Source organism: Panthera onca, chromosome X, assembly GCF_046562875.1.
Source record: "Panthera onca isolate mPanOnc1 chromosome X, mPanOnc1 haplotype 2, whole genome shotgun sequence".
NCBI lineage: Eukaryota > Metazoa > Chordata > Mammalia > Carnivora > Felidae > Panthera > Panthera onca.
This window is the reverse complement of record NC_138357.1, coordinates 83,315,542-83,420,673: the sequence shown is the minus strand read 5'-3', so window position 1 is coordinate 83,420,673 and position 105,132 is coordinate 83,315,542. Positions and strand designations below refer to the sequence as shown.

General features: G+C 44.0%; 3 protein-coding genes across 16 annotated transcripts; 2 read left to right on the top strand and 1 right to left on the bottom strand.

Annotated features, from left to right (window-relative positions):
- The first annotated feature begins 39,525 nt into the window (after window positions 1-39,525).
- HSD17B10 (hydroxysteroid 17-beta dehydrogenase 10) lies at window positions 39,526-42,066 on the top strand. Its single transcript, XM_081792454.1, has 6 exons — window positions 39,526-39,645; window positions 39,966-40,130; window positions 40,726-40,890; window positions 41,003-41,131; window positions 41,213-41,321; window positions 41,733-42,066. Exons 1-6 carry the CDS (start codon window positions 39,619-39,621, stop codon window positions 41,921-41,923), a joined length of 786 nt encoding a protein of 261 aa, XP_081648580.1. The 5' UTR covers window positions 39,526-39,618; the 3' UTR covers window positions 41,924-42,066.
- A 133-nt stretch (window positions 42,067-42,199) lies between these two features.
- Window positions 42,200-57,490, bottom strand: RIBC1 (RIB43A domain with coiled-coils 1). 5 transcript variants are annotated; one of them, XM_081792759.1, is made up of 8 exons: window positions 57,283-57,485; window positions 55,700-55,805; window positions 49,294-49,407; window positions 47,877-47,958; window positions 47,329-47,673; window positions 43,369-43,487; window positions 42,536-42,930; window positions 42,245-42,434 (listed from the first exon to the last, which is right to left on the bottom strand). In XM_081792759.1, exons 2-8 carry the CDS (start codon window positions 55,709-55,711, stop codon window positions 42,353-42,355), a joined length of 1,149 nt encoding a protein of 382 aa, XP_081648885.1. In that variant the 5' UTR covers window positions 55,712-55,805; window positions 57,283-57,485; the 3' UTR covers window positions 42,245-42,352. The 5 variants fall into 5 exon arrangements, with proteins under 5 accessions (XP_081648889.1, XP_081648885.1, XP_081648888.1 ...); XM_081792763.1 differs by lacking the exon at window positions 42,536-42,930 and having other exon boundaries at window positions 42,200-42,434; window positions 57,283-57,490; XM_081792762.1 differs by lacking the exon at window positions 49,294-49,407.
- A 97-nt stretch (window positions 57,491-57,587) lies between these two features.
- On the top strand, window positions 57,588-104,703 carry SMC1A (structural maintenance of chromosomes 1A). Of its 10 annotated transcripts, none has more exons than XR_014136725.1 (27): window positions 57,589-57,799; window positions 61,885-62,073; window positions 62,184-62,296; window positions 63,279-63,482; window positions 63,576-63,814; window positions 64,473-64,731; window positions 64,814-64,954; window positions 65,639-65,721; window positions 65,874-66,081; window positions 67,141-67,326; window positions 67,419-67,598; window positions 67,696-67,842; window positions 67,942-68,079; window positions 68,885-69,001; window positions 69,108-69,214; window positions 72,165-72,306; window positions 74,315-74,460; window positions 74,549-74,702; window positions 75,764-75,874; window positions 85,396-85,552; window positions 86,208-86,362; window positions 86,490-86,641; window positions 87,770-87,839; window positions 88,123-88,233; window positions 100,504-100,711; window positions 102,314-102,406; window positions 104,497-104,703. XR_014136725.1 is itself a non-coding variant. In XM_081792754.1 (25 exons), the coding sequence occupies exons 1-25, from the start codon at window positions 57,691-57,693 to the stop codon at window positions 100,184-100,186; spliced, it is 3,678 nt and encodes a 1,225-aa protein (XP_081648880.1). In that variant the 5' UTR covers window positions 57,589-57,690; the 3' UTR covers window positions 100,187-100,653. The 10 variants fall into 10 exon arrangements, 6 of the variants coding, with proteins under 6 accessions (XP_081648880.1, XP_081648879.1, XP_081648878.1 ...); XR_014136724.1 differs by having other exon boundaries at window positions 68,885-69,005; window positions 69,112-69,214; XM_081792754.1 differs by lacking the exons at window positions 102,314-102,406; window positions 104,497-104,703 and having other exon boundaries at window positions 68,885-69,005; window positions 69,112-69,214; window positions 100,127-100,653.
- The last annotated feature ends 429 nt before the right edge of the window (window positions 104,704-105,132 follow it).

Here is a 105,132-nt window from a genome sequence, read left to right as displayed (position 1 = left end):
TTCTGCCCTTATTGGATCCTTGTCACTATCAAAGCTTATTTCCAAATCAGGACCTGTATTATGTTGTGTTGTGTTGTACTGTATTGTATTGTATTTAATATTTACTTTACCATTACTTATTTTATTTTATTTTATTAAGTAGGTTGCATGCCCAGTGCACAGCCAATGAGGGGCTTGAACTCACGACCCTGAGATCAAGACCTGAGCTGAGATCAAGAGTCAGACACTTAACCAATTAAGCCAGCCACCCCCAACTCAGGATCTTTACACTGTCTTCTGCCTGAAACACCCATTCTCCCATATCAATGTACAACTGGCTCCTTCAGGTCATCATTCCAGTCTCAGGTCCTGTGTCACTGCAGAAAGGCTTTCCCTGATCACCACTGGTAAGTACTAGCCCTGCTTCATTTCCTTCAGGGCATTCATCGCCTCCTGACATAATGTACTGATTTGTTTGTTAACTGTTTGCTGTCCCTGCCAGAATGGCAGTTTCCCTGGGGCAGGAGTTCATGTCTGTTTTGTTCACCATGGTTTCCCTAGCACCTAGAACACTATAGGTGCTCAATAAGGAATTGGTTGGATGAATTAAAAAATATCCTGGTGTTAGATATGGGCCCTAATCTCCCCTACCCCCCACTGTGGGCCTGGATGCTAATGGCTCTAACAGAGGGCAGGATGAAGCAGGCTGAAGGTGAAGTCACAGAACCAGTTAGGTCAAGGGCATTCAGCTAACCTGCACCTGGCAGTTCTCATGCTGGGCACACTCCCTGCACCCAGCCTTGGTTCCTAGGGATCTCACACCTGGAGGGCTGGGTAGGGCCTTTGCCCTAACTATGCCAGCTCAGATCAGCAACATGGAGATTTTGTCCAGCTGAAAATCCTCTGGTGGCCTGGGGTGGGGAGCAGACCTACAGTCCTTCTAGGGGGGGGTCCCTCTGCTATCTCCCCCTTCCCCTGGCCCTGAAAGTGTCAGAAACGGAGGGCCTCTCAGAGTGCCCAGATTCCCACCCTGGCTCTGAGGTGAATAGTTGCATTCATTTATAGTTTATCCTTCCTGGGTTTCTTTCTTTGCAAAAATGAGCAGATATATGTCTATATTCTTATTTCTTCTTCTTTATTATAAAAAAGATAACACTTTCTTTTTAGAAACCAATAGACAATTTCCTACCTAAAGCAATCTACACATTTAACACAATCCTTATCCAAATACCACCAGCATTTTTTTCCAGAGTTAGAACAAATAATCCTAAAATTTGTATGGAACCACAAAAGACCCTGAATAGCCAAAGAAATCCTGGAAAAGAAAAACAAAACTGGAGGCATCATGATTCAGTATTTCAAGCTATATTACAAAGCTGTAGTCATCAAAACAGTATGGTATAGGCACAAAAACAGACACATTGATCAATGGGACAGAATAGAGAACCCAGAAATGAACCCACAATTATATGGTCAACTAATCTTTGACAAAGCAGGAAAGAATATCCAATGGAAAAAAGACAGTCTCTTCATTAAATGGTGTTGGGAAAACTGGACAGCAACATGCACAAGAATGAAACTGGACCACTTTTTTTATAGCATACACAAAATAAATTCAAAATGAATGGAAGACCTAAATGTGAGACAGAAGACCATCAAAATCCTAGAGGAGAAAACAGGTATCAACCTCTTTGACCTCAGCCTCAGCAACTTCTTACTAGACATGTTTCCAGAGGCAAGGGAAACAAAAGCAAAAATGAACTACTGGGACCTCATCAAGATAAAAAAACTTGTGCACAGCGAAGGAAAAAATCAACAAAAGTAAAAGGCAACTGACAGAATAGGAGAAGATATTTGCAAATGACATATCTGATAAAGGGTTAGTATCCAAAATCTATAAAGAACTTATCAAACTCAACACCCAAAAAACAAATATCCTTCCATGGGGGCCCAGAGCTGGGATGGAGCAGGAGTTAAAAAGTGAAGATGAAAGGTAGTAAGGTCCATCTCAAAGTTGAGCTTTTCTAGATACTGAGAGTCTTAAGCTGAGCCTCACCCAGGAAGAGGCTCTAGTAATACAGAAAACAAAAGACAAAATAGATAAACTGGATTTCATCAAAATTGAAAACTTTTGTGCATCAAAGGACATCGTCAAGAAAATGAAAAGACAGGGGCGCCTGGGTGGCTTGGTCAGTTAAGCGTCTGACTTCGGCTCAGGTCATGATCTCATGGTCCGTGAGTTTGAGCCCCACGTCGGGCTCTGTGCTGACAGCTCAGAGCCTGGAGCCTGTTTCGGATTCTGTGTCTCCCTCTCTCTGACCCTCCCCCGTTTATGCTCTGTCTCTCTCTGTCTCAAAAATAAATAAACGTTAAAAAAAATTTAAAAAAAAAAAAGAAAATGAAAAGACAACCTACAGGAGAAAATATTTGAAAACTATGTATCTGATATATATTCAGAATATGTAAAGAACTCTTACAATTCAACAACAAAAAGAAAAACATTTTTTTAAATGGGCAAAGGGTTTAAATATTTCTCCAAAGATATACAAATGGCCAGGAAGCACACAAAAAGATGCTTAACACCATTAATCACTAGGAAAATACAAATCAAATCCACAATGAGATATCATCCCCACTAAGATGGCTATAATACAAACAAACAAACAAGTGTAGGCAAGAATGTGGAAAAATTGGAGCCCTTGTGCACTGCTGGTAGAAATGAAAAAATGGTTCAGCCACTGTGGAAACAGTTTGGAAGTTCCTCAAAAAACTAAACAGAATTAACCACAATTCCAGTAATTCCACTGCTAGGTAGACACCCAAAAGAACTGAAAACTGGTACTCAACAAATACATGTACACACATCTTCATGGCATTACTATTCACAGCCAAAAGGTGGAAGCAGCTGCCCATAGGTCCATCAACAGATGAATGGATAAACAAAATGTGGTTTTTCCATATATACAATGGAATATTATTCAGTCATAAGAAGGTATGAAGTACATGATACACTACAGGGTGGATTAATCTTGAAAACATTATGTGAAAGAAGCCACACACAAAGGTCACATATTGTAATAGGTAAATCCATTGACATAGAACACAGATTGGTGGTTGTCAGAGGCTGGGAGGGGCAAGGGGGTAGAATGGGGAGAAACTGCCTAACGGGTACAGGGTTTCCCTTTGGGGGTGATGGAAGTGTTTTGGAACTAGACAGAGGTGGTGACTATACAATATTGTGAATATACTAACTGCCACTGAATTTCTCGCTTTATGATAATTATCGTAACATTTTAAAAAGCAAAAAAGAAGAAGCAGGAGAAGAAGAAAAAAGGGAAAGATGGTGTGATCCAACTCTCTGATGGGGCCTGAGAGAGTGAGTTTTCCTTCAGACATTTTTTCCAGCTTTATTGAGGTATAATTGACACATAACACACTGTATAAGTCTAAGGGGTACAATGTGTTGATTTGATATGCATATATATTGTGACATGCTTATCACAAAAAGGTTAGTTAATGTGCCTCCTTTACCTCACATAATTACCATCTTGTTGTTGTTGCTGTTGTGTATTGTTATGATGAGAACATTAAAGCTCTATTCTCATAGCAACTTTCTCTCTCTTTCTTTCAGCTTCCTCTTTCTCCATAACTTTATCTTCTAGTTCACCTATTCTCTCCTCTGCCTCTTCAAGCCGAGCCATCGTGGTTTCCATTTTGTTTTGCATTTCGTTTAAAGCGTTTTTCAGCTCCTCGTGACTGTTCCTTAGTCCCTCGATCTTTGTGGCAAGAGATTCTCTGCTGTCCTGTATACTGTTTTCAAGCCCAGCGATTAATTTTATGACTATTATTCTAAATTCACTTTCTGTTATATTATTTAAATCCTTTTTGATCAGTTCATTAGCTGTTGTTATTTCCTGGAGATTCTTCTGAGGGGAATTCTTCCGTTTGGTCATTTTGGAGAGTCCCAGGCGTGGTGAGGACCTGCAGGGCACTTCCCCTGTGCTGTGGTGTATAACTGGAGTTAGTGGGCGGGGCCGCAGTCCGACCCGATGTCTGCCCCCAGCCCACTGCTGGGGTCACAGTCAGACTGGTGTGTGCCTTCTCTTCCCCTCTCTTAGGGGCGGGATTCACTGTGGGGTGGCGTGTCCCGTCTGGGCTACTTGCACACTGCCAGGCTTGTGTTGCTGGGGATCTGGCGTATTAGCTGGGGTGGGTAGGCAAGGTGCACGGGGGCTGGAGGGGCAGGCTTAGCTCGCTTCTCCTTAGGTGATCCACTTCAGGAGGAGCCCTGTGGCAGCGGGAGGGAGTCAGATCCGCTGCCGGAGGTTTGGCTCCGCAGAAGCACAGAGTTGGGTGTTTGCGCGGAGCGAGCAAGTTCCCTGGCAGGAACTGGTTCCCTTTGGGATTTTGGCTGGGGGATGGGCGGGGGAGATGGCGCTGGCGCCTTTGTTCCCCGCCAAGCTGAGCTCTGCCGTCCGGGGGCTCAGCAGCTCTCCCTCCCTTTGTCCTCCAGCCTTCCTGCTTTCCGAGCAGAGCTGTTAACTTATGACCTCCCAGACGCTAAGTCGCGCTTGCTTTCGGAACACAGTCCGTCCGGCCCCTCGGCTTTTGCCAGCCAGACTCGGGGGCTCTGCTTGGCCGGCGAGCCGCCCCTCCGCCCCAGCTCCCTCCCGCCAGTCCGTGGAGCGCGCACCGCCTCGCCGCCCTTCCTACCCTCTTCCGTGGGCCTCTAGTCTGCGCTTGACTCCGGAGACTCCCTTCTGCTAATCCTCTGGCGGTTTTCTGGGTTCTTTAGGCAGGTGTAGGTGGAATCTAAGTGATCGGCAGGACGCGCTGTGAGTCCCGCGTCCTCCTACGCCGCCATCTTCCGGAACCTCCTAAAACTGTAGGTTTAGATCAGGCCGAAGATCACCAGTCATTTGAAATACTTGTTCCATCTCGAACTGAACTTTGGAACATTTCAGGCCTGGCATGGAATGCCGTTTTTACACAAGTGTCTTGTGGTTCAGAAATCCGATTTCACAACTTATCTTCCATTAGATGAAAGTGTTTACGGTGTGTCCGGAGCTGGAGTAAGTTCCTGCGGGTGCCCAAGAGCAGGGGCCTCCTCTCTCCTCTCATTAATTTGCTGATGCCTAACTGCACTGATGCAGAGGTGAGATACCGGGGAGAGAGCTCTCATAGCAACTTTCAAGTGTACAATACAGTGTTGTCACCACATTGTACATTAGATCCCTGGAATTTATTCATCTTATAACTGCAAGTTTGTACCCTTTGGCCTTTAAACGTTTTTATCACAGTAATTCATGAGCCTGGGAATAAGTCCCACAGTCCCATGAGGCTTTTGGTGAAAAGCAGATTTCTGTCTGCCCCTCCCACCCCCATATTGCAGCCTCAAAGACAACTATTTTTACCTCTTCAACTTCATTTTGGTTTTAGTTCTTCCAGTGATTTCTGCCATAACTCTAGACCAGCACTGTCCAATAAAACATTCTGATTGATGGAAATGTTCTATATTTCCACTGTCCAATACAGTAGCCACTAGACACATATGGCTATTGAGCACTTAAAATGTGGCAAGTATAGGGGCCTGGGTGGCTCCGTAGGTTGAGTGTCTGACTCTTGATATTGGCTGGGGTCTTGATTCCAGGTCGTGAGATCAAACCCCATGTCAGGCTCTATGCTGAGCATGGAGCCTGCTTGTGATTCTTTCTTTCTTTCTTTCTTTCTTTCTTTCTCTCTCTCTCTCTCTTTCTCTCTACCTCTCTCTCTCTCTCCCTCCCTCCCTCCCTCTGCCCTTCCCTCCCTCTGCCCCTCCCCTGCACGGTCTCTCTCTCTCTCTCTAAAATAAAACAATTTTTTAAAAATTAAAAATTAAAAATTAAAAAAATGTGGCAAGTGTAACTGAAAAACTGAAGTTTTATTTTTTATTGTGGTAAAATACATAAAATAATAACAAAATAACATGAAATTTATCATCTTAACCATTTTTAAACATACAGCTCAGTAGTATTAAGTACATTGCATTGCTCTGCAACCATCACCACCATGTATCTCCAGAACACTTTTCCTCTCTCTTGCAAAACTAAAACTCTGCAATTAATCATTCCTCAGCCCATGGCAACCACCATTCTACTTTATGTCTCTATTAGACTACTCCAGGTACTTCATGTAAGTGGAATCATACAGTATATGTCCTATTGTGACTGGTTTATTTCACTTAGTATAATGTCCGCAAGATTCATCCATGTTATAGCACGTATCAGATACTTTATTTAATTTTAATTAAGTTAAATGTAAATACACACATACACCTAGTAGCCAGCATATTGGAGAGTACAGCTCTAGATAATATGCTTCTATCACTTTGTCTCAATTTATCAACTGCTATTGCTATTAACTGCTCCAGAGTAAAGAAAAAGGAAATTTGCCAACTGACTTCTTGTGACTCAAGTAACTCTATGTACCAGGAATTTATCTAAAGAATGTTGACAGGATTTTATACTTCAGTTTCCCTCACTCCAGGAAAAGAGAAACAGAAGCCATATTTATTATATTTAAGACTGAGGGAGTATATTTCGAAACAAAATGTGCAATAGCCTTTGAAGATGAGCTGTAAGCCCCACTTCTGCCTTAATGTCCTGGGGGCAAGGGGAAGGGTTTGGAAATAAGGAGCCTACCTGCTTCTGATGGACAGAAAGCAGATGGGAGCATTATCATGAGGGCTGATAGGGGCTGGGACTACTGCTCTGATGCTCTGCCAGATCCATTCACTCATGAATGCATTTACTACACAGATGTTTATGTATTGCTTAAATCAGTACCAGGCCATGTTCTAGCTGCTGGGGACAGAGCAACACAACAACAAGACAAAGCTCCTGCCTTCATGAATGCCACTTTCTTGCAGGACAGAGACAAATAATAAACAAGTAATAAAAATTTAAAACTCAAACGATACTAAGTGCAAAGCAGAGCAAAGGGAGGAGTGCCAGGTTGTTTGGGATAAGGGTGGGAGTGCTATTTTATATAAGATGGTCAGGGCAGACCTCACTGAAGGTGACATTCAAGTAGAAACCTGAAGAAAGCTTTCAATATCGGGCTGATTACGTCTCATGGTCTTGTTCAACATGTGCCTTTGTTGCCTAGATATCTATAAACTGGGAGTTGTACCTACAGGTTGATCTGGTATAGGTTCAATCTTTGGGCAAGAATCCATCATAGGTGGTACTGTGAGTTCTTCCATCAGGAGGCATGTATGTCTGGCGCTCTCTCCTGACTTTCTGGCCCTAGATAGGCATTGCTTGGATCCATTATTTCATTAGATATTTGCAACATGATGAGAGTGAATTGTTCTTTCTTCAATATGAGAGTTCTTTTTAAATCCTTGGCGTACAGGGGTGCTTGGGTTGCTCAGTCGGTTAAGCGTCCGAATTCACCTCAGGTCATGATCTCACAGTTCATGAGTTAGAACCCTGCATCCGGCTCTGTGCTAACAGCTCGGAGCCTAGAGCCTGCTTCAAATTCTATGTCTCCCTCTCTCTCTGCTCCTCCCCCACTCATGCTCTGTCTCTCTCTCCTTCAAAGATAAATAAAAACATTAAAAAAATTTAAATCCTTGGCATACAGAGGATACATTCAAACATTCTCCCTCTCTTCTTCCCAAAACCCCTTAGTTTTTAAATTTTAATTCCATTATTGTTAACATAGTGTTGTATTAATTTAAGGTGTAAAATATGGTGATACCAGAAGTCCATACATTACTCAGCGATCATCAAGATGAGTGTACTCTTTAAGCCTCATCACTCATTTCACCCAACCCCTCACCCACCTCCCCTCTGGTAACCATCAGTTTGTTCTCTATAGTTAAGAGTCTGTTTCTTGGTTTCTCTCTCTCTCTCTCTCTCTTTTTTCCTTTGCTCTTTTGTTTCTTAAATTCCACATATGAGTGAAATCATGTGGTATTTCTTCCTGACTTATTTCACTTAGTATTATACCCTCTGGATCCATCCATGTTATTGCAAATGGCAAGATTTCATTCTTTTTTATGGCTGAATAATATGTTCCATTGTATATGCATACCACTTCTTTATCCATTCATCTATCGATGGACACTGGGGCTGCTTCCATATTTGGCCATTGTAAATAATGCTGCTATAAACATAGAAGTACATGTATCCCTTTGAATTAGTGTTTTTGTATTCTTTGGGTTTGCATTTCCACCAACAATGCATAGGGGTTCCTTGTTCTCTGCATCCTTGCCAATACCTGTTGTTTCTTGTGGTTTTGATTTTAGCCATTCTGACAGCTGTGAGGTGATAGCTCATTGTAGTTTTGATTTGCATTTCCCCGATGATGAGTGATGTTGAGCATCTTTTCGTATGTCTGTTGGCCAGCTGGATGTCTTCTTTGGGGAAACGTCTGTTCATGTCCTGTGCCCATTTCTTAGTTGGATTGTTTGTGTTTTTTTTTGGTGTTGAGTTGTATAAGTTTTCCATATTTTTTGCATACTAACCCTTTATTGGACTTGTCATTTGCAAATATCTTCTCCCATTCAGTAGGTTGTCTTTTAGTTTTGTTGATTGTTTCCTTTGTTGTGCAGAAGTTTTTCATTTTGATGTAATCACAATAGTTTATTTTTGTTTTTATTTCCCTTGCCTCAGGGGACATGTCTAGTAAGAAGTTTCTATGCTCAATGTCAAAGAGGTTACTGCCTGTGTTCTCCTCTAGGATTTTTATGATTTCAGGTCTCCCGTTTAGGTCTTTAACACATTTTGAATTTATTTTTGTGTATGGTGTAAGAAAGTGGTCCAGTTTCATTCTTTTGCATGTAGCTGCCCAGTTTTCCCAACACCATTTATTGAAGAGACCATCTTTTTCCCATTGCATATTCTTGCCTCCTGTGCCAAAGATTAATGGACCAAATAATTGTAGGTTTATTTATGGGTTTTCAATTCTGTTCTATTGATCTTTGTGTCTGTTTTTGTGCCAGTACCATACTGTTTTGATTTCTACAGCTTTGTATATAACTTGAAGTCTGCAATCGTGATGCCTCCAGCTTTGCTTTGCTTTTTCAAGATTGCTTTGGCTATTGGGGGGGGGGGTGTCTTTTGAGTTTCCATACAAATTTTAGGATTATTTGTTTTGGTTCTGTAAAAAAAAATGCTGTTGGTATTTTGATAGGGATTGCATTAAATCTGTAGATTGCTTTGGATAGTATGGGCATTTTAACAATGTTTGGTCTTCCAAGCCATGGGCATGGAACGTCTTTCCATTTCTTTGTGTCGCCTTCAGTTTCTTTCATCAACATTTTCCTCTTTGGTTAAGTTTATTCCGAGGTATTTTATTATTTTTGGTGTAATTGTCAGTGGGATTTTTTCTTAATTTCTCTTTTTAAGATTTTTTTATTTAAAAAAATTTTTAATGTCTATTTATTTTTGACACACAGAGAGAGACAGAGCATGAGTGAGGGAAGGGCAGAGAGAGAGGGAGACACAGAATCTGAAACAGGCTCCAGGCTCTAAGCTGTCAGCACAGAGCCCAACATGGGGCTTGAGCTCATGGACAGCGAGATCATGACCTGAGTTGAAGTTGGACGCTCAACCAACTGAGCCACCCAGGCATCCCGGGATTTTTTATTTTAAAGCAATTTCTACACCCAACATGGGGCTCAGACTCACAATCCTTAAATCAAGAGTCACATGCTCTACTGACTGAGCCATGTAGGAGCTCCTTAATTTTTTTTTCTGCTGCTTCATTATTAGTATGTAGAAATGCAACAGATACCTGGCACAAAAACAGATCATAGACCAATGGAAAAGAATACAGAACTCAGAATTGGACCCCAAATATATAGCCAACTAATCTTTGACAAAGCAGGAAAAGAGTACCCAATGGAAAAAAAGACAGTCTCTTCAGCAAATGGTGCTGGAAGAACTGGATAGCAACACGCAGAAGAATGGAACTGGACCAGTTTTTTACACCATACACAAAAATAAACTCAGAATGGATGAAAGACCTAAATGTGAGACAGGAGATCATCAAAACTCTAGAGGAGAAAACAGGCGACAACCTCTTTGACCTCAGCCACAGCAACTTCTTACTCAACACGTCTCTGAAGGCAAAGGAAATAAAAGCAACAATGAACTCTTGGGACCTCATAAAGATAAAAAGCTTCTGCACTGCAAAGGAAACAATCAACAAAACTAACAAGCAACTGATGGAATAGGAGAAGATATTTGCAAATGACATATTGGATAAAGGGTTAGTATCCAAAACTTATAAAGGACTTGCCAAATTCAACACCTGAAAAACAAATAATCCAGTGACAAATGGGCAGAAGATATGAACAGATGTTTTTCCAAAGAAGACATCCAGATGGCTTACAGACACATGAAAAGATGTTCAACATCACTCATCATCAGGGAAATACAAATCAAAACCACACTGAAATACCACCTCACTCCGGTCAGAGTGGATAGAACTAACAACTCAGGAAACAACAGATGTTGGTGAGGAAGTGGAGAAACGGGAAACCTCTTGCACTGTTGGTGGGAAGGCAAACTGGTGCAGCCACTCTGGAAAACACTGTGGAGTTTTCTCAAAAAATTAAAACTAGAACTACCCTATGACCCAGCAACAGCATTACGAGGAATTCATCCAAAGGATTCAGGAGTGCTGATTCATAGGGGCACATGTACCCCAATGTTTCTAGCAGTGCTTTCAACAATAACCAAATCATGGAAAGAGCCCAAATGTCCATCAACTGATGAATGGATAAAGAAGATGTGGTTTATATATACAAGGAATACTACTCAGCAATGAGAAAGAATGAAATCCTGTCATTTGCAACAATGTGGGTGGAACTGGAGGGTATTATGCTAAGTGAAATAAGTCAGTCAGAGAAAGACAGGTATCATATGTTTTCACTCATCTGTGGAGCTTGAGAAACTTAAAAGAAGACCAGGGGGGAAGGGAAGGGGAAAAAATAGTGTCAAACAGAGAGGGAGGGAAACCCATAAGAGACTCTTAAATACAGAGAACAAACTGAGGGTTAATGGGGGGTGGTGGTGGTGGGAGGGGAAAATGGGTGATGGGCACTGAGGAGGGCACTTGTTGGGATGAGCACTGGGTGTTGTGTGTAAGCGATGAATCATGGGAATCTACCCCTGAAACCAAGAGCACACTGTATACAATGTATGTTAGTTAACTTGGCAATGAATTATATTTAAAAAATAAATAAATAAAGTAAAAAAAAATTAAAAAAAAGAAATGCAACAGATATCTGTGCATTGATTTTGTATCCTGTGACTTTACTGAATTCATTTATCAGTTCTAGCAGTTTTTTTGGTGGAGTCTTTAGGGTTTTCTCTATATAGTATCATGTCATTTGCATATAGTGTAAGTTTTAGTTCTTCCTTACAATTTGGATGTGTTTTATTCCTTATTCTTGTTTGATTGTAGTGGTTAGGACTTCCAGTACTATGCTGAATATAAGTGAAGAGAATGGACATCCTTGTCTTGTTCCTGACCTTAGGGGACAAGCTCTCACAAAACCCCTCAGTTTTAATGCACGTGTTATGAGGGTCCTGAGTATCAAAGTCATCTACCAATGCTAATTTCTCTAGAATTTTAGCTCCTAGATTACTATCACTGTCTCTAATACCACCTCTCCTTTGAACCTTGGTGATTTCATTTCTCTTTAAATGACCCTTCCATCTTCACATACAGACCTGGCCTTTCACTTTCTTGACCTCCTTTCCTACAGTGGTCTCCGCAGCCACTCACATCCACAGAAATAACCTTGACATCATCACCCATACTGGAACAAGTATAATATTAAGTTTATGCATCCCATTCTTAAACTCTTCCTGTTATTTCAGCTCATTCTCTCTGGTGCCCCAACTATAATAATTATCACACCCTAAGAAACAGACATTGAAATATCCTAGAGACTTCACACACATGGCACAGATACCTAGGCATATGAGAGACAACTTGCCATGGAAACATCACCCCAAATCGTTCTGACTTCAAATTCTAACACAGATATGTGAAAATCTCAGAAACCTCCCACCATGGACAGAACTACCAAAACTCAAGTATGTCTCAGACTGGACACAAATCTCCAAAAAGACCAGAGACTTCACTACCCTGGGACACATACCAACCCCCACACACACAAAAAAGTACAGGGATTTCACAACCTAGGACACAGACCCCACAGTAGCACAGATCTCATCCTTTGTAACATATCTGCAAACTACTTAGATACTTCAGACATTAGATACATACCACCTAAAAGTTCTGAGACCTCAAACCCTGACACAAGCCTGTCCAAACCTCAGAGAGCCCAAAACCTAGAAATGGTTTCCCCAGTCTCCTTAGACACCTCACACACCAGACACAAATACTCAGAGAGCTCAGAGGCACCACACACCAGGTCCCAAGTACCTTGAAAACTACACACCCTGAAACACAGACCCCCCAAAAACTCATAAACCACATATGGTGGGCACAGACCCCCAAAGCCTATACATCTCATGCCATGGACACAGAATTCCAAACAAATTTGAGGCTATACACCTTGGGATACAAAAACCCTGAAAGAATGCCTCAAAGAGCATCATTACATGGACCATCTCCACAAAGACATCATAGAAAATTTAACACTCAGAGACGCCACCCTACAAAGAGTTCAGAGACCACACATCCTGGAAAATATCCAAGAGGGGAGACATTTCATTATAAGATGAAATCACCCAAGCAACCTTTGATACCATGCATGTAGAGATCCAGACCCACAAACTGCTTGGGTGCTATCATCTCAGACAGAAACCTAGACAGCTTGAGTGACCTCACATTCTGGATGTAGATATGAAATCAGCTCAGAGACCTGAAACATACTCCAAACAATAACTGGGAATGAAAAACTTAAAATGCCAGAGCCTCCACACTCAGGAACACAGGCCTGCAGAATATCAAATCCTCACCATCAGGGAGAGTCTCACAAAGGTTGAGAGTCCCTACACCCTGGATAGCAGAAACACAAAGAGCTCAGAGGTCTCATACACAGGCAGAAAATAAACAAGTCAACTTGAAGATTTCACAACCTAGAAAACAGGGCACCAAACAACTCAGAGACCTCACACCTGGAACATAGCCCACAGAAGAGCTCAGAGACTCACCCCATGGAACAAAGACTCAAATAACTCAGATACCACACACCATGGTATACTCTACAGATTAAACTATAGATTAAAGATATCAAACCTTGGACAAAGTCCCACGCAGCTCAGACACTTCATAACCTGGTACACAGAACACCCAAACAGCTATCACCATATGATAAAATGCCTCCATCAGCATTTGAGATTTCACAACTTGGAAGAAAGATTCCTAAAAGTACTCGTACATTTAACATCCTGTGAGGAGACACTAAAAAGTTCAATGACCTCACATTTTGGACATATATGCTAAAACAGCTCAGAAACCTCTCACAAGGCTAAACACAGCTTGGAATAGCAACATGGCCTTAAATTCAAGGAGAGAACCTCAGAAATTCAGAGATGTTTACAGTGAGGGATGCTGACCCTCAAAATATCAAATACTTCAAAACAATGGAAATGGACTCACAAAGACTTCAGAGAACTCATGCCACAGCCAAAAGTAAATCAGCTCAGAGATTGCACATACTAGGAAGTGTGAGATGTCACACATTGAGAAGGAGAACCCCCAAATGTTTCAGAAGCCTCATAGCCTGAGCTACAGCCTAGAGACCTCACATTCTAAAACTCAGACCCTCAAACATCCCCAGGCATTCAAAGCCAGGGGCAGAGAAGCACAAACATCTCAATGACCTTACATTTGTGACACAGACTCCCAAACACCTCCATACCTCAAACCATGGATCAGTAACCCCCAAATATCTCAGAGGGCTCATACCCTGGAAACATAGACCCAAAGTACTTGAAGTCTTCACACATTGGGAAGCAGAACCCCAAACAGTCCACAGACCCCCAAACTCTAGGACACAGATCCCCAAAGAACTACAATCTCTCACACCTGGGACATGGTCTCTTAAATAGCCTAGAAGCCTCACACTGCCCCCTGAAGATAAGGAACACAGTTTAGGTGGTCTGGCCTTGTGGTTGTCTCCCTCCTCTAGCTATGGTGGCAGGGAGGGAGCTTTGTCTGGATTCTCTGTTATTCTTCCTGTGAGAGCCTAGTGGATCTCCTGGAGTAAAAACCTGCACTCTCTACAAGCTTCACACTCTCCTTCCAATTGGCCTCCAGCAATTTGTGAACATTTCTAGTTTAATGTTCCTCTTGGCTCATATAGCATCCAGTGGCTTCCTACCCAGGTGAGCAAATGCTCTGGTCCTGTGTCTCCCTGCAGGCAACTTCCTTCTCTCCAGATTTCAAGATGGCCATCTGTCCTGTGATCTCAGTTCTCTGATGAGTTTACAGAGTCATCACTTTGTGCCCTTTCTTGTAAGTTTGGGAGTGTCTTTTCTGCAGTTCTTTACATGTCCAAGTTGAAACCAAAAGTCTTTTCATTTATTTTTTATTTAAAAAATTTTCCTCCTTTTCAATTAAAAAAAAAAGGCGGGGTGTCTGGCTGGTTCAGTCAGTGGAGTGTGCAACTTTTGATCTTAGGGTTGTGAGTTCGAGCCCCATGTTGGGTGTAGAGATGACATAAAAATAAAATTTTTAATTTTTTTAACGTTTATTCATTTTTGAGAGAGAGAGAGAGAGAGAGAGAGACAGAGTGCGAGTGGGGGAGGAGCAGAGAGAAGGGAAGACACAGAATCTGAAGCAGGCTCCAGGCTCTGAGCTGTCAGCACAGAGCCCGACGCAGGGCTTGAACCCACCAACCATGAGATCTTGACCTAAGCCGAAGTCAGACACTTAACTGACTGAGCCACCCAGGCACCCCTAAAAATAAAATGAAAAAAAAAAAAAAAACTTTCCTCTTTTTCATGTGTTTCTCTTAGGCCATTATCTGTTGTGTTTCTTTGCTCTGGTGTTCCTTCTAGTTTAGTCATTTCTGAAATGGTTTTGTTTCGCTTCCAATTCTTTCTTGAATTCTATTACCTCATTTCTGGACTTTTCTCATTCTGATTTATGCTCCTGTTTCATATCTTGAATCATTTCTTATCTCTTAGCTCATTTGAAAACACTAGGATGGAGTTTTCATTTGTTTTGTAAGCGTGTCTTTCTGGAATTCTCTCATTGCTTATAGGGAGGTTATTCTGCTCCTTACCCTCTTTCTTCTTACTATAACTTTATATGGGATTTGACCTCCATTCTTTTATATGGAATTAATTTTCTTGAATGTTTAGAAGGGCAGCATGGTTCAAGATTGCTTTTCTCACTTGATGGCTCTATAGCTCCCTCTTCTGTTTTTGTGAAGAGCTTAAAACTTTTGGAGATCATGGGCTTCTGTTCTCCCTCACTATTACCTGGACCTCCTTTTTCCTTTAACTCCTAATTTCTACTCCTGATGTTAGTAATTTGAATTCTCACTTTTACCCCCTTGATCAGTCTTTCTAGGACTTTTCCTATTTATTGACCTTTGAAATGATTAATAAAAGTTATTTCATAAAAAAAGTGCCAACATATGTCACATACTGCAGGTAGGAATACAAAATAGTACAAGACCTGTGGAGGATAATTTGGCAATATCTATTGAAATTACAAGTGCAAATATACTCGACTCAGTAATTCCATTTCTGTGGCTATGCAAAGTGATCCATATACAAGATTATTTATCACAACATTTTGATAGACACTGAAAACAACCCAAGATTAAATAAATTATGGTACATGAGGGGCGCCTGGGTGGCGCAGTCGGTTAAGCGTCCGACTTCAGCCAGGTCACGATCTCGCGGTCCGTGAGTTCGAGCCCCGCGTCAGGCTCTGGGCTGATGGCTCGGAGCCTGGAGCCTGTTTCCGATTCTGTGTCTCCCTCTCTCTCTGCCCCTCCCCCGTTCATGCTCTGTCTCTCTCTGTCCCAAAAATAAAAAAATAAAAAAAAAAATAAAAAAAAAATTATGGTACATGAACACAAACAAATTCTAAGGAGCCGCAAAAAAAAAAAAAAAAAAAAAAAAAAAAAGAATGAGGACGCTCTCTGTGTAGTGATATGTAATGATTTCTGGGATATTTTGTTAATAAAGCAAGATGCAGATTAGTATATCTAGTGTGCTACCTTTTGTGTAAGAGAGGGGGAATATACATTTGCACTTGCTTGTATATGCATAAAGAAATTCTGGATGGATATATACTAAACTAATAAAGATGGTTACAGAAGAAAACCCAAGTTTTTTGGCCTGGAATACAAGTGTTTCTAGGACATGCTTTGAAGCCAGACTGCCTGACACTCTTTTGGTATATAAGACTTTGGTCAATTTACTGTTTCCTCATCTGTAACATAATGATAATAGTACCTATACTCATAGGATTGTGAGGATTAAATGGATTACTACACATAAAGTGTCTAGCACGTAGTTAACTTTCAATAAACATTAGCTAATTTATCATCTCTGTTATCTGGCTCTAGCCTATCTTTCCATCTGTATACTGAACAGCTCCTTTATAGTTCTCAAGGCCACCTACATAGTAGGATCACCTGGAAGACATTTGAAAAAATACTGTTTGCAGATGACATTATATTCAATTCATAAAACCCTAAAGAATCCACCAAAAACTACTAGAACTGATCAATGAATTCAGTAAAGTCATAAGATACAAAATCAATGCACAGAAATCTGTTGCATTTCTACACAATAATAATGAAGCAGCAGAAAGAAATATTAAGAAAACAATCCCATTGACAATTACACCAAAAATAATAAAACACCTCGGAATAAACTTAACCAAAGAGGTGAAAGACCTGTATTCTGAAAACTATAAAATGTTGATGAAGGAAACTGAAGGCAACACAAAGAAATGGAAAGACGTTCCATGCCCATGGCTTGGAAGACCAAACATTGTTAAAATGCCCATACTATCCAAAGCAATCTACAGATTTAATGCAATCCCTATCAAAATACCAACAGCATTTTTTTTTACAGAACCAAAACAAATAATCCTAAAATTTGTATGGAAACTCAAAAGACACCCCCCCCCCCAATAGCCAAAGCAATCTTGAAAAAGCAAAGCAAAGCTGGAGGCATCACGATTGCAGACTTCAAGTTATATACAAAGCTGTAGAAATCAAAACAGTATGGTACTGGCACAAAAACAGACACAAAGATCAATAGAACAGAATTGAAAACCCATAAATAAACCTACAATTATTTGGTCCATTAATCTTTGGCACAGGAGGCAAGAATATGCAATGGGAAAAAGATGGTCTCTTCAATAAATGGTGTTGGGAAAACTGGGCAGCTACATGCAAAAGAATGAAACTGGACCACTTTCTTACACCATACACAAAAATAAATTCAAAATGTGTTAAAGACCTAAACGGGAGACCTGAAATCATAAAAATCCTAGAGGAGAACACAGGCAGTAACCTCTTTGACATTGAGCATAGAAACTTCTTACTAGACATGTCTCCTGAGGCAAGGGAAATAAAAACAAAAATAAACTATTGTGATTACATCAAAATGAAAAACTTCTGCACAACAAAGGAAACAATCAACAAAACTAAAAGACAACCTACTGAATGGGAGAAGATATTTGCAAATGACAAGTCCAATAAAGGGTTAGTATGCAAAAAATATGGAAAACTTATACAACTCAACACCAAAAAAAACACAAACAATCCAACTAAGAAATGGGCACAGGACATGAACAGACGTTTCCCCAAAGAAGACATCCAGCTGGCCAACAGACATACGAAAAGATGCTCAACATCACTCATCATCGGGGAAATGCAAATCAAAACTACAATGAGCTATCACCTCACAGCTGTCAGAATGGCTAAAATCAAAACCACAAGAAACAACAGGTATTGGCAAGGATGCAGAGAACAAGGAACCCCTATGCATTGTTGGTGGAAATGCAAACCCAAAGAATACAAAAACACTAATTCAAAGGGATACATGTACTTCTATGTTTATAGCAGCATTATTTACAATGGCCAAATATGGAAGCAGCCCCAGTGTCCATCGATAGATGAATGGATAAAGAAGTGGTATGCATATACAATGGAACATATTATTCAGCCATAAAAAAGAATGAAATCTTGCCATTTGCAATAACATGGATGGATCCAGAGGGTATAATACTAAGTGAAATAAGTCAGGAAGAAATACCACATGATTTCACTCATATGTGGAATTTAAGAAACAAAAGAGCAAAGGAAAAAAGAGAGAGAGAGAGAGAGAAACCAAGAAACAGACTCTTAACTATAGAGAACAAACTGATGGTTACCAGAGGGGAGGTGGGTGAGGGGTTGGGTGAAATGAGTGATGAGGATTAATGAGTAACTTACCTTGATGATCGCTGAGTAATGTATAGAATTCTGGAATCACTATATTGTACACCTGAAACTAATATAACACTGTATGTTGACTATACTGGAATTAAAATTAAAAACTTAATAAAAAAAAAAAGAAAGGGAGGTGATCTACTGGCTCACACAACTAGTGTATTGATCAGCCATTTCTGTGTAAATCTCAAAAAAAAAATATTGATGACTGGGTCCCACCCCCAGACTATGTAAATCAGAATCTCTGGGGAAAGGGGTAGTGGAGCCCAGGCATGGATATTTTTAAAAAGTGCCCCAGATGTTTTGATCATTCCTATCAGACTACTGGTCCCCTTGCTGCACTAACATACATCAGGCTCATTCCTGCCTCCACACTTCCCCCTACCCCTGCTTGGGAAGCCTTCTTCTCCATCCCACATCCCTGCCTCTTGAGTTTCTACTCATTTCTAAGCCCTAATTTAGATGCTCTCTCCTTCATAAGGACCTTGCTGCTCTCCCCCCACACCCTTTGATAATTCCCTGATGCCTGCAGGGTAAAACTGGAACAGGCCCACCTTTCCAGCCTCATCACCTGCTTCTGTTCCACCACATATTTCTTCCCTGTGCTTCTCCCATACCAATTTGCCCTTCTGCAGCTGCACTTATGCCTGAGCCGTGCACATGCTCTTCCCAGCCCCCAGCCTCAACAGTGCCCTTAACTAACTCCTACTCATCCTTCAAGACTCAGCTCAGGCAGCACTCAAGTGAAGCCGACTCTGAGCCCCTCTGCTGGTCTCCCGAGACTCCTCTCTCTGCCCTCTATCCCCTAACACTTTTGATTTATCACTGGCATTCAGCACATTGTGTTAATTGTCTTGTATTTGTCTGGGTTGCAGTTAGTCTGAACTTCTTGAGAGCAAGGATTGTAATGTTTCCATCTCTCTCACTTTCCTGCAGCACAAACCTTGCATAAAGGAAGTATTTAGAGAACGTTTGCTGAGTTCTATTACTCTGCGGGGGTCCACTGGTATTCATTGTGAAAATTGCTGCTCTCTCCTGCAAGTTAAAGCCTGGTAACCGAACACAGTAGTCTAAAACTAGTATGAACAGCACTGAGGAAACTGGATTATCACCTCTTTCATTTTAGTCCATTTCTGTCCTTAGATTCTAGGGCTAAGATCTCAATAACTTATTTACATTGCATTATCAAGCCAGGCTTTGAGGTGTAAGATCTTATTAACGTTAATAAGCGAGTCTTTGAGTACCACCCCCTCAATCAATTCACCGCCTGATAAATTGCTTTGCTTAGTCAATGGTTCGCAGCCTCAGCTATACATTCAAAACCAGCTGGGCAGCTTTTCATCATCCTACTGCTCAGGCCACCCTGCAGGCCAATTACACTAGAATTTCTGGGGGTGGGTCCCAGCCATCGGTGTTTTTTGAGGCTCCCAGCCGATCCCAAAGTGTAGCCAACATTGAGAATCTCTGGTGCTCCCTCCGTTGGCTCTGCCCTTTTATTTTTTCCTCCCTTGTCTACCCTTCCTTCCTACCCTCATCTCCACACTCCTCTCCTCCCTCTCCCTCCCACTTTGTCTGCTCTCAGGTCGCTCATGCTTATCTTGATGACACAACTCACCTTATGTCCCAGATGTCAACTGAGTAGTGGAAACTGCACTGAGCTAGGAGTTAGTAAGCCTGGGCCTCTGCCCTTTTGTGGTCCTGGGGCAAGTCCCTTCACTCTGTATCTTCGTTTCTTCTTGGGTCAAATGGGGATCATAGCACTTGTTCTGCCTCCTTAGGAGGCCTATGTGAGAATCACTGGGAATAATGGACCCTAAAGTCCTTTGGGTGCTGAAGAGCACCATGTAAATATACAGAATTCTAGAGCTTCGCTTACCAACACAGGGGCCATATAGTGTTAACATCGCTTGCGCAAAATAAGACTATATCATGTTTACAAAATACTATGAAACATTTATGGATGCATTCATATAAAGTTGGAGAACAAACCATGCATGGTCATGATGAACTCCAAATTCAGGACAATGGTAACTGGGGGAGGAAATGGGATGCCCCTGAGGGAACAGCTGAGGGGGATTCAACTGCTTTGTTAATGCTCCCTTTTTAAAAAATCAAATCTGAAGGGGCATCTGGGTGGCTCAGTCGGTTAAGCATCCGACTTCGGCTCAACTCATGAACTTGTGGTTCATGAGTTAGAGCCCCACGTTGGGCTCTGTGCTGACAGCTCAGAGCCCAGAACCTGCTTTGGATTCTATGCCCCTCCCCTGCTCACGCTCTGTCTCTCTCTCTGTCTCTTTCATAAATAAATAAACATTAAAAAATAAAAAATAAATAAAAATAAAATAAAGCAAAATAAATAAAAGCAGTTCTTATCATCATCTCACCCTAGGTTCATTCTATTGTCCACTTTAGTATAATGGCAGGAAAAGATAAATCTGGGACTTGACAGCCGCTTCAAATCCTTCACATAAGATAGAAATGTATAAATCAATAACTTCATAAATTTAGAAAAAATGGGTCTGTTTCCTCTACCTGATTTTGAAGACATCAAGTGAGGACATTTTTGTATGCACTGTACCAAGTAATGAATGCTCAATTCTGCTGAAATAAACAAATGGAATGGGAAGGAGAGACCCAGAAAGAGCCTGAAGGGGGAGAGGGAAAGGGGATGCAGGAAGAGGGGGCAAGAGGGGTTCAGTCACCTGGATGAAGTCACGCTCAAGTATTAGTGAGTACCCTGATGTATCATACTCTCCTTGGTTCAGTCCTCACTGCAGTTTCTCCATGGAGGGGTTGAACACGCCCACTGCACTACCGCTATGGGCCCTGTAATAAGGTAATGTACATTCATTGTTCATGGCACTGGGTTTTTTTTTTTTTTTTTCTTTTTAAGGCAGCGGCTAAGCCGTTTCAGCTTTTTCAATAACCTCATAACTGGTCTGCTGCCCTGGCAACTACTAGCTCAGTGCCTGGCACACAAGCCACAGCTTGCCTGTCTAGCACCTTCATTCTGTTTGGACAAAGCTGCCCTTCTGGGAAGACAGCTCCTCCTGCTCACCGTGTGGCTAGCTTGTGGTTATTAGTAAAAGGAACCCCTCTCTTCTGCCCATGCAGCCCTGCACAGCTCGGTGACTGTAGGAAAGGTTAATTTTTAGATCCCTGTCGTCACTCCCTCAGCACAAGGTGTCCTGTACGGTAAATACTTGGGCGACCTCACTGGGTGGTCCTGCTGGCATCTAAGTACCAGTGATTTGCCCCTTGACTGTCCCCAAGTCCTCAGACTTTAATTGTCCAACTCTCCCCAGCTCTGCTCTCATTCACTGCTTTCACTGTGTGTTACCTGCACTCCAGTAATACTGGCCCTCACATCTGCCTCAAATCTTTTCACTTGCTCTTCCCTCCAGATTGCTTTCCTTCCTAGACCTTTGCATATCTGGGTTCTCAGTTATCAATACAGAAAATCCCATCTCCAATATCATCACTACCTGAAAATCTTATGAATGTTTATTATTGGTTCCATCTCCCTTGAGAACTGTAAAAAGTTCTTCATTCAAAACATTCAAAAACACTTCATTCAAACACCCCCACTCGGCCCACCCACCCACCTCCTGCACTAAAATATTTGATCAAACTTTGGCTTGGCTTCTAGAAGCCTAAGACTGCAAGCAGAGATGACCCAGCCCTCTTTTGAGTTTGTGTCTGAAAAAGCTCAGGACTGCTAAAAGATTTTATCATTTGTTCTAGCCAGCACCGGATGGTAATCCCATGACCTCCTTTTCTTAGAGCATTTACTAAAAAGGGCTTTCAACTGTGAATTGTTCCTGTCCTTTTGAGATGTATATGTATCTCCTACACTTCAGAAAGTTATTTCTTAAGCACCTGAGAGCCATTCCTTTAAAATGTAAGCATAAGAAATGCTAGGGCCTCTACCTCCCAGTCTCTCTGGGGGGAATAGCATCCTAAGTGCCAGCTAGCACACACAGCAGGCCTAATTTGTAATTTTTCACTTCCTTGACTCTACCTGAGCCCCTGCTCCCTCTTTCTCCCTCCTCCCTCCTCCTCCCTTTAAAATAGTCACTTCTGCACAAATTGGAACGGAGCTCAGCTCTTTTCCTTACTGACAGTAGTTACTGAATAAAATCTGTTTTCACTGCTTTAACTAATGTCAGTTTTGTTTATCTTTGCCACCCTCCACCTTTGCCCTCCCTCAGAGACTAGAGGGCAGGGACCATGTCTGTTTTGGTCACAGGTGAATCCTTAGTGCCTGCAAGAACGCCCGGCACAACAAACATTTGCTAAGCGAACAAATAAATGTTTGTTAGAATGCACTTAGTAAAAAGGCCCCAAGGTTGGGAGATAGGAGAACTAGATTTTAGTCTCATCATTTGTCTTGTTAACTAATCTGTTACCTGAGTCAAGTTGCTTCATCAACTTGGTCCAACTACTATCTGTATGACCTGGGCAAGATACGGAACCTCTTTCAGTTTCTTCAACTAGCAATTCCTTCCTTAGAAAGTTGTTGGGAAGATTGAAATAATGTGAGAGAAACACAATACTGTGAGAGTAGGTGCTCAGAAAACGAGTTCCAGTCTTGACCTTCTCCTGGGTTTCTCTTGTCTGGTCTCTTACCCAGACCAATATAATCTTGTGCTCCTAAGAGTGCAGACTCTGGAGCCAGATTGCCTGACTGTGAAGTCTTGCTTTGCTCCTTACTAGTTATGTGACTTTGCAAAGTACTTAACTTTCCAGGACTCACTTTCTTCATCTTAAGCCAGGAATGATTGTAATGCCTACCTCATAGGGTTGCTGTGAGGATTAATAGAGTAAATACACTCGCAACAGAGCCTGACCCATCACATATAAGCCTTAGATAGTATGACTGGGCCTTGGGATCCTCATTTATAAGAAGCATTAGGCCTTAAGGTCCCTGAAGCTTCTGCGACTTAGCACCTGCAGCTGGAGATGCCAATGGCTCCTACCCTTTCTGTACAGGGGTCTGAGGTCAGAGTCATTAATTTAGTCTCACACTGGGCTTATGAGCACCTCCTCAGGCTTCACTTCCGAATCAGTGGTCTGAAGTCACTCTTCTGGGAACTGCCGGGCCGGTCTGGTGTCTTCCATCAGCGCAGTGCCCGATTTGGAAGTGGTTCTTCCCAGACCACAGAGGCTCCACCGCAGGTCTTCCAACCCTGCTCCGCCCTCACAGGACCCCCTTTTTGACTTAGAGTCGACCAGAGTGTGGCCTCTGGGACTGACTGGAAGACTGGGGGTGGGGTACGGCGCGGTCACTGTCCAAATTTAGACTTTCTTCCAAAGAGGATGACCTGGGGGCGACTAGACGTCAGACTGAGTCCCTTCTAGGGCATGGAGTTGTAACGACGGGATCGAAAGATGTTTCCTCCAGGTCTAACACACCCACTCCTTTCCGTCCTCCGGTTTCCCGTCTCCCCCAGGGGGCTGCAAATTGTAGCCCGGGTGAAAAGAGCAATCCCAACTGTCCTTCTACCTCTGAGGACTCTGCGCTGGCCTAAACCTCTCTTGGTGGCCGCACTTATCCTCTTCCTCCCACTGTGATCTGTCACTATCACACACAGCTTCGTCCTAATCCCCTAATAGCCACCCACTGTGGACCGGGCCGCGGTCCTCCCACTCATTCCCACCGCCAGCTCCACAGGAGACGACTGCAACTCCACGGGGAACTTGATGAGAGCTGGACACGCATGCGCGAGTACAGCCCATGCCCTCCAGAAGGCCTGGTCGGTGCGGAGAGCGCTTGCGCGGAGGCGAGGTAGGCAAGATGCTGCAAGTGCCTGGCGGCGTCAAGCTGGCCCGGTGCGTTTCCGAGACCCCTGCCGCGGTCCTTCCTCTCCCTGGGTCTCCCCTTCCCACACCAAGTCAGGACCGTAGGACAGCCCCGTATTGGAGTCCTAGTGTGAATCCTTCTGTTTAGCTAGCTGTCCCTCTAGTAGAGAAAATGAATAAGTGACAACCATAGTGAATCTAAGGTGACTTTTCTTAGAGAGGGTGCAGCCTGTACATCGCCACCCAGTCCTTGGTCCCAGAGCGGGCGTCTTTTCTTCTCCACCTGGAAGTCGCACAAATAAAAAAGGAATTTGCCTTTTTTGCCTGCCCGAGCCCCTTCACCAGACCTTTTGGGTTCCCTCAGACCGCCACCATTAGGACAGTCTCGCATGACGCAAGTGGACTAAGGTAGAGGGCATAGCACTAAGATTGATCATTACTACTCACTTACCGCTTTTTTGTGGCAGACATAGTATGCTCTCATAAAGGGAGTGAGTAGTCGTATTCCCACTTCACAAAGGAGGAAATTGAGGCTGGGAGACGAAGACGACTTGACCCATGTCCCACGAGTGCCCCTTCAGTGGGTGCATGGTCAAGACTTATTACAGACACTTCCTCAAAAGCCTCACACCCAGAATGGGCACTCCCACACCATGAGCCCCCAACTTCTGGGTGCTGCTGCCCCACCTGGGTTGATTCATCTCCCCCATAATCATTTATTCTATTCCAAGTCTTTCCTAACTGGACCCCGGGTTCAGAGAGGAGGGGATTATCAGAATCTTTCCCTGGTCCACATGATGTGGAGGCTGGGGGAGTTGGAGAAACTAGGTAAACTCCCAGGCTGGAGAGCTAGGAGACCTGGAGAGGGCCAAGCCCCCTGTGTCTGACTCTGACCATGAACAGGGTGGGGGTCTTCTGCTTTGCCTTCATTAGGAGGAGAGGTGGTGTTGATGTGGGAAACAAAGGCAAAAGAAAAAAATTAAATTTCCTTACTACCTACAGCCCATTGACAAGTCCCATTGACAGGCAGAGTGACCTTCCTCTGGGAGCTCAGCTGCCACAATGTTGACGCTTTGCTAAGGGCAAAAGGCAATCTTAGCTTAACATTATCCTGATGCCCCCAGGATCCTGTGAGTCTACTTTAACATATAGAAATTCCTTTGGAAACTTCCTTTATATCTAGCCCCACCCAAGATATATGTTAACAATCATCCTCCAAGCTGATGGCCCACTGATATACAGCTGAGGGGGTCTCATGACTGAGAGTTTACTAAACACTAATAAATGACATTTTCCTAAAAATAGCTAGCCCTCTCAGGGTCCTGGAAACCTTGTTTCCAAAATTCCTTGGAGGCTTGTGTTGTGCCTAACCCCCTCCCAACTTGAAAGTATATAATCAGTCACCCCTCACAGCCCTTGTACAGCTCTTTCTGCCCAGGGGTCCTGTCCCCGTGCTTTAACAAAACCACCGCTTTTTTTTTTTTTTTTGCACCAAAGATGTCTCAAGAATTCTTTCTTGACTGCTCCCAAACCCAACATTTCCACATCAGTGTGGCATCCTGGAGGGAGAAGAATGGTTCCATCCACATTGCCAGAGCCTCCCTCCTCTGGCTGCTGGCTCCTGCCCCTGCCACCTGGCTGTACTCCTCCTCTGGTGCCAGGCGGCCCCTTGTTTCTAGCCTTTGTTCCTACCTGCTTGCTTTTCTGCCTTTCCTTCAGGCTGTCCACATCATCTTTCCTTCCTCCCCCATTTCCTCGCTTGCTCTGGTCCTCTTTGCCATCCTCGACCTCCATATAGCCAGAATACCAGCTGTCTTCCTCCCATTCCTTTTCTCCCTCCAAAAAGAGCCCCAAACTGGTCCTATAATGAATGGCTTCTCTAAGCCTTCAGATGACTTCCAGGTTTCTAGCTTGTCTGTTGGGTGCATGTGTAAACCATGAGGTAATTCTTCCAAAGCTGTGAAGGGAAGGTGGATGGATATAAGTGGAACTGACACTGTGTGATGATCACAGCACTTATTAATTTTGTAATAATTAATGAAAGAAAACCCCATTTAGAATGGAATTCGGAGGCTGCCAAGGGGAGCTCTCACCCCTAGTACTAGTTATCATTGAAGACCCAAAAAGAAGAAACTGACTTTGCAAGTCCATACTACTTTACTAACCCAGTGGAAGGTTTCTTCCTACTCTGCCAACAGCCCCGCCAATGAGAAGCCACTATACTTCCAACCCCCCAGTTTACTTCAATAGATTAAAAAGATTTTTTTTATGTTTATTTTTGAGAGAGAAAGAGAGCGCAAGCGAGGGGAGGGGCAGAGAGAAAAGGAGACACAGGATCTGAAGCAGGCTCCAGGCTCTGAGCTGTCAGCTCAGAGTCCAACGTGGGGCTTGAACCCATGAACCGTGAGATCATCACCTGAGTTGAAGTCGGATGCTTAACCAACTGAGCCACCCAGGCGCCCCTCCAATAGATTTTTTTTAAGTTTATGTATTTATTGTAGAGAGAGAGCATGCTCTGGGAGGGGCAGAGAGAGAGAGAGAGAGAGGGAGAGAGAGAGAGAGAGAGAGAGAGAGAGAGAGAGAAAGAGAATCCCAAGCAGGCTCTGCACCGTCAGTGCAGAGCACAACTCCATGGGGCTTGAACTCACAAACCATGAGCTCATGACCTGAGCCAAAAAGTCATAGGCTTAACTGACTGAGCCATCCAGGTGCCCCTACTCCAATAGACTTTTAATTTATAATAGCTCCTCCCAACTGTCCCGTGAACACACATACTTTTCCTCTATAAAAGAGAGTTCCTCTCCTTTGTTCTCTGGACTTGCCTATGGTTTTATCATACCTTGCTTGTCTTGAATTGTAATTCTCAGCTATTCCTGAATAAATCCATTTTTTTGCTGGTAAAATAACAGTTTTATTTTTAAGTTTAACATTACTTGGTGGCCCAAAAGGGTATCCAGAGAAGACCCTCCTCCCCCAAAACTCCAAGGCTGGTGAACAAACAGGTGTTTACATGCACAGGGCCCATTGGGCTCACTGCTTTCTTGCCGATTCTGGGGTTTTGAGAATAAGTTTTCTTCTGGTTTTTATGCTGAATGCTTTGTGTTTGAGCTCCCCAGAATTTTTTCAGGATCTATTTTTAAAGCTTTGCTTGTTTGTTTTTTTAAAATCTCTTGACAGTACTCATTTGGCCTTTGGGCTGACTCCTTTTTGCAATCAGACCATTCCTGATAGAACTGTGCTGGCCTTCAGTCTGAATCCTGTTTGGAACCAGACTGTTCCTGTTGGAACTTGTGCCAGTTTGAATTGTGTAGGACTCTGAGCCAACTCCTTTTTGGGATGGGACCATTCTAGTTGAGCTGTTCTCATTAGAACTGTGCTGGCCTTTGGTCTGATTCCTCTGGAACCAGGCTGTACCTCTTGAAACTGTTCTGTTGAGGAATTTTCTCTTTGCTCTAGAGAAAAACCTGTAAGAAATGGGATTCCAGTCATCAAAATGCTTTGAGGACACTCCTCTCTACTGGGACGCTGGCCAGTTTTATGTTTAAAAACTATGGTTCCTCCACATGCACAGTCATAAGTCAGTGGACTGACTTAACCAAAGAAATTTAAGGCTTTAATGGACATGATCTTGAAATTTTGATCTCCCCAAAGTTGTTTGCTCAAGATTAAATTAGAAAGCTGCCGCTCCTAAAAATACATACATACATACAAATTTTTAAAGGGTAAAAAAGGGAGAAAAGAAAAAAAAAGAAAATTAATGGAATGTCTATTTTATTTAAAAAAATTTTTTGAACATTTATTTTCAAGAGACAGAGAGAGACACAGTGTGAGTGGGGGAGGGGCAGAGAGAGAGAGAGAGAGAGAGAGAGAGAGACACAGAATCAGAAGCAAGCTCTGGTCTCTGAGCTATCAGCCTAGAGCCTGATGCTGGGCTCGAACCCACCAACCATGAGATCATGACCTGAGCTGAAGTCAGATGTTTAACCTACTGAGCCACCCAGGCACCCCTGGAATGTTTATTTTAAATGGTACCTGAGGCTTCCAAATGTTTTCAGGATTCTAAGTCTGTCTCTTTGCAGAAACACTATTTCTAAATTAACTGAGGAAAACAATTGAAAGAAGCCAAAATGGCTTCTGAGGCCTCTTTTTTGCCTCCCCCATTTTCTTTGTCTGCAGACCCATGGTGGCCACCTTGTCCTCAGGCTCTGCGGTGGCTGGCTGGTGCCTTTGTCCTCTATTCTGTCTGCGGAGCTTAACTTTCCTCTGAATCTCTCCCCTCTCGCTCCTCTCTTGCTGCCGTTTCAAATTCTTCTGAGGATCCAAATAAACTTCAAATTATGTTGTCTGGATTAAGGCCAAATTATGAGCCATAATTAAAGAGTTTCCTAAAGTGACTGAGGACCCCCATAAGATTTCCAAATAATTTAACATAGTTATTCAAATTTACCAACCTGGTTTTTCAGATTTCTATCAATAATCCACATGCTTGTTGGCTAGGACCAGGCCAAGCATTGGATGAAACTAGCTAGAATGGATCATCCCAAAGGGGATTTAGAGAAACAAACCCCTAACTTTTGGCAAGATGCTAGAGCACTCACTGGAAATCTCCACCGAGCAATCACAGTAGCTTTTCCCAAGACTGCTGATTGGAGCAAAATTCAGGCCTGTACACAAAAGCTTGATGAGCCTGTTCATGACTATTCCAAATTGTTTTTTAGAGTATTCTGGTCTTCCTTTAGATGTTGAATCCACTGGTAGCATTTAACTCTATCTTTTTTTTTTTTTACATTTATTTATTTTTGAGAGAGAGACAGAGACAGAGAATGAACAGGGGAGGGACAGAGAGGGAGACGCAGAATCCAAAGCAGGCTCCAGGCTCTGAGCTGTCAGCACAGAGCCTGATGCAGGGCTTGAATCCACAAACCACGAGATCACGACCTGAGCTGAAGTCACTCAACCGACTGAGCCACCCAGGTGCCCCTAACTCTATGTTTACTAACAAGCTGAACTGGGATCTTTCTCTTTTAGTTAAAAGGACCAGGATGGGGGCTCCTGGGTGGCTCAGTCGGTTGAGCGTCTGGCTCTTGATTTCAGGTCAGGTCATGATCTCACAGTTCCTGAGATTGAGCCCCACTTCAGGCTCTGGGCTGACAGTGTGGAGCCTGCTTGGGATTCTCTCTCTCCTTCTCTGTCTCTCTGCTCCTCCCCAACACGTGCACATCCTTCCTCTCTCTCTCCCTCCCTCTCTCTCTCTCTCAAAAATAAATAAATAAAGATTGAAAAATTTAAAAAAATTGGGGCATCTGGGTGGCTCAGTTGGTAAGCATCTGATTCTTGATTTCGGCTCAGGTCATGATCTCGCAATTCATGAGTTTGAGTCCCACATCGGGCTCTGTGCTGACAGTGCAGAGCCTGCTTGGAATTCTCTCCCTCTGCCCCTCCCAGCCTTTGCTTGTTTTCTCTCTCTCTCTCTCTCTCTCTCTCTCTCTCTCTCTCTCTCTCTGTCTCTCAAAATAAATAAACTTAAAAAAATAAATAAAAATTTAAAAAAATTTAAAAGGACTAGGGTGGAATGGGAAACTGCCTACTCCAGATTTAGTTAATATGACAAACCAGCTTGCTTGCATCCTAGGTGAGTCATCTAAAAGAAAGACTGCTTTGATTCTCAATTTTCAACTCTGGCAAATGAAATCCACTAAACAAAACCAAAAACTTTCAAGTTTCTGCTATTATTGCAAAGAGCCAAGGCATTAAAAAAAGAGTTTTACAAATTTAAGTACTCCAGGCACCTTCAGCCCTCTAGTCAGTCTTTCTAATGTCCTCCTAATTCCCAGTGACTGGGACTCTGAGGAACTACAAGGGCTCATCCCAATCCTCCCTCTTAACTGGCCCAGAGAAACCATTCTTCAGATTGGGAATGAATCTCTGTCCTTATTGACACCAGAGCTATATTCTCGGTGCTTAACCCCCCTTCTATAAAGCAGTTCCTGCCTTGGAGTCCTAAAACAGTTCAAATAATGGAGATCTCTAATACACTTCAACAGGTTCCTGTCTCTGAACCTATTCCCTTTTGTCTAGGCTCTTGGAAAGCTACTCAACCTTTTTCTCTTTAGTTACACTGCCCCTATTCATTTATTGGGTTGATATTTCTTAGAAAAGTATCATGCCAGAATTTCTCCCAAAGCAGGGAAATAATTCTAGAATTTGACAGAAGCAATAAAAATAGCCAACTCGGGGAATTAAATGACTGTTTTGACCTCTTTTATTTGTTCTGTCTCTTATGGCACTGTAGTTGAGCCCAGGGACACTGAGCATTTGTTCCTATTGGATCAGCTACCATTCTCTTTATTGTCAAAATTCTCAACTGCTGTTGACTGAATCCACACTGCACCTCCAATCAAGATTCAAATAGATCCCTCAAAAACTCTTCCCATAAATAATGCCCTATAAATAAAGGAGCCCTTCATGGCATCAAGCCCATAATAGAAGATTGCAGCTCAGGGCCTCATTATCCTGTGCACTAGTTCCTGTGACAGCCCTGTTTTACCTGTGAGAAAACCCAATGGCCAAGGATGGAGGTTTATTCATAACCTGTAGGCAATAAATAATACTGCTATTCCTTGGCACCCTGTTCTTCCTAACCCCCATGTGCTGCTAACATCCATCCCCACTGAAAGCAAATTTTCCACTGTAACTAATCTATGCAGTGCATTTTTGGTATTCCAGTTGACAAAGATAGCCAATATCTTTTTGCTTTCACTTGAGAAGAATGGCAATACACCCTGACAGTAATGTCCCAGGATTTCACAGAGAGTTCTTACTTTTCACAAGCCTTAAAAGCTCATTTGGATGATACAAAGTTTTCATCAGGCTTTACCTTGTTATAATACATAGATGATTTGCTTCTCTGCTCCCTTTCCCAAACCTCTTCACAGGAGACAGCATCCACCTGTTAAAACTTTTGGCTTTGGACCCTGCTGGAGCCACTTCTGTCAGCAACACGTGCAAGGTAATTTAGAGGTCTGTGGGGCCAGCCAGCCTGGGTCTGCTCACCTTCAAAGTCTATGCATCACCTGAAAAGGACTCATCTCAAAAAACTTTTCCACGAAGGTTGAGCTTTCACTCTACTTCATTCCTGAGGCTCAGTCTAAATTTGTGGAGGAGCCAAGGACCCAACTTGAAGAAAATTTCTCACATCTCTGACATTATTGCAAGCCATATGCAAGTCAGTGTCAGGAAATATACTCCCAAACTAAGCCCAAGATGCACAGCTTGGTTCAGTAGGGGTTAGACAGCTTTGACTATCTCCAAAATGCACCTCCTGGATTTTTTCCCAAGACTTGGTGTTATTGGTTTTGCTGGCATTGTTGGACTTCCTTTGTATGTCCCAAATATTGCATGGGAGATACTTAAACTGAAAATTATTTATTGTTCATCTGAATTCAAATTTAATTACTGAGCACCCTGTATCTGATCTGGCAGCACTACTGTGAGAGGTATCAAGTAGTGCATTGCTGCTGGAAAGTACAGTGTTTTACACAGACTGAAGTCAGGCAGCAGGCAGCAGATTATGCAGAGCACTGAAAGTGAGCAGGAACCACTTAAAGGGTTTAAAGAAACGAGGACAACATAATAAAATTTGAGTTTTAGGAAGAGGCTTCTGCTGGCTTCTTGAAGGATCCTTTTAAGAGGGATAACTGGGATATGACCAGTTGCAATAGTACAGACAAGAGATTTGGGGTGGTGATAATTGGAAGAGAGGAAAGAGGAGGTGCCAGATTCAAGAAATATGTAGGAGTTAAATCAACAGGATCTGGCAATTGATTTGAAGCAGTGAAGAGGCGGGGGCGCCTGGATGGCCGAGTCAGTTAAGGGTCTGACTCTTGATCTCAGCTCAGGTTTGTTTGTTTGTTTGTTTTTGTCAGCTCAGGTCTTGATCTCACAGTCATGAGTTCAAGCCCCATGTTAGACTCCGCACTGGGTGTGAGGCCTACTTATAAGAAAAAAAGGAGTGAAGAGGGCATCAGTCCCAAGATCCAGTTTGAGTGTCTGGGAATATGGTATTACTACCAAGATAGAGAAGGTTTAAGGGGAAATGATTCAGTTTAGTTTATGCCATGTGTTGTAGGCGCCCAAGAGACATTTGGTGTAGGGGACTAGCATATGATTGGCTATCTCATTCTGAAGTTCAGTGGAGAAGGTGAGCTGGAGGTAGAGATTGGGAAGTCCTCAGTAGAGAGGCAGTATTGAAACTAAGAGATGGTTGAGCTCCCCAGAGACAAGGGGTGCAGAAGAAAAGGAACCCAGGAAGAAGACCAAGAAGGAACAGTCAGGGAAGTAGGAGGAACCAGGAGAGTTAGGTGTCACAGAAGCCAAGGGAGGGTTTCTAGGAGGAATAAGTGATCAAACATGTCAAATGCAGCCAGAAAGTTTTGATTCTACAAAGGCTAAACAATGGAGGCACCTGGGTGGCTCAGTTGGTTAAGTGCCTGACTCTTGATTTCGGCTCACGTCATGATCTCATGGTTCATGGGATTGAGCTTCACTACCAGCGAGGAGCCTGCTTGAGATTTTCTCTCTCTCCCTCACTCTCTCTGCCCCTCCCCTGCTCACATGCGCTCTCTCTCTCTCTCTCTCAAAATAAATAAATAAACTTTAAAAAAGGCTAAACAATGGCCATTGATTTGAGTGATGGTAAAGTCATGATGAACTTAGGCTGGCATCACACAGATTCATTCAGACATCAGTGTTATTTATTCAAATGGTAAACACTCAGCCAGCATGAATCCTCAGCATGGTCTCAGATGCTGGCCACATTCCCATGTTGTACACATGCTTTCAGAATTTAAGCCATTCATTCAAATTGTGCCCCAACTTACTCAGGAGTTACAGGCACACATTTGGATGCTCCCCACGCTCATCATTTGGGGTCCTTTATATTTGTCAATGCCAGCTCAGAGCCAGCTGGAGCCAATGCAGCTCTGTCATTGACGGGGTAATGGAAAGCACCTGAAAGGCTTAAACAGGTTATTTTGTGGTTTTTATCTCCCAGGAGTGAAGATTGTCTTTGTTTTTCTCTCATCTCCTGGTATGGCTAATACCCCCTGGGGATTGTGAGGTAATGCTGGATGTTGCTGGTTCTGGTGTCCCTGACATGCCCTTCCCTCACTTCTCAACCTCGTACAACCAAACTCATGATTATCTGTTGTGTGCAAAAATCAAGTTTGCTCAGTTCCCTGTTTTCTAATGACCTTGAGACACAGGTGTGAACAATAAAGAGAGAATGCTCAATGGCACAAATTCCTGAGCCCAGTGGGAAGGGCAAGCCCCAAACAGGACCTCTCTTCTCTGAGATCCAAGGAAAGGATAGTGTGGGTAGAGACAATGTTGGAGATGACAAGAGAGGAAATGTTCACTTAATGGCCTCCATTTGCTCTAAAAAGAGGAGTTCTTAATCCAGGGTCCACAGCCCCTTTGGAGACTATAGGGAGAACTCAAGCAGCCCATGGACTTGGATAGGGGGGAAATTGCATCTTTATTTTCACTATTACCAACACAAGTTACTATGTCCTTCTAGGGGATGTGGATAACAAACTACAGTAGTATTAGCAGTACCCGTGGCTCTGTTACTAATAGAAATCAGATTTTCATAGCATATCAGGGTTGTTACAGATCTCTCAAAATAACATCACTATTTTGAAACCATGGTAGTCATAAGACCTGTTGATAGAGCTTGGGATTTAATGTATAAAGAAGCACATATATTACCACACTACAGATATATTTCTTATTATTTTGGTAATTGTATTTCTTTTGTAATCCTATTTATATCCTATCTAATACATTCATTATTCTGAGAAGGGATTCCTTAGACTTCACCAGACTGCCAGAAGTTTTCACAGCATAAAAAAGGCTAAGAGACACTGCTCTGAAGAGTAACAATAGCTAACATTTACATACCTCTTGCTAAAGGCCAGGTACTGAGTACTTTTTTTCTTATATAATAGTTCACTCACTTACTCCTAACAACCCTACAAGGTAGGTGCTTTGATTATACCCATTTTTTGATGTTTTTTAAATTTATTTTTGAGAGAGAGAGTGTGTGAGCAGAGGAAGGGCAGAGAGAATGGGAAGCAGAGGATATGAAGTGGGCTCCTCGCTTACAGCAGAGAGCCTGATGTGGGACTCGAACTCACAAACCATGAGATCATGACCTGAGCCGAAATCAAGAGTTGGACGCTTGACCGATTGGGCCACCCAGGCACCCCTGATTATACCCATTTTATGGAAGAGGAGACTGAGGCACAACAGTTAAGTAACTTGCTCAAGGTCATTCAGCTATTAAGGATGGAATTGAGATTCAAACCCAGGCCTTCTGGCTTCAGAGTCTGTGCTGAAAAGTCAAGAAGTTGAATTAGTAGAATGCCAAGGGGCAAATGGGTTGAGGGTGCCAGCAAGACTGTTTAAAGAGAGAAGAGGAGGGGTGCCTGGGTGACTCAGTTAAGCGTCTGTGTTCGGCACAGGTCATGATCTCAAGGTTAGTGGGTTCGAGCCCACATCAGGCTCTGCTGACAGCTTGGAGTCTGGAGCCTGCTTCAGATTCTCTGTCTCCCTCTCTCTCTGCCCTGACCTGCTTATGCTCTCTGTTTTTCTCTAAAAAATGAACAACCATTTTAAAAAATTTTAAAAAAGAAGAGGAATGAGTGAGGGTCTACGCTGGCCAGAAGAAAAGTAGGAAGAGGCTACTAGGCTGGAAGGAAATGGGGAGGCCCACAGAATAACAGGGTTCAAGGAGATAAAAGAAGTGGTGGAAGGAGAGTCAACATGACCGGGAGAACATGGTCAGAGTGAGAGATGGTGGTGTGTAGATGCTGGGGAAGTGGGAGAGTCATTCCAGGGCTTGGCAAGGTTAATAATGTGACCTAGGCAGAAGTGGTTAAAGTCAAAAGGAGGTAAAGGTCCTTGCAGTTGAGCAGATGAAGGAATCATGAAACTGGGCCCCCAAATTCTCCCAAGATTGATTGATTGATTGACCAACTGATTCATTCATTCATTCATTTTTATCGTGTGTCTAGTACATGCCGGCAGTTTTCTTGGGATTGGGTAGCCAAGAAGTGAACCAGCAGGACAAAATCCTGCGGCCATGGGGCTTACCTTCCAGCAGGGAGAGAACCACACCACACACACACACACACACACACACACATGCGCACACACACACATGCGCACGCACACACACACACACACACTCTCATACATAAATTAGACAAAGCTCAGGGCACCTGGGTGGTTCAGTTGGTTAAGTGGCTGACTTTGGCTTAGGTCATGATCTCGCAGTTCGTGGGTTCGAGCCCCACGTCAGGCTCTGTGCTGACAGCTCAGAGCCTGGAGCCTGCTTTGGATTCTGGGTCTCCCTCTCTCTCTGCCTCTTCCCAACTCATGCTCTCTCTGTCTCTCCCTCTCAAAATTAAATAAACATTTAAAAATTTTTGAAAATTAGACAAGGCTCAAGTGCCTTTAGGCACAATTCCATAACCCCAAAAGTTCTGAAAAGCACAAGGTTTTTTTTCATACTTTGGAGCTCAAACCCATCAGGTGACAAAACCTGACCTGAAGTAATATGAAGCTATCTATAGTCTTGATTCACACTTAGTGTTCTTGTTCATACTTTTCACTCTAGAAATATTAAATTTTAATTATGTGATGCCCTAGACCTTTCTCAGTAGTTATATAGAATAGACTATATGCAGTATACAGAATTATGTTATATAAAATATGTCTTCTTTTCTAAAATTGAAAAAATATGAATTCCAAAACACATCTGGTCCCAAGATTAGAAAAAAGATTACAGACCTGTAAGGGCTATGCAGATAATTCAAATATGCAATGTGTTGGTTCACAAAATGGTCCCTGTACGAAAAGGGCATGGAGAGACCAAAGAAAGAGGCAAACCACTCCAGATTGGTAGATAGCAGATTTAATAAGCAAGGGAACTTACATACAAGGCTTGTCTTAGCTGAAAGACAAGTAGATATCTGCATCCACCCACCAGAATCTTAAAAATGTATAGAGAGGCTTTAACTAGGTTCAACCATGTATTCAGTGTAGATAGTCTCAACAATACCTTATTCTCTCAAGGCTATGTCCCTGAAATGGCTCCAGCCATGGGAACATCGGGCAGAGTATACATTCCAAAGACAAGGGAAGGGGTGAAAAGATACCCATTGCCTGGCTCCAACTCTCAGGTCAACCAGTGGTCACATCCTCAATGACTTTCTCCAACACGATGGGATAGTAACTAGGTGTCCACAGCTTGAATGATCAGGGGGAGGAGGTGACATTTAAGCTTAGTTCTACATGATGAAAAAGGAAGAAGAAAAAGGCAGTCATGCAAATTTCACGGAGAGAGAATTCCAAACAGAGGGAACAGCTAACGCAAAGATGAACACAAAGAGGCCACTGTGGCTGGAGCATATTGGACCCCGTGAAGAGTGCTATAAATTGCTGGGCAGACTTCATGTAGTCAGAAAGATGGTGAATCTGGTACTTAATCCTTTGATGAATATGGTGTAGTGTCCATGAGTGTGGTGATTGTCAACAACTAGGAGGCCTAGAGGGAAGTCTTCCTGGGTGGGAAAGCATGTGGGGAGATACTTTAGGTAGAGGAAACATAAAGCCAAATGGGACTGAAAATGTAGACTAGGATTTATGGCCTGAAGACCTTGGTTTGGGGAGAAGTATGAAAGGAAGTCAGATTAGGTAGATTAGGTGGGTTCAAGATTTGAATTGGGATGCTGGTTGAAAGATGTTCTAGGATGACCAAAGACCTGGTCTAAAATGACAGTGTCTGGGCCACCTGGGTGGCTCAGTCAGTTAAGCGTCCGACATCGGCTCAGGTCATGATCTTGCGGTTCGTGGGTTTGAGCCCTGCGTCAGGCTCGGTGTTGACAGCTCAGAGCCTGGAGCCTGCTTCGGATTCTGCGTCTCCCTCTCTGCCCCTCCCCCGCTTGCACTCTGTCTCTATCTGCCTCTCAAAAATAAATAAATGTAATAAAAAAATTTTTAATGGCAGTGTCTGGTTGAGTTCCAGTCAGCAATGTGTGATCTGGGCTTTTGGATTTAAAATAGGTTTGACACAGCTAGAGGACAGTAGCCAAGGCTGAACTGATGAAAGATGTTTTTGCTTCTGTTTATGCCTCTCAGAGTTTCTACTTTTCAACAACTGTCTCAGAATGTCTGTCTCCCAGCTTCCCTGTCTCTTATTTTTCTTTTAATTTAAATTCAAATTAGTTAACATACAGTATAGTCTTGGCTTCAGGAGTAGATCCCAGTGATTCACCTCTTACATATGACACCCAGTGCTTATCCCAACAAGTGCCCTCCTTAATGCCCATCACCCATTTAACCCATCCCCCCCCCACCTCCCCTACAGCAGCCCTCAGTTTGTTCTCTGTATTTAAGAGTCTCTTATGGTTTTCCTCTCTCTGTGTTTTTATCCTATTTTTCCTTCCCTTCCCCTATGTTCATCTGTTGGGTTTCTCAAATTCCATATATGAGTGAAATCATATGACATGTCTTTGACTGACTTACTTCGCTTAGCATAATACCCTCTAGTTAGTTCCATCCATGTTGTAGCAAATGGCGAGATTTCATTTTTTTTTCATCACTGAGTAGAATTCCATTGTATATATATATATATATATATATATATATATATACACACACACACATCATATCTTCTTTATCCATTCATCAGTTGATGGACATTTGGACTCCTTCCATGACTTGGCTATTATTGATAGTGCTGCTATAAACATTGGGGTGCATGGGCTCCTTTGAATCAGCACTTTTGTATCCTTTGGATAAATACTGAGTAGTGCAGTTCTTGAGTCATAGGGTGGTTCTATATTTAATTTTTTGAGGAACCTCCATACTGTTTTCCAGAGTGGTTGCACCATTTTGCATTCCCATCAACAGGGCAAAAGTGTTCCCCTTTCTCTGTATCCTCACCAACACCTATTGTTTCTTGAATTGTTAATTTCTGCCATTCTGACAGGTGTGATTTTGTGGTTTTGATTTGTATTCCCCTGATGATGAATGATGCTGAGTGTAGAGAGACAGGGCCTAAAGGTGCGGTGATGAGAGAATTACAAAGCAGGGGGCTAAGACTCTCCAGGAGCCAAAGAATCGCTCACTTGGCTCAAGCCTCTTTTATTTTTGCAAATTGTATGTGCAAGCACATACAACATAGTATTTGGCATCTTGACAGGTCATGCACCTGCAGTGTATTGCATACTGGGTCATGAGTACATCTGGCGCCAGACAAAACATTCTTATCCTAGGCCTGGTGTCTGTATGATGTCCTTCTGGAGAGAACGTGCAGTCCCGGTGGCTTTCCGTCCTGGGAATGAAACTGCTTTCAGTTCCTTGCTGCTCTGTCCCTTTCCTTCAGGACATTCTTATGGTGCCTCTGGCTTCTTGTTCTCCAACAGTTGAGCATCTTTTCATGTGTCTGTAAGTTATTTGGATGTCTTTGTAGAAGTGTCTATTCATGTCTTCTGCCCATTTCTTTACCAGATTATTTGTTGGTAGGGTGTTGAATTTGGTAAGTTCTTTATAGATTTTGGATATTAACCCTTTATCAGATATGTCATTTAAAATATCCTGCGACTTTGCTGAATTCGTGTATCAGTTCTAGCAGTTTTTTGGTGGAGTCTTTCAGGTTTTCCATGTAGAGTATCATGTCATCTACGAAAAGTGAGTTTGACTTCCCTCTCTTAGTGGCTCTTTACATCCATATCTTTGTGATCCAATCTGGCATCTCTGTTCTTCTCAGTCTCTTAACATATTTCTCTCTGGTGGCTCTCAGAATCTATATCTTTGCATATCCATGTTTATGTCTCAGAACTTTGTTCTCTGTCCCTTTGTCTGTGTCTGTACTGTAATTATCTTTCCCGAACTGAACTGTGTCCTTCTGGAAGGCATGAACCTTTTAATATTCCTTTGGGTATCCCCAGTGACCCGCACAGAGCCTGGCATATGAGAAACTCTCATATGTGTATGCTTGAATGAAGGCTTTTTCTGAGTAAGGAATACTCTCAATCTCCTGTCCGCCTACTCCCCGCGGAGCTGGCCGCCTGCTCAAAGACTAGCTAGGGAGTAAGTAGTGCGGCAGGTGTGATGGCATTGTGCTGCTGCTATTGGGTTCTTTATCTAGGTGAAGAAACTCCGGAGGCACCTGGCCTTGGCTTCGCGCTGTGCGCAGGGACAAAAACAGCCGACACCACGCCCCGGAGTCTTGAGCATTGGCCCGTCCCTTCGCCGGCCCCGCCCCATCCCTCCGCCTCGGCCAATCAGGGTCTGCCTCATGGCCAGGCTCGTGGAGAGGCCAGGGCAAGATGGCTGCGGCATGTCGGACTGTGAAGGTAGTGGTGCGTTCGCTCCTGCTGGCTGTCCCGCTGCGCCAGCTGGGACCGCGCGGTCGTGGAACTAGGGGGTAGAGATCGGTGCTGGGAGAAAGGGTCACCCTTATCTAGGCCTGGTAATGCGGCAGTTGGGCTTGGGAGGTGAAGGTCAACTCTCCGCTGCATGTGTGTGGGCTGTCTGGGGATGAGACACCACCAAAAGGTCCCATCAGTAAGGAGAGGAAACACACCTGGGTTACACCGCAGGCGTGACCAGGAGTCTCCCTTGCAGGAGTGGGGGTGGTCTGCACAGCATAGCCATTTGACCATATCCTTCACAGGGCCTAGTTGCTCTAATAACCGGAGGAGCCTCTGGTCTGGGTCTGGCCACGGCAGAGCGACTGGTGGGGCAAGGGGCCACTGCTGTGCTTCTGGACCTGCCTAACTCCGATGGGGAGGTCCAAGCCAAGAAGTTAGGGAAGAGTTGCGTCTTTGCCCCAGCTGACGTAAGTGTGTACATGAGGTCACTGAAATAGGCCTGGGAACTGGTGGGGTCCCCTTCCATAAGGGTGCTATCCATGTGGACAGTGGACCCATCTCCTTGCCCCTTTTGGCCTAAGCTCTCTGTCAAGCACTGTGGGAGCATTTGCAATAAGGAATGTACAAAGCCCGGATCCACGGCAGTGGGGATGGAGATTGGACATATCAGAATCTCCTGGAGTTGGTATGTACAGTTTGAAAATGCATATTGTGCTCTGTAGTTTTATATTTACAAAGTTGAAAAACTTTTAGTGAAACTACAGAAAGTGAAGCTAGCTATCTTCATATCACTAATTCTCAAAGCTGCTCTGATCCACCGAAATCTCCAGGGGTATGTGAATTTATCAAAAGAGGGTATAGATTTGAAAAATGTTTTGAACACTGCTCTATACTACCTAACATTTTCACCTTTGCCCCACTCTTGAGTTTTCTTTTGGCCTCTCCCTTGATTACAGAATCCTGTTGTCACTCAAAGACTGGACCTGCTCCCTCCTCCTCCAGGTTTAGTGGTGAGTGTATGTGCTGGGAGATGTATACTTTTCTCCACTTCTCCCTTTGAAGGTGACCTCAGAGAAGGACGTGCAGGCAGCCCTGACTCTAGCAAGAGAAAAGTTTGGCCGTGTGGATGTGGCAGTCAACTGTGCAGGCATTGCAGTGGCTATGAAGACATACAACTTAAAGAAGAATCAGGCCCATACTTTGGAGGACTTCCAGCGAGTTCTTAATGTAAGGCCTTGGAGGTTCTCCAGGGGTACAAGTAAGAGATATTTGACTGTGGGTGCCCCCATAGCTTTTAGGGGACAAAAGGTCCTACACCATGTTTCTACTGGTCTTCCAGGTGAATCTCATGGGCACCTTCAATGTGATCCGCCTGGTGGCTGGTGAGATGGGCCAGAATGAACCAGATCAGGGAGGCCAACGTGGGGTCATCATCAACACTGCCAGCGTGGCTGCCTTTGAGGGCCAGGTGTGTGGGCAGGGACAAGGCTTGTGTGTCCTTGGTGACTTGTTAGGGCTCTTCCACCTCTGACCTCTACTCCTTCTCCAGGTTGGACAAGCTGCATACTCTGCTTCCAAGGGGGGCATAGTGGGCATGACACTGCCCATTGCTCGGGATCTGGCTCCCATGGGCATCCGAGTGATGACCATTGCTCCAGGTAGATATATTCCCTCCCTGCCACACCTGGGATTGGGTAGGATTCATGGGCAATTGAGAGGGGAAGGTGTCTACCAGCTAAGCAGCAATAGTCTTCCATTTCTGGGCATCATAAGTACATAGTTGGGGCTAAGGTGAGGAGGGAATGAGTAAATATGAAAGGAAGGGCAAAGGCACCTGGGTACTCAGTTGGTTAAGCATTCGACTTTTGATTTTGGCTCAGGTTGGTGAAATCGAGCCCCGCATTAGACTCTGTGCTGACAGCACAGAACCTGCTTGGGATTCTCTCTCTCTCTTCTTCTCTCTTTCCCCCTCCCCAACTTGAGCATGTGCTCTCTGTCTCTCTCTCAAATAAATAAACATTGAAAAAAAAAAGGAAGGGTAGGACTCTGACTCTGACTGTCTTGTCTAGGCCTATTTGGTACCCCACTGCTGACCAGCCTCCCAGAAAAAGTGCGCAACTTCTTGGCCAGCCAGGTGCCCTTCCCCAGCCGCCTGGGTGACCCTGCTGAGTATGCTCATCTGGTACAAGCCATCATCGAAAACCCATTCATCAACGGAGAGGTCATCCGGCTAGATGGGGCCATCCGCATGCAGCCTTGAAAGGAGAGAGCACAGAAAACACCTGTTCTTCTGCCCCTCCTTCCCCTGGAGTACTGTACTGCAGCTTGAGAGGAAGTCCAGTAGCCATCTTGTAACTGCCCAGCAGTCACACTCTGTGCCTAATAAAGCCTCTGTTTCTCACAGGGAGTGGGTAACGCTGTGTGCTGGGTAAACTGGCATGGGGAAGAAAGGTGAATTAGTGACAGGGTCAGATCCTTCAAGCCCAGGGGTGGGTGGGAAAGGCAGTACCTCATACCTTTTGTGTCCTGTTACAACACATGGCCTTGATTTTAGTGAATAACTTTATTAACTAGGGTCAAAGGTAGGGATATTGGGGGGATGGATTGGTGGAGGAGGCCTTCAGCATTTTCATCTCTGACTCCAAGCTTTTGTGAGCTTGATGAGGGAGAAGACATGACCATCCTGAGCTCAGCGGCTGCTGGTATTGAATTGCAGGTGATATTGGGCTGTAGGTTGATTGGTGTAGATTATCGAATTCAGATAATTCTGCCTGTGAAGGAAGTGCAGAGGCCTCAGCTGATGAGCTTCCCTCTCTCCCTAACCCTTCTCATCCCTCCCTTGGCATTCATGTTGCCACCCCCTAGAACTCACTGAGCTTTTTGCTCCGTAGCCAGCTGCTGATTGAAGGAGCCCAGCCCCCTTTGAAATACAGCACAGAGTTCCCTCTCTTGCTCTTCTAGCTGCAGTGCTGCCTGGGCCAAGCTCAAGGTCTGACTTTCCCTTTTGGCATCCAATGCTCGTTCAGCCCGGCGCTGTGCCTCCTTTTCATGGTGTTGCACCTTTTGGACTTTCTTGATGGCAGCACGCTGCTCTGGAGTCATGCCCTTCCAACAATGGGGTGGGACCCGGTGGGGAGCCACAGGGTTTTGGGTAGTCTGGGGGTTCTCAGTCAGTAGGTTACTTGTGACCTGTTTCTGGATCTCCTTGAGGTTAGCCTGCTGTTCATGGCGTTGCTCATGGCGCTGCCGCCGAGCCATCTCAGCTGCCTGGTGGGGCCCCAAAATATGAGCATTTGGGTACCCAACATCGGGGAACCCTCAGTCACAGGGGAGGGGAAGACATGACCCTACTCTCCTCTATCTCTGGGAGAAAAGGAACAGATACTGCCTGACCTTTGACCTAATATGGGGGGGGGGACGGCGGTGGGATGACAGGGAACTTCCGTGTTCTCTGGAAACCTTTAGACTGAGAGGCTGGGGAAGGGAGGGTGGTGTTCCATTTTCAGGTCATCCTGAGTCTGGATGTGGGGAAGAGCATCTTCTGCCCTAAGAGGGCCCTTAGGTGAAAGGGGACATCCTCAGCTAGATGAGAGGGCTGGTGTTGATTCAAGAAAGTTTATGTGGGCAAAGATACGGCTAAGGTTCTCCAGGACTTTGCTCAAGGGGTTCAGGAGAGCCCAGTACACTGAATGGCTCAGGCCGTACCTGGGCTTTGTTGGCGTTGGCCATGGCAGTCATCATGGCCACGCGACAGGACTCCTCCAGCTTGGCCAGCTGGGCGGCCCGTGTATCCATGGCTAGGCGCAGCTGGTCATCGAGCAGATCTACACAGATAAATATGGCCAGGGCACTATACTGGTCTGCCCCATTGCTGGTTCACTCATTCAGCTATTTGTTCAACAAGCTCGGTGGATATGTGTATATGTATGTTTGGGAGGGGAATGTCCTAATTGTAGGGATGTGGAGGAGTTACTCTTTGGGGCTAGGGATAGCCAAAATAGCAGCAACGAAGGATTTCTCAAGTGCCTACTTGAAAGATACAGGGAGATGGATCAAACATAGATCATCATACCGCATTTTGATAAGGGCAACGATAGAAATGTATACAGGGCATCATGAGAGCTTTGGGTGGTGGGTGAGAGGAAGGCTTCCAGGAGGAGGTGATCTTTGAAATGTGCATTGCATATAGAAAGAAAGAGCAAAGGGCATTCCAGGCCGTGTTTTAGTCCAGTCACACCAGCCTCATTGCTGTTTCTAGAACATGCCAGGCACTACTGCCCCAGGGATTTGCAATAGATGTTACTCTTGGCTCATGTTCTGTTGCTCACCCCAGGTCTTTGCTCAAATATTGCCACCTCAGTGAGGCCTTCCCTGTCTCTCCTACCTAAAATTGCAACCTTCCTGTGCCCAACATTTATCCCCCTTCCCCGATTTATTCTTCTCCCTACCATTTGCCACCATTCAATATACTCTACATTTAACTTATCTTGTTTATTGCCTATCTCTCTCCTCACTAGGAAGTAACCTTTGGGAGGGCAGAGATTTTGTCTGTTTTATTCACTACCATGCCCAGCACCTAGATCAGAGCCTGGTACATAGTAGGTGCTCAATAAATATTTGTCAAATGAATGAAGGAAACCAAGAAAAAGTATGTTCTCTATCTTAAACTACAAATAGTGTGCTCTTGCTGGAGCATAAAATGCAAGTGGCTAGAGAGCTTTGCAGGGGCCAGACTAAGAGCCAAAAACTTGCCCTGAAGGTAGTGGGGAACATGGAAGGATTTTAAGCAAGGGGTTGGGGCGGGGACACAGTTAGCTGTGTATTTTAGAAACCTCCTTCCAGGCTGGTATAGAATATAGTCAGGCTGGTGGGAGACAATAGAGGTAGAGAAGCCATCTTGGAGGGCTCAAGCCAGGCCAAATATATAGGAGGCTACATTAGCAGTACACGATTGATTGCATGAGAGAGTAAGGGAGGGGAAAGATTTGGATGCTTCCCAGGGTCCTGGCTTGGATGACTGGACATATGGTGTGGCCACCACTGGAAATAAAAGAGAATGAAGAGCAGACTAGGGAATTCTGTTTAGGAAGCTAAGTTGAAGGTGGTCAACAGGCATCTGCAGATCTGATTCTGCAGGTAGAGAGTCCACAGCACAGAGGTGGTGACATGGTAGCTCAAACCAGAATGAGGGCCGAGGGCACCTGAGGTAAGTATGCAGGGTAGGGAAAGCAGTGTGCCAGAGACCAAGCCTCAACAAGGAAGGAGTAAAGGAAGAGGAGCCCACAAAAGGCAGATACTGAAGAAATGGTCAGAGACCTAAGAGCAGAATGTACTATTACAGAAGCCAAGGAAAAGAGCCTCAAGAAGCATGTGATTAGAGTCAAGTGTAGCAAGAAAGGTCCAAAGAGGAAAGACTAAACAGAACCTCTTGTACTTAATAACACAAACACATTGGCGATTTAGCAAGAGCAGGGTCAGTGCATTTGTGTGGGGGAGAAAGGAGATCTTGGGGTTGAGGTGTGACTGGAAAGGAAGAAAAAACAGCAAGCAGAAGCAGATTTTTCAAAAAGTACGGCTGTAAAGAACAAGAGCTAGCTCACAGCATCTAGAGGAATCACAGGGTGGAGGGAGGCTTTTTTTTTTTTTTTAAGATGGGTTAGACATAAGCATGTTTACAGCAGGCACAGGAGGGACCAGTGAAAGGGGAAATGTTGAAAACACAGTGCAGGGGATATCTGAGAGACCACAGCCTGGGGGCAGGTAGAGGGAGGCACAGGGATAATGGGGTCCAGAACATAGGCTTAAGGCTTGGCTTTGAAGAGGCACAGGGACACAGACTTCAGATGCTGGAGGATGGCAAGGGTGGAGTGGGGAGGATGGATAGAGGTACATGGTTTCATTTCACTCTTCACAACAACCCAGAGAGGAAAGGATCAGCACCATTTTTCAGGTGAGGACACTAAGGTCCAGAGGTGAAGCAAAATGCCCAAGGTTGCACAGCAAGTAGTCGGTCAGGATTTGAATCCAAGTCTCTCGAGGAATCAGCCCATGCTCCTTCCATTACACTGTGTGGACTCTCCCTTGGTATTCTGCTGTCCCTGTTGCCTAGCTCTGCCTTCTCATACACTTGCCTGCTGCCACAGGGTAGCTGGGCCCCATGGCACCACTGCAGCGCTCTGACAAAAATCACCAAATACTCCCAATTTCCAAATACAGTAGACAGGTTTCTGTTCCTATCTGAACTTCTCCAGGGCCTTTGACATTATTGATGACTCCCTCTCTGAAACTCCTCCCTTGACCTCTGAGACCACTTCTCGTGGCAACTGAGAGAAGGCAAGCATGGTGTCATGGTCAAGACATGGTTGGGCTCTGGAGCCAGCTTGCCCAAGTTTACTTCCTGCGTCCATCACCATTAGCTGTATGACTTTGGGCAAGTTATTTAACATCTCTGTTCTTCAGTTTCCTCCACTGAAAATGGGGATAATACTAGGACTTGCCTCATGGACTGGTCGTCAGGATTACCTGAGTTAATATATGGTAGCAAACTTAGAGTGGTATACAGTAAGTGCTCAATACAGGTTAGCTCTTTTTATTATTTGATGTATCTTTTACCCTACCTCCCTGATCCCTTTGTTATGGGCTCCTTCATTCACTCAAGATACATTTACTGAGCATCTACCATGTACCAGGTAGTGTAGTGTGTAAGTCACTGGGGTTGTAGTGGTTAATAAGACAGCTCTGACCTTTGTCCTCACAGAGTGTACCATTTGCTCACCCTTTCCCAGGCTCCATTCAGGCTTAGCATCCTGCTCATCTGCACAGCTTTCCCCACCTTGGACCTCCAGATCTCTCCCTGCATCCCAGGCTGGCTGGCTATATGCCACCTCAGAATCATATAGCTACATGGCTGCCTGTTGGCCACCTCCTCTTGGCTGCAACAGCATTCTAGCTAATCTCCTTGCCTCTAGTCTTTCCCTCTAACCTAGTCTCCACAATGGCTGGCAAAATTTTACGGCTAAAATACAAATCACGTGACTCCAATGCACAAAAACCCTCCCATGGCTCCTACCTCACTCAGTAAAAGCCAAAGTCCCCACCATGCCCCATAAGGCCCTCTGGATCTGGCCCCTTCCATCTCTCTGAACTTGTTTTCTATCACTTTTCCCCTCAATGGGTCTACTTCAGCTACTCTGGCCCCACTGCCATTCTTCAAACATTCCAGACACCCTCTCTCCTGCCTCCGGGCCTTTGTACTATTTCTTCTACCTGGACAGCTCTTCCCTCAGATGTTTGCATTTCTCACTTCCTCATCTTCGGATCTGTATTCAAACATTACCTCAGTGAGGTTTTCCTTACTTAAAATTGCAACTGTGCACCCCTCTCCCAAAGTCCTCATATCCCCCTTTTGTGCTTTATTTTTCTCCCTAGCAACTATCTTAACCACATTATAGAGTTGACCCTTGAACAACGCAGGGCTTAGGTGCACCAATGCCCCCCACAGCCAAAAATCCACATATAATTTTGACTCCCCCAAAACTTAACTACTAATAGCCTACTGCTGCTGTTGACCTTACCAATAACATAACGTTGATGAACACATATTTTGTATGTTATATGTTATATATTGTATCCCTACAATAAAGCTGGAGGGCTCCGGCTGCCTACCTGAATACTTCTTATCAACCCTGACTTGTTGTCGCTCCTTCAGCTGCTTCTCCAGGCTTTGCCTGAACTGCTCCTGCTGCATTTTCAGGCATGTGGCCTTCTCCAGGTCCTCCCTTGCAAAGTACTGCAGGCTGGATGGACCATAGCAGGATTCGCTGTCCCTGAGATAGGCTGGATACTCCATCCACTGTCGGCTAGGATCCCAAAAGTCAATTTCCTGCTTGTTCTTGACCTGCTGCTTTTGCTCTCGAAATTCCTGGACTTTCTTGGCCAGCCGACGTGTCCGTTCTGCCTCTTCCTTCTCTAGCATCTGGGCTACCATATCATACTGCTTCTGGTAAGTAGCTGGGAGTGGTGGGAAGGAACATGGAAAAGCCCCAAGGCAGAGACAGAGCCCACTCAGCATGGCCTCTGCTCCCAAGGCCCATCGGGTTTGTCCCACCACACCCCAGGCCTCAGGCCCCACCCCAAGGCAGTACGGCCCTACCTCAGCCCACTCAAGCCCTTATACTAGCCTTCTTGGCTTGCCCTTTGCCTTGAGTTTTTACCATAAGCTGCCTCCTTGCTCTGCTCTGTTGCCTCTCGAAGCTTTCGCTCTTCCACCTGGCTGTCGAGGGCTTTGACATCCACCTGATCCCAAGAAAAGAGGTAGATCAGGGTAGGGGAACAGCAGCGGGCCTTGGATGCTCTAACACAAACTGCTGAGAATTTACCTGCTTCAGAATCCTCCAATAGACTCCCAATACCTACTGGATAATATTCTATTATCTGAGCATGGCTTGTAAGCCCCTCAGTGGTCTAGCTTCTGCCTCCTTCTCCAGCCTTATCTCAGTACCTTTTTCACCCACCCCACCCTCAAGAGCTCTGTGCTTATGTTTCCCTGTACATCTTAGGTTGTTCTGAACAAATAGCCTTTGCTCCAGCCGCTCCCTCCACTTGGAACTCTTTCTTCCTCTTTTTACCCAAACTCCTATTCATCCTTCAAGATCAGCCCAGGCTTCACCTTCCTAATTCCTTAGGCATTCCTTACTACCATAGAATCTAGGACCCATTGTCCACATTATATTGAAGTTTGCCTCTCTTGATGATCTCCTCCACCAGACTGTGAGCCCATTCAGGGTGGAGACCGGGCCTTAGTCAGTTTTGTACCCTTCTGCCCAACCCAGCGCTTGGCACAGAGCAGACCCTGAGGAAAAGCTTGCCAACTGGATCTCAATCACACCACACATCTCTCAGCCAACTACTTACTTATGTCAGGCACTATACCTCTGGTTTCCAGAGCCATCACCATATGTTAATATTCACTTTCACACTTCCTTTATTTAGCTTCATTTTACCAAGGAGCCTGGAGCTCACAGAAGATAGGTGACTCATTTAAAGCCATGCATCTAGTAAACAGCAGACCTGGCCTTGAGCATAGGTATAAGGTCTTTTCCAGAATACCATGCTGCATCCCCCCATCTATCCACCTACTTAGCAATTTATTTTTTCTTAAACTGTCAATATTTTCTCTTTATTTTGATTATAATTCATTTAGAACATTTCAAGATAGTGCAAAAGGGAATATAGTTTAGTGAAGAGTAAGTCCCTCCCATCTCTCTCAGCCTAGTTAACAGTTTCTTACGTGGCCTTCCAGACAGCATTTAGGCATATACAATACCAAATATTCTTTAGACTTCTTTTGGCTCCATGTTGCCTGTCTCTCGAGAACCAGGCCACTCAGCCCAGAGCTGACTGGAGGAGAGTCAGCTGTCACTGCTCCTCTTCCCCCAGTCTCTTCCCCTGTACCCCCAGCCCTCTTCCTTCCCACACCTGGGAGGGGATGCCTTCTCTCCATTCTCCTTCCTTTCCAACCCGATGGCCTGCTCAAATCAAGGAGGGCTGTAACAGACACTGCTACGTTCAGCTCCGGGTGCAGGAGTGATGTTACTCCTGGTCCCAAGAAAGTCCCCATTTCCCACTCACCCCCATGACCCGGGTCCGCACATTGACGAATCGGCTCTGTCGCTGTTTTTCTTGATTTTTTCTAGCCTCAATGGCTGCCACCTCCTTCGGATCTGGCAGGTTTATCTTATTCATCTGGAGCAAGGGTGGGGTGGAATGGCTAATCAGTGCTAACCATCACCCTTGACTACATCCCTACCCCCCATTCCTTTCTCCCTACATTGTCTGACCACTTATTGATTCCTACTGATTTTACCTACTGGTATACTTCATATATGTGTCCTACATCTCTGTTGTCACCACCCTAACTCATGCCTCACAATTGGGTGCCAGACAATATTCCCAGGAGCCTCAGTGGTCTCCCTTGCTCCAGTGTTACCCTCTCTACTTCTCTGTCTCCGCTAGTTACCAGAGTGACCTTTCTGAAAGCAAATCTGACCATTGCACCTCAGCTTAAAACCTTTAAAAGCCAAGGGAAACCAAAGCAAAAATGAACTATTGGGACCTCATCAAATTAAAAAGCTTCTGCACAGCAAAGGAAACAATCAGCAAAATGAAAAGGCAACCGAAAGAATGGGAGAAGATATTTGCAAACTACATATCAGATAAAGGGTTAGTATCCAAAATTTATAGAGAACTTACCAAACTCAACACCCAAAACACAAATAATCCAATGAAGAAATGGGCAAAAGACATGAATAGACACTTCTCCAAAGAAGACATCCAGATAGCTAACCGACACATGAAAAAATGCTCAACATCACTCATCATCTGGGAAACACAAATCAAAATCACACTGAGATACCACCTCATGGCGGTCAGACAGGCTAACATTAACTCAGGCAACAACAGATGTTGGTGAGGATGCACTGCTGGTGGGAATGCAAACTGGTGCAGCCACTCTCTGGAAAACAATATGGAGGTTCCTCAAAAAATTAAAAATAGAACTACCCTACGACCCAGCAATTGCACTACTAGGTATTTATCTAAGGGATGCAGGTATGCTGTTTTGAAGGGACACATGCACCCCAATGTTTATAGCAGCACTATCAACAATATCCAAAGTATGGAAAGAGCTCAAATGTCCATCGATGGATGAATGAATAAAGGAGATGTGGTATACATATACAATGGAGTATTACTCAGCAATCAGAAAGAATGAAATCTTGCCATTTGCAACTACATGGATGGAGCTAGAGGGTATTATACTAAGTGAAATTAGTCAGAGAAAGACAAATATCATATGACTTCACTCATATGAGGACTTTAAGATACAAAACATGAACATAAGGGAAGGGAAGCAAAAATAACATAAAAACAGGGAGGGGGACAAAACATAAGAGACTCTTAAATATAGAGAACATAGGGTTGCCGGAGGGGTTGTGGGAGGGGGGATGGGCTAAATGGATAAGGGGCTTAAGGAATCTACTCCTGAAATCTTTGTTGTACCATGTGCCAACTAACTTGGATGTAAATTATAAAAAATAAATGATAGAAAGTAAAAAAAAAAAAAAAAACCTTTAAAAGCAATAGAGTGCCTGGCTGACTCAGTCAGTGGAACATGTGAATCTTGATCTCAGGGTTGTAAGTTCAAGCCTCATGTTGGGTGTAGAGATCACTTAAAAATAAAAGATCTTTTTTTTTTTTTTTTAAATTTTTTTTTTCAACGTTTTTTATTCATTTTTGGGACAGAGAGAGACAGAGCATGAACGGGGGAGGGGCAGAGAGAGAGGGAGACACAGAATCGGAAGCAGGCTCCAGGCTCTGAGCCATCAGCCCAGAGCCCGACGCGGGGCTCGAACTCACGGACCGCGAGATCGTGACCTGGCTGAAGTCGGACGCTTAACCGACTGCGCCACCCAGGCGCCCCTAAAAATAAAAGATCTTAAAAAACAACAACTTTAAAAGCAGCTTTAAAGCAAATGGCTCCCCAGTGTTTACAAGATAAAATGTAACCCTCTTTGCCAGATTTATAAGTCTTCATGATCTGACCCCTGCTCACCTTTCCAATTCTCAAACTCATTTACAAGTCTCCTCTATTTGTATTATGCTCTATTCAGTTTTCCCTATTTCAGTAAATGGCACCACTTTTTCCTCTTTATTTGCTACTTATTCTCTAGTCAAGTGACAGGCTAGAAGGCTTAAATTCACCTGTGTTCTTTCATATTTTGGGAAGCTCACTTTTGGCATTGTGAGCTGGCCAAAACCACAGCCAAATACACTTTTGCAAACATGAATCTGATCATGTCTCTCACCTGCTTACAATCCAATGGCTTCCCATTGCACTTAGCATCAAATCCAAATGCCTAACCACGAGTTTCAAGATCCGGCTCCTGCACACCTCTCCAATTCATCCCACGTCACAGCCTCCCTCACTTACAGTCTTCCAGGCACACTGGCCTCCTATCAAGTCCTCCAACGCAACAACCATTCCCACCTCAAGGCCTTTGTACATGGTGTTTCTTTGTTTAGAATACCATTCCTCAACTCCTCCTAGAGCTAGTTCTGGTCTTTTTTTTTTTTTTTTTAATTTTGTGGTTGAAATATTTGACACATACAGGAGAATATATATATATAACCCATTTACAAGTTAGGAGGCATGACAAAAGAGACCCATGAACCAACACCCCAACTTAAGAAATAGAACATGATTAGGGCACCTGGGTAGCTCAGTCGGTTAAGTGTCCAACTTCAGCCTAGGTCATGATCTCGCCGTTCCCAAGTTCGAGCCCCGCATTGGGCTCTGTGCTGACAGCTCAGAGCCTGGAGCCAGTTTCAGATCCTGTGTCTCCCTCTCTCTGCCCCTTCCCCACTCACACTCTGTCTCTCTCAAAAATAAACATTAAAAAATTAAAAAAAAAAAGAAATAGAACATGATCAATACTATTGAAGTATCTTATGTCTCTTCTCCCTCATCCTTACCCTAAGAGGTAACTACTGTGCAAATGTTGACATTCACTTACTAATGGGCATTAATATACTGTGTGTGTATACGACTCCCTGGACAATATTTTGAAATATTCTCATTTAAGAACTTTATAACGTATCATGCAGTGTGCATTCTTCATCTTCCCGTGTTCACTCACGTTCATTCTATCATTTAACAAATCTTTGGGGAGTGCCTACTGTCAAGACACTCCTGTAAGCATTTGGGAGACATCAAGGAACAAAACTGACAAGAATCTGAGTCTGTGGAGGTTGCTTTTGGGGGGGCACAGACAATCAACAGCACATTAAATAGTTTGTAAGATGATAAGTCCTCTGGGAAAAAATATAGAGCAGAATAAAGGGAACTGGAAGTGCCAAGGAAATGGGGAGTGTTACAATTTTAAATGTTGAAGCCAGGGGAGGCATAATTGAACAGGTAATATTTGAGCAAATACTTGAAGGTGAGGGAGTCACCTATGCTGATATCTAGGAGAAGAGCACTCAGGCAGAGGGAACAAGTGCAAAGCCCTTAAGGAGGATGCAAAAGGCACACATTCAGGGGAACAGCAGGGAGGCAAGTGGGTGGAGGAGACGTAGGTAGGAAATGCTATTAGAGAGATAATGTGGGGTGTGTGCAGAGCCTGTAGGACTTTGCAGAACATTGTTAAACGCTGTGGCTTTTACTCTTAGAGAAATGGGCAGCCATTGGAGGATTTTGAGCAGTGGGAATGATGTGTTCAGCCTCTGCTTTTTAAAGATTCACTTCTGGATGTTGTGTGAACAGACTAAGGGGACCAGAGGCAAGGCTAGAAGCAGGGAGGCCAGACAGAAGGCTATTGCAGCCATCCAGGCAAAAGATGATGGTGAATCACATCAGGTCAGGAGCAGCAAGGATAGTGAGAAGTGGTCAGATTCTGAATATATGCATGTATTTTAAAAATGTTTTTATTTATTTTTGAGAGAGAGAGAGAATGAATATGAGTGGGGGAAGGGAAGAGACAGAGGGGGACAGAGGACCCAAGTGGACTCTGTGCTGACAGCAGCAAGCCCGATGTGGGGCTTGAACTCACAAGCTGTGAGATCATGACCTGAGTCGAAGTCAGATGTTCAACTGAGCCACCCAGGCGCCCCAGATTCTGGATAGATTTTGAAGGCAGAGCCAACAGGACTTCTGATAGATTAGATGTGCAGTATGAGAGCAGTATCAAGAATGATTTCAAGGATTTGAGCTAAGGCAATCAGAGGGATAGAGTTGTTATCAACTGAATAGTCTGTGTGGGAGAACAGTGGAATGGGGAGGAGGATCAAGAGATCATGTTTGGAAGTGTTGAGTTTGAGAAGTCTATTAGATATCCATTGATAGCATACAGATGGTATGGTGGATTTCATTATTGTTCCAAAAGATCTGGTGCTTCTCCCTATAGAAGGCTTATACATCTCATTGCCCTCAAGGTTAGCCATGTGATTGGCTTTGCCCTTTGCAATGGGAGAATTGGCGTGTGTTATTTCCAAACAGAACTAAGAGCTATTATGTGATTGCCACGTTTTCCTCTTCAGTCTCTGCTAGGAGTCTGGCAATGTCCCGGGTAAGAGCTGCTCCTTCAGCATTGGTCCTGGAATGATGACATAGAGCAGAGATGTAGCCAACTCAAATCAGACAAGATGCATGAGTGAGAAATCCTTGTTATTTTAAGCTGCTGAGATTTTGGGGTTGTTTGTAACCTCAGCAAAAGTTAGTGTATCCTAATACAAAGGAATTTCATGTTTATTTACTTTTGAGAGAGAGAGAGAGTGAACAGGGAGGGGCATAGAGAGGGGGACAGAGAATCCAAAGTGGGCTTTATGCTGACAGCAGAGAGCCCAATGTGGGGCTTGAACTCATGAACGCATGAACTGGGAGATCATGACCTGAGCTGAGCCACCCAGGCACCCCAGGAATTTAAAGCTATGAAGCTATAAGAGATCTTACTCTAGGGCAGTAAGTTTAGATGCCCCAGGGGAGATGGGGAGTGGAGGAGTCAGCACTTGAGGCTGAGGAGGAGTGTCTGGTGAGGTGGGAGGAAAACCAGAAATGTGGTATCTGAGAAGACTTCAGGAAGGAGTGAGCAACTGATGTTATGTTAAGATGAGGACTGAGAACTGACCGGTTTAATAACACGAGGATTGTTGATGACCTTAACAAAAACATTTTTGGTGGGGTTGTGGGGATGAAGACCTGACTGAAGTGAGTTTAGGAGAGACTAGGACTCTGCAGCACAAACAACCCAGTTTATTTATTTTTAATTGCAAGAGAAAAAAAAGGAGGAATCTGTAGATTAAAAGAAACCTATATACAGGTGGAAAAATTTCTCTAGCATATACCTCAGAGTGCAAGGGCTGATCATAGGGCATAAATGTATTTAACTTTACAAGTTGTTTTCCAAGGAGACTGTACCAATTTACACTTTCACTATAGTGTATAAAAACTCTAGTCACCCCACATCCTCAGGAATACTTGGTATTGCAGACTTTTTAATTTTTGCCAATTTGTTAACATAAAATTATAATTATCAATTTTTATTGATATTATCATTATTGCTAATGAGGTTGCACATCTTTTCATGTATTTTGGCCATTTTTGAATACTCCTCTGTGAAGTGCTCACTTTTGTTCATTTAAAAAAAATCAAGTTGCTTGTCCTTTTCTTATTAATTTTAGGAGTTATGTATTCTACACACTAATCATTTATTAGCCTAAATGTGACAAACACCTCCAATCTGTGGCTTGTTTTTTCACTTTATTATTTTTTATTATTTTATTTTTTCCATTTTAGAGAGAGAGAGAGAGAGAGAGCACAAGCAGGAGGGAGGGGCAGAGGGAGAGAGAGAGACAGAGAATCTTAAGCAGGCTCCACACTCAGTGCAGATCCCAACGTGGGGCTCAAACCCACACCCCTGGGATCATGATCTGAGCTAAAATCAAAAGTTGGATGTTCAACTGATTGAGCCACCCAGGCGCCCCAGATTTTTTAAAATAATATTTATTTTTAGGGGCAGCTGGATGGCTTAGTTGGTTAAGTGTCTGACTTTGGCTCAGGTCATGATCTCACAGTTTGTGAATTAGAGCCCCATGTCAGGCTCTGTGCAGACAGCTCAGGACAGCCTGGAGCCTGCTTTGGATTCTGTGTCCTCCTCTCTCTCTGCCCTCCCCTGCTCACGCTCTCTCTCAAAAATAAATAAACATTAAAAAACTAATAATATTTATTTTTTAAAAAGCTCTATGCCCAATGTGTGGCCTGAACTCATGACCCAGAGATCAAGAGTCACATGCTCTGCTAACAGAGTCAGCCAGGTGCTCCCTCACTTTACTTTTATGGTAACAATTGATACATACAAAGGAATCTGGTTAACATACATGTAAGTTATGAAGCACAACAACAAAATGAATACCTGTGGATCCCCTGCAGAAGCCAGAAAATAAAACATAATCAATACCCCAGAAGCTTTCTGTGTGCACTTACCCACTTTTTCATTTTCTTTATGTTGTAATTTGGATGAATTTAAATGTAGTCCAATTCACAAATCTTTTCCTTTAAACTTAGAAGTTTTCATCATTCAAGAAATCCCCTGAGGTCATAAAGATATCCTGTTATATGTTCTAAAATGTCTAGAATTTTGCCTTTCTCATTTAAGTTTTTAATCCATTTGGAATTGCACTTTATATATGGTGTGAGAGGTAGGGATCCAATTAGATTTTTTTCCAAGTTCCATCTCATCTTTCTAAAATGGAACATTAGTTCCTGTCAATTATATGAGATTGCTGTCCTTTGGTCATTCTGTCCCCTCAGCCTGATTGTGATTGTTTCTCCCAGTTGAATTCATTTACGATTACTCTACTAGATTCCATAAACCAAGCTTTCTCACTTTCCTGGACTTGTCCTAGAACTTTTAGACTCTTCCCAGCCTCCAGACATCATTTTTAAAATGGTTTCAGGAATGGCTATGGCAACAACCAGACCTTTTCCATGTCTAAGCCTAAGCACCAACCCCAGCCTATTCATTCCATCTGTCACCACAATGTAAGGTCATTAAACGGGAAGATTTGGTAGATATTTTAAGCTTCTTGGACTGCTAAGGCCATGACCTTGTGTTTTTGTTTTTTTGTTTTGTTTTGTTTTTTGAGAGAGAGAGAGTGTGAGTGGGGGAGGGAGAGAGAGAGAGGGAGAGAGAGAGAATCCCAAGTAGGCTCCACATGCCAGGCTCGATCCCACCAACTGTGAGATCATGACTCCAGCCAAAATCAAAAGTCACATGCTTAACCCACTGAGCCACTTCGTTGTCCCAGCCATGATCTGGTAATGAGCAAGTATAAGGTGATAGGGGGATGAAAGTATGAAGAAGGATAGAAAATATGGGGAATGGAGGGGGAGGGAGAAAAGGAAAGGGGAAGAAGGGCAACCTATTACTAATAGGAATGGAGGACAGAGAGCAAGAGAAGGGAAAGAAGGAAAGCGAGGGAGGGGGCAGAGGAGGATGGAGAGGAGGAAATGGGATGGGGATGAAGCATGAAGAGAGATAGATAAAATGGGGGGAAAGGAAGAGAATAGAGATGGAGAGCACTGGCTCAGGAACCCTGACTCCAGGGAGTTCACATTAAATATTTTTCTTAGCAAGGAGTGTCAATTTTGAAGCTCCCAGGTTGGATCTGTGTTCAAGTAGCCAATAAGTGGCTCGGGTCCAAGACTATTCTTGGGTTACAGCATCAGTCTCTGAATTCTGCTTGGAAGAACAGGTGGGAGGCGGGAGACAGAGGCAGTACCTGTGGCCGTAGCTTTCCCTAGCCCATAGCCTGCCGCTCCAGAGTACCCTCCTCTCCCTTCACACTCCCTCCCCCTCCCATCCCAACCCATTCCTACCCTTATTCCTAGTGGAACTTCCAACTCTACTTCACCATCAGCATGGTCTGAGCTCACCTAACACCGAATCATCCCACTGGCCCCTCCTTCCCATACAGCCCTCGCTCCTCGAGGTCCTTCCAATTCCCGACCCTGTTCTTGTTTGAGCCTTCCAGCCGGCGAGGCTAAAGCCACTGCCAAGCTCCCACCTTCCTCTTGCCCTGGAGGGCATAACCCTGCTGTGACTTCTGTCTCAGTAAGCTTGGGCTCTGGTCCTGCCTGCTTCCTCGGATCCCAAAAGCCGCAGAGTCCTGCGTAACCGCCTCCTCTGCGGTTTGGTAGGCTGTGTCAGTGGTTGGCGTTGCCACGCCACAAGAAAGGGGGGCGGGACCCAAACGTCCGTGGTAAGCTCGCGCCCTGGCAACGGATCAACAAAACTTCCACACCACGCCCCTGGTTCCGCTTGCGCCGGAAGCCGGAAATCCCGTTAGGCCTGGACTTATTCTCGCGAGGTTTGTCTTCCGCCCGGCCTGCACTGCGGTGTTTCCCGCGCGGGCTACCCCAGTTCCCGGGCGTACGGCGCGGCCTTTTGTACAGCCGCCGGCGCCGCCGCTGTCATGGGTTTCCTGAAACTGATTGAGATCGAGAACTTTAAGTCGTACAAGGGTCGGCAGATTATCGGACCGTTTCAGAGGTTCACCGCCATCATTGGACCCAATGGCTCTGGTGAGATAAACCTGGCTGCGGCCCTCCGCACGTCCCAGCCTGGACCCCCTATCCGGCAGCAGAGTAGTCCAACCCAGCCCGTGTGACCTGAAATGTCGGGAACCCTCACAGGTTCCTCTCCCTCCTGAGCGGGCTCAACTCGAACCCGCTTTGCCCGCTCGAGTGCTCTAACTCAAACCTCTTCCCCAGGTGTCACTTGCCCGCTCTCTGCGCGGCCCCCTCCCCGGAGCAAGTGGTACGGGCCGATTCTGTACGTTACCCCGCCCACTGCCCCCTCCCGCCAAAAGTGGCGCGTCCGGAGCCGACTGCCAGCGGCGGGCCGTGCAGTCCTCCGCCGGACCTGCTGCTTCCGGCTACTTCCCCTTGCCTTGTTTGAACCCTCCGGAGGGTGTGGGACCGCTGGTAGCCCTCCCTTGGCCCCCGGTCTCCAGCGGTACACTTCTGCCTTATCCCAGCGCCCCCTCCCGCTTCGCTCTGGTATGCTCCAATTCGTCCTTTTTTTTTTTACTCTCCTCCGGAGGCGGCAGTTTTGAATTTCTGATCCCGCGCTCGCCTCTCCAGCTGGAGTGCTTGGGGTCTCCACCCTCCACCCCCATCTCAGAGATGGGGGTGCCTCGGAATCCCCCCTTTAATTTACCACTGAAGCCGTTAAAAGAACTCTTCCGCTCGCCGAATTTATTGAATGTTTACTGTTTTGTAAGGAGTTATTCGAGGTGCTGTGGAAACAGTGAAGAATAGAGTAAGCCTTACTCTCGGGGCTTGCATTCCAGAGGGGAAAGACAATAATAAAGAAGGAGAAAATAAGACTATTCGGCTGTGATACATGCTATGCAGGAAATTAGGTTGATGGGATACAGTGACTTGGGTGGTGTCTTTGGAAAGAGTGGTCAGTAAATACTGTATTGTGTATTTGAAAGTTGCTGAGGGAATAGATCTTAAAAGTTCTCATCACAAGAAAAAAAATCGTTTATGTGAGGTGATGGATGTTAACTAACTAAACTTATTGTGGTAATCATTTCTCGATATAGACAGCTATGGAATCATGTTGTACACCTGAAACTAACACAATGCTATATGTCAGTTATATCTCAACAAAACTGGGGAGGGGCAAAGAGTGGCTAGGTGACACCTCTATTTCATATCTTAACTCCTCATTTCTAAATGATACACCATGGATTCCTTCCATCTACCCCCATAGGCAGTCTGTTTGGAATCCCACTGTGTTCCTCCACCCCAGAGATGTTCTAGCTAAATCATTTCCTAGTGTGAGGGGCTTTCCCTGCAGACGTAGCTCAAATTTGTGACCTTCCCTGGGGTTTTGCTTGTGTTTGGTGCTCTTTGTAGAGCAGGGTTTCTCAACAGCGGCATTGTTGACATTTCTAGTAAGATAATTCTTTGCTGTGAGGTAGGTCCTGTGCATTGTAGGATGTTTAGCAGCATCCTTGGCTTTTTCCCACTAGATGATAGCACCCCTACCCCCCAGATGTGACAACCAAAAATGTTTCCAGATATTGTCTGTGTCCCCCTGAGAGGTGGGGCAGATCACTCCCTGCCTTCCCCATCCTCACTTGAGGACCACTGGCTTAGAGGACTAATGCTTGGGGTTTCACTCCAGTTTCTTAGGATTTTGGAGTGGTGGCCCCTGTGGAAAGAGCCAGGATGCACCTCTTGGCATTCACTCCCCTCAGCGTGGGTAGATTTGTATACCCAGCTGTTCCCCAAAGACCCCCTTGGTCTGGACCCTGTCCCCTCCCCCAATTCTTCAATACCCACCTCCACAACCCATTTCTTGGCAGAGAAGAAGAGTGAATTGCGTTTCTTCTGTGGCACACAGTAGACACTTGGCACAAGTTAATGTTTACTTTCTTCTGTCTTGTATTTATGGTATATGTTTTTGTGTTTTCATTACTGGTTTATGAGTGCCCCAAAGAAGACATTCCTTAAAACGTTTTATCAGTGTTCAGCTCATAATGCATGTTATAAAAATGTTTACAATATCGAATGATTGCTAATAGGGAGGGCTTTGATTGTGAGACGTTCTAACCATCTCTGGAGAGCATGGGAGAAGCCTAAAGGTTGGAAGTGGGTGCCTAAAAGTCTAACTCCTGGTCAGCATGGTGTGCTAGTCCTGCTCTGATAAGGGAGACAGAGCTGAGTTCAGACCTGTGTTAAGATAGGAGTGCCATTTGTTGAGCACCAGTGTGTGTCAGGTACTTTATTTATTGGGACCTTTTACATTTAAATTCTCAAAATGACCCTATCAGGGAGGTACCATTATCTTTGTTTCATAGGTGGAAGAGTGAGGCACAAACAGTTGTGATCACTTGCACACTAATTGATTCTCAGAGCCAGGGTCAGAAATTGTGCCTGTCATACTTCAAAGCCTTGTGCTCCTGCCACTCCCAACAGAGAACTGTGTGCTAAGCGTTATTTTAGAGGCTTTACCTATCAGTTGTGGTTTTTTAGATTTTCGAAGTGAGGGAATGGAAGGTCAGCTAAAAATTGGTGAAACTAAGAACCTGGTCTGTTGGACTAGAACCCGAGCTCTTAATCACGGTGTTGTACTGCTTTGGAAGGAACTGGGCTGTTATTTTTATACCTGAGTAGAAAGGTGTGGGAAATCAGGTCTTCCGTTCAAGGTCATATAACATGCTGGGGTATAATCCTGAGGTAGCATTTATAGAGATTAAAGTGTTCTCCCACCCCCACCCCCAGTCTAAATTGAAAAAAAATTTTTTTCCTGAGTCTAAAATGAAGAAAGTAACAATTGTGACTCCACTATTGAAAAGATAACCACTCTTAATGTTAAAAAAATCTTAATTATTTGAATAGCTGATATATGCACACAGTATAAAATTTAAAAAATCCCAAAGGATAGACAGTAAAAAGATACCCTTCCCTGACCTGTTAACCTATTTTCCTTCTGGGAAGTGACCACTGGTTACACTGTTCACATTTTCATGTATTTTTTTTCTATGCCTTTGCCTCTCCCCAAGTTTTTATTATGAAAATATTCAAACCTACTTGTGTGTTTTGCTTAATCGTTGGAAAGTAAGCTGTGGACTTCATGACATTTCACCTCTAGGGATTCAGCATTCGATTCCTAAAATCATCATTCTCTTGTGTCACCAGTAGACTGTGATCACACCTGGGAAAATTAATTTCCTTGTTGTCATCAGTTATCTAGTTCATATTCAAGCTTCCCTAATTGTTCCCCAGAATGTCGTTTTGGTTTTGGCTTTGGCTTTGGCTTTGGCTTTGGCTTTGGCTTTGGTCTTGGTTTTAAAGGGAAACTTGAATCCAATCAAAGTTCGTGCACTGCCTTTGCTTATTTCTCAGTAATCGCTTGTGTTCTGGAGTGGTTCTCCACATGTTTCTTTTTAGACATTCACTTTTTGAAAAAATCAGGCCAGTTGTCTTGGAGAGTATTCCACATTCTGTGTTTGTCTTAAGGTTTCTTCATAGTGTCACTTACTATGTTCCTCTAACTATTATATTTCCTGTAAACTGGAAGGTAGGTCTAAAGGCTTGTTCAGATTCAGGTTAAATATTTTGGCAAGATACTTCATAGATGATGCTGTATGCGTCATATTGTATCACAATAGGAATATGCCTTTTAAAAAATATAGTAAAATACACATAGCAAAATTTGTCATCTTAACGATTTTTTAAGTGTACAGTTCAGCCATGTTAAGTATCTTCACATTGTACAACTGATCTCCTGAACTTTTTCATCTTGCAAAATTGAAAGTGTACACAGGAAATAGCAACTCCCCATTATCACCTTCCCTTAGCTCTTTTTTTTTTTTAACTTTTAAACTTGGTTGAGATCAAACTATATTTTTTGTTACAGTTACATTATCTGCTTATTTCTTCTATTATGGGCATTTCCCCGTGTCGTTAATGGTTGTAGAACAATCCATTATGTGAATATGCTGTTTCCTTAGATGGGATTCTAGTCTTTAACTGCTGTAGGTAATAGCTGCAAAGGGACTGTTTTTCTCAGCCCTTGAACCAGGGCTCCGGTGGGGGCAGAGCAGTGTTCCCTGACTTCCCCTCCTCTGCTTTGTCCCCTACTCCCTTAGGTAAGTCAAATCTCATGGATGCGATCAGCTTTGTATTGGGTGAGAAAACCAGCAACCTGCGAGTAAAGACCCTGAGGGACCTGATCCATGGAGCTCCTGTGGGCAAGCCAGCTGCCAATCGGGCCTTTGTCAGCATGGTCTACTCTGAGGAGGGTGCTGAGGACCGCACCTTTGCCCGTGTCATTGTTGGTGGGTGAGGCTGGCCAGAAGGCTCCCCTTGGGTCCCGGGAGGTGACTAGACTAGTTGACTGGGATAGGTGGATGTCTGACCTTCAGCTAACTCATGCACTGTCTTGTAGGGGGTTCTTCTGAGTACAAGATCAACAACAAAGTGGTTCAGCTACATGAGTACAGTGAGGAATTAGAGAAGTTGGGCATTCTCATCAAAGCTCGTAACTTCCTCGTCTTCCAGGTGAGCATTTTTAACAATTATTGGCTGTCTGCTCTTTGCTGATCCTTGTCCCATCCTCACTGGGCCTGCTTCATCTTGAGCTTCATCTCTCCCCTGAATTAATGTAGCAGCTTCTTCACTGGGCTTACAAGACTCCAGTCTGTCCCCTTCCAGTTCATCCCTTAGGCTAGGTTCATCTTACAAAGACACAAATCTGTTTCTTTCCTTTTCCTCCTTAAAGCATTTCAGTGATTGCTCATTGTCTTATGATGGTGGTTCTCAAATTATTGTCTCTGGATCAGCATCAACTTGGGGACATGCTAGAAATGCACCTTCTCTGGTCCCATCCCAGATCTATAGACGTAGAGACTATGGGATGGGGCCCAGCACTGAGTGTTTTACCAAGCTCTCCAGGTTATTATACATGCTAAATCATTGCTTTAGCATAAACTCCAAACTCCTGGCATTCAGGAAACATCATCCTTTGGTTCTTGCCCACCTTACTAGCCCCTCACCTGTCAGTATTTTTCCCTTCCAACCCTGCATTCCAGCTCAGTTAAACTGTTTATAGTTCCCCAAATTCACTTGCTTTCTTTGGCCTGCAGGCCTTTGCATATTAATCGTCCTTTACATGAAATGACCTTCTCTCTTAACTTTCTTGGTTAGTTCTTCCCCATCTTTCAAACTCAACTTAGATGTCACCTTTGGGAAGCTTTCCTGGATAGACACTCCTACCAGTCTCCTACCCCCAAGCTTCACTTAGTGCTTTTTCTGTGTTGCTTCTGTCACTGCACATAACACATGGTGTTGTCTTTGCTTTTGTCTCTTTTGCTCTGTGTGCACCTCAAGAGGCAGGGAACGTGTCCTCAAGGCCCAGTGTGAAATGTGGCACCTAGTGCGGGGAGAGGGTCAGAGACCTTTTTCTGAATAACTGAGTAGAAATGGGTAGAAGGAACTGGGTTGGATAGGCTCTAAATGGGGAGAGTGTTTTGATCTTTACTAGGGTGCTGTGGAATCTATTGCCATGAAGAATCCCAAAGAGAGGACAGCTCTATTTGAAGAGATAAGTCGCTCTGGGGAGCTGGCCCAGGAGTATGACAAGCGAAAGAAGGAAATGGTGAAGGCTGAAGAGGACACACAGTTTAATTACCATCGCAAAAAAAACATTGCGGCCGAACGCAAGGAAGCCAAACAGGAGAAAGAAGAGGTAGGTGGCTAGGCTACCTCTGGGCTCTAAGGGGCCAGGGTCGAGCCAGTGCCTTACTGATGCACACCTGCCTCCGTGCTCCTGTTTGCGCAGGCTGACCGCTACCAGCGCCTGAAGGATGAGGTGGTGCGAGCTCAGGTGCAGCTGCAGCTCTTTAAGCTTTATCACAATGAAGTGGAGATTGAGAAGCTCAATAAGGAACTGGCCTCTAAGAACAAGGAGATCGAGAAGGACAAGAAGCGTATGGACAAGGTAGAGGATGAGCTGAAGGAGAAGAAGAAGGAGCTGGGCAAAATGATGCGGGAGCAGCAGCAGATTGAGAAGGAGATCAAGTAAGAGGCAGGCCTGGGCCTGCAACCTATGGGAAACCAAGAGGCTGTGCTGTTTCCTAGGGCTCCTCTGAGCCTAGAGTCCGGTGCTCGTCCTAGTTTGTCTTCCTCTTGACTTGCTTTGGCCAGAACCAAACACATTTCTTGACTTGCATTTTAGACAAAGCATTTGAGTACTCAAACTCTGGGTAGATGGCTACTCATGAAAGAGAGAACTTGAAAGGGGTGGGGACCTTGCCAAGTGAGAGGAAGCAATGGGAGGCCTGGCTACTAGAGTGGCTGGGAATGCCTTCCTGGAAGAGGAAAACTGGCGCTAGAAGTTTAAAGGACATGAAAAAGTTAGATCAGATGGGGGACAACTCCATGAACATAGGGCATTCTTGGGAGCTGTTACTGATGGTCCTGGCCTGGCTAGGGCTGAGGCAGGAGTGGCAGCTTTACCTTACGGAGTGGCCGGAATGCCAGGCTGAAGCCATCAGTTCCAGGGAGTAGTCAGACTGCCCCTTTTCTGAGGATCTGTGGGGCATCAGGCCCTCGTTCTTTAAGCAATTCCCTGAGGCTGGCTGGGACATCAGGCCCCCCCTTTGGGTAAAAAGCCTGGGAACCCTCCCTTCTGCCACAGTGCTAACTGATTTACCCACCACCCCCCCTCCGGCAAAAGGGAGAAGGACTCAGAGCTGAACCAGAAGCGGCCTCAGTACATCAAAGCCAAGGAGAATACCTCCCACAAAATCAAGAAGCTGGAAGCAGCCAAGAAGTCCCTACAGAATGCTCAGAAGCATTACAAGAAGCGTAAAGGTGACATGGATGAGCTGGAAAAGGAGATGCTGTCAGTAGAGAAAGCCCGGCAGGAGTTTGAGGAACGGATGGAAGAGGAGAGTCAGAGTCAGGGCAGAGACTTAACCTTGGAGGAGAATCAGGTAAGCTCTGGGAGGTTGGGGGTGGGGTGGGGGGTTGCTGTGCTTCTACAGAGACTGATTTGGTTACCTGTTCCTAATACAGGTAAAGAAATACCACCGGTTGAAAGAAGAAGCCAGCAAGAGAGCGGCTACGTTGGCCCAGGAGCTGGAGAAGTTCAATCGAGATCAGAAAGCCGACCAGGACCGGCTGGATCTGGAAGAGCGGAAGAAAGTAGAGACAGAGGTGGGCATGTGTTACAAGATTAGGGATGATGGTCCAGAGAAAAAAGAAGTGATGAAAGTCTTTTTTTTTTCTTTTTAATGTTTATTTTTGAGAGGGAGAGAGCATGAGCAGGGGAGGGGGCACAGAGAGAGGGGAACAGAGGATCCAAAGCAGGCTCTGTGCTGACAGCAGAGAACCTGATGCGGGGCTCAAACCCACGAACCGCAAGATCATGACCTGAGCCGAAGTCAGACACTTAACTGACTGAGTTACCCAGGTGCCCCTTAACAGTAATGACAATAGCTAACAACTAGTAAGCATTTACTGTTTGCTAGGCACTATATTTTACATGTATTTACTCATTTAATTCCTCATTTTCCAAATGAGGAAACTATAGTCCAGAGGTGAAGTAATTTGCCTCAGGTCACATCATTATGAAGTGGCAGAACCAGGATATGTTCTACCCAGGCTAGGTAGAACGTCATGAAAGGTCTCAGGGCTCTGGGAGGGGCATCAATTAGCAGAGCCACACTGAACACTGTTGTGTGTCTGCTTTTTAGTAGGTCTCCCCCATTAGTGACAGACTGTCCTGGACTGTTGGGCTTTTTGATCAGTGGGCACATAGCAGGTATAAGCCAGGGCCCCATGGTCTTAGAGTTAACTTGCTCAGCCCCTGGTGATGGTGTATATTTGTCTTTCTTCCAGGCCAAGATCAAGCAAAAGCTGCGGGAGATTGAAGAGAATCAGAAACGGATTGAGAAACTAGAGGAATACATTACCACTAGCAAGTATGTGGCTCTGCAGCCTTTCCTCTTATTTCCAGGGCTGTTGTGAACCCTATCTGTCCTGCCCCTCCTCAGGCAGGATCCCCAGAGTCCCTTTCAGCCAGGAATATTTTCTCACTAGCCAGGGTAACCCCTTGTGATCCCTCACTTTGTAGGCAGTCCCTAGAGGAGCAGAAGAAGTTAGAGGGGGAGCTGACAGAGGAGGTGGAGATGGCCAAACGGCGTATTGATGAGATCAATAAGGAGCTGAACCAGGTGATGGAGCAGCTAGGTGATGCCCGTATTGACCGCCAGGAGAGCAGCCGCCAACAGCGAAAGGCAGAGATTATGGAAAGCATCAAGCGCTTGTACCCTGGCTCTGTGGTAAGAATGGAAAGGGAACTCCTTTCCTGAGCACCTACTCTCCCACTGGCTGTCAGCGGCCCTGTGAAGACAAGATTGCTGATCCCTTTTTTACAGCTGGGGGAACAGGCTCAGAGAGATGAAATGACTTACCCAAAACAGCACAGCTTATAAGAATTGTAATCCAAACCCAACTTATGTCTGACTTGGAACCTCCTGTTCTTTCTATCACACCAGTTGCAACTTCTTGAAGGTTTTGTCTTGCTGCTTCCACTCCTCTGTGGGATGCTGGGAAACTGGAGAGGCCTTTGGAAGTGGGAGGAGCCACAGGATATGATTTAGTCTCATAGGGAGTAACTCTGCAGGCTTTGATATGAGCTCACATGGCCTGTACCAAGTGGTTTATTTGCTTGTAGGGATATCCTAGGCTTTATCAGAGCTCTTGGCCTCTTGAACCAAATCTTGAGTTCCCTGAGTATTCTCTCTCTATTGCTATCCATCCCTGGGTTCAACTTAATTTGGTCCCATAGATATTTCCTGATCTGTCCTCTAGACACTTCTGGGGGAGTTTATAAGGATCTCTATTGCTATAATTCCATCCCTGGGTTTAACTTAATTTGGTTCCATAGATATTTCCTGATCTGTCCTCTAGACACTCCTGAGGAGTTTATAAGGATGATTTAGGCTCATTTCCTGCCCTTGAAGATCTTACCCATTATCTGATAGTTCTTAGGGAACCATGATTAGCTTAGGGGGCATGGGGGACATGAACTAGAAAAAGATTTATTTTGCTGGGTGCTTGTGAGAATTTGAGGTAATGTATGTAAGGGGTATCTGACATAGTGCCTGGGGCAGTAGTGGTCTGTGAAATGATAAAACTGAGGTTTAGAAAGATGATTTTGGATTCAGGCATGACTGGAGTGATTGTTGCTTTGGGGACAGAGTAGGCTTTTCCTCCATAGCATGGAAGCTACGTTCCTCATGCAGGTTTTGGTCTGCCACTTCTGAACTGGGAATTGGGGTTCCTGAGTCAGTCCCCAAAAGCCTCATGCTTCAGTTTTCTCTTCTGACTTTCCTCAGTATGGACGCCTCATTGACCTCTGTCAGCCCACACAAAAGAAGTACCAGATTGCCGTGACCAAGGTTTTGGGCAAGAACATGGATGCCATTATCGTGGACTCTGAGAAGACAGGCCGGGACTGTATTCAGTATATCAAGGAACAGCGTGGGGAGCCTGAGACCTTCTTGCCTCTTGACTACTTGGAGGTGAGGCTGGTGGGGATGGGGTCAGGGCAGTGTGAGAGGGCCCCTTCTCCTAGCCCTCCATGTTCTCCCACTTACTGAGCTTCTTCCCATAGGTGAAACCTACAGATGAGAAGCTCCGGGAACTGAAGGGGGCCAAGCTGGTGATTGACGTAATTCGCTATGAGCCACCCCACATCAAAAAGGCCCTGCAATATGCTTGTGGCAACGCCCTTGTGTGTGACAATGTGGAGGATGCCCGCCGCATTGCCTTTGGCGGCCACCAGCGTCACAAGGTATGGATTCCCTTGTGCACATTGGAGCTGGACAGGCTTAGTATTGGAGACTCTTCATCTTCTCTCCCTCCTTCTCTCTTTTCCCTACTGTGTGTAGACGGTGGCACTGGATGGGACCCTGTTCCAGAAGTCAGGGGTGATCTCTGGTGGAGCCAGTGACTTGAAAGCCAAGGCTCGGCGCTGGGATGAGAAAGCGGTAGATAAGTTGAAAGAGAAGAAGGAGCGGTTGACAGAGGAGCTGAAAGTAAGTCACGGGCATTACTGTCCCCAGGGTTTGGAATCCTAAGCCCAGGCTGGCCACTCCTGTTCTTATCACCTAGCTGTTCTGTCATGTCCACTTCAGGAGCAGATGAAGGCAAAGCGGAAAGAGGCAGAGCTACGTCAGGTGCAGTCTCAGGCCCATGGACTACAGATGCGGCTCAAGTACTCGCAGAGTGACCTGGAACAGACTAAGACAAGACATCTAGCCCTGAATCTGCAGGTGGGGCTTAGTCTTCAGCCCTGTCCTCCAAAGGCCACCCTCACATTCCTGGTCAGAGTTTCTCTGCGAGTAGAAATGTATCCCATTTCCCTCTCTCCTCCCAGCCTGCTTCAGGGAACCAAGCATAGCAGTCTGGGCTTCAGGTCTCGCCTTTATGGTGGGAGGCAGCTTACTTAATATGTCGTCATTAGTTTTTCATCTATTTGTAAAATGGGAGTTAGAATTACACCTGCTTTATAGCCTTCTTGCAAAGATTGAATGATTACATGCCTGTAAAGTACTTAGACTGATTCCTTGTGCCCGGTAAGTGCTCAGTAAATGTTAGATGTTATTATTAGCATTATTCATTCAACAAATATCTGAGCTGCTTCTGAAAGTAAATTGAAAGTGAACGCTGGCATTTCAGTCCCTCTCGGTGGGGGTGCTCTTCTAGGTATATTAATGTGTTTGATCATAGGGTGCTTCCCAAGACCACCTGGAGGCATTATTTAAAGTGTAGTATAAATATCCCTTTACCTTCTTCTAAAATCAAAAAGTCTGAATTCCAAGGGTTATAGATAAGGAAATGTGGACCTGTAACTGATGATGTTTACCATGTGGATTAAAGCTAGCCGAATAGAGCCCGGGGAGGAAGCTGTGTGATGGTTCAAGTGGGAGATGATGGAACCTTGACTGGGGAATTGTGAGCCATGTTCTCTCAGCATGTGGAGAGCTAGCCCTTCTTTTGCAGGGGCTGGTGAGCTCAGGGTGGCTCCGTTCCTCCAAAGAGCCTGGTCTCTTTTTCCCTCAACCCTGTTTCCTGCAGGAAAAGTCCAAGCTGGAGAGTGAGCTAGCCAACTTTGGGCCTCGCATTAATGATATCAAGAGGATCATCCAGAGCCGAGAGAGGGAAATGAAAGACTTGAAGGAGAAGATGAACCAGGTTGGTAAGGGATGAACCATGCCAGTGTGTGCAGTGGGGTGGGACTGGGACTGGCAGCAGCACTCTGATCCAGAGGGCCTTTGTTGTCCCTCGCTTCTCCCCTCAGGTAGAGGATGAGGTGTTTGAAGAGTTTTGTCGCGAGATTGGTGTGCGCAACATCCGAGAGTTTGAGGAAGAGAAGGTGAAGCGGCAGAACGAAATTGCCAAGAAGCGGTAAGTGGAAGTGTGGGGTACAAGAGTACACACTGGGGTGCCCTTGAGCCCCCAGCCTGATATCCTGGGAAGTCACATGCCATCATAAGACAAGGAGCAGCTCTTAGAATGATGGGTGTAGTAGGTCGGCTTTAAAGAACAGGAACATCAGGGAGGCAGTGTGGCATGGTCTCATGCTTAAGAGTGCCAGCTTTAAATGTGATTTACCTGGGTTAGAATCCTAGCTCCATAACTCATTATCTTGGGCAGTGACTTGACCTCTCTGAGACCCAGTTTCCTTATCTGTAAAGTGGGATAATAAGGATGCCTGTCTCATGGCATTTAGGCAGATCAAATGAACTCGTCCTTGTAAAGTATTTAGGATAATACTTAGCACCTACCAAGAGTAGTAGATGCTAGCTTTTATTATTGTCATTATCCTGATGGGCATTGCAGAGGGGTGGGGATGGAATGAAGTTGGAAGAATAGTAAGAACAACACAACAGTTCCTCTTCTCTTCCCCCTCTTTACTATATTTGTTAATTTAATAGACTTTTCTTGAGTCCCTATGTTGTACGAAGTTGTCCTGTGCTAGGTATTGGTGGGGAGATTGGGGTGACACAGACGAACGTGACAATCTTTAAAAGAGGTTGCCTCCTGGACGCTGGGTCTCAGTCTGCAGTTTATGTAGCTCATGGCCCATATAGTAAATATTCATTGCTCTCCTACCCATAAGCCAGGCTCAAGGGATATAGAATTGAATCAGAGACTGTCCTTGTCCTCAGGGGGTTGTGGAAGTGGGGGAGACAAACAAGTAGATCAACAATTTCAGAATAGTGTCATTGATGCTGTACTTGAGGTACATAGAAAATACAGAGGAAATGTTCAAAGAACTGCAAATCAAGAAGAAAGATAAAAACGAGAGACCCAATAGAGAAATGGACAGAGGGTGCAGTTAGCATTTCATGGAAAAAGAAGCACAAATGGCTGATAACTACAGATTGATGTTCAGTCTTGTTTCTAATCAGAGAAATGCAAATTAAAACAGTCTTAGCAGTATTTGGTGAAAATAAGTTTGCATAAGCTCTATGACTTAGCAAAGCCACTTCTGGGTATATAGCTCAGAGAGAGTGTTGCCACAGGGCAACAAAGAGACACATTCGGGGTTGTGTCTTGGCATAATTTGTAGTAGTTAGATGTTGGTGGCCATGTAAATGGCCATCACTTGGAGGAAAATACAAGTCGAATGTGATGAATATATAGACTATGCAATACTGTGTAGCAGTTCAAAGCAAGAACTAGATTTACAGGCTGTAACATAGATACATTTATAATTGTATTTGTGTACATTTAAAAACAAGTATATTTTACAAGGGTGTGTATTTTTAAGGCTATATACGTATGTATGTATGTACGTATGTATGTCACTTTGGAGTGTGTGCTCCCTGTAGAGAGAGTAATGGGAGTAGAAATCAGGTATTGAGCCAAAGGAGACCATGGTCTTGCACAGACAGTGAACATAAGCGTGTTATGAACTGTGGGATATAATTAACTGCACCAAAAAGGGAGGAAACCCAGAAACATGTAATAAAATCAGAGAACCTGCTCACAACTGTCAGGAAAGCTTTTCCAGAACAAGAAGCGATGAACTGGATGCCTGTAGAGTGAGTAGGACTTGGCCAGCTGGGCAGCAGACAGAAGGGAGTTCCAGGCAGTGAGAACAGCATGCTCGGAGGTGTGAGAGAGTGTGCCTTGTACTGGAAACTAAGTAGTTTTGAATGTCTGGAGCATAAAAATGGGGTCAGGAGGAAGGCGGGGGTGGTGGACAGGTCAGCAGGGGCCAGATTGCAGAGGGCTTTATGAGTCATGCTTGGGAGATTGGACTTAAAATTGCATAGCTCAAAATTATAGAGTTAATTACATTCCATTTGGATTATAGTGACTAATAGGGTTAAGCTGCTAGCATGACATCTGGCAGCATCTGTCACACCATATTGCGGGGGTGGGGAGGCAGTTGGAAATTAGCCCTGTCTGGCCTGCTAGTATCTGGATGCTGGTTACATACTCTTTGAGTTTCTGAAGAGATGGGGAGCAGGGCAATAGCAGAAATCTAGTATTTTCTCCATGTTTTGTTTTTACTACCTAAGCTCTGCTCCTTGAAGGTTCTGGGATGGGGGAGGGTGGGTGGGCTCATTGGAAAGAGTCAAAGCCCATGAGCAAGTATGAGCTGAATGCAACCAGTATACTGTCAATAATGATGGTAACTAAAATTTATTAAGTATTTAACTGTGTGTCTGGTATGCTTCTAAGGACTGGATGCATATTAACTTGTTAAAAAATTCTCCCAATAACTATGAGGTAAGCAGTACTGTTATTTCCATCTTATAGATGAGGAAACAGAAGCATAGAATGTATAACTACCTTGGCCAAGATTACACTACTAGTGAATGGCAGAGTTTGGATGCCAGACCTCTTATTCTGCCACATTACATTGCGATGGTGCCATAGGAGAAACAGCCTGGGTTTTGGTGTTAGACCTGGATTCCTGTGTGGCCTTGGGCAAGGTCTTTTACCTCTTGGCCCGTGTTCCCTCATTTGTAAAATTAGGATAATCATGCTTACTTGTGGAGCTATTAATTAGAGGATTAGAGGTAATTTTGTAAAGTACACAGAAACTTAGTAAGTAGGAATTATCATGGCTGGTGGGTTCAGGTGGACCTTTTTGTGCCTCCTAGGAACTTGGGAGGGTTCTGGAGTCTTCCAATGTATAAAGGGGGAGTAGTGGAGTTTGGCCTGATCTCCCCTGCCTTGTGCCATATCCACAAGGCAAGGCTGAGGAACTTAGTTCTCCAGCATCAGTTGGAGTTGGAATAGTTTTATGTGGATATGGAGGGATGAGCTGAGTGGTGACTGAAATCTAGTAGTACCTGAGTCCCTGCATCCTGGGCCTAGTTCTCTTTTCTCCCCACAGTTTGGAGTTTGAGAATCAGAAGACTCGCTTGGGCATCCAGTTGGATTTTGAAAAGAACCAACTGAAAGAGGACCAGGATAAAGTGCACATGTGGGAGCAGACAGTGAAAAAGGATGAAAATGAGATAGAAAAGCTCAAGAAGGTAAGGAAGGAGAGCATGAAAAGACATACTAAAAACTGGGAGGAAAAATTGGAAGAGATATGATAGAAGGATAATATCCATTATTTATAAAGCCCTGTTGAAATAAGAAAACACCAAGACCTAAATAGGAAAAATGAAATGAGTAAGAGGCACAAACAGTTTAAGAAGGTTCAAATAGCCCATAAACACATACACATAATTTAGCCTTATTAGAAATCAAAGAGATGCAAATTAAAGCAACAATCAGAGGTAATTTGTTTCCTATCACATCCAAGATTAAAAAAAATGATTAACACTGGCCATGGTGCCCAAGACCAGCATTCTTTTATGCCATATGGCACCATCCATCAAGATTCTTCAGAATGTATTTATCCCCTCTTACTCAGTAATACCTGAGGAAATCCAGAATGCTGGCACAGCTTTGTGCACGGAGGTTGATGTTTATTACAAACATTTATAGTTCTATATTGGAAACTCTCCAATGTCCTCTGGGAATTAGGAGTTTAGCAAATTACGCTACATTCATATATGTGTGTAGTTAAATGGTCTTCAAAGTTTAGTAATATACAGAACCCGTTTAAAGACCTAAGATCTTTAGCGTTGGCTTAAAAAAATCCTTACTGTTAAATATACACAAACATCCATACTTAGAGCACTTAACCAGAAAGCCAGGATAAACTTACAAATTAATTTTTATAATTAACCACATTAATTCAGTGCAACAGATGATGGTGTTTTGCTGAAACTGAGTCCCTTTTCACAGTGCGCCTGTGCTGCTGACTGCCACGGCTCAGTTTGAGTCAAGCATGCCTGTGTCACTGGGTATTGTCTAACAACTCCCTTTTCCCACATTCTTTCTCTTTAAATTCCTGTCAAACCTTTGTTCTTCTCATAGCATCCCGTCCTGAGGTGATTTGATCCTCTTCACTTGGTTTAAACCATTTGACTTTTATGTCTGCCTGTGTTTGTTGGTGGTAGTGGTAGTGGTGGTGGTGGTGGTGTGTGTGTGTGTGTTTTCATTAAACCCAGATAATTAAAGTAGTTCTCTTTGGTGTCACCAGAATCTTAAATGCAAATGAAGATCAGGCAGGCGTACACGGACATCTAGATGATCCAGAGTCATGTTTCTATGACTTTTTATTTTGAAATCATTTGAAAATGAGTATTACAAAGAACTCCCCCCTACCTGTCACCAAGATTCATCAGTCACTGACATCCCATATTTGTTTCTGCATTGTCTGTGTATGCATATTGTTTTTATGAGCCATTTGGGAGGAAGTTGCAGATATGTCTCCTTTATGTGACTTTAAGATCAAAATGAAAACCAAACATTCTTCCTTTAAGAAATCTGATCTATTAAGTAAGACTCCGATCCCTTGACTGACCATGCTCAATGCCACTCCCTTTCCTCTTCCTGGGGCTAATCCCATACAGTGTGTATTCTTCCAGAGCTTGTAGGCATTTACTTAAATACTTGTATATTCATATAGGTACACTCATAGAAAATATGCAGTATTGTTTGTGTGGGTTTTTAAAAAATTGATGTTATATTGCTCATGATGGCAATTTTGATGTGGAAAAGATGCTTAAATATAATACTAAGTCAGAATATAGAGTTTTAATTCTAATCTAGTCTCAAGTCTGTAGGGCTATCTAGAAGTGATATGAGGAGGAAATAGACTAAGATGTTAATTGGTTATCTGTGGCTGGTGGGATTACGAGTGACTTTTTCTCCTCCTACTTGATACTGTTTCAGTACTTTGAACTTTTCTACATCAAGCAACTTGTATTATGGGTTATGTAGGGGAGGGCAACCAAATTTGAAAAAAGATAAAAAGAAGCCCAGAGGGTGATGGTGGTGTGTGAAAGTAGAGCTTACTGAAGAGAGGTTCTGACACACCCAGAGGCTCCTTCTGCCTGGTGGAAAGGGTGGGGGCAAGGGGAGAAGATCCCAAGTTGAGATGAGGAAAACCTTCACTTCTTGTCCTGTTCCCCCTGCTGGGACCAGGAGGAGCAAAGACACATGAAGATCATAGATGAGACCATGGCCCAGCTACAAGACCTGAAGAATCAGCACCTGGCCAAGAAGTCGGAGGTGAATGATAAGAATCATGAGATGGAGGAGATTCGTAAGAAACTGGGGGGCGCCAACAAGTGAGTGGGTTCAGGCCTGGGGTGGGGGAACTAGGTAGAGCAGGCAGCCTGCTGGATTTGGATCTCACCTCTCCCTGGACCTTCTTAGGGAAATGACCCACTTACAGAAGGAGGTAACAGCCATTGAGACCAAGCTTGAACAGAAACGCAGTGACCGCCACAACCTGCTACAGGCCTGCAAGATGCAGGACATCAAGTTGCCACTGTCTAAAGGCACTATGGACGACATTAGTCAGGAAGAGGTGTGTGTCATGGCTGGTGGTGGGAGTGGGCAATGAATAACATTGACCAGAGATGGGGGGTGAGAGTGACCAGGGAGAGAGAGAAAAGGATGGTGGGTGGAGGTGGTGGGGAACATAAGGAAGGATGAAGGGGAGATGAGGCAGGGTGAGGCTGTGAAGGCAGGTGAAGTGAAAGGCAATAGCTTTGGTGTGAGAGGGAAGTTGAATTGAGGGGTAGTGCTGTCAGTGGGTGGTGAGGGAGCGAGGCCAGGGGAAGATGAAATCATTCTGTATGTAACCTTAGGGACTTGAGGAAAAAGTTAGCTCCCGCAGGTGATGACTATTGGGAAGAGTGCAAGTTGAGGGACATTAGCCAAGAGCAAAGGAAGACAGAAGCTGAGGGACCTGAGAAATGATGGCCTAGCTGCAGTAAAAGAGGTTGGCCAGGAGAGGGTTGGGTAAGGGACAGCAATGCAGAGGTGACAAGGCTTAGTCATAGGAAAGGGATGGACACTAGCCAGTAGAGGAGCCAAGGCATTTTATGTCCTGGAATTGACAGTTGGTAGCAAGGGGTGGGAACATTAACTGAGAGGAGGTTTGCATATATCTGTCTTAGACCTGGGCACGGATCTCAGGCCCACATGTCTTTCCCTCCCTCCTCCCAAATAGCATTTCAATTTAATTCAGCAAAATATTTTGAACACCAGAAATGTGCCAGGCGCCATGGTAATGGGTGACATAATTACTCCTAATCCAAAACACAATCCTGCCAGGCAGGCGTTGTCCCGTGTTACAGTTGAGGGTTTGTGTGTTTAAATCAGGATTCAGGTGTCAGGATCTGACAGCATGACTTGCCCAGGATCCCACCGTTAGTGGTAGAGCCCAAATTTGAACTCAGGTCTCTGTGCCTTCAGAGCTGCTGTCCTTCTGCCACAGGTGCTCTCTAGCAAGGTGCTTCTCAAAGACTTTGAAGGCTGCATAGGAGCGCCCTCCCCTCCCTCCCCCCCCCCCCCCCCATACCCTCTAGAGGGGCATTCTCATGGCCAGTGTGCTCCATTGGACTCTCCCTCTCACCATTGCAGGGTAGCTCCCAGGGGGAGGATTCAGTGAGTGGTTCTCAGCGAACTTCCAGTATCTATGCACGAGAGGCCCTCATCGAGATTGACTACGGTGACCTGTGTGAGGATCTGAAGGTGAGGATCAGCCACAGGGGTGGGGACATCTTCCTAGCTGTTCAGAGGGAAGAGAGCCCACCTGGGGGCCCCATGGAGACCATGGCTGGAAAGAGGGGTAAGCTGGCAAAGGAGGGAGAGAGTTGTGACTTAGGGTCTCCCCCAGCTATGCACACACAGACACAGGCACATCTTCCACCACCACCCCCAGTTGTCCTCATCCCTGTCTGCTGCCAGTCTTCCCCTTCCACGCATATACACGTCTCAGCCCAGATGCACACACAGAGAACATGCTCCTTTACAGTGAACAGATGGGCCTTGGGTGTTCCTCAGTACTCTGTCCCAGGCACTCTTCCTTCTCACTTGGCATTCTCTCATCCTGGGTATCTCTTTTACTCCCCTGGCTTCAGCTGCCATGTATGCTATGCTCCACAGGTACCTCAAACCCCAGCCTTCCTCCCCAAGTCTTCCCCTTCTCAGTGCCAGCCACAGGTTTGAACCAGAAATCTGAGCCTCATTCTTGACTGCCTCTCTCATTTTGCATACTCATTGAATTACCAAGCCCTATCCATTCTACCTCCTTAGATATCTAGTGAATTCTACTTTTTTCTGTTTCTGTGGTCTTTCTAGTACAGGCCATTTCACCTCTCTTGTGGACTACTGTAGGAGCCTCCTAAACAGGTCCTGATGCTTTCCAATCCATCATTATAGCCAGGGGTACTTGATTTTTTAAAGAAGCCTTTATTGCGGAAAACTTCAAATATACACAGAAGTAGAGAGAAGAATATAATGAACCCCAGGTACCCATCATCCAGCTTCAGCAATTAGCAACATGTGGTCAGTCTTGTTTTTTATACCCTTCCCTCCCCATTGGCATATTTTAAATAAAATTCCAGATAATATTCATGATTACCTCAATATACATCTCTAGAAAGAAGGACATTTTAAAAGACGTACTATAGTGTCCTACCAAAAAAATTTTAAGAGTAGCTGCAATGTCATCTAATATTCAGTAAATCTTTAGATTTGCACAAATATCCCATAAATACCTTTTAAAAACACAGTTTGTGTGTTTTTAAGTTTATTTTATCTTGAGAGAGAGTGCACATGCGCACACAGAAGCAGGGGAGAGGCAGAGAGAGAATCCTCAGTTGGTGCACACTGTTAGCACAGAGCCTGATGCAGGGCTTGAAGTCAGAACTGAGATCAGGACCTGAGCTGAGATCAAGAGTCGGATGCTTAGCCAACTAAGCCACTCAGGTGCCCCACAGTTTGTGTATTTAAATCAGGATTCAAGTGAGGTTCATAATGTTAAAAGTGGTCTCATCTAGTCTGTAACATTTTCTTATCCCTTTTTATTTTTTTCTACCTGTATATGGAAGAAACTAGGTTATTGGCCCTGTACAATTTTCTACATTTCGAATTTGGCTGATTATGTCCTATAATGTTATTTAACGTGTTCTCCCATCCCCTGTACTTCCTGTAAACTGGTACTTAAATCTGGGGTTTGATTGGATTCAGTTCATTTTTTATTTTTGGCAGGAATATATCATAGGTGGTGCTGTCTGCTTGTGAACTTTCTTTTGCATCACATCAGTTGACATTGAATGTCATTTCTCTCTATCTTTGTAATAAGTTTGAGCAGGAGTCAACGTTACCTGTGAATATTCTTGTCAGCAACTCAAATAAGGATCTGATCAAGCCTTATATACACCGATTATATGAAACACTGGTGCCAGAGCAACATGTTAAATAAAAACATAGGGATGCAGTTAGCTAAATCCAGGCTGTGAGAAACTCTATAGACCTGGTGTCTTCCATAGAGAAATGAGAAGAAACAGGGAAAATTTTTATTGGCTATAAGAGACAAATCAACCAGTTGGAACATGTGGCACTCCCTTAAATCCATTACGAAGAGAGGAAGGGGAATTTATAGACGAGACATAAGAGACAAATCAGCCAGTTGCAGTGTGTGTACCTTATTTGAAACCTGCTTTGAAAACCCTGTAAAAAAAATTTTTTTAATAAAATAATCAGGACAATTTGAACACTGACCGGATAATTTATGATGTTCAGAAATTGCTATTAATATTTTTAGGTGAGATGATAGTATTGTGGCTTTTTTTAAATGTCCTTATCTTTTATAGCAGTGGTTCTCAATGGTGCATGGATTTTGCCTCCCAGGGGACATTTGGTAATGTCTGGAGATACTTGTGACACCCACTTGTCATAATTGGTTGTTGACAGTATTGAGTAGGTAGATACAAGGGATGCTGCTAAACATCTTAACAGTGCACAAGGACAGCCCTTAACAACAGTGAATCATCTGGTCCAAAGTGTCAGTAGTGCTGAGATTCAGAACCATTTTAGAGACACATACTGCAGTATTTATGGATGAAATGGTATGCTTGAGATTTGCTTTAAAATAATTGAGGGACACCTGGGTGGCTCACCTGGCTCACCTTGGTTGAGCGTCTGACTTCGGCTCAGGTCACAATCTTGCTGTCCGTGAGTTCAGGCCCCGCGTCGAGCTATGTGCTGACAGCTCAGAGCGTGGAGCCTGTTTCAGATTCTGTGTCTCCTTCTCTCTTTGCCCTTTCCCCACTCATGCTCTGTCTCTCTCTCTCTGTCAAAAATAAACATTAAAAAAAATTAAAAATAATTGAAGATAGAAAGGAATTGAGTATAGGTGGCAGAATACTGGCCCTGAGTTGATAATTATAGCTGGATAATAGGTACACGGGGGTGCTTTGTATTATCCTCTGCATTTTTGTGCATGTTGAAAATTTACATAATATAAAGAGAAAAATAATTGGAGGGTGTGGAGGAGGTGATCACCAGGTTCAGGTGTTGTTAGCCCATCAGTTTTTATAAAATTCCCTGTCAGTCTTTCACAAGTTGGTTTTAGCAGCTCTTAATCATCATTGCCTAGCCCTATTAAGGGTTGGAAAGTGGTAATTTCCTGATTCTTCCATTCCTCCTCCATTTATTTATTGGAATTCTAAAAAGAAGTTTCTCATATCAACTATTTAGTTCCCTTGAAATACAGCCAATACAGAAAGGGTAGGATAAATGCTTCATTCTTTTATTTACGAGCTTTCAGAAAGAGGTGGTTGCCCTTGTAACCTTTAAAGGTGACCAGTGACTTTTTTAATTTGTATTTATTATAAACTGTTTAAAGGTATTTTGATGTTTATCTGTTGGAGCCATTTTTCTTCTTTATGTTCATATTGTCCCATCTTTGTCCAGCAGGAACCACTTCAAGTTGATTTTTGCTCTTATGTTTAGATTTTTATTATGGGAAGTTTTCACAGGCAAAAGCAAAATAGCACAGTGCCGTCTCATGTAGACATTGCCAGTTTCAACAGTTATCAGCTCATGGCCAGACTTGTTTTCTGTGCACCTCATACACTTCATCCTCTCTCCCTACCCCTGGCTTCTTTAAAAATACAGTCAATCCCAAGGCGCCTGGGTGTCAGTCGGTTTAGCATTTGACTCTTGATATTGGCTCAGGTCCTGATCCCAGGGTTGTGGGATCAAGGCTCAAGTCCACTCTGTGCTGAGAATGAAGACTGCTTAAGATATTCTCTCTCTCTCCTTCTCCCTCCCTCTCCTCCTGCTCCCTTCCCTCTCTCAGCCCCTCTCCCCCACTTGCACTCTTTCTGTCTCTAAAAAAAAATACAGTCAACCCTTGAATAATACGGGTTTTAACTGTGCAGGTCCACTTATACACAGATTTTTCTTCAATAAATACGTACTGTACATGTGGTTTTTTTTTTTTTTTTTCAACGTTTATTTTATTTTTGGGACAGAGAGAGACAGAGCATGAACGGGGGAGGGACAGAGAGAGAGGGAGACACAGAATCGGAAACAGGCTCCAGGCTCTGAGCCATCAGCCCAGAGCCCGACGCGGGGCTCGAACTCACGGACCGTGAGATCGTGACCTGGCTGAAGTCGGACGCTTAACCGACTGCGCCACCCAGGCGCCCCTGTACATGTGTTTTTTAATGATTTTCTTAGTAACATTTTCTTTTCCTTAGCTTACTTTAAAAATACATGTTAATTGGGGCACCTGGGTGACTCAGTTGGTTAAGCATCTGACTTCAGCTCAGGTCATGATCTCGCGGTTCGTGAGTTCAAGCCCCACATCGGCTCTGTGCTGGCAGCCCAGAATCTGGAGCCTGCTTCAGATTCTGTGTCTCCCTCTCTCTCTGCCCCTCCCCTGCTCATGGTCTGTCTCTCTCTGTCTCTCAATAATAAATAAACATTAAAAAAAAAAATTTTTTTTTAAATAAAAATACACATTAACCACTGTTTATGTTATCTGTAATGCTTCCGGTCAACAGTAGGCTATTAGTAATTAAGTTTTGGGGGAGTCACAAGTTATATGTAAATGGATTTTTGGCTGTGTGGGGTGGGGGGTTTATGCCCCAACCCCCTTGTGTTCAAGGGTCAGCTGCAAATTTTAGACATCATGTCATGTCGTTTGTAAATATTTCAGAATGTATCTCTAAATGATAATTTTTATCTTTATTTAATGTTTTAAAATGTAATTTGTTGTCAAGCTGGCTAACATAGAGTGTACTCTTGGTTTTGAGGGTAGATTTCCATGATTCATTGCTTATGTACAATACCTAGTGCTCATCCCAACAGGTGCCCTCCTCAATGCCCATCACCCATTTTTCCCCTCTCCCTTGCCCCCCCATCAACTCTCAGTTTGTTTTCTGTACTTAAGTGTCTAAAAGAGATCATTTTCAGATCTTTAGAAATATTTAGAATTGTTACACCAAAAACCCAATAATTCCTTAATATTGGAATTCTATATTATAAAATAATTTCTTAATATCAATATTAGTATTCACATTTCCCTGATTGTCATGTACACACACAGTTTGCTTACTTGAACTGGGAGTCAAATAAGATGATAGATATAGATAGATAGATAGATAGATAATTGATATAGTGATTGGTTGATATGTCTCCTAAGTCTCAATTAATCTACAGGAGTGCCCCCTTGTCCATGCCTTTGCTTTCTGTGGTTTCAGTTACCCGCGGTCAACCGCGGTCTAGAAGCAGATGATCCTCCTTCTGACCTATTGTCAGAAGGTCAGTAGTAGCCTAGTGCTGTATCACAGTGCCTACATCATCCACTTCATTTCATCACATAGTCATTTTATCATCTCCGGTCATCACAAGAAGGGTGAGTTACAGTACAATAAGATAGTTTGAGAGAGAAGACCATTCATGTAACTTTTATTATAGTATATTTTTATAATTGTTCTATTTTATTATTGCTGTTAATCTTTTACTGTGCCTAATTTATAAATTAAAGTATCAAGGGTATGTATGTATGAGGAAAAACATGGTATGTCGGGGTTGGCACTGTCCATGGTTTTAGGCATCCACTGGGGGTCTTAGAATGTACCCATGGGGATAGGGGGGACTACTATATAAATGCTCCTCTATCAGTTTTTATTTTTCTTTGCAGTATTTTTTGTTGAAGAAATTGGCTTATTTCTCCTGAATGATTTTCTACATGCTGTACCTTTTTGATTGTGTACTATGATTTTTTAATGCTCCCCCAGAACAAAAAAAAAAAAAAAAAAAAAAATTTCTGGTATCCCCTGTAGTTCCTGAAAGTGGGTAGTTAGACATAGATCAGTGCTGTTCAGTAGACATATAATATGACCCACATGTGGCATTTTTTAAAAAGTAAAATTAATTTTACTACTGTATTTTGTTCAACCCGGTATATCTTAAAGAGTTATTTCAGTGTGTAAACAATATAAAATTATTGATGAGATATTTGATAATCTCTTTGTACTAAGTCTTCAACATACAGTATCTATTTATGTTTCCAGCACATCTCAATTTGGATGCTAAATTTTCCTTGGATATACTTGATCTGTATTTTGCTATCTTAAACTTTACAATTGGAAAAGGAGAACCACATAGCCAGGTTTTTTCCAAATATACTTAAAAGTTTTCTAGTAACTAAGTTGAATATTGGTTTTTACATCCATCAACATCCATTAAAATCGGTCATATGTGACTTATGGCTACCGTACTGGACAGCTCTGATCTAGGGGTGTGATTAGATTCAAGTTTGGGGGGTTTGTTTTGGTCAAGTTTGGGGGTTGTTATGACTGGTCATAAGTGGCGTTGTTAACTTTAATCAGGAGGTTGGTAATGTCTGATTGTGATTCTTTTTGTGTGGTTTGCAGCCATGGTGGTTATTGTCCAGATTCATTAATTTGTCTGTGGTTGCAAAATGGTAACCTTCTTACTCTGTCATTCTTCTTTGTTAGCTGGAATACTGTGAAGAGAGATTTCCTCTTATCAATTACTTGGTTACTCTAAGGTATACAGTTTATATTAAAAAGGCAGGGTATGTAGGCTTGAATCTTTTATTACTAGTTTATAAAATAATGAATTTGTTCTTTGGCATTCTCAAGATTTGTTCACTGAGTTTTCAGGTATATCATTATGAACTCAAGGATTTAAACATATTAGATGTGTTGCACTGTTGTGGTGGTTATCCTTCTTGTTGATCAAGTTGTTGCATCTTTGGCCAGTGAGAACTGGTTCAAGTTGGCTTCTGAATCATTTTGACACAACTGTTACAGACTTTTGTCTTCCTTGCTTTCTGGTATGTCCAGGTTCATCCTTTACATTTCCCCAGATCTATAATTAGCCATTTCTCTCTGAGAAGCCTTGACTTCTTGCAGTGAGAAATGCTATTTAGCAACCACCAACTGAGCACTGGAGTGCTCATGACTGCTGGGTTGCTGAGTGCTTCTAGAACGTTTCAGTAGACTGGGCTACAGGATGCATTTTTTATTTTGAAGGAAAAATGTTACCATGAGTTCACATTGATACTTCAGTTGAAATTGTAATTTTCACAGTTTAACATCATTGGTTTTATGTTTGAGTTCCCTCAGTTATTCTTGCTAAAAATCTTGGTTCCTAGCAACACTAACATAATAATGTATTTTTTATCCTATTCTCTATATATGTAATAGTTTGAAAATATCAATGAGATATTCTTAGTAATAATTTGATTATTGAATGCTATTGAAGATTTCCTTGAAGTCCTCTTTGCTGTTAAGCTAATGGCTCGTTGAACATGTACGGCATGTTCCTGTATTTTAAAGTGATTCGAAAGAATCCTCTGAGTGTTTAATCAGCTTAATATATAGTCATGGTTCTTTGTTTAGTTTTCCATTTTTAAGGGGTTGCTCATTTTTGCATTTTGATTTTTTTTCCAATTTTACTTTGAAAATTTTCAAATCCACAAAAAAATCGAAAGAATAGTACAATGGATGTTCACACGTCTTTCACCTTACACTCCCCAATGAATAATTTTCTGGTTTTTTTCCCTCTCTCATCTTGCTTGATTCCCTCCCTCTGCACTACATGCGTTTTGTTTTTTGCTGAACCATTTGAAGGAAGTTGCAGACTTCAACTCTAAATACTTCAGCTAATAACAAGGGATTCTCCATAACCACAATTCCATATTACATTTAAGAAAATTAATAATGTCATATCTAATATCCTGCCCACTTTTAAATTTCCTTAGTTATTCCAAAAAAGTTTGTTTTTAATAATTGTTTTAAACTGTGATCCAATCAAGATTCACGTATTGCTTTTGGTTGATCTCTTTTTAGTTTCTTTTAATGTGGAGCATTCCCACATCATTGATCTTTTGAAGTCTATGTGTTGTCTTGAATGGATATGTTATGGATATGTTTGTTTCCTTTCATTGTTGCTAACCTTGTTCTACCTACCCTTATTGTTTCCTATAAATTGGAAGTTTGATCTAGTCTGGAGGCTTGATGGATTTGGGTTAAGTAATTTTTTGGCCAGAACCTTTCATCGGTGATGCTGTGTACTCTGTATTGCATCATGCCAGGAGGCATGTAACGTGAGGATGTCCTACTATTCATGATGTTAAGCGTGGTCCTCAGTTAAGGTATCAATTGCCACATTTCTTACTGTTGTCAGTAGTAACTAGTCATCTTTAAGGTGATTGTTTGGTATATTGTGAATGTCTTGTTCCCAACAATTTTTTTACCTGGTGGTTTTCACAATTTTGATCGAATTTTCTTTTATAATTCTATAAAATCTTCATATGGTTCTAAAACCAAAAGTATAACATAAGGTACATGAAAATAAGTTTAACTTTCTTTCCTGTCCCCTTCATCTCCCTTCCTTTATATGTAACCATTTTAATTAGTTTTTAGATTATCCTTTTTTTGTTGTATTTTAAAAATACAAATATATCTGTAAATATGCAAAGATACTCCCATTCCTTCTCTTAGATATAAAAAAAAACATTCTATTGTGTACCTTTCATAGTTCACTTATATCCAGGAGACCACTTCATAGCAGTGTAGAGAGATCTTTAGAAGGGTTTTTCTAAAGTGTGTATATTTGTGCATCCATTTGTGTATATTCATGTCCTTCCTGTGCTTGAAGCCATTCAGTGGTACCTCACCTCCCTTGGGATAAAGTCCAAACCTCTTACAAGGCTTAAAAAGCCCTTTATCTTCGGGCTTCTGCACATGTCTCCAGCCTTACTTCATCCCCCAGCATGCGTATGTGCACGCGTGCACACACACACGCACACAGTGCATAATTATTGCCATATTGAATTGCCGCCCCCCCCACCTTTTTTTGGCTTTTGAAATTTATTAAAATTGGTTACTTTTTAATTGGTTTGACTTCCCTGAATGAACCACAAGCAGACCCCTGGTTTTGCATGTGATGCTCCTGTCTGCATAGGCTGTTCCTTCTCTTTGTCCTCACCATTCATCCTGTAGGCCTGAGCTTAAACATATTTCTGGAAGCCTTCCGTAGCCCGAGTCTCAGTTAGTTGCCCTTCTTATGTGCTGACCCAACACCATCTGTTTATCATTGTTTTGGTATTCATTGTACAGTGTTCTGATTGTTTACTTATATGCCTTCCTCTGTTAGTCCATGAGTTCTGTGAGCACAGGAGCCCTGGCTCACAGGATATGAGAGCCCCAGTGCCGCCTGGCATTTAGAAGGCATTTAGTAAATATTTATTGACTGAAAGTGGCAGAAAGGCACAAGCGCAGACATGCATTGCAATACCATAAGACCTAAAACTTAAATGGAATTTGCTCAGATGTGGTGATCTGAGCAGAAAACGTGAGTTGCCTTATTCATTGTGGAGCCGTAGGTGGAGTCCAGACCAGTCTGTGTGGGAGCCTCTAGGTCACCCTGGGATGGTACTGGCTCATGGCCTGGGCTGAGAGCCAGAGAGGGGCACCACCAGCTGCTTTTCCTGAGAGACGGAGAGGTTGGCAGGGCCTGGGGGAAGGGCTAGAGATGAGAAAGTGGCGTCAGCCTGTAATTTCCAGGGTGGTAGGAATGGTTCCTGTGAGGAGGACCTGGTGGAAGGAGCTGAGCTAGGGAAGAAGAGCTTCTACATGGGAGCAAGTGCTCAGGCCCCCACTTGGTGGAGCATCTCTTACGGAGATGGCCCTTCTTGATGTTTCTGGGCCTGGGGTTTACAGGATGCCCAGGCCGAGGAGGAGATCAAACAGGAGATGAATACACTGCAGCAGAAGCTCAATGAGCAGCAGAGTGTACTCCAGCGTATTGCTGCCCCTAACATGAAAGCCATGGAAAAGCTGGAAAGTGTCCGAGACAAGTTCCAGGAGACCTCAGATGGTAAGATTTTTCCCTTTTACTTGGGTCTAAGGTGAAGGCAGAAGGCCGGAATTACAGCAAGGGCCTGTTACATATCACAGCAGCTCCCCTTTTTACGAGCTTTCTTACTTGAAATTCCCAAGAGCCCTAAACAGTAGGGGTTAATTACCACACTTGTTTTATAGAGTATAAAACTGCTGAGGTTCAGAGGGGGTGAATGACCCACCCAAAGTCACATAGCCCCTACCTACTACAGCATATCTGGCCTTGGTTTCCTGGACCTGTCTTTCCCATCCACCCTCATCCACTCAGCATGCCCTCACTGGCCCCTGCATGTATTCAGTCCTACCACCAGGCTTTTGCTTACATGGTTGCTGGCTAACAAGCCCTTTCTATGCAAATCTAGCTTGACCATCACCTACCTGAGCCCAGGGAAGAATTCATATTTTTGTGGCTCCAAGCCCATGTTTCTTCGTTTATACTATGTGGCTGGCCCACTGGTGATGGATGGGTGGTTGTGGGATCGTTTTCCTGGGACCCTCCCCAGACATTCCTCTCCCTTTGGGATGTCCCTGCTCTGCGGATTGTCATTTGCAGGTCATTCTTGCCAGGGTATGGTCCTCAGCCTTGGCAGAGCCTGGGCACTGAGGAGTCACCTGTCTTTCCCTTGTGGCAGAATTTGAGGCAGCCCGAAAGCGAGCCAAGAAAGCCAAGCAGGCATTCGAACAGATCAAGAAGGAGCGCTTTGACCGCTTCAATGCTTGTTTTGAATCCGTGGCCACCAACATTGATGAGATCTACAAGGCCCTATCCCGCAACAGCAGTGCCCAGGTAGGCTGGAGCCCCTTACCCGGCTAGCCCCTACCATCCTGTTGCCCTTCCCTTTAGGCATCCTGTCCCCATCCTCATTTAGCTGCAGACCCAGACCCAGATTCTGATCCATCTGCCTTCTCCCTAGGCATTCCTGGGCCCTGAGAACCCTGAGGAGCCCTACTTGGATGGCATCAACTACAATTGCGTGGCTCCTGGCAAACGCTTCCGGCCAATGGACAACTTGTCAGGGGGGGAGAAAACAGTGGCAGCTCTGGCCTTGCTCTTTGCCATCCACAGGTAAGGCTGCTCCTCCCAGGGCAGTTGGCGGAGAGACTGAACTGAGGCCACCAGAGGCTCTGGGGCCCAAGGATATGCAGAGATCTGCAGAGGTGAAGATGTTCTGGTGGAATCTGGATTGCATCCCTATTTCCCTACCTACTACAGCATATCTGGCCTTGGTTTCCTGGACCTGTCTTTCCCATCCACCCTCATCCACTCAGCATGCCCTCACTGGCCCCTGCATGTATTCAGTCCTACCACCAGGCTTTTGCTTACATGGTTGCTGGCTAACAAGCCCTTTCTATGCAAATCTAGCTTGACTGTCACCTACCACACCTTCACATCTCATTTTCCTCCTCCTGTTCCTCTAGGAAGCCTGCTTTGCCCACTATGGCATACCCTGATCTCCCCCTCCTGAATGCCAATAGTACTTGAGTCTGACCCCCACAACTTAGTACTTGATTGTACAGCGTCATTCAGCGAGCATTTCTTGAAGGCTGCTCTGTACCAGACTCTGTTGGGGGATTAGGAACACAGATGAGTCAGACATGGTCTCTGTCCTTGAGGAGCTCATGATCTAGTGAAAGCCAGATGTGTAAACAGCAAGCTAAGTGTCGTAACTGGATGAGCGTGTGTGCTGTGGATGCACAGAGGAGGGATACCAACCCAGTCTGGGGGAGGGTCTGGGTGGTCAGGGAAGGCTTTTGAGGGCAGGTAACACTTGAGCAGGAAATGCAAAGGATGAGTAGAAGATAGCCAAGAGACCAGGAGGCATTCTAGGCAGAGGGTGCAGCACGTGCAGAGAGGCAGGGAGACAGCAGCGTGTGCAGGTGGGTGGGGAGAACCTTCAGGTAGCTTGGACAGTGTGGCCAGAGCCTAGGACTGCTTTATCTCCCCAGCAAGTCTGGAAGCTCTGGAGAGAACCATGTCCTCTCCTGGTTCTGTAGGTTCCTGGAGCACAGGGTTGGATGCACAGGAGGGCTCAGTTGGTATACTGGCCTTTGGGGGCTCAGGCAACATTATGACCTGGGGTTTTTAGTCTCTGAAGAAGTGGAGGGGGATGCTGGCCTGTGTGATGGGCCCTGGGGCTTTCCCGCCCCACCCCTGCCCCCATCAGTGTCAGCTCACTTACTGGTTCCCTCCCAGCTACAAGCCAGCCCCCTTCTTCGTCCTGGATGAGATCGATGCTGCCTTGGATAACACCAACATTGGCAAGGTGGGTGCAAGGAAAGTGGGGCCCGGGAGGGAGGCCCCTAGCTTGGGGCTGGGTTTCAGGGAGCAACTCCTGAGTGTGCTCTAGCCGTTCCTGCTGCCTGCTCTCTGTGCCTGGGAGGCTGGGCCCAGGGTCATTCACGCCGTGCTAGTCAGTGGCCTCTCAGCCTCTTTTCCCCCAACCCTTCACCCCTTACCCCACCCCCTCTGCCTCTGGTTCTGACTGGAAAACACAAGGGAGTGTTAGGGCTTCAGCCCTGCTAAGTGCCCGGCGGCCCCTCCCACAGGTGGCAAATTACATCAAGGAGCAGTCGACTTGCAACTTCCAGGCCATCGTCATCTCTCTCAAGGAGGAGTTCTACACCAAGGCTGAGAGCCTCATTGGAGTCTACCCCGAGGTAGGGCGGGCCTGGCTCAGGAGCCAGCCCCACTCCCTGCCTGACTCCCCAGGGCAGGAAGGGAAGGCTGCAGTGGAGGGCCATGGGGGTGGGGGAGCATAGGGACTCAGGTCCTGAACAACCATCTGGGCTTGTTGGAGCCCTGCCCTTGAGGCTTAGCCAGCCCAGCTGGGCAGGGCCATTGCGTCTGGGGACAGGTGGAACGGCCAGGCAGAGGCAGCCAGACAGCAGAGAAAAGGAGGAGAATGCAGAGGTAGGCAGGGAGAGAAGGCACATGGGACCGAGCACATCCTCTCACACCCAGAGAGAACCATTGCTTGGGCTTTGGGCAGGTATGTAGGGAGGAGGGTTTGAGGCCCCCAGTCCTGGGGCGCTAGACCCCCTCCCTCCCTTAATTCTCTCCTTACAATTTCATTTTTCTTTTTCTCCCTCCTCCTTCAGCAAGGGGACTGTGTGATCAGCAAAGTCCTGACCTTCGACCTCACCAAGTACCCAGATGCCAACCCCAACCCCAATGAGCAGTAGCAGTAGTTCTGCCCTCCTGCCCTGTCTGGATCCCTAAGCTTCCCCTCTCCCAATCTCTCGATACTTGGCTCCCAACCTTCCCCTACCTCCTGTCCCTGTTTGGTATAGTCATGGGATTTAGGCACTGCTGTCAAGCATGAAGAGGAACAGAGGTGATGTTAGGTCTGGAGCAAAAATTCCTGAGCTACAGGGAGCATCCTGGCCTTTGGAAGGAGGTGCTGAGCTGAACTGAGCCGAACAGGGCCATCTGTCCATTCTTTCTTCCCTCCCCCCGCCTTCCCCTCCCCAGGCCCCCCTCCTATCACCCATAACCATAGGTCCCTTGGGCCTCTTGCATCTTGCTTGTGTGTGGGTATGTATGTGTGTATATATGTGTCTGCGTGTGTGCATGTGGGTGTGTTAGCACAATAATAAAGATATCGGAGATTCATTTTAGAAGGAGCCTAGGCTGAACTTGATTCTAAGAGAGCTTAGTATGACAGCACCCCAGAGCTGGGCAAAGGTATTCAGGACCTCATAGGAATCAGTCATGTGAAACTGCCCTCATTTCACTGATTCGTGTGTTCATTCGTGTGTTTATCAGACATATATCGAGCACTCTTTATTTGTCAGGCTCTATTCTAGAAATACAGAGCTGAATCAGACATGATCTCTACCCTCCTACTGAGGAGATGCAGTAGGTTCATGATTTCCCATGGTCAGCTGAATTCTATGTATATGTACTTTGAGAAGAGGATGATCACCTCCAGGCTTCCTGGAGAAGGTCACATATGAGCTGAACCTTGACAAATTGGTAGGATTTGCTTGGGCACTAGGAGCAGAGCCTGGGCTCTGGGGACAGACAGTTGTGGGTTCTCGTCCTTTTTTAAGTCACTAATCTGATGTTGAGCAAGTCATTTGACCTTTCTGTGCCTCAGTTTCCTCATCTGTAAAATGGGGCTAACAATATTACCTACCTCATAGGATTTAATGATGTCAAGCTCCTCACTGGGGGCCTTATCCCTGCTTGGAGCCCACTAGGTGCCGACCCCTCAGAATACAAGCCTTCTCATACCTAGACCCCTGTGGGCTCTGATCCCAATTGTTAGGGACAGAAAGAGCCTCCAAATCTGGAAGATACTGGATGCCTAGCTTTTTGAGAAAGTTCCAGGGCACCAGTGGGGTTTATCTGGTAAGTGAAGGGCCTAAGGAAGCCTATAGCTTCAATCGTGTGGTAACCAGGTGCCTGGGCCCCAACCTGGGTTGTGAGGAAGTCGGGGAGAGGTAGCCTGGGCCACATCCCGGCCGAATGTGTGTGAAGTTCCTTTTGGGAACTAACTGTGTCAGCTGTAGGGACCGTGCAGAGGCAGCAGAGCCTGCTGCCATGAGGTCAGCCTTTGCTCGTTCATGTACACTGTCAGACCATCACCTTGTTCTGATTGTATACTGCATTTTTGTTTTTTAAAAGTTAAGTCAGTTCTGATTACTCAAGTAATGCATGAATCCATTCTCTTAAGACATTAGATTTATAAATAAAGGTAGCCTCATTTGACTACCATTCCCCATCCCCCTCTAAACTGCTATCGTGTGTGTTGTACATCCATCTAGACTGTTTTTAAGACTTTTACGTATATAATTCATTGAAAATACTGTTGTGTATTTAATACAAATGGCATATTGAGTCGTTCTACAGTTTGCTTTCTTCAATTTAACGATGTTTTTGAGATCTATGCATGTTTTTACAAAATGTAGATTCAATTCATCCTTTGTAATGGCTATATAGACTGCCATTATAGGACTCTATCACATCTTCCCATTTCTTTTGTGATAGATAGTTAAGACTGTTTTCTCTTTTTGCTATTACGGAATACTACACAGGAACAACACGTGTGTGTGTGTGTGCGTGTGTGTATGAGTTTACCTAGGGTTGCTTCCTAGGTTGAACTGCAGAGTCATAGGCTATTTATATTTTTGTTTTAAATAGATACTTCCACATTGCCCTCCTGTACTATTTACTCAATATTTTCCTGAGGTTGTCTTAGGTATAATGTTGTTACCTACTTCAGTTTCATCCTAGGTAGTGATATCCGTGAAACCACGGGTTTGATATGCTAATTATGTATTTTTCTAATACATATTAAAAGGCATAACTCAAATTTGTCTGTGTTCAACCAAAGAAGTCACATACCACCAGTGGTACGTGTGCTATAGTTTGGGAAATGCTGGCATATCTGAAAGAGCACAGTCTGGGAGTCACCCTGGTTCAAATCCTAGCTGTAGAAACTTCAGCTCGTTACTTCACCTCCCTGAATCTCAGTTTCCTTGCATAGGAAAGGAGGTCATATGTGCCTACTTTGCAGCAGTGTAGGCAAGATGAAGTGAAATACATTTGAAGCAATTTGGCTGGCACTTAGATTATCACAGGCCTTTCAAGGTAGCAGTTACTATTCTCCTCACTTTACAGTTGAGGATACTGAGGCCCAGGAAGGTTAATGACCAAGCTACCAGATAACAGTAAGGGTTTGAACTCAGGCCCTCCGCTTCAGTCTTGTGCTTTCCCCGCTGCGAGGATGGTTATCAACCTTGGCTGTGCACCAGAATCACTTGTGAAGCTTTTTCTTTTTCCTTTTTAAAAATCAAAGCAATATATACACTGATTAGAAGGTGAAATAGTACAGAAGGGCTTATAATAAAAAGCAGCTGTTCCCTGCTGCACCTCCATGTCCAAAAGGATGTGGAGCTCCTTGCTCTGGTCCCGCCTCTGAAAGTCTAATTCAGTAGGTGTGGATAATAATCTGGATAATAATCCTTACCTCACAGGGTGGAAAGGATTAGATGACATGCCTTGGGCTGAAGCCCTGGCCCACAGGAACACAAATGTGACAAAGGACTTAGGTCCTGGGGATCAGAGAGGTGAGAGGCCTTGTCCTAGAGCCCAGTGGTTCGTTGGCAGAGCCTAGACTTAACCAGGAGGATCGCTGTGCTTGCCCAGTGCTTTGCCCACTGTGCCACACTGCCTCCTATCATCACAGGGCAACATGTGCTGAGTGAAGGCTGTACTCAGATGAGAGCCAACACCACAGTGTTGCCAAGAGTAGGCTATGTCCAAATAGAATCTCTAGGGCTAGTTGGATGGCACTAGGCTGACTCCCTTATACTCTGGACCCAGTAGCCTTGGTCTAGGGAGTTTAAGGAAACTCCATGGCAGTGTTTACCTTTAACTGGGCACTTCACTCTAGGAATCTCGTGTTGTGCGCCAGGGACACAAACGAGTTCAATCTTTACCCCGCCTTTGAGGAGCTCACTAGTTGGAGGCAATTCATAGAACAGCCTTTAACCATACAGTGTGATAGCACTCTTGACGGGAGCATTGAAAACTGAGGAGTATCTAGCTTAAATGTAAAGGTTCCGGGAAGGCATCCTCTAGTCTAGGAGGTGACACCTGAGCTGAGTCTCGAGAGACTGGTAGGAACCATCCAGTTGAAGTAGAGGGAATTTCCAGGTTGTGGAGACAGTATGCACAAAGACCTGAAGGCAAGAAATGGCAAAACAGTTCCAAACTCCTGAAACAAGTTTTACTGAGGTGGGGAAGAGCAGCAGGAAGTAAAGCTGGAGAAGTATTCGAGAGCCAGAAATTTGAAGAGGGGAGTAAGAGCCTGGCGACAGAGTTCAGATTTACTTTCTTGGGACAGTGTGGTTCCCAAACTGGCTGTGCACCAGAGACGCATGGAGCATCCCAGGCCCCAGCCTCTAAACATTCAATTTCTGTAATGGATGGGGCCTCAGGATCTTGAGTGCTTAGAAAAGTCAGCATGTGAGTGTAGGGTACAGCCAGGTTTGGGAACTAGCTGTAGGCAGTGTGGGAGCCACTGAATGGTTTTAGGAGACTGTGTCAGATGAGAACTTAATAAGCCTTTTTCTGGTCAGCCAGTATGGAAATGGTTTAGGTCAGATGTGCATGCTGTATGCTGCCAGACCTGTGGTTTCCCTGTTGCTCAACTACTCACTGTATTGGCTTGTTTTGTCTCTGAATAAGCTAAAAGCACCACAAGGATGGGCCTGGGGTTATCTTGCTACTGGTATATCCCCAGCAAAAAGCACAGTGCCTAACCCAAAACAGGCACCCAGTAAATAGTTTTTGAGTGAGTGAGTGCGTGAATGAATGCACTTGTGAGGGAGAGAATGGAGACAGGGAGATCAGTTAGGAAACTACTGAGAAGACTAGGAGGACTACTCAAGGGCAACAGCAGTGAGAATGGGTTGGAGGCAACAAAAGTGAGCTGTAAAGGGAAGGTGATGAGCTGGACTTCGTGACTGATTATTGGATGTGGAGAGTGACTGAGAGGATAAATGAATGTCCATCAGTAGCCCACATTCCTACCCTATCCCAGTCATTTTCCTCTTTCCTCATCCATCTAAGTCAGAATCTCCTTCCAGCCTCAGCAACTGGAACTCCTCCCCTAAGTTAAACATTCTGTGTGCTGTGTGGTCTTCCCCCCCCCCCCCCCCCCCCCGCCCAGCCTCCCAGCCATTGATTCATTCATCCAGTTCAATAAATCTTGGCTAAGCACCTCCTGTATGCAGTGAGGCTCTTCCAAGCCAGGACTCTGACTCCCTCTTTCCTACCTCAAGAGATGTTTTTGAGGGCTTCCCCAGGTAAGACTCCCATCCCTTAGACTGTAACCTAAAGTGAGATGCCTAGATGTCAGACCTGTAAGGGAACTTACAGACTTTGTCCAACTCCCTCCTGAGGCCCTGGGAGGGGAAGGAGCTTGCCCAAGGCCCCATTACAAGAAAGTGTCAGAGCCAGAACTGGAACCTAAGTTCCTTTTCCACATCACTCCTAGAGCCTTGATCTCTCCCATCACAGATCAGGACAAGCAGAGGTGGCCAGGGAGAAGGCGGGACTTAGGTTGGCCTTGAAGGTCAGTGTACTGGACAGGCCAAACAAGAAGCTTGCCAATTACACTGCCCCCTTCTGGAAACCCTCAGCAAACCTGCCATGCCCACAGTCCCTTCTAAGGGGTTTCTTAAGCATGAGTTGCCATGCTCTGTACCATGTGACCTCACAATCCTGGCCACAGATGTTTAGTTTGGGATAGTATCTGACTTGAGGATAGCCAATCTCTAGGTCGCAGCCTATGAGGTGGACTGATGTAAGAACTCCACCTCATAGGGATGGCCTGCATTAAATAGCCTCCAGGGAGGCTAGATGTGAGGCATTCAGAAGTGAACAATTAATTAGAATTTAGTGAGACAGAAGTGGTGGTGGATGAGGGGTGCCAGAAGCGAAACAGCAAAAGCAAGGAGAAAGCTGCAGGGACCATAGATGTTTATTATCGTGAGAACATGGGGCCGCAAGGTAGCAGAAGCCATGAAGCAGCAAGACAACAATGGGCCAAAAGGACAAAGAAGCCATGAAGCAATAGGAGCCACAATGTAGCAGGAGCCACGAGGAACAGAAACCATGAGGCAGAACCCTGAATCTGAGATCCATGAAGCAGCAGAAGGTTCAAACGGACAAGATCCACGAGGTAGCAGAAGTGATGAGACTGTAAGAGCCACAAGGTAGCCAGGCAGCAGGAATCGAAGAGGCTGCAGGATTTATAAGGCAAACAGAAGCTACAACACAGAGAAGCCCTGGATTCATTAGAACTGAAGCCCCAGAAGCCAGGAAGCTGTGGGAGCCAGGAGGCCCAGAAGCTGTGAGGCCCCCAAAGGCCAAGGGCTAGAGAGGAGGGGAGCAGAGGGAAAAGAAAGAAAGAAAGAAAGAAAGATAAAAGGTAGTCAGTAGCAGTAGGAGGAATATAAATACAGCCAGAAAGAAGTTGAGTCACCATTTTGGGAAGCACTAGAGAAGGGAGCAACAGATGCCTGCAGCTGAGGGGGTGATGAGATAAGCCAGGCTCTAGAGCTGCTTTGGATCATGAACCATTTTCGAGTTTCTGTTCCTCCATGAGGCTGCCTGTGTAGCTGTTCTTGTCTTCCTTATTTCCCTGTGAATGCTTCAATAAATCTCCATCACTAACCTGAGTGTGTGTGTTCTTGTAATCTGAAAGAAGTGAACATTGTGGTGTGCACTGTAGATGGGTGGAGAGCAGGGCACGAGGGCCTTCCCCAAGTGGGTTTGAAACAAGACACAGGTGGGAATTCACTCTGTCGCATAACCTCACTGGCACAGGCACTTCTCATTCATTTACTTATTGGCTTCTTTTTCTCATTCATCCACTCATCATTCCTTTGTTCGCCTATTCATGCATAACTCATTCATTCACTTATTCACCCAGGCTTCAGTATAAGCATTCACTCATTTGTTTGCTCATTTGTTCTTTCCTGGATCCACTCAGTCATCACTTGCACCCATGTGGCCAGCAGGCATACACTGAGTTCTTGCATCATGTCAGGCCCTGTGCTAGGTTCTGAGGATAAGCTATACTCCCTCAATTCTAGGAATTTGCAGTTTAATCAGGGACTCAGATGAATAAGCAAGCACCGAGAGCGAGAGATTATGTAGCAGAAGTCTAAATGAGGCAGGGAGAGAATATAGGACCATTCCTATGTGGGGTGGGGCAGGATGGAGGGAGTACTCAGGAAAGCTTTTATAGAGAAGGGGGCACTTGAACGGAATCTTGAAGGAAGAGTTGGTGTTTACCATGTAGAAAGGGGATATGGAACATTCCAAGCAGAGGAGCTGCCTAAGCAAAGTTATATGAAAAGTTTGGAAATGCATGAATTTTGGGGAGAGTGGGCATTGTCCCATGCGGTAGAAGATGTGGAAGCCAGGCATTTGAGCTCACCTTTGACCCTATTGGCAGTGGGAGGCTGTGGAAGGGTTTGAAGCAGGAAAGTAAGTCAGATGGGTATTTTAGGAAGATCACTCTGGTAACTGGCGTGAAAGATGGTTGTAGGCATGAAACACTGACCCAAGCAATATACTTGAAAGAACATGTAAGTGTCATAATTAGAGGCATGAATGAAGACTCGAGAGTCCCTGAGGAGAGAGGAAAAGGGTTCTCCCAGGGGACTAAGGAAGACTTTTTGGAGGAGGAATTTGAGCTGAGCCTTGAAAAATAGGATTCCAACTGGTGGAGATGAGTGAGGGCTTTTCAGGCCTGGGAGACGTGAAAACAAGCAAGGAGGTGGGTGTAAATATGGCAACTTCAGGCTAACAAATATCCCAGTTTGGCTGCAGCAGAGCTGTATCTAAGGGAGAGGCAGGAAGGGAGACTGTCAAAGTTTTTTTGTATTCTGCCATTAGGTCTGCAGCGACAAGGGAATTTGGAGGGAGGGCATAAGTGGTGGACAGGAGTGTCCTTTTTCTGTGTTTTTCAAAATTAATTTTAATGCGTTCATCTTAAAATAGAAGTAATGTGTGCATATTTAGAAGACAAGTCAATAAACTTAAATCAGTACAAAAGGACACTGAAAAGTGAGAGTCTACAGCCCCACTCCCACTCGACCACTTTTAGTTATTAGCAGCCACTTCTAGTTATTTCTTCTGATTGTTACCTCCATATCTAAATGTTATGTGAGCTATGTGAACATTTGTCTCTCATCAATTTCAGACATTAACCCATTGCTGTCCTGCTATGTAGGACAAATGAGGATTTAGATCACTTACACCAAGTTCAACTCTCGTCTTCTCTGCTTCTAATAGAATTGAGTTTCTGTACAAGATACTTTTCAGAATTTAAGTAGCACCTTTCTTTCCTTGTCTGTGAATTAGAGACAGTATTTCTTGACCAGAACTTTGTTAGATGAGAATATCTTCTTTTTTTTTCCCCTTCTCCACTGTCAACCTCCCCAACTTCTGCCATCTGGTCTTTTATTATTGTCAAAGTTGATAACACTGAATTCTGTAATCACGATTTAAGTTTTTTTGTATGTGTGTTGCCAATAGTTTGATAGTTTGATTTGAAAAGTTGAAAAGCAATAAGCGATTATATTAATGTGACTGTAAATATTGTTCATTGAGGAAGCCATTTAATGTACTTTTTAATTTTTCCTTGTAGTTTTTCATTTCTTCCTCACATTTCTAATACTCTTTATCTTTCACTATTTTAATTTATCATGTATTCCATATTTTTTGTTCTCAAAATCTCTCTTACATTAAGTATTCCATCAAGCCTACTTTTTTTTTTTTTTTTTAATCTTCTTCTAAGAGAACTTCTTCCTGGAACCCTCTATACTCTTTCTCAGATCTGGACTAGTTGCTCTCTAGGCCTGATGCATGGCTGTCATTTCAAGACCTTCCTTCACTGCTTTCCTTGGTTAAATCCACCATTTGCTGGCTCCCAGGGGTTTTTTTGTTTGTTTGTTTTCCATTGTTTTGATGGAGCACATCCTCAAGTAACTTTCTCAGAAAAGTTTGTAGAGTTAGACCTCCTGAGTCTTTGCATGTCTGAAAATAGCTTTATTCCATCCTTATACTTGGCTATAGAGTTTGAGGTTCAACATCATTTTCCCACAGAACTTTGAAGGCATTACTCCACTTCCTTCTAGCATCCAATTTTGATGATAAAAAGTCTGATATCAGTCTGAATCTCATTGCTTTATAGTAACTTTCCCCATATCTTTTTTTTTTTCTTTCTCCTTCAAGGATCTCAATGACACAAATGTTAGATCTCTTGTTACAGTTTCACAGGTGCCTAAGGTTCTGTTCACTATTTTTTCCAGTCTTTTCTGTTTTTCAGATTGGGTAATTTCTATTCTGTATCCAAGTTCACTGATTCCTTACCATGTTCTCTCCATTTTGATGTTAGCCGATCCATTGAGGTTTTTGTTTTGGTTATTGTATTTTTCACTTCTAAAATTTCCATTTGGTCTTCTTTTTATCTTCTGTTTCTTTACTGACAGTTTCTATTCATTTGTTTTAAGCATGTTCCTAATTGTACATTGCATTTTTATGATGGCTCCTTAAAAACCCTTGTCAGATCATTTTTAATATATCAGTGTTGGAGTCTATCAAGTGTCTTTTCTCATTTAAGTTGAGATTTTCTTGGTACTTGGTATGATGAATAATTTTATGTTGAAACCTGGGCATTCTTTTTCAGCTTCCCTCCTCAGACACTGTTCCAGCAGTGAGAGAGGGGACAGTGCCTCATTACTACCAGGTGGGTGTGGAAGTCTAGGATCCCCTCCTGCTGGCAAGCCAGAAGGAGGGTATTCTCATTACTCTTTGGGTGAGGATATGGGAGTTCCAGCTCCCTACTCAACCTTCTCTGAGAGCACCCCAGCAGGAAGGGGAAGGGGTGACTTCTCAGCCAGTAAGGGTACAAGTCTAAGCTCCCCACTTGGCATTTGCACAGTTTTTTCTGTGGTATTTGGCTGGAGTGAAGTGGTTATTATCTAACTGCCACCTTCTCCAGCACCAAATCTGGAGTGTGCGAGTAAAAAAGCAAACTGAAGGAACTCACCACCATGTCACTTCTCTACTGCCAAGGTCTCCAGCCTGTTTGCCTTCTTCTCTTCACCTTTCTGAGTCTTATTATGTTTATATACAGTGCCCCAGGATTTTAGCTGTACTTGGGGAGAGGAATAGGGAAAAGTACTTCATCTACCTCCCCCCACCCCAAACTTTAAATAGTACTTTAAAAAAATTATATTCTTGGTGTTTTGAGATTTTATAATTATGTGTTTAGGTTTGGGTATTTGTCATTCATTGTGCTGGTCACTGGTTAGGTCCCTTCATTGTGAAGTTCTTTAGGAAATTCTTTTATTTATTTAATATGTTCCTCTCTTCCATTTTCTTTGTTCTCTCCTGGAACAACTCCTGAATTGATCTTTTGTAGTTTTCAATCTGGTCTCTCCCTCAATCTCATTTTCCCTCCCTCCCTAGCTCTCCCCCTCTCTTACTTTTGTTTTCGTTTACTTTTTGGGAGATTTAACTTTATCTTCCAACTCTTCTATTGAATTTCTTTTCATTTTGGCAATCACATTTTAAACTCTCCAAACATCCATTCGTGTTCCTTTTCCTTTCTTACAGCATCCTGTTTTTGCTTAATGGATGTACTAGTATCTTGAATCTCTCTGGGTATAATAGAGGTATTTTCTATTATTTTCCTTTCAAAAAATATGTTTCCTTTGGGATTAGTTTTACCCTGTTTGCTTATTTTGGTCTCTTTTAATTTGCAGTCATTTCTCAAATGCCTGGTAATCCATGGTTGTAGCATTTAATCCATTTAAGAATGTAGCAACAAATATCTGATTGGGAGCTCTGTGTATGGGGGGACAGTGCTAGGTGACCAATGGCTTTCCTTTAGGATGATTGGAAGAGAACTGACTGCTATGCTACAGAATCCTCGAATGCTAGAATGTGAAGATCTTTTCTCTGAGGTTGTTCAGTTTTCTTAGTTAAGAACCCTCTGGGTTTTGCCTAATGGGTAGACACCTGGGTGCTGTGAATTGTACATAAGGGGGTGGGTTAACTGTTCGATATACAGGCTTCCAATTAATCTCCCTGTTTTCAACCCAACATCTCACTCACACTTTACATCATGCCTGACATTGTTAAGACCCAAGACTCCAGGCTTCTGCAGAAAAAGATCAACTCCTTCCTCGGTGGCATCATCTCCATGCATACTCCAGGCTTTGGCTTCCTCCACCATGCTCCATCAGTTGCCATTCCTCCATTACTTTCTATCTTCCAGAAATGTGTTGAAATCTCTCTTTTGCTGATGGACCTGCTCTCATTATCTTCCTCATTGTGTTTTTATACCTTTTTAAAAAATTCCTTTACTATCATTTTAGCAAGGTCTCAGGTGGGAGTGGAGATAAGCACATGGTAAGTCTGCCATCTTGACCTGGAAATCTACTAGTCTACTTACAACTGTTTGTTTTTAATTTTTCTGGTAATTATCTTAATATCTCTAAATAATATACAGGTTTTTTCTATTTATCACTTTTAGGCATTATCTGTTGACTTCCTGCTATTTAAATCAGCCAACTACCCTCCTCCCATGCCCCCAATATAGCTCTATTGTTAATTATATATTCTCTATTCCTTACCTTCGTACCTTTAAATAATAGACTTATGCTGCTTTCAGTCTCTCAGCTTCTGTCATTTATACTTTTACTTTTATGTTAATGAGATTAATAACATTTACATTCTGCTCTATAACCATAATTAAGTCATCCATACTTAGCTGACAGGTCACTCTAAAAGTTTAAAGTCAATAAAGTGTTTATGTTATTATAATTATGTAAATGTTGTTCCCTGAAGCTCCAATTAGTGTACTAGGATTACATTTCTTTTCTTATGCAGTTTTTTTTTCCTGGAGTTTCTAATTGCCTTTCTTTTTTCCTTGCATTGTCTGACTTTATCTCCTTCTTAAATTGTTCCAAATTCTCAAGGAAAGTATAAAATCATTTGAATCCCCTTTTTTCCCAGATACCTTCCTCCTGGGAGCCCTCCGTCTTCCTGCTCCAATTTGGACTGATTGCTCTGTAGGCCTGCAGCGCAACTGTCATCCTGGGACGTCCCTTCATTACTCTTCTGGGCTGGACCCAATCTTTCCTGGACCCCATATCTTCCTCTTTCTTAGTTTACTCCTTTGTAGTGGACTTTGTGGTTGTTTTCCAATATCCATTCCTCTCCTCCCCCATTGTATAACAACTATACAATTTTGAGTGGGATTGAACCCACTGCCAGCTCTAGGTATAGGCCTTTATTGGTAGAAACCAATCTGAGTAATCATGCCCCATTCCCACAGTGATGATTGGTTCAGAGATGATCCAGTCACACTGAAGTTTAGGACTTTTGTTCAGTTTTTGAGGGAAGAGGTGGCCTGTCTTCCCTTGGATATGAACAAAGAAGCATGTAGCCTGGTTGCTGCTGTTGGCCATCTTGTGAACATGCAGAAGGCGTACCTGAGGATGGAGCTGACAAATGGAGGAGGCAAAAGAAGCACAGAGAAATGGAACCATATTGCTGATCATACCGTGCCTAAAGTCTGCCCTGCCTACAGACTTATCAGTTAAGTGACTCAATAAATTACGTTTATTATTTAAGCCAGCTTGAGTCGAGTTTTATATTGCTTGCACCTGAAAGCATTCTTTCTGTGGTCTTCCTTTAGAGAAGGAATGAGTACATTTTTGGTTATATAAGGTACTAAGAGGGAAGCATTTTTGTAAGTAAGTATGGGAAGAAGGGTACATATGGATGTTGGACAACCAAAAGAGTGAACTCTAGTGGCTGCCTAGCATCTAAATCCTCATTCTGTTTGGGAGATTACTCCCCTCCTGTGAGTCTTGGTGGGAGGCAGGGCTTCACTTCCTACCGTGGAAACTGAAGGAGGTCAGAAACTTCCTTTCCCTGTCCACCAGGCGGCAAGGGCTGAATACTCTGTTCATGGCCTTGAATCTAGGGCCAAAAGTACAGGGGAGAGGGGAATATGCAAAATTAACAGATGGATGATAGATTAGGGGAATATATTTGCAAGGTGTAAAACTGGCAAAAGATTAGTAACTAAAAAAAGAAGATAGTAAACCCAATAGGAAAATGGGCAAAAGATAGGAAGAGTAACTAACAAACAGAGAATCTTGAATTTACACAAGGGGAAACTTGAATATATTAAGACATTTTCAACTCTGCTAATAATTAGAAAAATGAGAATTAAGATAGAAATTGCTACAAGAATGGCAACATGTAGAAAGTCAGGTATTGTCATGCTGATGAGGATGTGAGGAGAAAAGGAAAATCGTGGGTGGGAGCATAAATGGAAACAGGTATTCCAGAGACTAATTTGGCAATACTTCCCGGAGTTCAGTAGGTGTAGACCGTACAACATAGCAACTGCACTCCTGAATATATATTCCAAGAAATAGATACCTGGGAAATTCTTCTCCAGGTCCTTAAGGAAATACAGTTGAGGTTATTTGTTCTAGCATTGTTTGTGGTGGTGAAGAATTGGGATCAATCCAGGTGTCCATCACCATGGGACCAGATAAGCAAACTGTGGTATATTTATAGGATGCAAAATATAAAGCAATCAAAAGAAATGAGCTAAATTCACTAGAGTCGCACAGATAGATCTCCAAAGGCTAGTGTGGACTGAAAAGGTGAATGAGATTTACAGCATAACACCATTTATGTAACTGTAAAACAACACTATTTTCATGGATATGCATATACCAAAATAAACATATGGAAGATGGGTTGGAAGTGTATATACATGAAATACACTTGAGTAGCACACTGAGGTGGGCAGTAGAATGGGAGTGGGAATGGAAATTGAAAGGGAAAAGAGATAATACAATGAAATAAAGCAAAAGAGGGGCCTTGGATAAACTGAGGAAAACAATACCATGGACTAAAGAGCATGAGTAACAACACAATGCCAAAGTTGACCACAAATCAATGAGAACGAACAGGAGGATGGCCAGAGTTTATGTGTGGTGGCGTGTGGTGGCAGGACAACATCCCAGGGCTCCAGCTGTGGGGATAAGCAGGACCAGTAGCAGCATTCTCACCTGGCTGTTCCCACAGTGTGGCTTTAGCTGTGGCTTCTCCTGCCCGCGTCCCCAGATTTCTGTGAAATACCTAATAACCTTGTAATAAATCCCTTTTCTGCTTAAGTTAACTAGAATCAGTTTCTGTTACCGGCATCCAAGAATCCTGAGACACGATGCATTTTGGTGGAGAACATCCTCAAGTAACTTCTTAAGAAAGGTAAAATTTGGGGTCTTTGCATACCTGAAAATGTGGCATTATTTTACCTTCATATCTGGATGATAGCTTGGCTTTAGAATTCTATGATCAAAATATTTTTTCTTCTGAATGTTGAAGGTATTGCATTTCGTGTGTAGTGTTGCTGATTAGATGTCGGGTGCTAATATGATTCTCATTCCTTTCTTGGCGACCTGTTTTCCGCACTTCAGGAAGCTTACTTTTTTTTTCTCCCTTCTTGTGTTTTGAAATATGTCAGTGATGAGCACAGGAGTGTGTTCTTCTCCTGTCTGTTTTGCTGGGCATCTGGTGGCTGGGCTCTTTCAATCTGAAGACTCGTGTTCCTCTCCTCTGAGAAATGACTGTTTTATTTCTTTGTTAATTTTCTCTCCTGTATTTTTTCTGTTCTCTCATTCTAGACCTCATATCAGTTGGTGTTGGATCTTCTGGATGATCATCTTAGTCTTTTCATTTTATGTCATATTTTCCATGTCTTTGTTTTTTTACTCTGCAGTCTGGGACATTTTCTTGAATTTATCTTCTAGCCTACTTTTTTATTTTGGCAGTCATTTTAAATTTCTGAGCACTCTTTCTTATTCTCCAAAGGTGCCTTTTTTCATAGCATCCTTTTCTTTAATGGATGCAATATCTTCTGTGAGTGTGTGCTTAATAGAGCTTTACTGGAGTCTTGGGGATAATAGATGATAATTACCAAGCCAGGAAGGAAAATTATAAATGGATGATCAGATATTACCTCTCTGAGAGAATACCACCCATGCCCCTCTGAATGAGGCTACATACTGGCTGTCCTTCTCCTTAGCCCCCAACACTGATACCATGTGTGGGCAAGATGATCATCCAACAACCAGATAGTTTTTGGCCGTATGCTCCCTACCAGAAGTTCAGATCTCTAGCTCTCACCTTGACATCAGAGAGACAAGGTCACTGTTCTGTTCACCACTCCCAGGCCAACATGAGGCAATTGTAATAGTCAGCAGCACATTATGTAGGGTGGATTGTTTTTTAACATTAAATAATATATATAGTGGAGACGACAATCCAGTCTAGTTCCTTTTTACAGTCTTTCCTTCAACAGGAGTCAACAGCAATCCAAGCCTGCAGATCTCTTGGTGTAGTCCAAACTGAGCATCTTCTGTGAACAAAATATGCACACACATCTCTCAGGAGCAAGTAATTTTCAGGGCCAGTCCAGTCCAAACCCATGTTTGAGATAAAAAATGAACTCAGTGGAAGCATAATGCTGTTAAAGTGCACTCAAATTATGTCACTGCTCAGAACATTTAATATTTTAATCAGAGTGGATTACATTTGCTGAATGCTTACTCTGTACCTGGCACCTGAATTACCTTCATTTCATGAAGAGGGAAATTGAGGTTCCCAGGTGTCACTTGCCAGGGTCACAGAGCTAATAAATGGCAGACAGGAAATTGCCCCAGGACTGTCTAACTGTAGTCAACCTCTGTAACTGCTGCACAGTGCTGTACTGGTTTCCACCAGCCATGTTACCGCTGATGGTGATAGCACAATTTTCTCTAAGATCGGGGGTGGATTCCTGAGATACCTTAGTCTAAGTAGCAAGTTTGTTCTGCTAAGTTTGCTTCCAAGGTGAATTGATGTCCTTTCCTCTGGAGACAGAAAACTGCTGCCAGCTTCTATTTTTTTTCCTAATGTTTTCCTTTCACAGAAACCATAACACTTCTAAATTTTAATTTTTCATCAAAGTAACACTTGCATATACTTAAAAAAAAATACAGTGGTGCTAAAGAACTCATAAGAAAACCCAGCAATATCTGGGTTTTCTCCCACTGCAAGTCCCACTTCGTAGAGGCAACTGCATTAAACGATTTTTACCAGCCATTGGCTGTTTCTTCTGGCATTTACCACTCCCAACCCCCTTCTCCTTTGTCATCTCCCAGTCAGAGGCTGAAGAGCCAGACTTTCTTAACCTCCCTTGCAGCTGGAGATGGTTGTGTCCCAGTTATGGCCATGAGAAGTTTGCTGGGGAGAGGGGGCTTCTGAAGAGGCTTTTGCTGACGCTGTCCCTTTCCTTCTTCTCTCTACCTTGACTACAGTCGTGCTGCCTGGAGCTGTGACAGCAATCTTGTGACTGTGAGGAGATGAGCATGAGGATGAAGATACAGCACATGAAGGAAGAAACAGAGCCTGGCTCCCCGATGGCATCACTGCGCAGCTGAACCCGTGCCACACTTATGTTAATAATAAACTAACTTCCCGAAAAATAAATAAATAAATGAATGAGTAAAGCCATAAGTGTTTAAGCTGCTGTCAGTTTGGTTTTGTGTTACTTTGTAACTGAAAGGATTTTTAACTGCAGCACCACCAGGCTCCTATACAACATGTTTATGCTACTATTTTTTTTATTGGAGTATAGTTGACATACAATATGATATTGCTACTATTTCTTAGCAATTTGAGACATCTCTCGACAACTCATTATAGTAGGAGAGGATTTTATCCCCCTCCACACACACATCCCTATATCCCCTCCCTTCACTCTTTACAATATGTTTACATATTTTTAAAATTTTTTAAAGTTTATTTTGAGGGAGAGAGCACGAGCAGGGGAAGGGCAGAGACAGAATCCCAAGTAGGCTCCGCCCAGTCAGCACAGAGCCAACATGGGGCTTGAACTCACAAACTGCCAGATCATGACCTGAGCAGAAACCCAAGAGTCAGATGCTTAATCG

What these genes read in the sequence shown, in the direction of transcription:
- HSD17B10 (XM_081792454.1), top strand. Translation starts at nt 39,619, where the DNA reads ATGGCTGCGGCATGTCGGACTGTGAAG. An exon ending in CGGCATGTCGGACTGTGAAG is followed by an intron (nt 39,646 to 39,965) that starts GTAGTGGTGCGT and finishes TATCCTTCACAG; the next exon opens with GGCCTAGTTGCTCTAATAAC. An exon ending in TGGCTGCCTTTGAGGGCCAG is followed by an intron (nt 41,132 to 41,212) that starts GTGTGTGGGCAG and finishes CTCCTTCTCCAG; the next exon opens with GTTGGACAAGCTGCATACTC.
- RIBC1 (XM_081792759.1), bottom strand. An exon ending in GAGCAAGGAGGCAGCTTATG is followed by an intron (nt 47,674 to 47,876) that starts GTAAAAACTCAA and finishes CACCACTCCCAG; the next exon opens with CTACTTACCAGAAGCAGTAT. An exon ending in GCTACGGAGCAAAAAGCTCA is followed by an intron (nt 42,435 to 42,535) that starts GTGAGTTCTAGG and finishes CTTCCTTCACAG; the next exon opens with GCAGAATTATCTGAATTCGA.
- SMC1A (XM_081792753.1), top strand. Translation starts at nt 57,691, where the DNA reads ATGGGTTTCCTGAAACTGATTGAGATCGAGAACTTTAAGTCGTACAAG. An exon ending in ACGACATTAGTCAGGAAGAG is followed by an intron (nt 74,703 to 75,763) that starts GTGTGTGTCATG and finishes TCACCATTGCAG; the next exon opens with GGTAGCTCCCAGGGGGAGGA. An exon ending in CCCGCAACAGCAGTGCCCAG is followed by an intron (nt 86,363 to 86,489) that starts GTAGGCTGGAGC and finishes CCTTCTCCCTAG; the next exon opens with GCATTCCTGGGCCCTGAGAA.